The 118305-nt window shown below is 42.0% G+C and overlaps 1 protein-coding gene across 4 annotated transcripts; it reads left to right on the top strand.

The window, feature by feature from the left end:
- The first annotated feature begins 36948 nt into the window (after positions 1–36948).
- SNX31 (sorting nexin 31) lies at positions 36949–104803 on the top strand. 4 transcript variants are annotated; one of them, XM_049854173.1, is made up of 14 exons: positions 36949–37160; positions 37292–37366; positions 48407–48521; positions 56280–56344; positions 64610–64720; positions 68781–68871; positions 70328–70415; positions 73310–73379; positions 81794–81886; positions 87763–87966; positions 91128–91241; positions 95117–95194; positions 100554–100610; positions 104372–104803. In XM_049854173.1, the coding sequence occupies exons 1-14, from the start codon at positions 37095–37097 to the stop codon at positions 104471–104473; spliced, it is 1329 nt and encodes a 442-aa protein (XP_049710130.1). In that variant the 5' UTR covers positions 36949–37094; the 3' UTR covers positions 104474–104803. The 4 variants fall into 4 exon arrangements, with proteins under 4 accessions (XP_049710130.1, XP_049710131.1, XP_049710133.1 ...); XM_049854174.1 differs by having other exon boundaries at positions 100557–100610; XM_049854176.1 differs by lacking the exon at positions 87763–87966.
- The last annotated feature ends 13502 nt before the right edge of the window (positions 104804–118305 follow it).

Below are 118305 nucleotides of genomic sequence, written 5' to 3' on the forward strand. Positions count from 1 at the left end.
TTACCTTCCAGCGGTTGGACTTAGAACTGGGCAAGGACCCAGAACGTCTGCATTAAGCAAGTATCCCCGACGATTCAAATGCACTTTTGAGAGAATGTTCTAATTTTAGTCATAGCCTCTATTCCATTCCCTACTGTTGCCAGAGTTAGCTTTCTAAATTGTACACCTTGTCATCTCATTACTATGTTAGAAACAGCTCTGTTGCCTTTATGATAAATTCACACTCTTGAACCTGATATATTAGGTTCTTCAGTGGCTGAACCTTGGCTTGTGACAGTGACAGCCTTTGCTTCTTAAATCCTTAGGCTCCTGTGCCTGGATTGCTTTTCACTTCGGCTTCCTCTTTTTCCAACTCAAGATTTGACTGAAATACCTTCAAACCCTGCTCTCTGTCCTGTGGCTTGTCAGTAGTCCCCGACGTACTGAAGTGCTAGAGTTGTGATGAACTGCATTTAATGACTGTTTTTTTTTTTTTTTTTGGTACATCTTAGTAATATGTACTACACAACTTTGCAGTGCGTAATTTGCTGATGTCATCTGTAAGTTTATAATATTTCCAACCCCCCAAAACAAGTATCGGATTTATATAGATACTGATATCAAAAGGCAATAATAAAACTTTAAAAAAAAATGAGATGCTCTACTTACGTTAAAACCATCAGAACCAACTTAACGATGGAGTTGTCAGAACAGAACACCATCGTAAGTTGGGGTTTTTTGTATTTTACACGACCATCCAAAAACCTAGTGCCGTCAAGTTGATTCTGACTCATCGACCCTATAGGACAGGGTAGAACTGCCCATTAGAGTTTCCAAGGAGCGCCTGGTGGATTTGAACTGCCAGCACTTTGGTTAGCATCCGTAGTACTTAACCACTACACCACCAGGGTTTCCTACATGACCATAGACCTACCCTTTAAGGAGCTGATGGTTAAGTGAGACAGTTTCTCAGAGTTTCAATGAAAAATGGTTGTTTCTTGAATGTCTAGGAAGACAAATAAGTAACACCTTAGAATTTTAGTACAAAATTGTTCAAATTGGAGGTTTTAAAGGAGCAGTCTTTGGTTTGAAGCACTAGAAGCTGTATCTGTAAAGTTCCCCCATTGTAAAACTATTATTTCAAAATAATGTTGCAGATAGGATTTGTAGACATTAGCTTTACATGTTGGGTAGTTGTAATTCTGTATTGTGTGGCATGAAGGTAAATCATATCCACCAGATGTGTAATGGCTAATTGGAAACTGCTTTTCCAACCTACAATCTTTTCTCCATTTCAACACGTATACCAAGAGTTGCATAGGTAGTGCGTGTTGTTTACACCTTTGAGTCCACACCTTTCTCTCCACTCAAAATAATGGCCCACAAGTGAGTGACACGAATTTCTTTTTTTTTAATTTTTATTGTGTATTAAGTGAAAGTTTACGAATCAAGTCTTTTCATACAAAAGTTTATATACACTGTGCTGTATACTCCTAGTTGTTCTTCCCCTAATGAGACAGCACACTCCTCTCCACCCTGTATTGGCGAGTCCATTCAGCCAGCTCCTGTCCTCCTCTGGCTTATCTCTCCTCCAGACAGGAGCAGCCTGCATAGTCTCAGATCAAGAAGCTTACTCCTCACCAGTATCGTTTTCTATCTTATGGTCTAGTCCATTTGAAGAGTTGGCTTTGGGAATGGTTCCTGTCTTGGGCTAACAGGAGGTCTGGGGACCATGACCTCTGGGGTTCTTCTAGTCTCAGTCAGACCACTAACTCTGGTCTTCTTGCAAGAATTTGAGGTCTTCATCCCACTGCTCTCCTGCTCCTTCAGGGATTCTCTGTTGTGTTCCCTGTCAGGGCAGTCATCAGTTATAGCTGGGCACCATCTAGTTCCTCTGGTCTCAGGCTGATGTAGTCTCTGGTTTTTGTGGCCCTTTCTGTCTCTTGGGCTTATAATTACCTTGTGTCTTTGGTGTTCTTCATTCTCTTTTGCTCCAGGTGGGTTGAGACCAATTGATGCATCTTAGATGGCTGCTTGCTAGCTTTCAAGACCCCAGATGCCACTCTCCAAAGTGGGATACAGAATGCTTTCTTAATAGATTTTATTATGGCAACTGACCTAGATGTCCCCTGAAATCATGGTCCCCAAACGCCTGCCCCTGCTATACTGGCCTTCGAAGCATTTGGTTTATTCAGGGAACTTCTTTGCTTTTGGTTTAGTCCAGTTTGCTGACCCCTCCTGTATTGTGTGTTGTCTTCCCCTTCACCTAAAATAGTTCTTGTCTACTATCTAGTTGGTGAATACCCCTCTCCTTTCTTCCCTCCCTACTCTCGTAACCATCAAAGAATATTTTCTTCTCTGTTTAAGCTATTTCTTGAGTTCTTATAATAGTCTCATGCAATATTTGTCCTTTTGCAACTGACTAATGTCACTCAGCATAATGTCTTCCAGATTCCTTCCTCCATGTTACAAAATGTTTCACAGATTCATCACTATTCTTTATCAATGCGTAGTATTCCATTGTGTGAATATACCATAATTTATTTATCCATTCATCCGTTGGTGGCACGTTGGCAGCTTCCATCTTTTTGCTATCGTAAACAGTGCTGTAGTGAACATGGGTGTGCATATATCTGTTCGTGTAAAGGCTCTTATTTCTCTAGTATGTATTCCAAGGAGTGGGATTGCTGGATCGTATGGTAGTTCTATTTCTAGCTTTTTAAGGAAGTGCCAAATCAATTTCCAAAATGATTGTACCATTTTACATTCTCACCAGCACTGTATAAGTGTTCAGTCTCTCCACAACCTCTCCAACAGTTATTATTTTGTGTTTTTTTGATTAATGCCAGCCTTGTTGGAGTAAGATGGAGTCTCATTGTAGTTTTGATCTGCATTTCTCTAATGGCTAATGATCCTGAGCATTTCCTCATGTATCTGTTAGCTACCTGAATGTCATCTTTACTGAAGCACCTGTTCATGGGTTTCTTACTTTTTTGATGTAAAATATGGTCCCAGCGTTTGTATTTGGAGCGAATATATAACTTTAGTGGCTCAGTGGTTAAGCACTGGGCTGTTAACCGAAAAATCAGCAGTTGAAACCCACCAGCTACTCCACGGAAGAAAAGACCCGGCAATCTCCTGTAAAGATTACAGCCCAGAAAACCTGTGGGGCAGTTCTGGAGTTGGAATCAACTCCATGGCACACAACAACATACAACTTTGGAGAGAACCTGAATAACTTTTTTAATGAGTGCATTTTTTCCCTGTAATCTAATTCTCATGAAAGCTGAAAGCAAAGCAAAATCAGAAGATTGGTTCAAGTTGGAAGCAAAATGGGTAGTTACAAGTACACAAGCTAGTACAGTCAAGCCATTATAGTCTGCTGCACAGCTTTCTGCTAAGAGATGCCTGTGTACAACGCTAAAGCCACGATGATCAGTTCTTTATCTCTATTATTCTAGGTTTCATGATGACTTTCCCTCTTACAACAGACAATCAAATTGGTTAGATTTAAGGATTCTTAGTCACTGGTTTTCTGAGACATTCCAGTCACTTTGATAGATCTAGGGTGTTGCTGTGTCTTTTCAACCACTTATTTTAAGTGCCACATGGCAGAATCAGAGGGTAACCTTATTTCAGATTTTAGGTGGTATATTGTTTATCCTCTGCCAATCACAATCACAGTAGCAGACAGGGAAAACATTGTCTTACCTACAAAGATAACATGCAGTTTACTTACTTTATTGCTAACAATATCCCCAGAAAACTTGGAAACAACATGGGATAATTAATTTAGCATTCTCTATTGTTTGTGTGAAATTTTAACGTTTCTATAGAAGAAAAACTTGTCACATAGGAAGTCCAGAATATTTGTATTTTTCAGAAAGATCTGACAAAATAATTATTGGTAAGGCATACGAAGAGATGAGTTTGTGGTTGGTAGTGGGTTTTTTGTTTCTGTGCCTCCCCCCAGTAAAAAAAAAGTGGTACTTGGGATATTTTTTATTATTCTTGTTTTCAAATTGCCAAGTGGACATGCCAGCCTACTATTCAAAAGTACTTTATGAGACCTTGAGTGTTAAGATTTCCTGATCAAAAACAACCTAAGATACTTTGACCATTTTCTTAACAGCATAAGAAGATATAATGTAAAATGAACTTGATGCTAAAACACTTGTCCTTTCCATTTTAATAAACCAAAAACCAAACCCACTGCCATCGAGTCGATTCCAACTGATAGCAACCCTATAGGACAGAGTAGAACTGCCCCATGGAGTTTCCAAGGAGCTCCTGGTGGATTTGAACTGCCGACCTCTTAGTTAGCAGGTGTAGCACTTAACCACTATGCCACCAGGGTTTCCTACTTTTTAATAGATCTAATTTTTTTTAATCATTTGCAGACATAGGTGACTATTATTTATAATACCAATTGTGATGTACTGATAACTTGGTGGCATCACAGTTATGGACTACAATGAAAATTGTGAAATAAGGTCCTAACCAAGAACAAGAGATGTTTTACTATTTGTTCAAATCTACTTTTATGTCTTTCAGGAGTATTTTATAGTTTAATTCATACACATTTTTGAACTGGAGGTATGGCCAAATCAAAACAGCCATGACCCTCTCCAACCCTCTAAATCAGAATATCCCCTGCAATGAAGCAGCTATATCAAAATGTCCTGCTTTAGTGTGGAGCATGTTTTTTGTTTTTTTTTTATTGGATTTAATTTTTTACTTGGAACAATCACAAAATTATAGAAAAGGAAGTATAGTACAATTTTTTTTTCTAAAATATTTGAGAATAAATTGCCAACCTGATGCCTCACACCCTGAATACTTTAGTGTTTATTCCCTATAAAGAGGGCATTCTCCTACATAACCGTAATGTTACTAGGTGCCATCGATTTTTTTCCAACTCAGTGACCCCATGTACAACAGAACGAAATGCTGCCAGGTCCTGTGCCATCCTCACAATTGTTGCTATGTTTGAGCCCATCATTGCAGTCTCTGTGTCAATCCATCATATTGAGGGTCTTCTCTTTTTCACTGACCCTCTACTTTACCAAGCATAGTATCCTTCTCAGGGACTAGTCCCCCCGATAACATGTCCAAAGCAACCAAAGCAAGTGCTCGCCATCCTTGTTTCTAAGGAGCATTCTGGCTCTACTTCCCAAGACAGATTTGTTCATCTTTCTGCAGTCCATGTTATGTTTGGTATGCTTCACCAACACCACAATTCAGAGGCATCAATTCTTTGGTCTTATTCATTGCCCAGCTTTCACATGCATATGAGGTGATTGAAAATATATGGCTTGGGTAAGGCACACCTTAATCCTCAAAGTGACTTCTTTGCTTTTTAACGCTTTAAAGAGCCTTGGAAACCCTGGTAGCGTAGTGGTTAAGAGCTAGGCTGCTAACGAAAAAGTCAGCAGTTTGAATCCACTGGGTGCTCTTTGGCAACTCTGTGGGGCAGTTCTATTCTATCCTATAGGGTCGCTATGAGTCGGAATCTACTTGATGGCAATGGTTTTTTTTTGTTGCTGTTGTTTTAAAGAGGTCTTTTGTAGCAGATTTACCAATGCAAAACGTCATTTAATTTCTTGACTGCTGCTTCTATGGGTGTTGATTGTGGATCCAAGTAAAGTGAAATCCTTGACAACTTCAGTCTGTTCTCTATTTATCATGATGTTGTTTATTGGTTCAGTTGTGAGAATTTTTGTTTTCTTTATGTTGAGGTATAATCCCTACTGAAGGCTATAGTTTTTGATTTTTATCAGTAAGTGGTTCAAGTCGTCATCACTTTCAGCAAGCAAGATTGTTGTGTCATCTCTGTTCTTCATATAGTCCAGCTTTCAGATTATTTGTTTGGGTACAGATTGAATAAGTATGGCAAAAGGATGCAACCCTGACACACAAACCTTCCCTGATTTTAAACCACACAGTATCCCCCTGTTCTGTTCAACTGACTGCCTCTTGGTCTGAGTACAGGTTCTACATGAGGACAGTTAAGTGTTCTGGAGTTCCTGTTCTTCTCAATGTTACCCATAATATGATCCACACAGTTGAATGCCCTCATGTAGTTAATAAAACATGGGTAAACATCTTTCTGGTACTGTCTGCTCTTAGCCAAGATCCGCCTGACATAACCAATGATGTCTAACCGTAACCATAAACCAAACTAAACCCATGTCTGTGGAGTTGATTCTAACTCATAGTGACCCTATAGGGCAGAGTAGAACTGCCCCATAGGGTTTCCAAGGAGTGGCTGGTGGATTCAAACTGCAGACCTTTTGATTAGCAGTTGAGCTCTTAACCGCTGTGCCACCAGGGCTTTATAACCATCATATACTACCATCTAAATTACCGATGTTACTACTGTGTCATCCTCAGACTCCGCTTCAGTTTCTCAAATTGTTTCAGTAATGTCCTCTGTAGCCAAAGGATCCAGCCTAATTGTGAGCTGCATTTGGTTGTCATGCTGTTTTAGCTCCTTCAATTTGGAGCCATTTTTCAGTCTATCGTTGATTTTCATGACTTTGACACTTTTGAACATTATAGACCAGTTATTCTGCAGAATTTCCCTCAGCTTGGGCTTGTCGGATGCTTCTTTGGAAACCCTGGTGGCATAGTGGTTAAGTGCTACGGCTGCTAACCAAAGGGTCGGCAGTTCGAATCCGCCACGCGCTCCTTGGAAACTCTATGGGGCGGCTCTACTCTGTCCTATAGGGTCGCTATGAGTCAGAATCAACTCGACGGCACTAAGTTTGGTTCTTGGTTGGATGCTTTCTTATTATTAGATTCAGATTGTATAGTTTTGGTGGGACTGTCAGAGAATTGATGGTGCATATTTTCCTTGTTACGTCCTGTCAGGGGCCCCAGGATTTCAATTTATCCCGTTATTAATGGTGTTCATTTTGATCACTTGATTACATTGTTGTCTGCCACTGCAAAGTTGCTCTTCTTCCGTTTGTAATTAATACTTTGTAGGGAGGTATTTTGAACCTATGTAAAAATCTTGTTCCTTATCAAACATTCAACCTGTTCGCTTGTTCATATCTGTATGAACTTGTTGTTTTCTGTTTTATTCAATGCACTGTAATCTGTTGCTATCATTATTCATTTTAATGCTCAAATTGTCCCTGATGTGACTAGTGGCAGCCCCTTCAAGCTGGCTTCTGTGTCTTTTTGACATGTCCCTATCACTTTATTGCACTACTTCCTAGCACATCGCTGTTTGAGCACTTCCTTGCTTTATGGCATAAGATATTCCAGGTTTATCTTACTTGTTTCCTGCTCCAGTCCTGGAATCAGCCTTGGTTTCTTCTTTAGTAATCAGTGATACTAAGAAGCCAAGATCTGGGTGTTAGATGTGGTTTTGTAAATTACTAGGGGGTCACTGCTCCTAGGCTTTCTCAGCGAACAGAACTAGAGAATATGGGAAATATACCCCAGACCTATTGAATCAGAATCTGCATTTTTAACAAAACCGCCAGGTGATTTATAACAAACATTAAAGCACTGCTTATCTAGAGAGTAGATGACCTCAATGTATGAGCTGGCTCTTGGAACATCAGCCATGACAGCTGCATTTTAGGTAGCAGGGAGTAAGGGGGCGCAAAAGGACTCATTGACCTTCCTGTTGCGTCAGCTCCCTTTAATCCCAGAAGACTTTCACAACAGTGCTGCTAGCATCTCATTACTTAGAACGTAGTCACACGGGAGGCAAGGGAGGCAGGGAAATCTAGCCTTTTAGTTGGGCCCATTGCCACTTGGAATAAAATTAGGGCTCTATTTCTAAGGACAAAGGGCATGGTAGATATTGGGCAGGTGAGAAGAGTCCCTGCCCTCTGATCTTACTTGGTCGCAGCCTCTGTGTCCTCTCAGCATACTGAGAAGTTGTTGGTTCCAGCAGCCACCACTGGGCACAGCCACCAGTCACCCATGTCTATAGCAAAGAGGTCACCACGATCAACCCAGAGTTGAGGCATTAAGTAAATCCCCTACCCAAGCACCCTGTTTTCATATGGACTCTGTTACCATCATGCCTACCTACCCCACCTTCTGTCCAGCCCCACACTGGAGCTAGGTCCAGAATTCAAGGAGCATTATAATAGTTACAGTTTAGCACAGTAGCTCAGCATGCAGACTCTGGTGACAGGCTGCCCAGGTTCAAATCCCAGCACCATTGCCTACTAGCTGTAGGGCTCTCAGCAAGTTGTTTTTTCACCAGAGCTCAGTGTCCATGTGTTAAAATAGGGATAAATATATAGGGCTACCTGATAGGTTGTTGTGAAGATTTAGGGGAAATATCCCATGCAAAGCTCTCAGAGCACCTGACCCATAGTAAGCTCTTCATAAGTCGGTATTACTGAGCACAAATGCCATGAGCAAAGACAACCTCCCTGGAGGTGGCTGCCAGCTCTGAAAGTGGGGCTTGGACCCAGAGACGTGTTTCACAAGAAGTATGGAAACCACCAACTTGGAAGTGCCATAGATTGACTTAATACTTTAAGCCCCGTGTTTCCACCAGCTTAGAGAAGAGACCTTTTCCTTGACAATGACTGAAGCCAGCCTTTATGACAGAAACTCAGAACTTTCTTGTTTTGCTGTGATTTTATGCAACAGTATCTTTTCCTGAGTTTAGTTTCCTATCTTGACTGCTTGAACTACTTGCAACACATTTTTTAAAATAACACTTCTAAAAAAAATGTTAGATATAGCACCTGACTTTGCACAAATCCTCTCCACAATAAAGCCTCCAGCCACCACTGTCCTTTTGCAAGGACTTACCAAACCCTGGCAAGTCCACATCTGCCACTGGATACACGAAAAGTGACACTATCATTTTCTTAGACAAACATCTTGGGCAATTTGGCTTCCTTTACTTTGCCATTAATACAGCTGGTTTTGCTGAGTACCTTAGGGGATCTTGAAAGACCAGTTCTTGTTATTTTAACCTCCTCACTGGTTTATCACTTCTGTTTATAATTTCAACATGTTTGCCGGTGGCTTCAAGGTAACACTGAAATGTTTAAGCTAAACAAAGAGCATTTTTCTTATTAAGATCGATGTCTCCACAACAGGTTGGGAAAAGATTTAAAGAACCCCAAAAGGGTGTGTGAGTATGTGTGTCTTTGTGTATGTTTATGCCAAACCAGGACTGAATGTTCCTGTGTGCTATTTAGCTCCCACTACCACTTTCCAGGTGGGCAGAAACTGTTGGAACTAATCCCTCTGCTCTTTAAACTCTCACTCTGGGGCCAAGATACCACCTGGTTGGCCACCTCAGGGGCCAGGGATTGGCGGAGCAGAGTAACAGTGCCCCGTACAGGTGTGTGCTTATGATGGCGAACACGTGGATGCCTCATCCAGAGGCCTCTTGAAGCAGCAGAATGGTGTCTGTCATTATCTGCCCCAGTGGTGTGTGCAAGCTGGTGATTAATGGCAAGTATAAATATGGTACTTGTTACCATGGATACCAGAGACTGGACATTCCATGTTCTCTGTGCAGTGGGCTATGGTAACTACACCCATGGTCTGTTCAGGCAGTCCTCCCATTCTTCTTTCCCTGGCAAAAGTACCCCCTCTCCTTCAGGGAATTTCTGTTCATGGCATGTGGATCTAGTGGATTTGACAAACCACTATGCTCAATCCTGTCCACAGGGGTGAAAGTGTGACACAGACAGACCAGTCTTGGCCCCACATCCCCTTGAACATTGTTGAGCAAGATGAAAACCTGGGGGTCATCTTTCGCACCATCCTTGCCCTTACCTGCCATATCCAAGCTGACAAGGCCAGCCAATTTTAAGCTTTTAGATTTCTTTTTCCTCCATCCAATTTTTCCCATCTCCCCTATCACCATAACTGCAGTTATTTTCATCTCTCTCCTGAACTACTACTGTGTAGCCTTCTAACTGGTGTTCCTATATCCATTCTGGGCCAGCTCCATCCAGTCTACTGCAGCTGGGGTCATTGTTTCATAGGACAAATCTGATTGTGTCACCCCACTCGTCTCCTCTTTCTATTCTGGCTTCTGATGGCTCATGATAAAAGCAGAATTCCTTGGTGTGATCCACAGTTACGCCATGGACTGCCCCTTCCCCATTGCTTCTAACTCATCTTGCCCTATTCTCTGTTGGATCTTTCCATTTTGGCTACTTGGACTTCTTGCAGTCCCAGTCCCTGGTATCAGCAAGCTTCCTTGTACATGTTTCTCCTTCCATCTGAAATGCCTTTCTTGCAACTCTTCACATAGATAATACATCCTTTTGATCTTAGCCCAAACATTTTCTTAGGGAAGCTTTCCCTGGCTTTCAAGGTCGAACACCCCAGTGGATACTCTCATAGCATCGTCTGTCTCCTCCACAAAGCACTTGCCCCAGTGCAGTTTTACACTTGTTGTTCAATTAATTTATGGTGTCTTCCCTACTAATTATGAGCTCCATGCTGCTACGTATGGTGTCATTTTTGCTCATAATATTTGTCAAATGACAATGGATGAATTGGTTCAAGTAGTGGGCACCTGACACTAACTGGACCAACTGAAGGCTTTCTCCAGAATTTCCCAGATCAGAGATGGAAGAGAGTTACTCTTTTTCCCCTGGGATCATGAATTACAAGGAAGTAGGCTGTGGCTTGTAGACGGCTGTCTCCCCTGCCTCGTGGCGTCCACCCATCTGCAAAACGAAACCTGGCAGAGGTGACGGACAGGAGAGCAGGTCCCACAAGAATGGAGTCCCCCATTCCATCCCCATGCCTCTGAGCACAGGAACTCTTCCTTCAGTTCTCTGCGCCTCCCAGAGCCATTTCCAGCTGTGAGAGCCAATACATTCCCTTTTTCCTTAAGCTTGTTTGAGTTGGGGTTTTGTCACTTGCAACAAAAAGTGCCCTGCCTAAGGCATCATCATAACAATTTAGTGGGGTCTGCAATTTAACTTGGTGGTCTGTGGTCAAGAGATCCAGGGCTGGAGAGTCACTGAGTTAGAACTTCAAAAGAAATCAAGCTAAAGGCAAGTTTAAAATTGTATTTGATATGGCTCATTTAGCTTACTACAATTGGACTGCACCCATTGCTGTCTGCCAGAGGAAAGGTGCCCCTAACTGCTGGCAAGCATTTGGGGCATGGTTAAAGTATATCATCTGAGTGCTGAGCACATCTCTGCAGCAAACAAACAGCAACACATTTAACAAGTCATCAATCCATGCAGTGAACTTATAATGCTATGGGAAACACAGAGTGAATAAGATTCAGTCCTCTTGAAAGGTTTCCAATACAGTGTGTTGGAGGGCATTGCACAGACATAAAGAATGAGAGGGAAGTGAGTGGAACTACTTTCAGGTAGCTAACTTCTGAAAGGGTGCATGAGGGGCAGGCCAGCCTGCCACAGAGAGCACAGGCTTTGAAACCAGAAAGATCTGGGTGTGAATCTGGACTGCTGCTCACTGCCACTCAGCCTTAGTTTCTTCTCCTGTAAAATGGGTATTGTGGGGTTTACCATTAAATTTACCCAAAGAATTTGGTCATTGCCCTTGGTTCATGAGAGATAACTTCTAAAACCTTCGAGTTTCCCTGGTAATTGAAGTAGCTTTATTATCTGTTAGGGTTCCAAACCACACCAACCTTACAGGTTTTGAAATGAGGTACCTCTTGGGTGGGGGCTAGCCAGGCCAGAAAGACCTACGGAGTGATATCAGCCAACCTCAGGGAGGTGGGCTGATTCAATCAATCATGCCTACATAATGAGGCCCCATAAAGTCTCTGGGTGTGGAACCTCCATGGGTGTCCTGGTTGGTGAAAGACTTAAATGCATGTGGGAAGGTAGTACATACCTTCGTGGGACATAGAAGCTCTGTGTTGGGAACTCCCACATCTCACCTTATGCGTCTCTTCATTTGTATCCTTTTTGCTGTAATAAAACTGTAATAGTAAATATAGCACTTTCTGTGAGTTCTGTGAGTTATTCCAAAGAATTATCAAACCCGAGAGAGTAGTAGGGGCCAGCAGGTCAGAAGTGAGGGGGGCCCTGGGGACCCCGAGCTTACAGACGACATCCTGAGGGAGTAGTGGGAACCTAATTTGTAGCCAGTAGGTCAGAAGTAAGGGTGTCGTGGGGACCTTCAAGCTTGCAGCTTGTGTCTCAAGTCTTGGGCAGGCTTGGCAGTTTGAAGAACTGTGCCCTTCAACTTGTGAGGCCTGACCTACTCGGGGTGGTTAGGGTCAGAGGAAGAAGGACTGCGTGTTCAGTTAAGTTGCAACTGATCCTTATATTTGGTGTCAGAGAAGTGGGATTTAATTTCTGACCAAAACCCCCCAAAAACAACTAATAGTGACCCTGTAGGGCAAAGCAGAACTGTCCCATAGGGTTTCCACAGCTGTAGATCTTTACGCAAGCAAACTGCCACATCCTTCTCCCACAGAGCAGCTGGTGGGTTTGAACCGCCAACCTTTCGGTTAGCACCTGAGCACTTTAATGACTGTGCCACCAGGGCTCCTTAGTTTCCCACACAGGTATAATAATAGCCTTACAGATTGTCAGAAGTATTAACAGAGATAAAACATGTAAAGTACCAAGCACAGAGGCACTCAGCAAATAGGAGTTAATATTATTATGTACCCAGGTGGTAAGAAGCCCTGGTGGCACAGTAGTTAAAGCACTCAGCTGCTAACCAAAAGGTTGGTGGCTTGAACCCCCTAGCCACTCTGTGGGAAAAAGATGTGGCAGTCTGCTTCCATAAAGATTACAGCCTTGGAAACCCTATGGGGCAGTTCTACTCTGTCCTATAGGGTTGCTATGAGTTGGAATCAACTCGACAGTTTGAGTTTACCCAGGTGGTACTTTTAGGGCTACCTGGAAAGACCCCCTGCCCCAAATTATCCCTACTCATCATTTGATCAGCCATAGCACTTGAAATCCTAGGATTAGGAATTCGGTTTTGAGGTTTATGGTTTAATTGCTAGATGGCCCCTGTTAAAATGCAAATGTATTACTTGAAAGTACTAACACAGTGACTCATTAGAAGCCGTGAACACTTCAAGGATGAGTTAAATTGATCAGCAAAGAACAGAATAGGACACAGAGGGTAAGGCAAGTAATAATTCCTTTGTACTTGTCAGTGGTTAAAGTGCTGGACTGCCAACCAAAAGGTCAGCGGTTCAAATCCATCAGCAGCTCCTCGGGAAAAAAGTGTGGCCGTCTGCTTCTGTAGAGATTTACAGCCTCAGAAACACTATGGGGTCACTATGAGTCGAAATCAACTCGAAGGCAGTGGCTGTCTACTTGTCAGGTGTCACTGCGGCATGTGCTTTGCACCCATTATTTCAACTAAGGATCAAACAATCCTGTTGTTGTTACCATTTCAGATAAGGAAACTAAGTCACCAAGAGATTAGGTCAGTTGTCCAAGGCCACATAGCTGGTTAGAGGGAACCCGGAATTGGAGACCAGGTCTATCTGAGCAATTAGGATGCACATGAAGCCACGGTCCATTTAATGAGGGAGGGAGACAGCAAGGCTGAGGAGGACCGTGCTAAGAGTCACCTGCTACCAGAAGGTAAGAATGCTGCAGTGACACGACCACATTGTACAGCGTCACCAAGGAAAACGGCCAATGAAGGGAACAAGTGGTACAGCAGCTTCCTTTTATGGTGGGCAACATGAAAGAGAAAATGAGGCCACATCTCACCTGCGTAACCCCCATCAGTTCTGCAAATGTCACTCTTTAAGGTATATTCTCTCCTCTGTACTTTCCCAGGCCTGAGATGAGCTCTGTATCTAATATTGAGACAGGTGAACTGGCAATGAAAGGATGTAGAGAGGGAAGAACCGAGGTATTTGGTTAAAAGATGTAAAAACAATGTAAGGACTGAGACTTCTTATTGCAATAGCCCACAGGGGGGCATTCTATTCCAATTCACGATCTGTGGGATTTTCCATTTCATCGCTAGGCACTGAAGGTCACAAATAACTCCTACCCACAGGCAAATGGCAACTCTGTTATTTATCTCTGTGGGGTCCATTCTGGGTTTGATTAATTCTCTTCTGACTAGAAGGCAAGGGTTAATTTTATTTAAAAATCAGTCACTCAGCCTGATATTTGAAGAGAACCATGAGCGGGAGGTTCCCAAACACTGGACAGGTGCGTCAGTATCACTGGGAGCTTTTGACCCATGCCCAATTCTCAGGGCCCACCCCCAGGAGAACCTAATTCAATGGGTCTGGGGAAGGAGGTAAGAGAGACTCTCTTGCAACATTTTAAAAACTATTAACAGCATTACTGAAACATAATTCACGTACCATACATACCCATTTAAAGTATGCAATTCAGGGGCTTTTAGTATATTCACAGAGCTGTGCAACCATCAGTATAATCAATTTTAGAACATTTTCACCCCATACCCTCTAGCTATTACCTCTTAGTCCCCTCACCCCACCCCCAGGTATAAAATTAGTATAATCAATTTTAGAACATTTTCACCCCATACCCTCTAGCTATTACCTCTTAGTCCCCTCGCCCCACCCCCAGGTATAGTGAACCATTAATTTACTTTCTCTATAGATTTGCCCGTTCTGGACATTTTGTATAAATTGAATTATATGTTGTCTTTTGTGTCTGGGTTCTTTCATTTAGCGTAATGTTTTTAAGGCTCATCCATGTTGTAGTATGTATCAATACTTCATGGCTTCATGCGGTCAAATAATATTTCACTATTTACCAAATCATCAGTCGATGGACATTTGGGTGGCTTCCACCTTTTGGCTATTATGAACAATGCTGCTATGAACATTCACCTACAAGTTTTCGTGTGAACAAGACTTATTTTTAAAGTGCTCTGCTAGGTCATTGGGTCTCACTGGGGTCATTTGCCCCCCCTCCCGGGAGACATTTGGCAAAGTGGGGAGACAATTCTTGTCATAACTGGAGGAGGAGTGCTACTGGCGTTGAGTGAGTAGAGGCCAGGCATGCTGCTAAACATCCTACAGCACTGAAAAATGGGAATAGTAGTAGTAATCAACTAATAGTGATTGCTATCAATAACTAATATCATGAGAATTAAATGGCTAAAGTGCTTAGAATGATGCCTAGCAGGTAGTAAGCACTTGGTAAGAGAGAGTTTTTGTTACTTACATAGTGCTGGTCTGTATTTTTTAATATGAATAATCAATTTAAAAGAATATAAAATAATCGATGCTGAAACCATTCTGAATGTAATATAATCTCCCTTTGATGTATCAGTGTGAGTTTTTGGGGTGTCTTTGAAGGCAGTCTTTAAGCCCAGAATGACTTTTTGTTACTGCTTAATTTAAAAATATATATTCAATTTAATATTCAATATATAATATATTGAGTGCCTGGGTGATACAAACGGTTAACATGCTCATGCTTTCAGCTGCTAACTGAAAGGTTGGAGGTTTGAGTCCACCCAGAGGCACCTTGGAAGAAAGGTCTGGTGATCTACTTCTGAAAAACCAGCCACTGAAAACCCTACAGAGCAGAGTTCTACTCTGATACACATGAGGTCGCCATGAGTCAGAGTTGATCTGATGGTAACTTTTTTTGTTTTAATTGTATCAGATGGTAATAAGTGATGAAGCAGGGTAAGGGGATAAAGAGTGAAGGGGTGGGAGGAGGGCATGGAGGCTTTGCATAGGCTGGTCAGGAAAGACATCTTTGAGAAGGCCACATTGTAGCAGAGACCTGAAGGAAGTAAGGGGATGAGCCAGGTGGCCATCTGAGGAGAGCACCCCAGGCAGCAGGAACACCATGTGCAAAGATCCCAGAACAGGATTGTGCTTGGCTGATTTGCAGATGAGCCAGGAATCCAGAGTAAGCAAGGGGAAGAGTGGTAGGAGACGAAGTTAGAAAAGTAGGGAGAGTAGACAGGGGTTATGACCCTGAGTGAAAGAGGAAGCTGCTAGAAGGTTGGAGCAGGTATGACATGGTCTGACTTACAGGAGAAGATGAGGGTAGAAGCAGGGGGACTAGTTTGGATAATCCAATAATGTCAGTTAGAACCAGAGTGGGAGTAGTAGAGAAGATGAGAAGGGATAGGATTCTGCATAAACCTTAAAGGAGAGCCAACTGGCTTTGTGGATGGATCAGATAGGGGATGTGAGATAAAGAGAAGGGTAAAGGCTGCCTCCAAAGTAAGAGTTCGGCTGCTAACCAAAAGGTCGGCAGTTCGAATCCACCAGGTGCTCCTTGGAAACCCTACTCTACTCTGTCCTATAGAGTCGCTATGAGTCAGAATCAACTCGACAACAACAGTTTTTGTTTTTTTAGTTTTTGAACAGCTTAGTTCAAGTCCTGAAATACTTAAGCTGTGTTTATACATTTAATATGTTCAATTATTTGTTGTTGTTAGGTGCCATTGAGTCAGTTTGGACTCATAACAACCCTAGGTACAACAGAACAAAAAGCTGACCAGTCCTGCACCATCCTCACAATTGTTGCTGTGTTTGAGCCCATTGTTGCAGCTACAGGTCATTCCCAACTTAAGATGTATTCTAGTTAAAATTAACTGCATTTAAAACCATCCTTTTTTTTTTTTTTTTGGTACATCTTATCATTAGTAATATGTACTGCATACAGTGTTGCAGCATGTAACTTGCTGATGTTATCATTCTCATATATAATGTTTCCAACCTCCAAAGACAAATAAAGATCAGATTATAAAGATACTGATAATAGAAGACAATAATAATAAAAACTAAAAAAAAAAAAAAATGGTATTTGACTTATGTCAGAACCAGCTTAATGACGGAGTAGTTGTCAGAACGGGACCCCGTCATAAGTCAGAGACTATCTGTACTGTGTCAATCCATCTCATTGATGGTCTTCCTCTTTTTCGCTGACTCTCTACTTTACCAAGCATGGTTCTTCTCCAGGGACTAGTACCTCCTGATAACATGTCCAAAGTCTTGCCATTCTCACTTCGAAGGAGCATTCTGGCTGTGCTTCTTCCAAGACAGATTTGTTCAGTCTTTTGGCAGTCCGTGGTGTATTCAGTATTCTTCACCAATACCACAATTCAAATATTCAGTTGTAAGCATTTCAAATGCTAGGCTAATAAAACCTTCTTGAATACTTAAACAACCATAGAAAATCTCATCAGTTAAGTGAGTAGCTACAGTGATTTGCCAGTTCTCTTAAACACCACAGAATTGTTTACAAACTTGGATAAATTCTGTTATAGTCTTCTGCTTAAAATCTGAAGTTCACTGTTGATTATTCAATTTTATATTTTTAAACTAATCACAGGCTAATGTAATGAATAACTCTACAATGCCAAATTCTCTTAAATATCGTAAATGTAGATACTAATTTATAAATATTACATAGAATATTTCTAAATTTAACAAAGAAATACTAATACAATGGATTTAACTTCATCATCTCTAAAATTAAGCCTAGCGCTTTCCAGGGTAAAGTCTTGTACCTAGTAAGGAAACAATTCTATTATCCCAGGTAAACTGGGTCAGAGGCAGCAGTCACCATCTCATTCACGGGGCTGATGTTGCCTGTCAGGTAGTTTCAACCAACACACAAGTTCTGAAGATGCAGAGATCCAGGGAGAGGTTTGTTTTGTTTTTTAGTGATAAGGAGGAACAAGTTCAGCCTTTTTACAGTTAAAGGGTTTGCACTCAGCTGCTAACCAAAAAGTTCGACGATTTAAACCCACCCAGTGGTTCCGTGGGAGAAAGACCTGGCAATCTGCTCCTATAAAGATTACAGCCTAGACAACCCTATGGGGCAGTTCTACTCTGTCACATGGGGTTGCTATGAGTCAGAATCAATTGGACGGTACCTAACAACAATATGGCTATGCCTTGCTCTCCCAACAGCGTGTGGTAGAGTGAGAGTCTAACAGCTCACATCCTCTAGACTCAAATTACTTATTGCCTAATTTTGTAATTTCCTTTGACTTCATCCCCAGATTTAAAGAGATGAAATTTAGTAACTTCCACCTAGGTTTGGATTCAACTATGAGTGTGGTTCCCCAAGTGGGCTGCACTGCAGAATCAACTGTGGAGCTTTGTAAATACTGAGGCCTGGGTCCCATCCAGCGACCCTGACTCAACTGGCCTGGGCGAAGGCTACGACATGAGGACCTTTAAAAGGCCCCCGGGTGATTCCTGCGTGCAGCCAGGCTTGGATCTGTGGCTGTCAGGTATGATTCTTGTCAAGTGTGAGTACTGGCCATAGCTTCTCAAGTCCTTCTAATGCTATGGTGGTTCAGGAAGCTCTTTAGAGTCTTGGAGAACCCCAGGGCCAGGGTAGGGATATTTATCATCATCATTTATTCCACCTGCGTTTGTTGAGTGCTTACTCTGTGCCAGTCACTCTTCTAGGCACTGGGGTGCAGCACTTACCAAACAAATCTCTGTGCTGCCAGAGCTTACATTCTGAAGGGGAGAGGCCAGCAGTCAAATAAAGATGTGCATAGATTACCAGCAATGTGGAGAGCAGCTGCTCAGCACCGTGGTTAAGGGTATGAACTTGAACCAGCCAAGGGAGTCTAAGTCCCAGCTCTGTGTGACCTTGGGGAAGTAACTTAGCATCTCTCACCTCAATTTCCTCATCTTAAAAAAGGGGATGAAAGTAGCAAGTTCAGTATCAACTCCTAGGTTGTTGGAAGAATTTGAAGCATTCATACATGTAAAATACTTTGAGCAATATCAGATAAATAGAAAATATTCAATGAGAATTAACTATGATTTTAATATCATACTGATAGTATTATAAAGAAAAATCCAACTGGGTTAGGGGTTACAGGAAGTGAGAGTGAGAGAATAAGAGGGGTGGTTGTTTTAGCTGGGGTAGTCAGAAAAGGCCTCTTAAGAAGTGACATTTGTGCAGAGACCTGAGTGAAGAGAGGAACTGATCCCTCAAATATACGGGGAAATACTACTCCTGAATGAGAGAACGGCAAAAAACAAGGTCTCGAGGCAGAAGTCCACTAGGTAGGTCCAGGAGGAAGAAGAAGGCAAGAAAGCATGGGGTGGAGTGAACAATAGCCAGGGTAAGGGGAATAGTAACTCACTCTGTCACTCAGCCATCTGTTCTCAGATTGTCATCTTTTATTGACACTTAGAGACCTCCCACTGGACTATGAGTCTAAGTTGTTGCATCACTAGGTCCCTGCCAGGCCATGGAATGTTCTCTGTACATGTTTATTGAATAAATGAAAATTAATTAACTATGTATATCTCTCCATCAGCAAATTAGAATATCAATATTCTAGGCTCAATTGTTTGCTCCCTGTTCCATGCAAAACCCAACTGAGAAAAGTGATATTTATAGAGATCCCCTGAGGCAGTGTTTTTTTGTAATAAATATGGTCTGTAGCTCCTGAGAAAGAAATGTCCAGATGGGCCACCAATTGATCAAAGCAAAGGAAGTCCTTCCCTTGATGCTTGTAAGTGAGTGGGTACAATTCCCTAGAGTGTCATTATTGTATACAACTGCTTATGTGCGGGTTTTTTTGTTTTTGGTTTATATGCAGTCAAGAGTTACCAAAATGAGTGCTTTACTGATGTTTCCTAGGGGCTGATTTGATATTCAGCTGAGGAGCCTAGTTGCCAGTCCCCAGCCCTGGGTGTGCACAGCATGATTGGAATTCCTGCCAGTTTTAGGCAGGCAGCTTAGTTACTGCTACATCATCAATGTCATTTAGAGTGGGTCATGGTTTTCTCCTGCAGTTTTTCTTGCATTTTGATGCTAACTTTCTGTTTATCTTTAGCAGTCTGGTTTGTCGTGGGTTTGTTTTGTAAGCCCTGTAGGCTGTGGTAGGTTATGTTTCATCAACACTTTTCTTTTACAGTCTGAGGTCCCTGGGTGACTCAGTTTGTACTGGACTACTAACTTAAAGGTTGGTGGTTCAAACCTACCCAGCAGCGCCACCAAAGGAAGGCCTGGTGATCTGCTTCCATAAAGATTACAGCCAAGAAAGCCCTATGGATAGCTCTACTCTGTAAAACCTGAGGTTGCTAGGAGTTGGAATCGACTCCATGACAGCAGGTTGTTTTGGGGTTTTTTTTTTTTCCATTACTTAGGCTTTAAGTCCTGTTTGTGTGTTGGTTTTTGTTTGTTTGTTGTTTTAATTTTGTTGCTGTGGTTGAGAATACACACAGCAGAAAAATACACCAATTCAAGTGTCTTCATGTGTATTTCAGGAAAATGATCACATTTTTCGAGTTGTGCAAAGGAGTTTTTTCCACCTCCTTTTCTTAGTTGCAAACCCTGGTGCCGTAGTGGTTAAGAGCTACTGCTGCTAACCAAAAAGTCGGCAGTTCAAATTCACCAGGCACTCCTTGGAAACCCTACGGGGAAGTTCTACTTTGTCCTATAGTGTGAATTGGAGTCAATCTGACAGCAATGTTTGTTTGTTTTCTGAGTTGTTCCTCATTAACATAAACTCACTGCCCCCTAAGGTTCCTATCTAATCTTTCAAGTTGCTGTTGTCAATTTGATTCCACATAGATACATCTTAAAAGAGCATAATGCTCAAGGCAGACAAAGGGCAGTTGCTCACTAGCGGCAATTAGCCAGGCATTCCATTTCCTCCTCATATTCCAGACTCTCCTTCTTCCCCTGTTGCTCCAGGTGAGTAGAAACCAGCTGTTGTAATGTGGATCGTGCCTTGCAAACTTATAAGACCCCAGGCACTATGCAACGAACTAGGAGGTAGAACAGAAGCACTAAACTCATTATTAGGCCAGTTAACTGGGATGTCTCATGAAACCATGACCCTAAACCTCCAAACCAAGGAACCAAATTCCAGGAGGTGTTTGGTTGTACATGAGCAGCCTCATAAGTGGCTACTGTTTTTTGTTTGTTTTTGGTCATCATTGCAAATATAGCTATCACACAACATCTGCCAGTTCAGCTTTTTACAGGTGTACAACTTATTGACAGCGAGTACATTAATTGACTATGCAACCCTACCCTTAATTGATGCGATTTTTCCATCACTGTAAACCGAAAGTCAGTACTCCATAAACAATAGCTCCCTTTTCCCCCTCCCAGCTGCCCCTGGTAACCAGTAATAAACTTCGGTCTCTAAACATTTGCCTGTTGTCTTTTTATATAAGTGTGCTCATATAATATTTGTCCTTTCAAGATTGACCTACTTCACTCAGCATAGTGTCTTCAAGCTCCATCCATATTGAAGCATGTATCAAGACTCATCTCTCCTATTGGCTGAGTAGTACGCCATTGTACGTATGTACCACATTTTATTATCCATTCATCTGTTGATGGGCATTTAGGTTGTTTCTATCTTTTGGCTATTGTGAGTAGTGCAGCAGTGAACACTGGTGTACAAGTCTCTGTTTGAGTCTCTCCTTTCAAGTCTTTTGGGAGTGAGATTGGTGGGTCATATGGTAGTCCTATTTTTAGATTTTTGGAGAACTGCCACACTGTTTTCCACAATGGCTCTACCACTTTACATTCCCACCAGCAATGGATAAGGGTTCCAATTCCCCCACATCTTCACCAACATTTGTCATTTTGTTTTTCTTATCATAGCCATCCTAGTGGGAGTGAAATGGTATCTCATTGTGGTTTTGACTTGCATCTCTCTGATGACTATTGAGGTTGAACATCTTTTCATGTGTTCGATGGCCATTCGAATGTACTTTTGGTGAAATGTCTGTTCAAGTCCTTTGCCTATTTTATGGTTGGGATATTTGTCTTTTTTTGTTAAGTTGTTGAAGTTTTATATATGGTTTGGTTATTAGATTCTTGTCAGATACATGGTTTCTGAAGATATTTCCATAGTGTTTTCAATGGCTGATTTCTTGGAAGTAGATTGCCAAGCCTTTCTTCCAAGGTGCCTCTGGATGGACTTGAACCTCTAATCTTCCCGTTAGCAGCTGAGCATGTTAACTATTTGCACCACCCAGTGACTCCTCTGCTGTAGTTACACTGCTGGCCTTGTTTCTCTTTCTCCAAGGGCCTAAGATTTTCCCCACTTGAGGCTTTCCCATACCTGCAGTTTTTCTGCCTACGTGCCCCTCTTTCTCACCTTGTACATGACTTCTTCATCTGGCTAATCCCGAACCCCATTTCAGGTCTCCATTTAAATGTTTCTGGCCCAGGCAAGCCTTCCCTGACCCTGACTCAGGGCTGCTCCCCCTTCCATGCTCTGTGCCCTTTACCCCGAGCTGGTTATTTGTAGGATGAATCACTCTTGGGATCTAAGTTGTGTTCTTTCTTGCTGAATGTCTGGCTTCTCATGAGACTGTATGAGCTCAAGGACAACATCTGGCACATCCACCGTGGTACCCCCACCGCCCAGGCACCATGCCAGACACAGTCAGTAGTCATTAAATATTCATTCTTTCCGACTTGGCTCAATACCGTCTTCCTTGCCTGGCCAGCTCACTGCCTGAACCACCAGTTCAACTTTGGTCCTACAACTCCCTGACTCGAGATGCAGAAAAGCTGCTTGTCTTCGAGTTCATGTTTATTTAACAGAAATCAAAGTCCGATAGCTGAGTAGTAAGACAGGCTCAACAGGCAGGCGTATCAGGCACATTATTATTTACAGTGCGTCCTGGCACGGCTGGAAGTGCCCTTCCTTTATCCCCCAGTCATCGAGCCACGGCTCTCTTTTCTGCCAAAGAAACAAAATCTTCTTTATGGAAACCCTTAAACAATAGGATTTCAAGTGGCAGGGAGAGCCCGGCTCTGACTGCTTCAAAGCTGCAGGGCATCGCTGTAATTCACATCGTCTCCTCGCAACTGAGGAAGAGGAAGAGGAGCCAAAGAGAATAAAAACCAGGAACAAAACAACTTTTCTGAAAAGGCATTCCACGAAAGCTCTGCACGCTCAGAAAAGGGGTGGTTGGGTCATTTCCAGTTGTACTGTTGAGAAAAGAGCTCTTTCTCTCTTTTAACTCTCAAATACGAGAGTACTCAGTGACAATCATATGTTCCTGACTTCCATTGATTTATTTTCAAAAGTAAAAAAAAAAATTTTTTTTTTAAATAAAATCAACTGCATTACAATACTCTATTATTGGAACAGAAATTTCTAGTGCTGAAGAAATTCATTCCTAGAAATGTTTTCCATTCAATGAACAGCTGAAAGGGATGCTGTAGAGGGGACTGAAACATCAGGTGGGACATCTAGATGAGAAATGATCGCAGTTGTTAAGAGCATGGGTACTGCAAATACATGGGACAAGTGCCATCTCTTCCCAACCCTGCCTGAAGCAGAAGTTGTTAAGTGGTCATGGCAGTTTAGCACAATGTTGTGAATGTTGGCTCTAGGATCATACTCTCTAGGCTTGAATCTTGTCTCTGCTATTTAACAGCTGCTCATCGTGGGAAGGTCACTCCACCACCCTGTCCCTCAGTTAGCTCATCAGTAGAGAAGGAACAGAAGAGCACTTATCTCATGTTGTGGAGTTGGTTGACTGATTAAATGATTCGATATGTATAAAGCACTTGGAAGAGTATTTGGTACCAAATAAATGCTCAGAAAATATTAGCTCTTAAGCCAAAAACTAGACACAACCCAGTGTCCATCAGCAGGCGAATAGATAAACAAATTGTAGTATATACATAAAATGGAATACTACCCAACAGTAAAAATGAAAAAAAAAAAAAAAAAACAACTATTGACACGCACAACAACAAGGACAAATCTCAAAGTAACTGCCGAGCAAAAGAAGCTAGAACAAAAATAGTATGTGCAATATGATTTCATTTGTGTAGAAATCTAAAAATTGCAAACTACAATGACAGAAACCAGCTAAGTCATTGCTTGCAGATGGGGAGGCAGGCAGACAGAGTCGGGAGGGATTATGAAAGGGCATGAGAAAAATTTTGGGGCTGATAGATATGTTCACTACCTTGATCGTGGTGACAGTTTTATGGATGTACAGTATATCAAAACTTAAACCGTATTTTATTTTTTTTAAATTTATTGTGGCAAAATATATGTATAACATATATATAACAAAACATTTACCATCTTAACCTTTTTTAAGTGTACAATCCAGTGACATTAATTACATTCACCAAGTTGTGCTGCCATCACCACCATCCATTTCCAAATATTTTCATCACCCTGAACAATAACTCAGTATCCATTAAGCAATAGCTCCCATTCCCCCCTCCCCTGGTAACCACTGGTAATCTTTTGCCTTTCTAGACATTTCATCTAAGTGAGATCATACAACATTTGTCCTTTTGTATCTGACTTATCTCACAAAGTATAATGTTTTCAAGGTTCATCCATGTCATAGCATGAATGAGAACTTCATTTGTCTTTATGGCCGAAGAATATTCCATTGTAGATATATACCACAGATTGTTTACCCATTTATCTGTTGATGGACTTGTAGGTTGTTTCCACATTTTGGCTATTGTAATACTGCAGTGAACATTGGTGTCCAAGTGTATGTTCAAACTATACACTTTAAATATTTGCAGTTTATTATATGCCAATTGTACCTCAATAAAGCTATTTAAGAAAAATAAATATTAGCTATTACTATCGCCCACTGACCCCATCTTTCTCAACACAGTGCCCCAGGCAGTCACTACCTGGATCAGAGTTGGCATTCAATTTGAGTCTTATTAGTTATCCCTGGCTTAGATGAACTTTTGGATTCCCTCCCAGTGGTGAGCATTTACAACTCTATTAAAACTTACTAGACATTTGACCTTAGATATGTCACTTGGCCTCTCTGAGCCTCAGTGTTTTTCATCAGTAAAATGGAAATTATAACATCTACTTGCCTTTCTGGGTTGTTGTGAAGGCCAAACGTGTAAATGTTCAACACAGTGCTCCAAAACACTGTGCTGCATCAAACACACACGGGATGGTAGATACTGTGTGAGCTTGACTATTTCATGTATTCTCCGGGACTTGTCTGCCAGCAGAGTCTGATACCAAGTACCTCCTAAAGCACCCCTTTTACAAACAGAATTGGAGCTGCCAGGTAGCGCAAAAGGTTAATGCATTTGGCTGCTAACCAAAAGTTTGGGGGTTCAAGAGCCACCTCAGAAGAAAGGCCTGGAGATCTGACATATGTGGCGTTGCCCTGAGCCGGAATCAACTCCATGGCAACTGATTTTTTTTTTTTTGCGGGGGGGTCAGATTTATGATTTTGTGCGAATGCTTTTGTTAGATCATTTTTGTCCCTAATCATTGGGGTCTGGAGGGAGGAAGTCAGAGCAACAGTGTCGGAGTCTGACAGACCCATGCAAGGCTACTTGGGGAGGCCCAGACCACTGTTAGCAGCTATTGCCGTGTATACGAACCTTCCTGGGCAGTCAATGCGCTCAGAGAACCTTCTTCCTCCGGACCAGAGGCCCCTGCCCTTTGCTGATTTGCAACCTCGTGCTGGGTGGTGTCGTTGGGCCTGACTTGAACTTTGGGTAAAAACAATTGTTTAGCATCACTCTAAAGAGTCTACAGAGAGATATGAAACAACATGTTTGCAAGGAAAAGCACAAATTAATAGTTAATGGCTCAAATGAGGTAAATCTAAAATAAGTAAAAGAAATATAAGCAATCATTAAGAACATAGGTTTGGAAAGGCCTGAGTTCAATTCTTGGCCTTGTCACTTCTAACAGTGGGACCTGGGGCAAGCTAACCCCTTTGTGTCTTAGTTTTTTTTTTTTTTCTTATAAAAAAATTTGTATATATCTTGCTATGTACTCCTAGTTGCCCTCCCTGTAATGAGACAGCACACTCCCCATCTCCACCCTGTATTCCCCGTGTCCATTGACCCAGCTCCTGTCCCCCTCTGCCTTCTCATCTCCCCTTCAGACAGGAGCTGCCCACATAGTATCATGTGTCTTCTTGAGCCAAGAAGCTCACTCCTCACCAGTATCATTTTCTATCCTATAGTCCAGTCCAATCCCTGTCTGAAGAGTTGGCTTTAGGAATGGCTGCAGTCTTAGGCCAACAGAAGGTCTGGGGACCCTGACCTCTGGCGTCCCTCCAGTCTCAGTCAGACCATTAAGTCTAGTCTTTTTACAAGAATTTGAGGTCTGCATCCCACTGTTCTCCTGCTCCATCAGGGATTCTCTGTTGTGTTTCCTGTCAGGGCCGTCATTAGTTGTAGCCAGGCACCATCCAGTTCTTCTGGTCTCAGGCTGATGTAGTCTCTGATTTATGTGGTCCTTTCTGACTCTTGGGCTCATAATTACCTTGTGTCTTCAGTGTTCTCCATTCTCACTTGCTCCAGGTGGGTTGAGACCAATTGATGCATCTTAGATGGCTGCCCACTAGGGTCCAATACCCTAGACACCACTCACCAAAGCACGATGCAGAACATTCTCTTAAGACATTTTGTTATGCCAGTTGACCTAGATGTCCCCTGAAACCATGGTCCTCAGAGCCCTGCCCCTGCTACTGTGGCCATCAAAGCATTTGGTTGTATTCAGGAAACTTCTTTGGTTTTGGTTTATCCAGTTGTGCTGACCTCTCCTGTGTTGGTGTGTTGTCTTTCCCTTCACCTAAAATAGTTCTTGTCTACTATCTAATTAGTAAATACCCCTCTCCCTTCCTCCCACCCCACTCTCATAACCATCAAAGAATATTTTTTTCTATGTTTAAACTATTTCTTGAGTTCTTTGATAGTGATCTTATACAGTATTTGTCCTTTTGCAACTGACTAATTTCACTCAGCATAATACCTTCTAGATTCCTCCATGTTATGCGATGTTTCACTGATTCATCACTGTTCTTTATCATTGTGTGAATATACCATAATTTATTTATCCATTCATCCATTGATGGGCAGCCTCGATTGCTTCCATCTTTTTGCTACTGTAAACAGCAGTGTGCCTCAGTTTTTTAATCCATGAAATCAACATCACCATCATCATTATAGCTAATTCATGGAGTAGGTACGAGGATTGATTGAGGTAATGTGTGTTGATTGAAGCAATGCGTATAAAGATGGTACCTGGCAGATAGTAAATGCTGAGAAAATGGTACAACTAATAATTATCATTCTTATTATTGATGTGTAATCTAAGCAACATCATTCCCACTGGTATAATTCACTTCAGTCAAAGAGTGAATTATATTTTCTTTTTTCTTTCCATTGTTGCTCACTTGTTTTTCTGTTGCTAGTCACTCTTTCATCATACTGCGAAATGATCTCGTAGAGCCATCAATAAACCAAAGAGCTTGCTTTGCTTTACCTATTAAAGCAGAACACAGGGAGATTGAGAAGTGGTAAAAAAAAGCAAGCTCCAAAACCATATGTATTGACAGGCCTGATTTGGGGGATGGGAAGGAGTTTACAAACTCAGAGTAAGAAAAGACTGGAAAGATACAAACTAAAATTGTACCCCACATGCTCCAAAAGGTCCAAACCCAAACACTAACAGTAGTTAGTGTTGGGGTTGGGAGGGCTTTTGCTTTCTTCTCTTGTTTTATCTGTGTTTTTAAAATTTTCTACAATGAATGAATATTACTTATGCAATGCAAAAACTTTGTTTTTAAACAAAGAGAAAACCAAAGCATTTCTGGTATCTGTAGAATTGCTACCTTTGTTCAGAAAAGTATGAAACCTTCTTGTTATCTATGACCAATAAAGATAGCCATCAGATGTAAACAAGTGGGAAATAATTCAAATGCCTCAAGCCCACGATTTGTCCAGGTCAGGGAGCTGTCTCTGAGAGCTGTACCATGGGATAGTTTCGGGAAGGTCCTGCTGTACCCCTTGACACCCACATGACAAGGATGATGATGTCCCCCAAACTCCCTTATGTTCCTTAATTCTTGCTCCTTTTCTGTAATCCATGCATGAATCTTAAACTGAAGTATTCCCTGCCTGTACTATCTCAGCTTGAAACTAATGGTATTGTAACTTGAGTTCCCCCAGCCTCTCAGCCAGTGGGCACAGAACAGGACCCACCAAGACGGACCTAACAGCAGTGACTGGCTCATGTCCCTCCCTGCTTAAGCAGGAACTTGACCCACTGCAAAGAACCTCTAAGAAAGTACGGCGATCCCCAGAAGCATCTGTCTGGCCATGGAACCAGCACTCTTGTGGTCTTCAATTAACTTAAAATTGTAACCCTTTGAGATTTTAAGAGAATTCCAGGATTTGGTGAGCAAGTATGTACATTTCTCTAATATCCTTGGTGCTTTTGTCAGTGTCATCCCTGTGGGACAAAGAACTTGGCTTGGCCCTCAGACTCTGGTTTCTGAAAATAACCTGAGCAATCAAGATACCTTTGTTTGCCAAAATAGCCAGGCAAGTATGGGCTACACAGGTCCCATACTTGGAGAACTTACTTCAGGAAGGAAGGGGGGGCCTAATATAATCATGCATATTCATTGATTGGATCAATCATAACTATGCATTAAAGCCCAAGTCATGCATATTCATTGAGGTTCCACTGGCTGGGGGACCTGGGACCTTGGAGTGTTCTGTTTGGAGGCCTCCTGGATTGGTGAGAACATCTATGCACAGAAGAGGGTGTGTCCCTGGGGACAATGGAGGCCCCATGGTGCCAGGAAATCTCCCAGACCTTACCTGATGCATCTCTACACTTATATCCTTTCTGGTTATAATAAATGAGTAACTGTAAGTACAGGTAATAGTTTCAAGTTCCGTGAGTCATTCTAGTGAATTATCTAACCCACCAGGGGCAGTGAGAGCCTACAGAGGCTGGTGTTTACCTATTTGGCAGGGGCTGGAAGGACAGAGTCCTAAGCTGTGGATACTCAACTCTGGGTGGTTAGGGTGGGAGAGAGAAAGTGCCATGTGGGTGGCTGCTGTCAGAATGATGAAGTGGGAAAGTGGGGACATGAGTTATCTTTGCATTTTGGGAATTAGCTTTATGTCAGCTATTATTCACCCAGTCCCTATTCCCCTTTCATCTTGAACCTAGACAGAGCCCCTCCATTAGCTATCCCACATTTTCTGATTCCTTCAACATTTTCCCAGCTCCAGCTAGATGCCAGGCACTGCCACCGGCTCCCAGCTGTAGTAAGAAATGACCCTGCCCTCGAGTCACTCAGCGTCTCATTGAGGAGAATTCATGTGTAAAAGACAAATAACCACACCCCCTCCCAGTACATGCTGAAGGGGTAGTGGGAGGCCGTGCCATGAAGCATAAAGAAGGAAGCTACACAGAGTGCCTAAAAAGGTTGGGGGCAGTCCAGAGGAGGCCATTAGGGAGAGAACTGTCTGTGCTTCTCTTTCCTCAAATGTAAAATGGAGATAATAATACCTACCTCAGGGTACTTGTGAGGATTAAATGAGTTAGTACAATCTAGGTAAGAAGGCTTGGTGATGCTTGGCTGAGCACTTGGTGATGGTTAAGCACTTGGCTGCTAACCAAAAGGTTGGCAGTTTGAATTTACCCAGTGGCAACTCAGGAAAAAGACCTGATGATCTGCTCCCATAAGATTACAGTCTAGAAAACCCTATGAGGCAGTTCCACTCTGTCACATGGGGTCACCATGAGTCGGAATCAACTTGACAACACCTAACAACACAATCTATGTAAAGTAGATAATGCTTGACACTGAAAACGGTTAGTGGTACTTACTATTTTTATCATCAATATGATTATGAAGCAGCAATGGCTAGTCAGTCTTCTATAAGCGGAACGAAATTTTCCTCAATAACATTCCCATCACCTTTGAGAGGCAGCAAACTTCTTTCCATTGTAGCTTTTGGGTAATGCCTTGTGGGGGGAGGCAGGAGTCATCAGAACTCTGCTGTTCAAGATCCGTGTTAGTGTTACAATCATGATTGACATCTTATACGGCCTATAATCATTTAATAGCATACTTCCTCTTCATATTCCATTTCTTGAAGAAAACTCATTTGTTCTTTCTCCTCCTCATTAAAACAGTTGCCAAAGTGAGCACTTTGCTGCCTGCCCCCTCTGCCAATCAGGTGCCCACAGCATCATGACAGGTGTTTCTTGTGGTCACCCTGGGCCTGCCAGGGTACCTAGAATTGATCAGGCTTAGAAAGGATGTATGACCCAGGCTTACAGGAAGCTGGTGCTTTATTAAGTTCCAGGGGGCACTTCTTGGTGAAAGGATATTCATGTCTGGGCTCTCCAGGGTACCAACCCCTTTCAATTAAAACCCTATGTTTACAACTCTAGTGATTAGAATCCCCGTATATATGTATAAATCTCTTTCCCCCTGCATAGAACTTGAAGGAGAGGGAGGAGGAGGAGACTTGGCTTCCCCACCCAGAAACCAGAATTATTAATCAGAGGGCTGTTTGGTGAGCATCAAGTCAAAGCAGAGAGAGCTGGATGGTCTTGAGTGGTATTTCATCTAGGCTGTACAAAAGCCTGATGGGCTTTTCCTGCCCCACAACTCTAGTGATTAGAATCCCCACGTCTATGTATAAATCTCTTTCTCCCTGCACAGAGCTTGGAGAAGGGGCAGGAGGAGGAGACTTGGTTTGTTGGCAACCCTTTCCTAGGCTCTCTGCCAGCCAGCCATCCTTGTCGTTACACATCTTTTCTAAGATGCTCACAGCACAGTACAATTGGCTAGGCTACTGATGTAACTTCATTTAATTCCTGAAGAAGGCTTCTGGTCACCTCGACCACACCTGGCAGGTTTTTACCAAGGTTCTATAGAGTTAGCCCACTTCTCTCCTACCCTCTGTGCCTTTCCCAGGGGATCCATGATTTCCTGAGACACCGACCTCCACCTGCATTCTGATGTCACCCAGTTACCATCTCATCCCTTCACTCCAGCCTTGGATACCCAAGCCCTCTAGCTGAATCACCTTCTAGCACATCAAACTCAGTGTGTGCAAACTCACTTTGGACTCCCCTACCCAGCGTTGACTCCTTCTCCAGATGCCAGCCCCATTGTCCATCTAGTCTCTCAACAAAACCCCGAGGCAACCTTGGGTCTCCCTTATGTCTCTTTTCTTCATGTTCTACCCTGATTAATCTGAGTCCTGTGTAAATTTTCATCCTAAATATTTTTTATTCCATCCCTATTGACATTGCCAGGAATCCCTGGGTGGCACACACAGTTAAGCACTTGGCTACTAACCAAAAGATTGGCATTTGAAACCCAACCAGAGGTGCCTTGCAAGAAAGGCCTGGCAATCTGCTTCCAAAAGGTCACAGCTGTTGAAAACTCTGTGGAGCAGTTCTCCTCTGCACATGTGGGGTCTCCATAGTAGGAGTCTACTCAACAGCAACTGTTTTTTTTTTTTTTGGATTATTGACATTACCCTAGTCTAGCATTCTGTCTTCTCTTGCATCATTACCACATTTTCCGGGACACTAGCTCCCCAGAGTGTGAATAAGTACGACCTAAAACAGGCTTCCAGATTTAGGTTCTCAGCCCGCAATGCACTATAGTACTTTGTGACTCTACAAGAGGAAGTTATCATAAGCAACGTCACCCAGACCTCTTAGACCAGGGCACCCAGCTCTCGAGGAGCACCTTACAGGACTTCTGTCCCAGTCTCTGCATCAGAAAGCACTTCCTTGCTGCGACTGCCTCTGGTCGCACTCCCGTCCCCATTCATTCTCCACACACTCACCTGAGTGATCCATCCACAACTCACCCTGACCATGTCCTCTCCCTGTTTACAATCCTTCAGGGATTACGCCATGCTTCTTAGCCCAGCAGCACGGCCTTCAAAATCTTGGGCTGCCCCCTCTCCAGCCTCATCCTCCACCTTCCCAGGCCTCACCTGTATTTCCTAGTAACACCAAACTCCTTGTTGTTGTTGTTGTTATCATCCTAGGCCTTTGCTGTTTGCTTTCCTGGAATGCTTTTACCAGTTCACTTCTGTTCTTGTTAGCTGCCTGCAAGTTGGCTCCCAACTCATGAGGACCCTATGCACAATGGAACAAAACTACCTGGTCCTACACCATTCCCATGATCTGTTGGAAATCAGACCCTTACAATCCATAGGGTTTTCATTGGGTAACTTTTGGAAGTAGATTGCCAAGCCTTTCCTCCTAGTCTGTCTTAGTCTGAAAGCTCTGCTAAAATCTTTTCAGTATCATAGCAACACACAGGCCTCCACTGACACACAGGTGGTGGCGATGCATGAGACGCATTGGCCAGGAATTGCACCTGGGTCTCCCACATAGAAGGCAAGAATTCTATCACTACATCACCAATGACTCAGTTGACTTCTGTCCATCCTGAAAGATTCTCGTCAAACATCACCTTCTCCAGGATGCCTTTCTTGGCTCCCTCCGTGGGGCTGCGTTAGATGTCCCTACTCTGTGCTGTCATTGCACGCTGGATGTCACTGTGTCCTCGAGCTCACTACGGTGTTGGTATTTAGCTGTTTATGTGTCTGCTTCCCTGACTAGACTGCGAGGTCATTGAAGTTAGTCCCATTCATCTTAGAATTCTGGCACCTAATGAGGTGTCTGCACATAGGCGCTTGAACAGAGCTGAGCATCTCAAGAGCTCCTTGGCAGTCATCTCTGAGGGAGTCACATCTGCAGTGGCTCCATTTAAAGTTTCACTTCCATGCTGTTGTTGTTAGGTGCTGTCGAGTCAGTTCCTACTCACAGCGACCCTACGTACAACAGAACAAAACACTGCCCAGTCCTGCGCCATCCTCACAATCGTTATGCTTGAGCCCATTGTTGCAGCCACTGTATCAATAAAAAAAAAAAAAAAGAGTAACCTTTTCCTGACCCTGTATTTTCTAGAGTTTCTCCCATTAGTAGGTACTGATGGAAAAGTTATTTTTTTTCTTGAGAAGTGATGAAAAGCAAGTAATCTGAAGCCAGGCTTCCTGGGTTTGAATCCCGACAGACCTGTTATAAGTTGAGTAACTGTGGGCAAGTTATTACACTCCCTCTAACTCAGTTTCTTCTCCTGTATAACAGAGTAATAACTGCACTGAGCTCATATGGGAATTCTGAGAATTAAATGAGCTTGTGTATGTAACATGTAGAGTAGTGCCTGGCTCTTAGCAAGTGCTTTGTAAGAGTTATCCTGTTATTGTTATCTTCAGAATATTGCCCCTCAGACCCTGGTTCTCCTTTCCTTTCAGCTGCTCTCTTCACAGACATAGACAGCCTGGGGGCTCAGCCCTCTGCACTCTGGCATGAGGCTGATTGTAGTCATAAGGGTCAGTGTTTTAGTTTCCTGTGGCTGCTGGAACAAGGAGCCACAACCTGGGCGGCTTAAACTAATAGAAATTTATTCTCTCAGAGTTCTGGAGGCTAGCAGTCTGAAATCAAGGTATCAGCAGGGTCATACTCCCTCTGAAGGTTCCAAGGGAGAATCCTTCCTGGCCTCTTCTAGCTTCTGGTGGCCCCAGGCATTCCTTGGCTTGTGGAAGCATAACTCCAATCTCTGCTTCCATCTTCACATGACCTTCTTTTCTTTTCTGTGTCTTTGTGTGTCCTTTTCTCTTATGAGGACACCCGGCTTGGATTGAGGGCCCACCATAATCCAGTGTGATCTCGTCTTAATCCTTAACTTAATTATATCTGCCAAGACCCTGTTTCCAAATAGGGTCACATTCTGAGGTTTCTGGGTAGATACGAATTTGGGGGGACACTACTCAAGCCACTAGTGTCAATCACTAGGTTTAGTTGTTCCAGACCAGAAAATCACCCAGGAGCTTTCAGGACTACCCTTTACTGGTGCAATTTTGCAGCTCTCCTATATATCCTGTATATTCTCTCAAATTCCATAGAACCCTGAAGCACTCAACACAGCCCATACAGGCAAAGAAAGGCACACAGCCAAGCTCTTTAGCTTTACTATTCTGACTCGCCTGTCTGAAACTCAAGGACATAAATGGGGGCTAAAACCCCAAACCAGTTGCTGTTGAGTTGACTCCAGCTCATAGTGACCCCATGTGTATCACAGTAGAACTATGCCCCATAGGGTTTTTAGTGGATGATTTTCAGAAGTAGATCACCAGGGCTTTCTTCCAAGGTGCCTCTGAGTAGACTCGCACTTCCAGTCTTTCAGTTAGCAGCCAAGCTCGTTCATGGTTTGTATCACCCAGGGAGTCCATAAACAGGTTGGAAAGATTTAATTCCATACCTGTCATCTTACGGCTCCTACCACTTGGCGGGCTTACTGAAAAAGGTGCCCACCAATCAGGAAACTCTTCCATGTTTGCTCAAGCCCCTTTGTTCATATGCTCTATGGCTTTGATGATTGGAGTAAGGTGCCCAGAGCCTGGGCTGTAAGAAAAGAGGGAACATATGTCACCCATAATACACGTTGGATGTTCATGAGAGAACAACCCATTTGCAACTACACAGCTGGCTCCCCAGTTGACCCAACTCCACTGCCCATCCCAGGGGCCCAAGGGTGTGATGGGTTCAGGAGAAGTAGAAAGTTTCACTGTGAGACAGAGCCATACCTCTCTATTCACTTCCCCAAAAGTATGTGGGCAGCAGATGTCAAAGGACCAAAAAGATTACACAAAGCGAATGAGAGGCTATATGCACATACTATTTAAAAGGCCACTGGTATTTAAAAAGCAGTGAATCGAGTACTTGGCCTGTGGTTCTATTGATCATACTATAGAAATTGCCTCTTATCTGTTAACTGGACTATGTGAGGTTAGGGACTGTGACCATCCTGTCCACCAATGCCACTGCAGTGTCTAGCTGAAAGGTCAGTGCTTTGAACCTACCAGAGGCTCCGCAGGAGAAAGATGTGGCAGTCTGCTTCTGTAAAGATCGCAGCCTTGAAAACCCTATGGGGCAGTTCTACTCTGCCCTACAGGATGGCTATGAGTCAGAATTGATACAACAGCAATGGGTTTGGTTTGGTGGGAGTAGGGAGTCCCTGGATGGTACAAACAGTTAAGCGCTCAGCTACTATCCAAAAGGTTGTCATTCAGATTCACCTAGAGGCATCTCAGAAGAAAGGCTTAGCAATCTGCTTCCAAAGTCACAGCTATTGAGAACCGTATGGCGTACAGTTCTACTCCGACACACATGGGGTTGCTATAGTTGGAATTGACTCAGTGACAACTGGTTTTTGTTTTTGCTTTCAGTGGGAACAGAGGTCTAGGACTTGTGCAGAGCCTGGTTCTGCTCAAGTCTGGCTTCAGGAATGGCATTACTGAAAGGAAGGAAATGGCCCTGTTTGGACATTTCCATGGAGCTGAGCCAGGGCCCAGGCCATCCACAGATGGAAGAAAGTTCCCAGCAGGCTGGGGCCACTTCTGGACCTGACCAGGATGCTCTGGTTTGTTGCCCTGAAGATTGGACCAAAGCCCAGCACCTACCCGATCAGCCTCTGTCCCAGAGGGGACCCAGGGACGGCCCTGGCCTTGATGTAGAATGCTCCTCCAGAACAGAGATAGCCTGCAGACAGGGCAAAATCCTAAGACCCCTCTACCCTGGACTGAAAGCCCCTCTGAGGTGACAACAGTTTTTAACATCATTTCACAGAGGAGGAAACTGCAGCTTAAAGAGTCCACTAACTTGCCTGAGGCCTCTCAACAAGAAGCAGCAGAGCTGGGATCTGAATTCCTGTGGCTTTCTCTTAACCACTACATTATACCGCCTCTCTGTCTTAATAGCCATGAGTCTCAATTCCCTTTTCTGTAAAGCTGAAACTGCCAACGCCTCCTAGCTCACAGGCTACTGTGAAAATTCAATGGCATAATGTACTTTAGGGCCTGGTGTTCAGGAAGCCTGCAGGAAATAATGGGTGACCAGTAAGTGTTGGTTCTCCTCCCCTAGCCTCAGATTCCCGGTTCAGGCTCTGACCCCAGTAAAGGACTCTCGGTGTTTGAATTAAATCCTAGAATAAACTACTTAGACCTATGAAAACATGCTCTGTCACCTTGTGAAATCTACTCCACTCTTCTGGACCTGTTTTGTCATTTGTAGGATGTTGCTCTTAATGTTCACCTGGAAGAGTTATGGGAGGATTAAAGGAGAGAAGGAATATGGAGTCAACCCAGCGCCTGCTTTGTAACAAGCCCACACCTGAGACTACTGCGTCCCTTGGCCACAGTGACCCCAGCAAGATAGGAGGCATTCTGTTCTAAGGTAACTAAAAAAGAGAATCAGGAGGTTATTTCCTACAGGAACTGTTAAGTGAGAGGCTGTTGGAAGAGTTCAGCATGGTTAGTCCAGAGAAAAAAGTATTTATGTGAGTCCAGCTATCTGGGTGCTGGTACAGATTTGAAACTAGGGCTTCTCAGGGATTAAGAGAGGCCCGAGTCACTTCCATTTTTTTTTTTTTTTTTTTGGTAGTTTCTGGTATATTAAGAGAAAAATGTAAAAACTAAAATAACAAAAAACTTAAGTGAGGTTACAAATATTGTGGCATACCTTAATTGTTTCATTTAACAAATGTTAACACACAAAAACTGAGCCTAATGTAATTGTACTAGTCATAGGGTGATTAGTGGATACTTTTTTAAATCTTAATTCCTGGTGCATCGCAGGCAGTGTGGGTGGGTAATGGAACACAGATTTTTTCAACTGCCTCAGGTTCCTACTTGGAGAAAACAGCAACAGATTGAAGTTGAGGTTGGGGATGAATGTTCTGTCGCCTGAGCTGGCCCGTGCGCTCTCTCTCTCTCTCACACACACACATACACACTACCCCACCCATCCCACCCGGGAACCTTTGGAAGGTGGGCCGGACATCCTACATTCGGCAAGCCACAGAGGTCAGAATCAGGCCTTAAAGTGGATATTAACAACAGCCTGTTTCCCTTCAGCTGCACCTCCAGGGCGTCGAGTAGCCTGACTCTGAGGTGTTGGGGTGTTGGGGTTACTCCTTTGGCACGTGGACAGAACATGTGTGCGACTGGAGCAATGATTTTTGGCTTCTGTGGGTTCAAGGAGCTTTCAGACACGCCCGGGAGCCCTGCCTTGACCGCTGGCTGGCTGCACCCGCGGCCGCAGACGCGCCGGGTCCCCCACGGTCCCGCTCCCCCCCACCCCCGCCCGAGCAGCGCAGCGGGAGCCGGGCGGGGACAAGGAGGAGGCGCGGCCTGGCCCCCGGCCCCACCTGCCCACGCCCTGGGCGAGGGGAGCGGTCGCAGGGCCCCGCCCCAGGCTGTGTGCCGGGCCTGCTGCGCCCACTGTCCCGGGCTCAGAGCCGCTGACACGGCGCTCCCGCAGATCCAGATACTCCGCGCTGCACGCGGGCCGCCTGCCGAGCCATGAAGACGCACTTCTGTATCCCGGTGTCCCAGCAGCTGCCCGACGCGCTGGGGGGCCGCTACGTGGTGCGCCCGGGCTGGTGCCGGGGCCGGGGCCGGTTGGGCGGGAAGGGGACTAGGGACAGTGGGGGACTGGGAGCTCAGTCGGCTAATCCGGAACCCGGGACCGGGGTGTTTGTGTGTTTGTGTGTTTGCAGCTGTACTCTGTGTACCTGGACGGATTCCTCTTCTGCCGGGTGCGCTACAGCCAGCTGCATCGTTGGAATGAACAGGTGAGCGCGTTGGAGGCGGGTCTCAAGCTCCAAATCGGTGAAACAGGTCGTGGTAAGGGTTAATGTGAATTGCTTGGCATTCAACTCAGTAAATACATGTTAACACTTCTAAAGGTTCCTGGGTGGTGCACACGTTTTGTGCTAGATTATAACCCAAAGATTGGTGGTTCAAACCCACCCAACAGTGCTACGGAGGAAGGCCTGGCAGTCTGCTTCCGTGAAGATCGTAGCCAAAAACAGCCCATTGGAGCAGTTCTACCCAGTAACACATGGGGTAGGCATGTGTGGGCATCGACTTGATAGCAATGGGTTTGAGTATTGTTTTGTGTTTTTGTTTTGTTTTGTTTTGGCCACTTTTAATCATCTACATCAGTGGGATGAGGGCACAGGGAGCAGTTGATTCTCCCAACCCTTGCCCAGCCCTCGGGTCCCCACAAGCCCCGCCTGGCAGGACGCTGGAGCGATGGTGGGCTCCATTTCAGTACTGGTCTTTCCCAAGGGCAATGTCCCAGTTCAAAATGAGCAAACCCGCTGTAGACCAGGGGGCCTCTTTCCCATGGTGTAGAGTCTCAGGAATCGTGTATATGGATATTTAATCTCCTTTCTCTCCAGGATTTCTTAGATTTACTCCCTTTTAAAAGGTGTATCTGTGTTTTTGTTTTCAAACAATTATATTCATAGGTTTCAAGTACTGGCAGGCTCGAAGCCCAGGAAATGGCTGACTTATCAAGACAGGAGGCCATTTCCCACTCTAGCTTCTCACTCTGATGTCCCCACGGTATTTTCTCTGGAGGCAGACTGACTTATTAAAAAAATAGCCTGCTCTAATGGGTTTTGTTGTTCTGATAAGGAAATGTTGTAAGTCTTCAAAATGGGTTAGAGGAGTAAATAGAAGTTTGGAAATAAATTCATTTTCACCCCCTTCCCTTCATCAAAAGTTTCTTTTTTTCTTCTTCCCTTTCTCCCCTGCCCCTTCATATTTACATTCTGTATCCTGATTATAAAGACAGCATTTATCCAAGGTTAAAACACACACACACACACACACACTTTAACAAAGACAGAAAAAAACTTGCCCAGAGGCAACAGCTGTTAACATTTTCGGGAGAGTCCTTTCAGTCTCTGGGTTTCCAGTGAGTAGATGCACCATCTTTTGTTGATGAACAGCTCAGTTTTTCTATCCCGACTTATGACTCGGCTCCGTTCCGACCATTCCGTCATAAGTCATTCTGATGTAAGTTGAATACCTCTTTTTTTTTAGTTTTCATTATTAATGTCTTTTATTATCAGTATCTCTTCGTCTTTGGGGGTTGGGAACATTACACATAAACTTAGAGATATACTTTAATATATACATAAAAAAAAAATACAAAATAGGCGAATCATAAAATTTACTCCCAGATAAAAAAGAGTTGGACAACATTACTATTTCGTCAGTTATGGTAATAACACCACTTGTAGAACGTTCTAGATCATCTGGATTATCTCTGGGAATGGGGATGGTGTTTCTAGTTAGAAAATTAGTGAGAGTTGCTTCTATGGTCCTTTTCTTTTTTTTCTTCATCTATTTTGCGTAACATCTCAATGGTTCCCGAATTCACAAAGTGATCGTCGTTTGGGTCCATATTTTCAAGTACCTGAAGTTTTTTTTTTTTTTTTGAAGCCACTGATTTAGTTCAGAAAAAGCTCTGGCTAGTCCTTTCACTGTAAAAAATTTTGACAACTTCTCTGCTTCTTCTCCCTCCTTATTTCCTTCTTCTTCAGCATTTCTCTCCACTTCAAAATCCATTAAGTTCTGATCTGTCAGTTTCCCCTTCTTTGTAATCTATGAGCTATTCCACATCCAGGATATCAAGCTCTGAATTCGGCGTTGTTACCATGTGGATGATTCTTCCACTGATCTCTTCTTTCATATTATCCTGATCAAATGCTTAGAGTGTGTTCACATAACTCAGCAATTTTTTCCCATATCCCCTGCACCCATTTTCCCATAACTTCCTCCCAGGAAGATATATTAATGATGTACAAAAAAAAAAAAAAAAAAAGGACGGTGATAAGTGCAGTTCATAACTCGAATACATTGTGAGTTAGGGACTCCCTGTATTGAAAACATCCCTGCGGTGAATCTTCCTGCTCACACATCATGTTGTTGTTGTTGTTGTGTGCTGTTGAGTCAGTTTTGACTCATAGTGACCCCATGTGATAGAGTGGAACTGCCCCATAGGACTTCCTTGGCTGTAATCTTTGCGGAAGCAGATTGGCAGGTCTTTCTCCCACGGAGCCGCTGGGTGGGTTTGAACTGTCAACCTTGGTTAGCAGCCGAGTGCTTAACCATTTGTTCCACTAGGGCTCTTTCACACGTCATAACTAAAAACCTGCTCAGTGCTGTCGAGTCGATTACGACTCATAGTGACCCTATAGGACAGAGTAGAACTGCCCCATAGAGTTTCCAAGGAGCACCTGGCGGATTTGACACTTCATGGTGCATCTGAAAAGTCCATTTTCAAGGTACAATTAAATACCTTTGGAGCCAAAACAAGAAAAAAAATTATGTGGTTGCTAGTATGGTTGTCATTTACTAGCACCTGGCACAGTACTTGCAACCTAGTGGGTCGTCAGGAATGATTGTAAAGTGACTAAGTGAGAAGGACATAGATTCAGACTTCTGAAAGATGAGAAGCTAAGTGTGATGGAAAAATGTCTGGGGAGCTGTGAGGACTTTGGAGGCAGGTAGGATGGAGATGCCGAGGGAGAGAAAGCATAGGTGTTTTAGGCATTTGGAGGAGGAAGGAAGTGAAAGTATCATCTCCTGCCTTTTTCAATCTTCCTAGAATGTGAAGTGTGAATGGGGAGGTAACCTTCACAAGGTGAAGAGCAGATAGCAGCAGAGAGGAGCAGGGATAGCACGGAACTGACTGACCACTTCCTGGATGGTCCCCTCTTCTCTAACCTGCAATTTCTCATCAGAAAAAATAAGCAAGTAGGTGGTTATCAACATCCACCTCACTGCATGCTTGTGAAGGTTAAGGCCAGTTTCTCAGTCAGACACAGGAAGTGCTCAGTAAACATTTGCTGACTCAGAGTCATAAAGAGTTTCTGAATCGGACCCTCGTTAACCAAGAGTCTCAGGAAAATGCTTATTTTCAGGAAAACTCTGAAATATCAAATCCTAGCAAAGCCAGATACAGAGACATAAAGTGGGTCAATTTTTATTCTTGACCTTCTTCTGTTTTGGAAGCTGTTATAGATTGAATTGTGTCCCCCAAAAACGTGTGTCAAAAGACACTAGGGAAAGATAAGTCCAAATGACTAATGGAACACAATCCACAGCCTCCACCAGACTGAGTCTAGCACATCTAGATGATGCCTGGCTACAACCACCAACTGCTCTGACAGGAATCACAATAGAGGGTGCTGGACAGAGCTGGAGAAAAATATAGAACAAAACTCAAACTCACAAAAAAAGCAGACTTACTGGTCTGACAGAAACTGGAGAAACCCCGAGAGTATGACCCCCTGGACACCTGTTTAACTCTGTACTGAAATCATTCTTTCATCCAAAGGGACAGGCCCATAAAACAAACAATAATAAGCATAGCTCGACCATGTATATGAGATTAAACAGACACATCAGCCCAGGAGCAAGGACGAGAAGGCAGGAAGGAACAGGAAAGCTGGATGAATGGAAGCGGGGAACCCAAGGTCAAGAAGGGGAGAGTATTGACACATCGTGGGGTTGGCAACCAATGTCACAAAATATGTATTAATTGTTTAATGAGAAACTATTTTGCTCTGTAAACCTTCACCTAAAGCACAATAGTAAAAAGAAAAATGTATGTGAGCTTGGCTAGACCATGATTCCCAGTATTGTGTAGTTGTCCATCATTTTGTAATCTGACGTGATCTTCCTATGTGTTGTAAATCCTAACCTCTGTGTTAATAAGGCAGGATTAGACAGTTATGGTAAAGAGGCAGGACACAATCTACAGGATTTGATTGTATCTTGAGTCAATTTCTTTTGAGATATTAAAGAAAGAATTCAGCAAAGAGAAGGGGGACTTAATGCCTCCAGGAAAGAAACACCAGGGATCGAACTCATCCTTTGTACCCAGGGTTCCTGCACGGAGAAGCTCCTAGACCAGGGGAAAATTGATGACAAGGACCTTTCCCCAGAATCCACAGAGAGAGAAAGCTTTCCTCTGGAGCTGGTGCCCTGAATTGGGACTTCTAGCCTCCTAAACTGTGAGAGAATGAATTTCTCTTTGTTAAAGCCATCCTTTGAGATATTTCTGTTACAGCAGCACTAGATAACTAAGATGGAATTCATGAACAAGGAGCCATTTGTTATTCACTGTGGTGGACTTTAAATATTGAATTACCACAGTTCAGTGCCCTCTGTGAGGTATGCAATAGATGTTAATCAATACTCCATATTTGTCCCCAGTTTTAGAAAATCCTAAGGTGGAGATTTCTTTGTCCAGGTTCCAACTTCCATGTACTTTATGCTTGTCACTTTTTCCTCTTTCCGTAGGAACAGCTTCATTTTAAAGAAACTTTATCTAGATCTTAAGATCAGGGACTCTCTGTTGTATTCCCTGAAGGGGTATCATTGGTGGTAGCCAGGCACCATCTAGTTCTTCTAGTCTCAGGCCGATGGAGTCTCTGGTTTATGTGGCCCTTTCTGTCTTCTGGGTTAATATTTTCCTTGTGTCTTTGGTGTCCTTCATTCTCCTTTGCTCCAGGTGGGTTGGGACAAATTGACATATCTTAGATGGCCTCTCACTAGCTTTTAAGACCCCAGATAAAACACACACCCATTGCTGTTGAGTCAATTCCAACTCATAGCGACCCTAGATGCTACTCACCAATGTGGGATGTAGAACATTTTCTTAATAAGCTTTGTTATTTGGCTGTCATCTTTAAGGAAGCCGATTGTCAGGTCTTCCTCCCATGAAGCCATCGAGTGGGTTCGAACTACCGGCCTTTTCAGTCGGCAACTTAGCGCATAACCATTGCCACCAAGGCTTCTTCAAAATAATAGAATACACATTATAAAATTAGAAATTGCTTAAAGTTTATAGAGTGCTTCTATGCACAGAGCTTTTTTCCTCTTTTGTTCATATATTATTTACGTATAATAAAATCCTCCAATTGTAGGTGTTTGATGAATTTTGGTAAATTACCAACACCATAATTAAGATAGAGAAGAATTCCCTCTAGAATTTCCTTCATCCCCATTGTCCTGCATCCCTTCTCCCCACTCCTGGCCCTGGGCAACCACAGATCTGCTTCCTGTTACAAGAGTTCCAGGCACAGTATTTTATTTCAACTCTTCAGCAATCTCCTGTGAGGTCAGTAGTATAATGAGATCATCCCCATTTTATAGATAAATATTCTGAATAGGGTAGCCAGACTTAGCAAATTAAAGTACAGGATCCCCAGTTAAATCGATTTGAGATGAACAGCAAATGCTTTTTTAGTATAAGTATGTCCATGCTATATTTGGGACATATTTAACTGGGTGTCCTCTATTTTATCTGGTGGCCTGGATTGAAAGGTTGGGTGACCTCTTCCAGCCACTTCTCAGCTTGTTTTTGTTCTCCCTACTCCACCAAGGATGTGAAACTGCTCAGAATTCTGAATCTGTTTTAATGCAAAGTGCTTTAAAAAGAGAAGCAATATAAAGGCACCATCTGTGTATGTGTTGTGTATTTTGGCGAGTATAAGTTTATGGTGTCGGCAAAGACTATACCATATACCATGGATTGCCAAAAGAATGAACAAATCTGTTTTGGGCGAAGTACAGCCAGAATGTTCCTCAGGAGGTTGGAGAGATTTCATCTTAGATACGTTGGTCATGTTATCAGGAGGGACCAATCCCTGCAGAAGGACATCATGCTTGGTAAGGCAGAGGATCAGTGAAAAAGAGAAAGCCCCTCAACAAGATGGGTTGACACAGTGGCTGCAACAATGGGTTTAAGCATCACAACAATTATGAGGGTGGCACAGGACCGGGTAGTGTTTCGTTCTGTTGTACATAGGGTCAGTATGAGTTGGAACTGACTCGACAGCACCTAATAACAACAACATAAGTTTATTTCAGTTTATTTTCTGGGAAGTTCTGCATCCCAATAGAATAGGAATTTTATTTTCTGGAATTAGCTGATTTATTCATATGCTTGGCAGACCCTGGGTGGTGTAAACAGTTAATGTGCTCAGCTGCTAACTGAAAGGTTGGAGGTTTGAGTTCACCCAGAAGTTCCTTGGAAGAAAGACCTGGCCATCTACTTCCAAGAAATCAGTCATTAAAAACCATGCAGTGCAGAGTCCTACCCTAACACACATGTGTTCACCATGAGTTGGAATTGACTCAACAGCAGCTGGTTTATTCATATACTTAAGAAATGTTTACTAAGTTCCTAATTAAATAAAGGCTGTGACTTTAGCACATGTGATTTTTTGGGCTTTAAAACTTGGATTTATATTTTGTGTATTGGATAACACACAAGGAGGTAGAGCTCCTGGCCCAGGTGAGGTGGCCCCTGGTCCATCTCAGTGATGGTATGTAGAGAGCTAATGCTATGGACCTGGGGAGAGATGGTTGTGTCTCCATTAGGCCAGTTGTGTCTCACACTCTCTGAAGCTGTCACCTGAAGCCCTGTCCCCAAGTGAGGGTCACTCCATGTATGGCAGCTCACCCCTCTGCTGCTGAATGCTGCCTATCTCTCTGCCATATGAACTGACCAACCCAACTTCTTTCTGTACCTTTAGATAAATAAAACTAATTGGGTGTACCCCTCCTCACCGGCACCGCCACCAACTGAATTTAAAGAAATCTGTGAAGGAAACATTTCATTGATTCATTTTGGCCAAGTGTTAAAGGTGAGGGCATCCTTTGTAGTGACATTGTTGTTGTTGTCATTAGGTGCCATCAAGTCAGTTCCGACTCATAGCAACCCTGTGTACGACAGAACAAAACACTGCCCAGTCCTGTGCCATCCTCACAATCATTGCTATGCTTGAGCCTAATGTTACATCCACTGTTCAGTCCATCTTGTTGAGGGTCTTCCTCTTTTTTGCTCACCCTCTACTTTACCAGGCATGATGTCCTTCTCCGAGGACTGGTCCCTCCTGCTAACATGTCCCAAATATGTAAGACGAAGTCTCTTCATCCTCGCTTCTAGGGAGCATTCTGGGTGTACTTCTTCCAAGACAGGATTGTTCATTTTTCTAACAGTCCGTAGTATATTCAATATTCTTTGCCAATAACATAAATCAATGGCATCAATTCTTCTTCGGTCTTCCTTATTGATTGTCCAGCTTTTGCATGCATGTGAGGCGATTGAAATTACCATGGCTTGGGTCAGGCACACCTTAGTCCTCAAAGTGACATCTTTGCTTTTCAACACTTTAAAGAGGTCTTTTGCAGGAGATTTGCCCGATGCAATAACTTGTTTGATTTCTTGCCTGCTGCTTCCATGGGTGTTGATTGTGGATCCAGGTAAAATGAAATCCCTGACAACTTCAGTCTTTTCTCTGCTTACTGTTTATTTCTCTAATGTGTCTTATTGGTCCAGTTGTGAGGATTTTTGTTTTCTTTATGTTGAGATGTAATTCCTGCTGAAGGCTGTAGTCTTTGACCTTCTTCAGTAAGTGCTTCAAGTCCTCTTCACTTTCAGCAAGCGGTAGTGACATTGGGCTCTATAAATAGGAGACTTGTCTTTTTGCACACTCTGCCAGCATCAGTCATGGCAACGCAGCAAGTCAGGGAAGTTGCAAAGGATCTTTCAGTGGGAGGCAGTGGCTGTGGAAGCCTGTATGCACTGACTTGGCCCTCCTAGCTGACGGTTCTGCCCAGCCTGGCTCTTTCCTCCCTCTGACCTCATCGCCTCTTTCCACACTCTAACTTCTTCTGTTCTCTATCAGGCTGGCCTTCTCATTGCCTCTGCCTAGCTTGTGTCCACTACCTGGGAATACCCCTGGCTTCTGACCCACTTGTCAGGGACCAGCCCTTTCACAAGGCCCACATCAAGCCCCACCTTTTTTGGGGAGCTCTCCCTTGATGGCACAAGATGCTTTTCTCTGATTCCTGTGTTTTTCTAGATTTGTGTTTAGACCTTGTCATATTCCTCTTTTTGCGTGTACATTTTTGTTTCCTCTGATTATTTAGGAGCAAAACCAATATTTAATGAAGGAATGGGTGAAGGCTCTGGGTATAGAATACCCAGTGCAGAATTCTGCCACAGTGGAAGAAGAAGATGATGATGATGGTAAGGAATAGACTGACTCCAAGTTCTGCCGGTCATTAGCTGTAGGACCCTGGTGTAAGTCACTGCATGTCCATGAGCCTCAGGTTACTCCTCTGCACAGGCAAAGGATGACAATGTTAATGATGATGGCGGTGGTGATCCACCTCACAGAGTTGCTCTGAGGAGCAAATGGGATCATACTGCTTTGAGCTGTGACCCTTTCTTTAGCTAGCGAATGTGGATTTTTGCTTACAAGGGAACTTGGGGAGGTGGAATGAATGATCAGCATTAGAAGAGGAGACTGTAGAAAGGAGAAAGCTTGTGTCTTAATTCCACTTGTCCCAGGTCATGAGGAGATTGTGCTGGAATTTAAAATACACGTATTACGTGAATATGGTCTTCCAAAATAAACAAATAAATGGCTCTCTTCAAACAGTTTTTTGAAAGAGAGATTGGGCTAAACCCTGTTGTTGTCTTGTGCTGTCAAGTCCATTCCAGTTTATGGAAAAACACTGTTGTTATTGTTATTGTTAGGTGCCATGGAGTCCTTTCAACTCATAGCGACCCCACATGACAGGGTAGAACTACCCCATAGGGTTTTCTTGACTATAATCTTTATGAAAGCAGATCGCCAGGCCCTTTTCCCACAGGGCCAATGGGTGGGTTTGAACCTTCAACCTTTTGGTTACCAGCCAAGTGCTTAACCATTTATGCCATCAGGGCTCCTTGGCTAAACCCTAAACTAAAAAATCCAAACCCAGTGCTGTCAAGTCAATTCCGACTCATAGTGACCCTATAGGACAGAGTAGAACTGCCCCATAGAGTTTCCAAGGAGCGCCTGGTGGATTCAAACTACCCACGTTTTGGTTAGCAGCCATAGCACTTAACCACTACGCCACCAGGGTTTCCATGGCTAAACCCTAAAAAAAAAAAAAAAAAAAATGGCTAAACCCTAGAACCAGAAAATTCTCTGTGTGGTAATAGTTCGGATAGCTAAACCATATGCTGTTGAGACCCATAGAATAGATTCTATTTTGGAAGGTTTGGGGAACTTGTGGAGTTGCTGACTGACTTTTGGCAAGCTTAACTACTCTGTTTACTCTATGTTATCTATCCCCCTTAGACCAGTTTCTAAAAAGGGGGCGGGGAAACATTCCTTGAGAAGTCAGCTCAGGTTGTAAAACCTGCTGGGAGGGTTTCTGCTCCGGGATGGGTATTAGAGCTTTAATCCTTGTTGACCTTTTCCCCAGCTCTGGCCTCAGGGTAGGCACTTCCCCACAGATGCTCTCCTGCAGCTGCATAACCCAGGCAGCCCTGCTGGCTCAAGATTGCTGTGATTAGAACCAATTTGAGAGCATCTGCGACATTTATGAACACATGCCAAGGAAGACAATTGCCTTTTAAAGATCACTTAATCAGTTAATCAAGAAATAATTGCATGCAAAGAAGACAAATTCCTGATTCCATTTAATGACATTAGCAGAGATGGGTGCATAAATCCCAGGTTGTTTGAGTAGCCCTGCCTGGGATGCTGCTCCAACCGGGATGTCTTTTGACAGCCTCAAGCATGGCAGGAAAATTTCCTTGAGTTTAAGGGAAATAGAATTGTTGCTATAAAATATCCTACTAGATTTAGATGAGAGGTTGCAAACTTAAATGGCTACAAAGGTCAGGCAAATAATTTAAATGGCTTTAATGTTTTTTTAATGTTCTTTAAGCCACTGATTATAGGAAGAGTTTCAGCCCTTCTGCTCCTGAGGTACCATGTTAAACCCGACTGGGTTTCTGAGTAGTTTTCTTTCTCCTGTTATAAGAGAATGAAGCTGTACCTCATCTTCCAGCCACCACTGTAAGTGTAGGACTAAAATGAAGGAAGATGAATGTTTGGTTATCTTAATTTAAATACAGTTTTTTGGTACATCCATTATTCAGCTTACATAAAAACAGTTATTGCCATGATCTTGGGTGACATGTGGGCAGGTGGTAGAGAAGAGGCTGACTGGGTTTTCTGTTGAGATCATGTATAAACTTTATAGGAATTCCATAAAAATTAGCACTGTCCAAGAGAAATATAATGCAAGTCATATATGTAATTTTAAGTTTTATATATTAAAAAGAAATAGGTGAGATGAATTTTAATAATTGTTTTCTTTTTTATGTGTTTTAAGTGAAAGTTTATTAGTAATATATTTTTATTTAAACCAGTTTATCCAAAATATTATCATTTCAGCATGTAACCAATATAAAAACTATTAATGAAACAATTTTTGAACTAAGACTTTGAAACCTGGTGTGTATTTTAAACTTATAGCACATGCCAATTCGAAGGAGCTCGATAATGCTCAAGAGCCATGGGTGGCTAGTGGCCACCACAACTACAAACGTTGCCTGCTAAGTTCAGATTTGATGGAGTTGGATGCAGACTGGTTGAGGAATTACGTTCTTGGCTGTCATCGTTGATATTGCAGATGCTATTGTGGAATGAATTTAGAAAATAGTGTGTGACTTGGGCAGTCTTGCCAAACAAATGAAAAATAAAAATATGGACCAAATCTACCAAACTTAGACTGGAGCGATCATAAGTGTCTAATAGGATCTCTAGAAACATATTGCAATGAATTCCTTCTTGAGAAAATCAAATTATCTTCTTTCCCTCCATTTGGCTACGAGGAAGGATTATTTTTAAATAAAATGCTAGAGCTGGACTTACCCTAAGAGGAGGCTTTGGTATCTCAGCCAGCCTTGAACTGGAGACCCACTCACCTAGCTGTGTGTTTTCTGGATCTTTCAGCTGAGGCGAGTTTTTGGAAATAGCCTGCCACCCTTTCCACCAAAATACTATCTTGCAATGACCACGTCAATGGCTGATGAGAGGAGGGACCAGTTGGAACAATATTTGCAAAATTGTATGTATTTGGTGTTTTGTTTTATTTTTTTATAGTTTATTGAAGCATGTTACACATGTTAAAATTCACCTGTTTAAACTGTACAATTCAGCGGTTTTAGTACACTTACAGATTTGTGTAACCATCACCATAATCTAATTTTAGAGCATATTCATCACTTGAAGAAGAAACCTCATACCCATATTTTATCTACTCCCCTAGTCCCCTCCCCCACCAGTAGTAGTACGACCATTCTCTATTTTCTTTTTCTGTAGATTGGGACATTTCATATAAATGGAATCATACAATATGTGGTCCTCGTATTTGCTTTTAAAAATCATGTTCAGATTCATTCCCTGGTGCTGTATGGTGGCTTTGATTATTGGAGTCAAAGAAACGTTATCTGCGCCTTAGCCACGAGACCAGGTGAACGTTTTGCTCAAGGAATCAATAGATGAATCCTGATCAAAAGGGGGAAAATATGGAACAGAATTTTAAATTCTTACAGAATCCAGACTTACTGGACTTATCAAGACTGGAAGACCCCTGAATCTATGACTCTGAGGAAATCTTCAAAGCACGAACTAAAATTATCCCCTGGAGTCATCTTTAAATGAAACATCTATTTAGCTAATTTAGTAAAAATGTTTGTCACAAGCATTTTGCTCTTTTAAAGAATTATCTATATGAAATCAAATTGTCAACAGTAACTCTAAAGCATAGATGGGAAGTTTTCGGGGTAGTGAGTCTAAGTCAATAGTGGTAAAAGAGTATGGGTAGAGATAACGAGAATGGTGATACAACATGAAGAATGTAACCAATGTTATAGAACTGTGCGTGTAGGAATTGGTGAATGGGTATATGTTCTGCTGTGTATATTTTCATCAAAATTAACTTTGGAAGTAAAAAAAAAAAAGAAGTGTTATCTGGGTTAAGACTGAACTAAGAGATGAGATGAGCTCTTTACATGAAATCTCTTAGGAGGTATCAGGGATGTTTGCTGGTAGTGCCAGAGATGGCACCTCCATCTCAGTCCTTTCCAGGAAGACATGACAGGGCACCAGGACACTCGGAGGTCTGCCCTGCTCCCTATGGGGCTTACGGTACAGCAGCCTTCGCCTGTTGCCTGGATCCTGAAAATGCTGTGGACAGCAAAACCGGGTTGGCAAGATTAAGTTCTCACAGAAAAGAGGGGGTCGGGGGTAAATAGCAAAATTGGTATTATGCAGTTTTTTTTTTAATTGGATAACAGTATACATATAATACTTTAAAATATGTAAACCGTATAGAGGAGTTGCAATGAATGACAATTTTCCCTCCAACCCCAGACCCCCATGCCTCCAGAAGTAAACACTATCACCAGTGTCCTGTATTCCTCAGAAACGATCTGTGTGTGTACTAGAGTGTGTCCCCCTTTTTATTTAACACAAACTGAAGCCTACTTTGCACATTTTTCTGTGCCTTGATTTTTTAAAAAACTTTATTTTGAAATAATTTCTGACTTATGAAAAAGTTACAAAAATAATACAAAGAATTTTTGTATACCTTCACCTAGATTATGCAAATGTTAACGTTTTGCATTTGATTTAATCTCTCTTTCCTATGCGTGCATACATATGTGTAGATAGATAGGTATACACGTATGTATGTATATAGGAACCTTACTGGCACTCAACTGCTAACCAAAAGGTCAGCAGTTCGAACCCACCAGCAGCTCCCAGGGAGAAAAGACCTGGCAGTTTACTCCAGTAAAGATTACAGCCTAGGAAACCCTATGGGACAGTTCCACTCTGTCCTGTCAGGTTGCTGTGAGTCAGAATTGACTCAACTGCACATAACAACAAGATATACATATATATGTGGGTATGTATGTTATCTAAAGGAACACTGGTGGCACAATGGTTAAGCGTAACCACTAACCAAAAGGTTGGAAGTTTGAATTTACCCAGTGGCTCTGCAGGAGAAAGACCTAGTAATCTGCTCTTATAGAGATTACAGCCTAGGAAACCGTGTGGGGCAGTTCTACTCTGTTTCGCTGGGGTCACTATGAGTCCAATATTTGTTGTGGTTGTTAGTTGCCATCTGGAACACTATTAAGCATTTTTAAAAAAACAATATAGAAAAACAACAAATATATGTATATAAAAAACCCAGTGCCGTCGAGCCGATTCCAACTCATAGCAACCCTATAGGACAGAGTAGAACTGCCCCATAGAGCTTCCAAGGAGCGCCTGGCAGATTTGAACTGCTGACCCTTTGGTTAGCAGCCATAGCACTTAACCACTGTGCCACCAGGGTTTCCATATATATATATTTCTTTTAATGCTTCCTAGTGTTGCAGACATAAGACACTTTATCCCTAAATACTTTTTTGTGTATTTACTAAGATCAAGGACATTTTCTTAGGTAACCACAGTATAGTTATCAAAATCAGCAAATTAACATTGGTACAGGAATGTTATCTAATCTGCAGGCCTTATTCAAACTTCACCAGCTAGTCCACCAATGTCCTTCATAGTAAAAGAAAAAAAGTCCTTTTTTTTGTATGTTGATTTTTTTCTCTTAAAATATATTTCTTAGGGATCGTTCTAGATCAGCAATTATAGATTTACCTTATTATTTTTCATAGCTGTACATATATATTTACTATACATGTACATATATGTAGTTTATTTTGTTGAGAATATGCACAAGCAAAACATACACCAATTCAACAGTTTCCACATGTACAATTCAGCGACATAGATTACATTCTTCGAGTTGTACAACCATTCTCACCCTCCTTTTCTGAGTTGTTCCTTTCCGTTAACATAAACTCACTGTCCCCTAAGGTTCCTATTTAATCTTTCAAGTTTACATATATATATATATTTTTTTAACATAATAAATAAAAATTCTAGAAGGCATCTATTTCCCATTCATTTCATGTATTGGAAAATATGCTTCTTTTTAACCAGTCGCATGAGCCCTTTCTAGCTCAAAATATAACATGTTTTGAATTTTCATTCTCTCTTGGTTTGTCTTCTCAGGTTTTAAGGAAATACTTCTTTGACACCTGGCCTTTTCATAAATTATCACAATGCTTAAGATATCATTTTTCCGGGCCCGGTCTTTATCCGTATCATCAGGATGTCTTGTGTATCCTCCTGGAATTAAGACTTTAAAAATCTGCATTGGGGCATTAGGCCACCCCTACCTCTCCACCATCATGTCCCTCCCCCTGCATTTCATCTGTTGTTCTGGGCTCAAATCCGTATGTCAGGAAGCTCATATCTATCTGAGTTCATCCTGGAATTTGTTTGAGGCAGAGACTTAAAACCCGGCTAGTTGTGTCCGGTGGAGCGGGTGGGGAACCTGGTAGAAGCTAAATGCCAGGAAGGGACCACAGGGCCCCTGAAAGAAAAAAATGACCAAATCTAGTGAGGGAGGAAGTCGGCCTGGTGAGCCTGATGACCCGGCATAGGGCCTGAGGATCAGAGAGTTCTGTGTATGGGCACAGAATGGGTCACATCTACTCATCACTCCCAAAATAACGTACTGAAGGGCTGAAACTATGGGAATGCTACCTGCTGCTTCTGAGCCCAGTGGGCAGGCACCAAGTCAGAGAGAGGGAACTCTGCCCCAAGCCAGGTCCTGAAGCTCTTCTTCTGACTTCTACAGAGACAGGCAAGGAAACAGTCGGTGAGCCAGAGGGTAAGGGGAGACAAGTGATGGGCCAGGCTGTGGGGTCAGTCTTCTACTCCCTTTGGGACCTCAGAAGTAACCATGGGACTAGTCAGAGAAGGAAGAGGCCCCACAACTGAAGGAATGAAAATACTAATTACTGTGCTCACTGTGGAATTCCTGGGTGGTGCAAACGGTTAACACACTCAGGTGCTAACTGAAAGATTATCGGTTCGGGTCCACCCAGACACACTTAGGGAGAATGGCCTGGTGATCTACTTCTGAAAAACCAGCCATTGAAAACCCTGTGGACCATGGATCTACTCTGACACACATGGGGTTGCCATGACTCTGAATCAACTTGACAACAACTGGCTTTCGGTGCTATTTGCAAATACAGCAACAATACTGATAGTTGACTAGTCTCTGCATTTAACTTAGGTTAACTCATTTAATCTTACCAAAACCCTATGAGGTAGATTATCATTACCGTTTCACAGATAAGGAAACTGAGATGCAGAATGCTTGAGCAATTTGTCCAGGGTCATACAACGGGTAAGTGGCAGAGTTGGGACTGAAATCCAAGCAGTCTGGTCTCAGAGGCCAAGCTCTTAAACACTGTGCCATACAGCATATAGAGAGTACCATAACACCTGAGGATTCGTATCTGGAGGAGCAACTGCCTAGGAGCAGAGATTCCCCCAAGTGGGGACTTAACGATAATCACATTGCACCTATGTCACATGTGCTAAGTGAGGGCAATTCCTAGGTATTAGATGGTGAATAAAGTATCCATTCCTGGGAGTAAAATTTTAATATATACTGCAGAATGTCGTTTAAAGAATGTCATTTAAAAGATATATTACTCTACCCCCTCCAAAAGAAATTCCTGAGTTAGGATAACTCTCTGATTTAGAGAAAAACATCTTCTTGCTCTCTTATTTTATTTTATTTTTTTTGGTGGGCTTGTGGGTGGGTCCTATAACAGAAGGGCTCGAGCACCACAACTACAAAGATTTTTACTAGGGAGAGTTTGATAGAGTGCATTGTTTGAGGTGGGATATTATGGCATGGAGGGTTAGGCATCCTCTCATAATCTTTTTTGGATACTAAACTGGGTTCCAGGAGTCTCACAAGAAAGAACTCAAACTTCATAATTGGGTTTTTGACATTGGCTGATAGACTGGGAGGTGGGAGTGGGTAGAACGATGCTTTCTAGGAAAGAAAGGGCTATGGTAAAAACTATATAGAGTGTCTAATCAATCACTCTGTCTTTCTCTTTCGGTGCTCAAGCCTCTCTATTAAGGGATCTGCTCTATGGCCACCAAAAAAATAAAAGAGCAAGATGTTTTACTCCAAATCAGAAAGAGGCAAAAATTGTATAGGCAAAGGCTAGGAATGACCATGCCCTGGGCAGCCCCTTAAAACAAATTTGAGGACAGGACTGAAAAAATAACCTGTCCTAGGACTCACAGGTTAATGGGGCCCAGGGGACGTCTGGCTCACACATGTATTGAAAGGGTGGAGTGTAACCAGATGTCCCTTTGCACTGCCCATTGACCTGTCCATGTAGTTGTGTGTGTGTTCGGAGTGTTGGGTAGCACAATAATTTTTGTCTGTTTTGTTTATGGAAGTGGACAAAACTGAACCATACATATATAAAAAGGCTGCCACATTTTTTGCTGAATGCATGTAAAGCCACATTACCTCAAGGCTGCGGCTGACAAGGACAGCGTGAAGATTTCTGCATACTGTAGTGGATGAGGAAACCCTGGCGGCGTAGTGGTTAAGAGCTACGTCTGTTAACCCAAAGGCCAGCAATTCGAATCCACCAGGCGCTCCTTGGAAACTCTGTAGGGCAGTTCTACTCTGTCCTGTAGGGTCGCTATGAGTCAGAATCTACTTGACAGCAACAGGTTTTTGGTGTTTGGCAGTGGTTGAGAGCGAAGGCATTAGCATCAGATGCACCTTTCCTTCAGCATATGTTTACTGTGCCCCTGCCATGAACTGGGATATAGTGGGGTAACTCACATACGGCCCTTACTGTCCCATAACTCTCAGCCTAACATGGCTTTAATTTCTGGCTTGTTCAGCTGTGCACATCAGCTTAGCTGATTGCTCTTTAATAAGGTAAAACTAAGGAAGCAGTGGTAACTGGAAACACAGACTCTGGAATCAGACTTAGAGTCAAATCTCAGCCCTGCTCCTTACTGGCTGTGTGACCTTGGGCAACACCTTTACCTTCTCTGAACCACACTTTTTTTTTTTAATAATTTATTGTATTTTTTTTGTTGTTATTGAAAATATACACAGCAGAAGATACACCAATTCAACAATTTCTACATGTACAATTCAGTGACATTGATTACATTCTTAAAGCTGCATAACCATTCTCACCCTGCTTTTCCAAGTTTTTCCTCCCTCATTAACATAAATTCTCTGTCCCCTAAGCTTCCTACCCAACCTTTCAAGTTGCTATTGTCAGTTTTTTAGCCTCTATTTCTTTATCTGTAAGACGGAGATAATATTTACCTCAGAGTTTTTGGAAACCTGGTAGTATAGTGGTTAAGAGCTACGGCTGCTCTACGGCAGTTCAAATCCACCAGGTGCTCCTTGGAAACCGTATGGGGCAGTTCTACTCTGTCCTATAGGGTCACTACGAGTCAGAATTGACTCAACGGCAACAGGCTTGTTTTTCAGTTATAAAGATTAAATGAGCTAAAATATTCAAAGTACTTACCACATTACCTGATTCTTAACAGTTGTATAGTAAATACTAGTTAGATAAATACCTTTTTCAACAGGTTTTCCCGTCCCCAAGAACCCATACTAATGATTCTAAGCTTATTTTGCATGTATACCACATGCCCAAAACCAAACCAAACCTGTTGCCTTTGAGTCGATTCTGACTCATAGTGACACTATAGGACAGAATAGAACTGCCCCATAGAGTTTCCAAGGAGTGCCTACCGACCTCTTGGTTAGCAGCCATAGCACTTAACCACTACGTCACCAGGGTTTCCAAAATTGGGCAAGGGCTTGTTTATTTTTCCCTGAAATTCTCCCTCAGGAGTTATGGAGACTCTATTTTATAATTTTGGACAACATAGCACTATTTGGGAAAGAAGCAACCTGAAATTACATCAGTCAGTGCTGGCTTTGAATGTTGGTGAAGGTTATGTGATAAAATCAATAAAACAACAACCAAAAAAAAAAAAGGAAGGAAATTCAACACAGATTTAGTAAGTATATAAAAAAGAAACCAAAAAATCAAACCTATAGCAGATTCCGACTCATGGTGGCGACCCTATAGGACAGAGCAGAATTGCCCACAGGGTTTCCAAGGAGTGGCTGGTGGATTTGAACAGTCAACCTTTTTGCTTAGCAGCCGTAGCTCACCATAGCTCTTAACCATAAGTTTACCTAAAGTTCAGGGTCCAGGAGAGGACTTGTGGGAAGGGAGATTAGTAAGGAGGACGCCAGCGAACTGCATCCATGTATTTGAAGTTCTCAGGTGGAATGACTGCTCTGTCTGCTGTGGCCACAGTATCTGGATATTGGTGTCTGGAGCTTCAAAACTAACGGGGAAATACACTTTTTTTTTTCTGTAGACTATCTTGCTAAATAAAATATCTTGAATGTCTCTGTCTTTTAACTGCTTCTTTTGTAGCCTCTTAAGAGCTTCTGGTATTAAAAGAGGCCCTCTCAATCAGTGTTTCTTGGTTGATTTAAATTTTTCAAATTACCAATTGTCTTGCTAAACTGGTAGTCCAGATCTAGGTTTTAAGATATTTTTGCTGCTTCATATTAATTCCATTATCATCCTGGAAGGGAAGCAAAATGGATATTGAGCAGTAGTGTGCATGAATAAAGTGAGATTCCTGTGAACTGTGAACACAATCACCCTCAATTGGTGTGATGGGGTCACGTGTTGTCAAGGCTGCTTGGAGGAGGCAAGCTTTGTGGATTTTAGTGTCTATGAGAGCTACCAGCTCCACTGCCTTCAAGGAGGCAACAGAACCCAGGTGAGAACCCTGGGGGACAGAGCTATTTGATAGGGAAGGCCCAGGCCAGCCCCCTACTAACCCAGCTTGCTGTCCTGTCCATGTCTTTCAGTACCCATGGACCCAAACGTGTTGAGAAGCGATGTCTTCATTGATTTTGTAAAACAGTTACAGCTGGTAAGCTTACTCTTCTTCAATGAGGCCGTTATTTCTCTGCAGAACATGTCTCTTATTTAACAACGTGTGTGCATGCCTGTGTGTGTGTTTCTGGCCATCATCCCCACAGAGCCTGGACTGTCGGGTAAATATATTCATTTGGAGTAGATCAGAGGATAAATAGTTCCTGTTTTGTTCTCGAACAGACTTGAAAGAACAGCACCTAACAATGACAACATTTTGTCCTTTTGGAGATTTAGATTCTAGATGGAAAATAGAGCTGTATCACTTGAACTTTGGCTCATTTTAATTAAGCAGATAACTTTTTCTGTAGCCTAAGCATTGTGCATTTCAAAACTGGCCATGAAGAAGAAAGCCTTAGAACTACAGCTTTTATCTCTAAGGGATCCCATAACATTTCTGTGACCGTAGTTCTGTAGCTGAGATTTCAAAGTGTGCCAAGGTAAAGACGTCAGAACGGTGGGCCACACCAGTTATTACTTGTATACTCTCTGCTCTTAACTTTACTGTAATGGGTCAAGGAGAAAATTCAGCCTGAATAACAGGAGACACAGAACTCCATTTCCTTTACCAGTCTAAAGAGGCTGAAACTTCACTAGGTGTGTTTGTTTGGCACATCCCTCATTCTAATTGTACACACGGGACCGTTTTTTTATGCCTGGTGCATGTACTTGACTGAGTGGAAAGCTCTGAAAGGATTGCAGTTGTACAATAATATGGTATTATTAAACTTGATCCCTATCTAGGGGAGGAATGAAAGCTTGATCAGATTTGCAAAAACTAGAGCCATGTTGTTCCATAAGCGACATTTCCTTCATGCAGTGGTTCACATACGCTGACAGACTGCCCTGAGACCTGAGACCTGGCCCCCACTGTATATCGGTTCATATTTTTACATATACTTGATGGTTTAAAAACTACATACGTTCTTTTTCTTTGTAAAGTTCCTTGTGTGGTGGTGATGTTGATGGTAGTTGAATTCAAACAGCACAAAAGGGTACACAATGAAATCAATTTTCCTCGCATCACAGACACCCCAATCCTCCTCCTCAGGGACAACCATTGTTTACAGTTAAATGTGTGCTCTTTCTACACTTTTTCTGTGCATATACAAACATATATGAGTGCAGATATCCTTTTCTCTTTATTTTTAAAAAAAAATAGGCTTTATATTTTAGAATAATTTTAGATCTACAGGAAAATTGTGAACATACTACAGAGAATTACCATATGCCTCCTGCACTCCCCCCCCCAAAAAAACAAAGCCAAACCCATTGCCATCGTCAATTCTAGCTCATAGTGACCCTATAGGACAGAGTAGAACTGCCCCATAGAGTTTCCAAGAAGTGCCTGGTGGATTTGAACTGCCGACCGTTTGGTTAGCAGCCATAGCACTTAACCTCTATGCCACCAGTGTTTCCCTATTATTAATATGGTACATTTGCCATAATTAATGAACCAATATGGGTTCCTGGGTGGCTCAAATGGTTTGCTCTCGGCTGCCAACAGAAAGGTTGGCAGTTTGAACCTACCCAGCGGTGCTGTAGATGAGAGGCCTGTTCATCTGCTTCGGTAAAGATTACAGCCAAGAAAACCCTGTGAAGCTCGGTTCTACTCTGTAGCACATGGGGTATCCATGAGTCAGAGTCAATGGTAACTGGGTTTTTTGTTTGTTCGTTTTATTGATACATTATTATTAATTAAAGCCCATACTGAATTCAGATTTCCTTAGTGTTATCTAATGTCTTTTTCTGTTTCAGGATCCCATCTAAGATACCTCATTACATTTAGCTGTCATGTCTCCTTCGGTTCCTTTTGGTTGTGACAGTTTTTCAGACTTCCCTTGTTTTTGATGACCTTGGCAGTTTTGAGGAATATTGATCAGGTATTTTGTAGGCTCCCCCTCTATTAGAATTTGTTTAATGTTTTTCTCATGATTAAGCCAGAGTTACGGATTTGAGGGAGGAAAACCACAGAGGTAAAGTGCCATTTCCATCACATCATATCAAGGTGCATAGTATCAGCATGACTTATCACTGCTAACATTGACCTTGATCACCTGGCTGAGGGAGTGTTGTCAGGTTTCTGCACTGTAAAGTTACTCTTTTTTCTCTCCTTTCCATACTGTACTCTTTCGAAGGAAGTCACTATTTGCAGCCCAAAGTTAAGGAGTGGGGATTTATGTTCCTCTCCTTATGTTCCTCTCCTCTCCTCCTGCATAAATTGTTCCAGCTTTGTGCATTGGGAACTCTCACTTGGTTCTTGTGTCCCTTGGGTTCTTGTGAACCCATCATTGTGTTCTGTTTTTGGAACATTTTTTCCTTTTTTGAACTTTCTGCTCTAGGCTCATCTCGTACATTTCCTGCCCTAGAATCAGCCATTTCTCCAAAGAGGCTTGCTTCATTTTACTGGAGAATGGGATCAGGAGCCAGGGTCTGGGCTCCTGATCATATCCTTCTTATTTTACAGATAAGCAAGCACATATTCTACGCACTTGCTGAACCTTGTTTTTTAAAACTTAAAACTTGCAGATTATTCTATATCAAGACACAGACCTGAATTTGTCTTTAGTTGTATAACCTTTTTTGCACCTTGTAGTTTTTGTTTTTATTAAAAAATGTTTTGGAGCTTTGCTTGGTGTGTGGTTTTTTTTTTTTTTTTTCTTTTGATAATTTGAAGGATTTTTATCTGATTTTAGTTTTCTTAGTACTTTACCTTTATAACCTTATATGACTGTCTTATGTCACCGGCTTCATTTTACCTATCTGTCTGTCTGTCTGTCTGTCGTCTATCTATCTAAGCAAGCAAGCTTCCTAGGTGATTGTGCTGTGTGGGGTTTGGGAACTCCTAAAATTACAGTATTACCTATCTCTTTGTGCCTTAATTTTAAACATCTAGAACAGAGTGTCTCATTGGCCCTGTTTGGGTCAGATGTCATCCCCTCCTCCAGCTTAGCTGTGTCCAGGGGTGTGGGGGTAGCAAATCATAGGACTGCTATTTCTTGGGGCTATGGATGGAGACGCAGTGCTTCACCTTTCCTGCTTCACCCCAACTCTCCATTACAATCTCCCATTTTAATCAGTGATGCAGCCATTTTCCCAGTCTCCTGCTATAGAAATCTCAGCATCATTTATTTATTCAGTAGGTATTTGTTGAATGTTTGCTGACTATTAGCGAACATGTTTGGTGCTCAGGACACAATGGCAGGTGAGATGACTTGGGGACAAGACCACAGAGCCTCTGACCTCTGGTGACCTGAGTGGTGGCCCGTGTGGCTGGCATGCTGAGAGCATGAAGACGGGGTAAAGTACCAAGATAAGGCTGGAAAGGGTGGGAAGGGCAGATCGTACAGGGCTTGGAGGCCAAGAAAAGAATTTTGTTCCTTGCTCCAAGAACAATGTAAAAACATTGAGGGGGTCATAAGCAAGAGACGGACTTTTTTTTTTTTTTTTTTATTAACTTTTATTGAGCTTCAAGTGAACGTTTACAAATCAAGTCAGACTGTCACATATAAGTTTATATATATCTTACTCCGTACACCCACTTGCTCTCCCCCTAATGAGTCAGCCCTTCCAGTCTCTCCTTTCGTGACATTTTTGCCAGCTTCCCACTCTCTCTATCCTCCCATCCCCCCTCCAGACAGGAGATGCCAACACAGTCTCAAGTGTCCGCCTGATATAATTACCTCACTCTTCATCAGCATCTCTCTCCTACCCACTGTCCAGTCCCTTTCATGTCTGATGAGTTGAGACGGACATTTTTAAGTTTGCATCTTTAAAATATTTCTTTGGCTGCTATGTGGAGCATATTTTGTAGGTGAGAAGAATGGAAGCAAGGAGACCAGTAAGGAGGCTATTGTAGGAGTCTAGGGGAGAGGAGATGTTAGTTGGGTCTAAGGTGCTGGAGGTGGAGATGGAGAGAAGTGGGTGGTTAAAGACATAATTTAAGATATAAAATATAGCGAACTCAGTATTAGATTAAATTTGAGTGGTGACATCTTTGAATCTCTTTTGACTTTATTTCTTACCTGTAGCCACTAAATCAAATCAAAGTTAATTTGCTTCTTCCTCATCCCTATGGCTAACAATAACAAAACAATTAGGCTACCATTTGAATGTTGGTAATCAGTGCTGTTCTAAATTCCAAGCTTGTTACTTCCTTGACTCCTCACCACAATCCTAAGAGGTAGGCACTATTACTGTCCTCATTTTAGAGCTGAAGGAATGAGGAGAAGTAACCTCTCGAGGTTTATACAAGGTCATATGCAGTGAGTGGCCCAAGTAGGCTTGGAATCCAGACAGTTGGCTTGTGTTCTTAATCACAATGGTCTAGACCAGTCCTGCAGCATCTCAAGGGTGGATGGCTGCAACCAACTTCTCTCTCAGGTCTCTCGCATCCTCCAATCTCTCTTCCAGTCCATTTTATACCACAGTGCCACACAAATCTCCCTTTAACTTTGTTTCCATCTTTCTGACCCAGACCCACCATGGCTCCCTTTTGCCTTTTTAATACAACCTTCAATCTCTATTTCAGGACCGTCTATAATCTGACTCTCTATCAATCCATCTGCCTCCTAACTTTTCTTTTGGGGAAGAATTTAATAAAGAAACATATGCATATGTATCATTTTTTCCTCTGTACTTTTTTAGGGATTACTTTACTTTTTAAAATAATTTATTTTATTTATTTGTTATTGTTATTGTTGAAAATACACATAGGAGAACATACACCAATTCAACAATTTCTACATGCACATTTCAGTGACGTTGATTACGTTCTTCAAGCTGTGCAAACATTCTCACCTCCTTTCCAAATTGTTCCTCCCCCGTTAACATAACCTCACCACCCCTGAAGTTTCCTATCTAACCTTTCGAGTTGCTGTTGTCAGTTTGATATCATATAGATGGTTCTTTAGGAGATCACAATGCTCAAGGCAGACATTCTTTACTAATTAAGCTAAACTATTGTTGGTTTAAGGAAGACTTCAGGGGATATTTTTGTACTCTCTAATTTTTCAGTTGTTTTATTGTGGTAAAATATATATATATATATAAAACAAAATATTTGCCAACTCAGCATTTTTACATGTACAATTAAGGCACATTAATTACATTCATCATGTTGTACAACTATCACCCTTATCCTACATTTATATAATTTTGACTATTTTATATAATTTAGACAGTTACTGGTCTGCAATAGTTTGAGTTGGAAGTTACAGTGAGATAACGAATGCTAGGCTTTCCTTTAGAACCTTATCAAAATGCAATGCCATTCTTTCCATTCATTTTGTAAGGTTTTTTCTTCCCCCCCTGAGGTAAGAGGTGTTTGTGAGTTCACGCCAGAAAAGTTAAAGAACCTATGACCTAACAAAGATGTGTCTAGAAAGGGGCTATTGAGAACAGTTGCTCTTGGGAAGCCCAACCCCTGACTACCTGTATCTCAGGAGCTGTGGTGGCACAATGGTTAAGCCCTTGGCTGCTGACCAAAAGGTCTGCTGTTTGAACCCATTATCTGTTCTGTGGGAGAAAGATGCGGCAGCCTGCTTCCGTAAAGATTATAGCCGAGGAAACTGTATGGGGCAGGCCTACACTGTCCTGTAGGGTCACTATGAGTCGGAATCAGCTTGATGGTACACAACATATTTGGCTGTATCTCAGCCAAATGTGGGGCCTGGAGGGCACTGCTGTGTTTCCAATCCAAGAGTTATCATTGCTGCAGAAGAACGAGGGAAATCGTTCAAAACTCCCCTGGAAGGCTCAAAGGTAGAAGTGAAGGCACGAAGAGAGTGTGGCCTGAGGTGATGTGTGGGAAGCTCAGAGCCTGCACTGTGGAGAAGGGAGACAAGTGGCTCAGGCATTTTGTTGAAGGCTTTTGAGTGATTCTCAACAGATTCTGGAACAAGGATTGCTCCAGCACTGGATATTTGAAGGGAAAACCTGGTAGGCGGTTCAGCATTTGCTGATTCAGAGGCCAGTAGTAACAGTGAGAAGCTATAAAACTGTTCGAAAAGTTACAAACACAGTGATCAAGGAAGTAGCAAATTCACATCACACAGACAGAAGCTTATTGTATGTGGAGGGAGGCACTGTAACATGGTGGCTTAGAGTTAGGGTGGCCATAATATTTATCATCTAAACCGGGACACTTTTGAGAGTGAAAGGAAGGCTGTAATTACTACGCTGAGATGCAGACTGATTCTAGGATCATCCTGGGCCAGCTGGGAGATAAGTTCACCCTATTTAGAGCCCAGACCCTAGACCCTAGAGTCATGCAGAGCTGACCTTAAGCCCTGCCTCTGCCACCAACTAGCAGTGTGTCCTTGGCAAATTATTTAACCTCTGTGAACCTTTACATCATCTGAAAAATGGGGTTGTTATGAGAATTAAACAAGCTATTATACGTGAAGCAGAACAAAGCACAATTATCAGTGTCGTGTTCTAACGTTATGTTTGTATGTTATAAATACACGAATCTTATATTTATTCCTAATGGTATGCTATATATACATGTTGTTCATATAGGTAGATATACTACATAAGGGTATGTTTCTTGGACTGACCCTTTGAATTTGGAAAGAAGTAGATTTCTCTTCTGAAATACTTAGGTTCAGAATCATAGAAACTTAGTAATTTTAAGTATGTGAGGATAGATGTTAAAATTTAAAGTGAAAGCTTGCCCTTTATTGATAAAATTAGGAAAAATAAATATGTCACTAATGTGATCAGGCTTTTGAGGTAGACCCCGCCTTGAGCAACCGAGTTGTCAGATTCTTCTGGCTTCCTACAAAGGCTTATGACAATCAATCTGTGGTGTCTGTGAATGTCAGAGGTGAGGTCAGGAGGGGAGGTGTTGCCTGTTGAGGGGAAAGGATCTCACCTGGTCAGCTTACCTGAGCACCAACTCCATGATCCTCAAACTTTTTTCTCATTGGTTATTTGAATCTCCCTTCCTTCAACCTGATACCAAGGAGGGAGTAGCCTGGCTGGATGCAAATATTCTAGTCACTACAAGAGATCCCTGCCTCCTACTCTCACTATAATTTACTGGTATTCTGGTTTATATATAACAGTATCATTTTCAGAACACAGAAAATGATATGAGTGTCTGACTCATCTCAGTTCCCCGAGGGATGATACTTGACTAGTACCATTCTAAATGCCTAGGACAGAAGTTAATTCGTTACACTCACTGGGTGCCTTGGAGCATTAGGGTTTAATTCTCTCATGGAACCTGGCATGAGAAAGACTGTGAATCAGCCTCTGAGAGATGAAGCAAACTCTGAATTGATAGGATCATAGTTGAAAGGTGCTGAGAGAAGCCCACCCTAATGCTGCCACCCTGTGAGGGTCTGTCTGGGCAGCCATTTGCCTTTCTAGGCCTTGCCTCCTCTTGGAATCCCACTCTCTGTGGTAACTGTAAGGACCCCTGGTAGCACAGTGTTTAAGCATTCCGTTGCTAACCGATAGGTTGGCAGTTCAAGCCCACCAGCTGCTCCATGAAACAAAGATGTGGCAGCCTGTTTTCGTAAAGATTACAGCCTTGGAAACCCTAGGGGGCAGTTCTACTCTGTTCTGTAGGGTTGTTATGAGTCTGAATCAACTCGATGGCAACAGGTTTATAGTAACTGTAGCATTAACCTCAGCCCCATGCTTTCCTGAAGTCTCATGGCTTTATAGTGTCTCAAGGGTATCCATGACACTCTAGAACAGTCCCTCCTAAGAACTTCACAGGTCCTCAAGTTTGTAACCACCTCTAACATACATCCTTTCTCTCACAGAGCGCTTACTCCTAAGAAGAGCTGTGGTGGCCCTCAGTTGGCTCTCACTTGCTAGGTATCGGCTTGCATCCCCACTGGGCTCGTCATTTGTGCAACTTGGATTTTTGCTATAGCAAGATCATAAATTACTGCATTTCATAGACTTTTGAGGGTACTTGGAAATGTTCAAAACTAGGAAAGTTAATTAATTCTATGACTACCAAGGGTCATGAAAACAATTTTATCAAATGCTTTTTTTCCTAAAATGGATTTCCTGTTTATTTGGAAATTATTTAAGCTTTGTGTCGTTGCTTTGCCTTGGTCTCTCTCTACACCTCTCCTTACTCACATTCCATCCTCTGAGAGAACCCCCCTCCCAAATCTCTGTACCTGCCTCTCCTGTGCTTTTGGGTACTCTAGTGCCTGAAGAGCACCAGGGAAAGGAAACTACTGACTGCTCACTCCAGGAAGTATGGAAGCTTATTCTGCTTTCCTTTTGCTTACAGAGCACGTTTAACATCACTACCAAGAACACCTCTCTGGATATATTTCTGCCTGATGGAAAGAGCATTAAAATCAAAATTCTGACATCAGATACTGCTGAAAGAGTCCTGGAGGTAAAATTCAAATGCTAGCTCCAGGACGGAATTTAGGAATAATCTGTTCAAAAGCAGAGGCTCTGGGACATGATTACCTTCCAGATGCTTCCTGCCTATCAGTTAATCTTTGGAGGACTTGCCTAGAGATGCCGGGATTTTCTGGTAGACCAACCAAGGAATCTGGGATAAATTCTGTCTCGGTTATCTAGTACTGCTATAACAGAAATACCACGAGTAGATGACTTTAACAAAGAGAATTTTATTTCCTCACAGTAAAGTAGGCTGAAAGTCCAAATTCAGGGCATCAGCTCCAGGGAAAGGCTTTCTCTCTCCCTCTGCCTTCTCATCAATCTTACCCTAGACTAAGAGCTTCTCTGCATAAGGACCCCGGGTGCAAAGGACACACCCTGCTCCCAGCACTGCTTTCTTGGTGGTATGAAGTCCCCCATCTCTGCTTGCTTCCCTTTCCTTTTTATGTTCTGAGAGATAAAAGGTGGTACAGGACGCACTCCAGAGAAACTCCCTTTACATTGGATCAGGGATGTGACCTAGATAAGGGTGTTAAAATCCCACCCTAATCCTCTTTAACATAAAATTACAATCACAAAATGGAGGACAACCACACCATACTGGGAATCATGGCCTAACCAAGTTGACACATATTTTGGGGGCCACAATTCAATCTATGACACGGTCAATCCTCTAGGACCTCTTCAGTTTTATTTTCCCTACGGGCATCAATTTTTTGGAGGTTTCTTAGGTCTTTCCAAAGGCTATTGTTCTTCCCTGGAACTCAGCCAGGGATGTGCCCTGAAAATATGCAGAATATTTTCTTACGGGATGCGCAGGGTTGGGAGCAGGAAGAAGGGTGGAGCCCAGCTGAGTCTGAAACAGGCCATACTGAGGTGGGCCAGTGACAGGTTCTGGGAGAGGATGACGAGCTTTTCTTGAAAACCTAAAGAGTTGTCCCCCTTCTCCCACGGGAAAAGCCCCGGAAACCAGCATTCCAGTCAGTCTAGTTCTGTCCCCAGGGTCCAGAGGACCAGACCTCAATTTTAGTCAGTTCTCTGAGAACTCCAAGGATGAGACCCTTCTTCACTTTAGGTGGTTACCAGCCTCTCCGGGCTTGCCTCAGGCTGCAGAGAGGACATTGTCTTTTCACACCCACATACCACTCCCAAAGGCCAGCTCCCAGGCGTTTTTCCTTTGGAGGGTTCTAGTTCTAATCCTCTAGAGAAACATACGAGTGGGAATAAAAAGTTATAAACAAGAGGAAGTCGGCAAGTTTCTAGGACCTTGTGCTGGGATCATGATATCTGGCCTTTGCTTCCCCCTCTCTGCCCTACCCCATCCTACATTATACTTCTTAAAACCCCAAAAAACCAAACCCACTGCCACCGAGTCGATTCCAGCTCATAGCAACCCTACAGGATGGAGTAGAACTGCCCCATAGAGTTTCCAAGGAGCACCTGGTGGATTCGAACCGTCAACCTCTTGGTTAGCAGCCATAGTACTTAACCACTACGCCACCAGGGTTTCCAAAAACAAACCCATTGCCATGGAGTCAATTCCAACTTATAGCTATCCTATAGGACAGAATAGAGCTGCCCCTTAGGGTTTCCAAGGAGCAGCTGGTGGATTCGAACTGCCAACTTTTTGTTTAGCAGCTGCGCTCTTAACCACTGCACCACTAGGGCTCCTCCTTAATGGACTCTTTAAGGGCCAGTAACAAGCTAAAATCTCTTCGTTGTTTTTGGTTTTAGGGCTCGCTTAGTTTTATTGGTGGAGTTTGTGTTTTGAAGCATCGTTAACATTTGCTGAGAGAAAATATCTCTGGGTTTCCTTTTGCCAATGCTTACTCCCCTCAAAAGACGGTGTTTGCGTTTAGATCTTTATAAATTATAAAAGGTTTCTCCATTCTCTTTTTTCCCCACTAACCTTCTCTATTGGCCTTGGCATGTAAGCTTGCTGTTCTCACTAAATGAGTCGGAGGAGAGAGAAATTTAATTTGAATGGACATGCATTATATTTACTTTAGGGAAAAGATGTCTTTACTACTCTGTGAAGGAGCCCTGGTGGTACAATGCTGAAGAGCTCAGCTGCTAACTGGAAGGTCTGTAGTTTCAATCCATCAGCTGCTCCACGGGAGAAAAGACCTGGCAATCTACTCCCATAAAGATTACAGTCTAGGAGACCCTATGGAGGCAGTTTCTACTCTGTCATACATGGTTGCTATGAGTTGGAATCGACTCGATGGCACACAATAGCAACAACTATGCTGTAACATACCAGCACACACTCACCGTTGACAGCACCTCCAACCAGCAGAAGAGCCTGCTTTGGATTTTTTGCAAGGGTGTGAGGAGAAGAGTAAGGTAGAAAGAAGGAAGGTGGGAATGAACATTGAGTAAAAGTTGTGAAAATATTTCTAGGCCAGTCTTTATTTTCAAAGCTATACTGAGAACACCCACTCATATCATCCACCTAATAAGACTATCTCACGAGGAAATTTATAGATCCCTGACGAGAAAAGTACCCTTTTTGTACCTAATGTTTGTATAATTGCCACCTGGACAACTTGGATTCATGGTTGAAGCATCAGCTCATGTACAGAGCTGTAAAAGTGAATTCACGCCACTTATATGAAATGTCTGGAATAGGCAAATGCATAGAGACATATGTACCTTAGTGGTTACCAGAGGCTGGGAGGAGAGAGAAGGGTGGGAGATTGTTTCTGAAGGGCTACTGAGTTTCTGTCTGGAGTGAGGAGAAACTTTTGGACATATCTAGTGGTTTGATGGTTGCAGAACATGCTGCATGTAATCAATGCCACTAAATTGTGCACTTAAAAATGGTTAAAATGGCAAATTTTTTGCTGTACGTATTTTACCACAATAAGAAAGAAGCAAATCCTCCCATGTTGCAGAGGTGATTTAGGGAATCAAGACCCAGAGTGCAAAGAAATCGTCTAAGAGCCCTAAAGAGGGGCTGGGGCTGATGGGGGCGGAGATCGTTTGTGGCAACACAGGAAGTTTTTGTTAAAGGAAGGTGTAAACCAGGGGATTACAGCCTGATGGCCTTTTGGTAAAAATGAAGCCATTAGTGTGAAAATGAAGGCTCTTGGATGTAAAGATTAGAGGAAAATGTGAAGTGAGGGCAGCCCATGCCTGGGATTTGAGTTTTTCCCAGGGAAAACGCCATAGTAAATTAGACTTGAGGTGTTTGGTGGTTCAGTGGTAGTACTCTCATCTTCCGTGCCGGATACGCAGGTTCCATTCCTGGCCAGTCCACCTCATGCACAGCCACCACCTGTCTGTCAGTTGCTATGATGCTGGAGAGGTTTCAGTGGAGCTTCCAGACTAAGACCAGGAAGAAAGGCCTGGCAATCAACTTCTGAAAATCAGCTGATGAAAACCCCATGGATCACAGCATTCCGATGTATAACCCATCATGAGAATGGTGCAGGACAGGGCAGCATTTTGTTCCATCGTGCATAGGGTCACCACGAGTCAGGAGCCGACTCCGTGGCAGCTAACAGCGACAATAACAAATTAGATTTGACCATCACAGGAAACATCGAAGTGAGATGAACCTGGGGTGTCAAACCCAAGCAGTAACCTGCACACTTTTATATGCCAGCCAAGTGGAGGGGAAGGAGCACCTGACATTCCTTTCCTGAAATCTGGTAAATTGGTGTGGAGGCCCCACAGTCAGGTATCACAGGACAGATGTTCCTGGAGAATGACTGCTGCCCTCCAGTAGACAATAAAGATCAAAATGACCAGAGGCTTGGGGCCAAGTCCACAACAAGATGGGACAGCTAGCCTCGACCAAGATTGGTTCCTGTCCGTTATGATGGACTGATTCTTATTTTCTTTGCTCTAATTTTTTTGTATTTCTAAATTGTCTAAAATGAGTTGGTATCATTTTCAGATTCAGAAAAGATATCTCTTGCATTTCCATTAGGCCATTAAAATACTGTGTATTGATGTTTAAAGGCAATGTCAAATTTTGTATTTACAATTAGTAAGAATGCACTCCTAACTTTCCTTCACCTTTTTCTTGTCTCTGGTTAAAGGTGGCATCACAAAAAATCGTACTGTGTCAGGAGCTCTTGTGCTACTTCGGCCTCTTTCTCATTCGGTTTCACAAGGAGGGCAAGCTCTCTGGTAAGAAGGAGAGGAGAAAAGCATAGGAGCCAGGAGACAGGCGGGGAGGTGCGAGCAGGGGCTCTGCCCAGGAGATGCGGGAGACAGCTGAGGGGGCTGGTTACCTAGCACCCCCAGAGAGCTCCCCAGTGCGTGGTCCCTACTTCTGTCTCATACCCTGGGTCAAAGGATTGAGGAGAGGTGAGGATGCATCTGTACTGGGCAACCTGGGGGCAAGAATGGGGAGTTGACAACTATGGAGATGTGGCATGGTCGGGAGCAAGATGTCAGGTCTTTGCAGTAACTGCACTTCCTCTCGTGCCTCCCCAAGCCCAATCCTGATTGATGCCTGCCTCACCTTTACCATTCCGTCCTAACCGTTTGTCCACCGCCCACCTCACAACTGCCTTGTGAATGGAGTGCTAGGCACCAGATATCAGGACATCCCATCTGAACATAATTTGTTTTTGTTATAAAAGATGTGGATGATATAAATAAGTTCTTAGATTCTTTTTTTTTTTATAAAGGTATAATGAGATGAAGGAATCTTGGTGGTGCAAGGTTAAGGGCTTGGCCATTTACTGGTGTTGGCTGTTCAAACCCATCCAAGGGCTCCATGGGAGAAAGACCTGGAGATCTACTCCTGTAAAGATTATAGCCTAGAAAACCCTATGAAGCAGTTCTACTATGTCACATGGGGTCGATCCAAAAAAACCAAAACCAAACCCACTGCCGTCGAGTTGACTCCAACTCGTAGTGACCCTATAGCAACCCTACAGGACAGAGTAGAACTGCCCCATAGAGTTTCCAAGGAGCGCCTGGCGGATTTGAACTGCCGACCTCTAGATTAGCAGCTGTAGCACTTAATCACTACACCATCAGGGTTTCCCATGGGGTCACTATGAGTTGAAAATTGACTCAGTGGCACCCAGCAACAAGAACATAATGAGATGGTAAAAGATGACAGTATGATTCAGATTGCTCGTACTTTGCTCCACAGTGCCTTTCTAGATATCCTAAGGTTTTTAGTTGTGAAATGGTATCAGTCATCTTACAGCAGTTTGTGTATGTCCTCCAGAAGTTGTGAGAGGTGGTTTTGAGTCAGAAGTCAAAGGGTTTGGGTCTCAGTTCTATAGCTAGGAGCTGTGGTGTGCCAGCCAAGGTGCTGGGCCTCTTGGATCTCAGTTTCTTCATCTATAAAGCATCCCCTACTCAAACCACAGGCATTTTAAGGGAATCAAATGATGTTTATTTTTTGAATGAACTTCAGAAAGTTAAATTATATACAAATCCAAGAGAATCTTGTTACTATATTTATTCTTTTACAACAGTCATGTTTTATTTTCCTCTTTTCAAGCTTCTGTATTAAACTATTACTGTTTCATACATACACAGTTATATACATACAAATAACTATTCGGTATGTAAACCATTAGTGCTATTTCAATCAGTAAGGGTCCCTTTTCCTCTTTTCTAGTCGTGAAAAAAATGGCGGACTTTGAACTCCCTTACGTTATTCTTCAAAGTTCTCAAGTGGAAAACTGTAAGGTTGGACTCAGAAAGTGGTGAGTAAGCATTTCTTGTGACAGGAAGCATTTGAGTGTTTCTCACAATTGCTGTTTAACTCACTCAGCTGCTCAATCAAAAAGAGTCAGGATCACCTAAATGGCAACTGGTTTACCTTTGCTGATCACTTAAGGAAGTATGTGCTGGGGCTTTTTTCTTCTTCTGTTCCCTCTAGCAAGCCAAAGTATTCAAAGTGCTCTTTCAGGGTCAGTGAGATGAAAGAAAAAAACATGGCTGAACGTAGAGTGTGCAGGAGGGAAGAGGAGGTAAGAGACAGAAATGGAAAGGAAAGCAGGAGTGGGAACAGGCCTCAACTCCTAGGACTATGAGATTCTGAAAGGAAGAGGATCACTCTGACTAGAGGGTGGAAAGTGAGCTTGAGGAAACCCTGACTAAGGCAGAAAGCCTGGTGAGGAGGTTACCGGAGCAGTTCAGGCAAGAGATGGGGGGGTAGCCTGAGTACAGGGCAGATGAATATGCTGGATATTCCTTGGGGTAGAGGAAGAGAATATAGGATGTGGTGACCAAGAATGGGAACTAAGTATGAACAGAGATGCAGATGATTCTTCTAAAGCTTTATTTTATGATTATTACTATTGTTTTGTATCTATTCTCTCAGAGTCCACCAGACTAGGCCTTGTGTTGTTGTTAGGTGCCATTGAATTGGTTCTCACTCAGCAACCCTGCGTACAGCAGAATAAAACACTGTCTGATCCTTTGGCATCCTCATAATCATTGTTACACTTGAGCCCATTGTTGCAGCCACTGTGTCAATCCATCTCTTTGAGGGTCTTCCTCTTTTTCGCTGACCCTCTACTTTACCAAACATAATGTCCTTCTCCAGGGACTGGTCCCTCCTGATACCATGTCCAAAGTATGTGATACGTGTTCTCGCCATCCATGCCTCTAATAAGCATTCTGGCTGTACTTCTTCCAAGACAGATTTATTTGTTCTTCTGGCAATACATGATATGTTCAATATTCTTTGCCAACACCGTGATTCAAAGGCATCAGTTCTTCTTCGGTCTTCCTTATTCATTGTCTAGCTTTCACGTGCGTATGAGGCTATTGAAAACACCATGGCTTGGGTCAGGTGCACCTTAGTCCTTAAAGTGACATCTTTGCTTTTTAATACTTTAGAGAGGTCTTTTGCAGCAAATTTGCCCAATGCAATACTTCATTTGATTTCTTGACTGCAGCTTCCATGGATGTTGATTGTGGATCCAAGTAAAATGAAATCCTTGACAACTTCAATCTTTCCTCCATTTATCATGCTGTTGCTTATTGGTCCAGTTGTGAGGATTTTTGTTTTCTTCATGTTGAGGTGCAATCCATACTGAAGACTGTAGTCTTTGATCTTCATCAGTAAGTGCTTCAGGTCCTCTTCACTTTCAGCAAACAAGGTTGTGTCATTTGCATAATGCAGGTTGTTAATGAGTCTTCCTCCAATCCTGATACCTCCAATCCTTCTCCATATAGTGCAGTTTCTCAGATTATTTGCTCAGCATACAGGTTGATTAAGTATGGTGAAAGGATACAGCCCTAATGCACATCTTTCTTTAAACCACACAGTATCCTCTTGTTCTTTTCAAATGACTGCCTCTTGGTCTAAGTATAGGTTCCTCATGAGCACAATCAAGTGTTCTGGAATTCCCATTCTTTGCAATGTTATGCATAATTTTTTTATGATTCACACAGTCGAATGTCTTTGCATACCCAAATAAAACACAGGTAAACATCAGTCTGATATTCTCTGCTTTCCACCATAATCCATCTGACATCAGCAATGATATCCCTGGTTCCACGTCTTCTTCTGAATTCGGCTTAAATTCCTGGCAGTTTCCTCTCCATGTACTGCAACCCCTTTTGAATGATCTTCAGCAAAATTTTACTTGTGTGTGATATTAGCGATGTTGTTCAATAACTTCTGTATTCGGTTGGATCACCTTTCTTTGAAATGGGTACAAATATGAATCTCTTATATTCCAAATTTTCTGGCATAGACAAGTGAGCACTTCCAGCACTGCATCCATTTGTTGAAACATCTCAATCGGTGTTCCGTCAATTCCTGGAGCCGTGTTTTTCACCAGTGCTTTCAGTGCAGTTTGGACTCTTCCTTCAGTACCGTGGGTTCCTGATCATATGCTACCTCCGGAAATGGTTGAACATCAACCAATTCTTTTTGGTATAGTGACTCTGTGTGTTCCTTCCATCTTCTTTTGATGCTTCCTGCATCTTTTAATATTATCCCTGAAGAGTTTCAATATTGCAACTGAAGTCTTGGTTTTTTTCTTCAGTTTTTTCAGCTTGAAAATGCCAAGCATGTTCTTCCCCTTTGGTTTTCTACCTCCAGGTCTTTGCACATGTCATTATAATACTTAACGTTGCCTTCTTAAGCCACCCTTTGCAATCTTCTGTTTAGCTCTTTTACTTCATCATTTCTTCCATTCACTTTAGCTACTCACATTCAAGAGCAACTTTTAGAGTCTCTTCTGACATCGACTTTGGTCTTTTCTTTCCTGTCTTTTTAACAACCTTTGCTTTCTTCATGCATGATGTCCTTGATATCATTCCACAAGTTGTCTGGTCTTCAGCCATTAGCGTTTAATGTGTCAACTCTATTTTTGAGATGGCCTCTAAATTCAGGTGGAATATAGCCAAGGCCTTATAAAAAAAAAAAATTATAAAGAAAATAGGAAACAAAAGAGGTGGAGGAACAAACTGAAGGCTAGGAAAGTGTAAGAACATGGCTTTGTCAGGACAAGGGGCCTTAGTTCCTAGGGCCGAGAGTTGCCACTTTAGAGAGCAATTACTCCCAGGTGTGCCTGGCTGGAAATGGCGATGCCCATGAGCCATGCCTTATGAATTAATTGAACACTCTTGAATTATGCAGGTATATGGATCCATCCCTTGACTCCATGTTGATGGACTGCAAAGCGGCTGTAGATTTGATCTATTTGCAGGTAAGGGCAATCAAGAACTGTCAGAATGCCATATATTATAGGCCATTATGGCTTGGAGTCATTAAAAAATTTTTTTTTTAGTAGTTGAGAATTCTACCTCCATTTTAACAATCTCTGACTTTGCAGCTGGCACTTGATCATTTAGCCCTGGGAAGGCTATCTTGATAATCTAAAGTCACACCCAAGAAAAACCCATTGCCGTCGAGTTGATTCAACTCATAGTGACCCTATAGGACAGAGTAGAACTGCCCCATAGGGTTTCCAAGGCTGTAATCTTTACAGAAACAGACTGCCACATCTTTCTCCCATGGAGCAGCTGGTGGGTTCGAACTGCCAACCTCTTGGTTAGCAGCTGAATGCTTAACCACTGTACCACCACAGCTCCTTTAAAGTCACACATGGTCCCTAAATCTCATTTTAGCGTAGCATTCTTTTTCTCTGAACCAACAAGTAGCATACCTGCCCCGGACCGGAGCTGGCCTCATGGCTGCACAACATGCAGGCGCACAGGGCCCTGGGCTCAGAAGGACCCTGTACTTGGTTTCACTCTCTAGTGTCCCCTTCTTGAAATTCTTAATGATTTTTGAATAAGGAACCCACATTTTCATTTTGTCCTGGGCCCCATGAATTAAGTAATTGGTTCTGCCTTCTACCCTTACTCCCCAAATCCCCCCAAAATAAATTTTCCTTTTCCTGACCCAGGTGGTGCAGGTCCTGTTAAGCAGTGAAATGGTGCAGATACTGCCTCTGTATTTGCCACCAGGTCATCCCTACCCCAGTCCCCTACTCTCTTCCCAGCTCCCCACCACTGTCCACTCTCACCAAGATAGCATCTTTAGAGACCTGATCCTCCCCAAGGCCTTTCCTGGCAATTCTGGGAGGGAGGTTTGGAAACTTTTTTTTAAGGGTTCCAAAATAACATCCCACAGTCTGTTCTGGAGGAGGGAGGGGCAGATCATATCCTTCCTCCATTTAAACCTTCCCAGGGCTGCTTTCCATCTCACTCAGGTTAAACACAAATCCTGACATGCCTGCTTTATCTTCTTAGCAATTCCATCCCATAAAGGTTAAAATCAAGAAAACCCTGGGGCAGTTCTACTCTGTCACATGGGGTCTCTATGAGTCAAAATTGACTGGATGGCACCCAACAAGAACATATAAACGACAATAGTAAACAAAGAAGAATGCATGTGTGTGTGTATATATATATATACATATGTATATTTATATTCTTATTTATTTGTTTATTGTGTCTCTCCCTACTAGATTGATTTCTCCACTGCTATGTGCCCAGAAACTAGAACTGTTCCTGGCACAGAGTCACTATTAAGCTCCTGTGGAGAGTCAGCATTATACTAATTGTGCCGTCAAGTCAATTCCAACCCATAGCAACCCTATAGGACAGAGTAGAACTGCCCCATAAGGTTTCCAAGGCTGTAATCTTTACAGGAGTGGATGCCCAGGTCTTTTGTCCCAAGGGTCCGCTGGTGGGTTCAAATCCCCAACCTTTAGGCAAGCACCCGAGCGCTTAAACATTGTGCTACCAGGGCTCTTCCTGTATTACTAGAGAGGGTCAAAGAGGGACTTAATGCTTATTTGCTGTAGTTGTTGTTAGGTGCTGCAGAGTCAGCTCCCAACTCATGGCAACTCCATGGTCAATCAAACAAAATATTGCCCGATCTTACGTCGTTCCCATGATTGTTTGCAGATTGGACTGCTGTGATCCATAGGGTTTTCGTTGGCTGATTTTCGGAAGTAGATCACCGAGTCTTTCTTCCTTGTTTGTCTTAGTCTGGAAGCTCCGCTGAAGCCTATCCAGCCTCATTGCAACATACAAGCCTCCACTGACAGATGGGTGGTGGCTGCACATGAGGTACACTGGCTGGGAATCGAACCAGGGTCTCCCGCATGGGAGGCAAGAATTCTACCACTGAACCACCACTTCCACCATAATACTTATTTACAGGTGGCTTTTATTTAAAAAAAAAAAAAAAAAAAATTTTTTATTTAGTGTGATTCTCAGTGGCAACACTCCATAGCTTTTCATAAACTGAAGAAGTAGAATTGAAGATGAGGGGAGAAATGTTGGGCCAGTCATTGCTTACTTTTAATGTGCTTTTCAAGAGGACAAGAAAATATTAATAAAACCTACTGTAGGACTTCGGGTGTAGCAAAAAGGTCAATGGAATGATTTCGAATGCTCCAGCTTGCTGGAGGGCGTGGAAGAAGAAGAACCGTCTCAGCATATACTTCCTTGGGTGACCAGACCAAGACTAGCTAGTAAATCATCTCCATAAGGCTCTTCCAAATTCCAAGAAGACAAATCAAAATATCACCTATGAAACGTTTAATGTTCACTACGATATTTTTATAACTAGTGTGTAGTATATTGTACACTTACATAGAGTCCGTTTCATGTTATATACTTTGATCCATGTGTTAATCATGTTTACTGTACTTACACACCTGTATTCTATGAGTTAGAGCATAACTTACCATTTTAAGTGTTTGCTGAGGCTCAGCGTCATTGTCTCCTTGCTATTATGATATATCATTGGTTGTGTCTGCTTTATTTGATGTCACATCTTTGGTTGAGAGTGTGCTACCTAATTATGATATGGTTCCTGTGGGAAATAGTTTTCTTTACAGCATAGTTTCTAAGAACATATTGTGGTGAAAGGTCAGAACTGGCAGGATCATAATGTGAGTTATGTGTCTTCATTAAGAAGTTGTAAACCAGAGAGAAATGGAAGGTATTGTCTCTGCTTACAGCTGGGGAAAAAAAGTGGCTTTGTGGAAAGCACACTGAACTGCAGTTTCAAAAATGAATCTTGTCCTTGCTTTGCTTTTGATATTGTCTCCATGTGCTCTTGGGCCAGCCCCATCGTCCTTCTGAACTACAGCACCTCGCTGTTAAACCATGAGGTCGAACTAATAGTTTCCAAGTTTCTTTCTGCTTTTAATACCAGTAACAAAAAAACCAGTTGCCATTGAGTCAATTCCAACACATGGCAGCCACATGTATGTGAGAGTAGAACTGTGCTCTGTAGGGTTTTCAATGGCTGATTTTTCAGAAGTAGATTGCCAGGCCTTTCTTCTGAGGCACCTCTGGGTAGACTTGAACCTCCAACCCTCAGGGACTCCCTCTGCTCCAATAGACTGTTATTAGCCATTAGTTCTTTGCTTGGCTTATAGTAAGCTTTCAAAAAATTGTAGTTGATGTCATAATAACCTTTATCATTATCATCATCATCATTATAATTCCTTGAACCTGAGTGAAGTCTGAGAAGTTGAAAGGTGTGCTCAAGGTCAGTGGGAGAGTCAGGACCATATGCATACCCAAAGCCCTGAGGATGGCAGTGTGCTGCCTCCTCCATGAAGCCTTCCTAGGCTAACCTTCACAAAGAAAGTTCCCCCCTCCCTCTCTGCTCCCATGGTATTTTGCTCAAAGTTGTAAATACTGTTTACATATGTGTCTCCCTAACCAGGCTCTGAATGGCCAAGGATAAACTGTGTCTCATTCTCCTTGTGTCGGCCGGTGTGCCTAGGATAGGTGCATGAATGAGAAACAATCATCCTTTCTGAGAGTTAATGAGAAAAGCTTTTATGAGTTTTGTTCTGATGAATAATGGTGCCACCTTAGTTATATTAAAGAGTCCCTTTTGATTTTTTTTTAAAGCAGAAGTGTCTGCTGAGGCCCAAGTTGCCATTTGAACCAGTAGACTTGCTTTGTTTATTCCCACACCATGTTTCCTTTCTGTTTTAGTCTGAGGAGCAAAACCAGTGAGAATTATATATAAATATATAGAGATATTTACTTCAAGAAAATGACTCACACAATTGTAGGAGCTGGCAAGTCCCAAATCCTTAGGTCAGGCGGTAGGCTGGAGACCTCTGCTGGCTTACGGGGTTGCAGGGGCTGGTGGATCCAAAATCTGTAGGTCAGGTGACAGGCTGGAAACGTCTGCAGGCTTACGTCCCAGGAACTAGATGTCAGGTGATGAGAAGAGTGCAGGATCAAGAGAGGGCAAGCTTTGCCAGAACATCCATTTATTCCTGGAGGCAGGCCACACCCCCAAAGAAACTCTCCTTTCCACTGATTGATTGACTGATCACATCAGATCACATCTTGGAAGGTGATAATTACATGTCTGCTGAATCACTGAGAATCTGCCTAGCAAAGATGACGCATATTATTAACCATCATACTTTGCTTTAAAAACAAAACAAATTTGAGTGACATTAATAGAATGGGAGATTGTATGAACAAGTATAAATTTCTGGGTTTTCTCAAGAATATCAAAAGCTCGGTCACTTCTGGGCCTGCATATCAGGAGGCCCACCACTGGCACATACAGTAACTTTATGCAGATTAGAAAAAGGGGCCCCATTCTCCAAGCAGGCCTAGCCCTAAGTCAAGGCTCCTGGTTGGGTGAGGGGAGCACAGGCTTGCCTTTAGCCTCCTAACACACCCCTGGCCCAGACCCTTGTGCAGGGCACAGCCTCCACATCCGTCCCCTATGATCCTGTCTGTTGTGCCTCAATCAGCTGGAGCCAAGGGGCCGATGTCTTATTTAGAGAGGTACGTGCTCTCCATTTATCATGGCTATGCCATCAACAGAAGGCACTACAACGTGCGTGATTGAAGCACATGAAAACCATGGCTCATGGGATTCCACCTAATTTTTAAAATTAGGCTTTGCATAAGTCCCCATCAGCCAGTATTCAGGGAACCGTATAATTGAGTAGAGACATTTGTCTAAACTTGACTCTCTCATTTTATGGGCCAGCTCTGAAGGAGGTACTGTAGATAATGTAAGGTATTTGAGTGATGAATTGTGAACCTATAATCAGGGTCAAATTTCTTCAAAGGTAGTGAAACATGAACAGTTGTGTTACCTCTGCTTCAGGACATTTCAACTCTGGATTTGAGAGCCCCGGGTCCCCTAATGATGAGTAATGTGTCTTGGGTTGGTACCTCCTGCCCTCATTCCTGTCTACGCTCTTTATTTAGCCATACTTTCTCTTTGACATGGTTGCCCTGCGTTAACAGTCCTTACAGGGCTCTAGCATTAAGTAGAATTCAGGAAAGAAAAAGGTTATTTAGTTTTTCATGCCCAAGCTGACTCCATACTGGTATGGTGTCTAGGTTCAGTTTTGAGAACAGTTAGAAACAAGGAGAAAGATTTGGGGCTGCGTAGCTGCCCTGGTGGTGCAGGGGTTAAGCACTCAGCTGCTATATGAAAGGTCGGCGGTTCAAACCCACCAGCAGCTCCACAGGAGAAAGATGTGGCCGTCTGCTTCACTAAAGATTTACAGCCTTGGAAACCCTATGGGGCAGTTCTACTTTGTCCTGCAGAGTCGCTGTGAGTTGGAATCAACTCGATGGCAGTGCATTTGGTTTTCTTTGGCCTTAGCTGCCTATACAAGGTCCCTGGGTGGTGCACTGGTTAAGTGCTTGACTACTAGCCAAAAGTTTGACTGTTCAAACCCACCCAGAGGTGCCTCACAAGACAGGCCTGGAGATCTGCTTGGGAAAGGTCACAGCCTTGAAAGCCCTACGGAGCAGTTCTACTCCGCACACATGCTGCCGCCATGAGTCAGAATCAACTCCACAGCGACCAGCAACAATAGCGCTTATATGGTAAGAGTTCAGAGGCTCGGGCAAGGGTAAGAGGATATGGCGTGGTGGTCACACCTGGGTTTTAATCCAATCCTACTGCTTACGTACTGGGTGACCTTGAGAGTCGTAACCTCTCTGAACCTCAGTTTACCCAGCTATAAAATGGAAATAACTATTCCTACCATACCAGATATTTGGAAAAAAATCAACGAGAAAACCCATCTAAAACAGGTCTTCAGGAAGTACTAGTTATTTTTCTTCTCCTCGCTAACCTTCCTGCCTCTTGCCCTCCAACCTAAACAGCATGTCAAAAATTTATTCAGCTTTTCATTCTCCTCTTGGTGATAAGGCATAACCTGCCCATATCATCGAGGGAGGTAACACAGACTTACGTTCAGAGTCAGATATAAATAAGTGCCTGATAATTGGCAGAGATATATTGAGTGTTTACAGTATGTAAGGCATTAGACAAGATACACTGAGATGAGGAACACGGGGTCTTCCCTCGAGGGGCCGAGAGCCTCAGTGAGGAACAATGGAAAATTCCTTCAAAGCATGATAAATCAATGTAGCCTAGGCTAAGCGTATACCTAATGAGTTGTGCAACCGATAGCAGAACCTCCCCTGGGGCCAAGCTGGATGGAATGGCAGGGAAGAAAGTGCAGAGCACCAGGAGGGAAGGGAAAGAGCACGGAAAAGGGAGCCTGGAGCAGAGAAGGCAGGCTGCAGACAGCAGGCTTTATTACTTCCATTTTTCATTTCAATCCTGAAGACTTCCACAGGGAGCAGTTAGCTGTCTTCCAAGTGATTCCCGCTGTGGAGCCCAGCATTGTCCTACTTAAACCTGCAGTGAATTAAGAAACAGAACTGAGAAACCCATTACGGACCTGGAGTCTGGGGACTCTTGTGGATGAGCAGACAGGGCCCAAGAATATATTAATTTTTTTAATCATAAAATTTCTTTTCATTTTATAAAAGATTTACAAATATGAAAGAATTCAAGAAAGAAAGTAAATGTCACCCAACATCTTAACTCAATTATCATTATAATCTATTAACTTTTTTGGTGTGTTTATTTCATGATATATATTTCCTTGATACACACTTTGTATGCATACAAAGCTTTCATTATTTTTTATTTTTTTGTCTTATACATACTTATTTTGTAAAAATTATAAAAAATTGGCATCTACCATTAGACCCTTTTTTTGTAACTTGAGAATTTTTTCATTTATCAGTACATAACAGACTTTTCCCACGTTGTTAAATAGTCTATTTAATTTTTAACGGTATCATAACCTATTATTTGATTGTTGTTATTGTCATTAGTTGCTGTCATCTTGATTCCAGTGTATGGCAACCCCATGTGCGCAGAGTAGAACTACTCCAAAGGGTTTTCAAGGCTATGACCTTTCAGAAGCAGATTGCTAGGCTTGTCTTCCAAGGCACTTCTGGGTGGGTTTGAGCCACCAGTCTTTCAGCTAACAGTTGAATGCTTAAAGTCTGTGCCACCCAGGAACTCCTTTATTTGGTTGTATCCAAACTTAAACAATTACCTGTTGCTGGGCATTTCATGATAGCACCTACCTCATAGGTGGCTGTGAGGACTGATTTTTGTTTTATAGCAGTTAGAACGTGTCTGCCACACAGTAAGCACTGTACCTGTGTTTGCCACTATTAGTAAGTGGCAACATTTTCAATGTTAGGAACAATTGTAGTGATAGCCCTATCAATACATTTTCCCCACATCTGTGTTTATCATTCCTGTAGGTATCTTTAGATTTGTATTGCCCAATTATTTCAGGAAGTTGTACCAATTAAATCTCATCAGTCCTATACAGAACTTCCTGTTTCCCCAAACCCTTGCTAAGTCTGAGTATCATATATTTTTTTAATCTTTGACAAGTTTAAAGGTAAAAAAATTCTTTGTTCACTAGTGAGGCTGAATATATATTTACCACTTGGAATTCCTTTTTGTGAATTGCCTGTTATCCTTTGTCCATTTTTCTACGGGGATGTTCATAGATTTTGTATTGCTTTGTATAAATATTACTAATTCTTTGACACGTATCCTACAATCATTTCCCTGGTTTACTATTTGCCTCTTAGTTTTGTTCTTGGTAGCTTTTATGTGTTATATGTGTTATGGATTATATTTTTATGCAATTATGTAGGGTTATTCCTTTTATGACATTTTGTCTGTTTCTTAAAAAGTCCCTGGGTGGTAGCCCAAACAGTTGAGTGCTCTACTACTAACTAAAAGGTTATTGGTTGAAACCCACACAGAGGCACCTCGGAAAACAAGCCTGGCCATCTGCTTCCAATGGTCACAGCCTTGAAAACCCTGTGGAGTAGTCCTACTCTGACACACGGGGTTGCCATGAGTCAGAACTGACTCAACGGCAACCAGCAGCAATAGCAACGATCTTAAAAAGACATCCCCTACCTCAAGAGAGGGGTATTTGCCTTTATTTTTCTTCTAGTTTTTTTTATTTTAATGAATTTTACATTTAAATCTTTAATCTGTCTGGAATTTATTTGGTTGAGTAGTGGAGGAAAGAGTTACAGTAACTTTATTTTCTTTACCCAGTATTGCCAGTTGTCCCAAAACTGCTGAAAAATCTCTTCCTGTCCCCACTAATTTAAAAAGTAACTTTTATAACATGCTAAATCTTTGTATATATCCACCTGAATCTGTTCTTGTAGCCCTTCGTACACAAGTATGTTTTTGTCAGGTTCATTCTTTTCTGCTGAGATTGCAAATTTTACACTTTTTTTTTGTTGTTTTCAGGCAATACAGGACATTGAAAAAGAATGGGCCAAACCCACACAGGCGCAGAGGGAGAAATTAACAGCTCTTCAGAAGGAAGACAATCAGACAAAGGTGAATCAAATACTGTACCAAGAGAAATCCCTTGGAAGGGAGTTAAAGAAATATATTGGAATGGAGATGTTTCTGTTGTTTTAATTTCTAAGCCCGTCAAGTACTAAAAGCGGGGCTCTTTTTAAAAATGAGAATATCATTATTGACTTTTCTGATTATAAAATTAATAAATGCTCAATGCTTTAAAAGATTCTAAAAATACAGTCAGTATAAGTTTTTTGCCAAGCTAATCAATATAGATCCTTAACATTATTTTTAATGACTACTGAGTATTTCAATTTACAGCTATGTTATTGTTTAGTTCACAATTTTCCTATTACTGGACTTTCAGAGTGTTGCCATTTTTGCCACTATAAATCACTTAGACAGTGAGCGCCATGAGACCCAGGACTATGTCTGATCTGTACATGCTCTGGGTATTCCCGGCACCTGGTACAATTTCTGGCTGATTGTTCCTGAATACTGCAGGCAACATCCTCGGTCGTTGACTACTTGTTCTATTATTCCTTAGCATACATTTCTAAATGTCCATTTTTAAAGCTTCCATTAAGGTTGCACCAACTCACGCACCTCCTTCACCCTCCCCACCAGCACTGTATATGAGTGTCTGACAAACAAGACATATTTTAACAGGAGAAATGGCGTCTGCTTCATTGTGTTCTCTTTTTTTATTCTTTCGACTTTGCAGTGTTCACAACCAAAGAGTTGATTTTGGATAAAATGCATTCAAAACTTATAGCTAGGTGCAGGGGAGGATTATCCAACAGGCAAGGTAAGCACAGTGCTTACCTTGGTTACCAGATCATCTGCAGTAAAGAAGTTCACATTTCTTCACCCCATCAAAGACTCTGCTTCTAGGTATGGCTGGCATCTGTCTCTCTCCCTACCCCACAGCGCCTTCCTATAGAATCAAAGCCTCTTTTCAAATTTACAGTCCCTGACAGGGGTGAACGACCCTGTAAGCAAGTTAAGCACGTGCTTACTTGTGCTTATTTACTAATTTGTAGTGAAATTGTTCACTCTAGATGATCTGGTAAGCAGGGTATGCACCGTGCTTACCTTGTGTCTTGGTTATCTAGTGCTGCTACAACAGAAATTCCAAAAGCGGATGGCTTTAACAAAGAGCAATTTATTCTCTCACAGTCTAGCAGGCTAGAAGTCCAGATTCATTGCATCAACTCCAGGGGAAGCCTTTCTCTCTCTGTCAGCTCTGGAGGAAGGTCCTTGTCATCAGTGTTCCCTGGTCAAGGAGCTCCTCCATGCAGGAAACCCCAGGTCCAAAGGACTTGCTCTGCTCTGTGCACTGCTTTCTTGGTGGTATGAGGTCCCCCTGTCTCTCTGCTCACTTCTCCCTTTTATATCTCAAAAAGAGATTGGCTTACGACACTATCTAATCTTGTAGATTTCATCAATATAACTGCCGCTAATCCGTCTCATCAACATCATAGTGATAGGATTTACAACACTTAGGGAAATCATATCAGATGACAAAATACAATACTGGGAATCATGACCTAGCCAAGTTAACAGATATTTTTGGGTGACATAATTCAATCCATGACTCCTTGCTAATTGGGTATTCTGCCCCTGCTTAGGTGGATATACAAAGTAATTATTCTAAGGTTCAGACATTTTGAAAATTTGGTTGATGGGCTGTAATAAATAAATAAATAAATAAAAAGAAAGAAAGAAAAGAATAAGCATCTACTGTTACATTGCAGTATTTTTTTTAAAAGTATTCCACCTTAGCTTTGTCCCAAAATATACATATCTACTCTGTGTATATATAAAAAAAGTTGTACGTTTTGACAACTACAGATTGTATTTTGATGGGTAGAATATTGTGCTACTTTGTACACAATTACAAATTGTATACAGCAACCAATTCTAAGTACATTTCTGCCCCATAAACTTCTTAATTTAATAAGAATGTTGTTTTTACCATGTCACTGTAACTTACCAAAATTTATATTATTGCCACAAAAGCAAGCTTTATTTTCTGTGATGAATTTTTTACCTGTATTTACCATAGTATTCATAATAGTCTTTTAAAAACTTTTACTTTGAGCACATGAATTAGATGAAAAAAATTGAACTGTTATTGAAATTGACTGATTTTCTCTTGAAACATTTAACTGCTATAAAACCAACAGTGTTTGTTTGGGAAGTTCTTCTTCTGCAAATGGAGATAACACATTAACAACTATTGCTTTACTTTTCGTACATGTACAAGAAAACTTGGAATTAAAAATGAGTGAAATTAAAGAAACAGTCCGCTATCAGTGGCTTACAGGCCAAATCTCGCCTGTTGCCTGTTTTTGTAAAGTTTTATTGGCACACAGCCACACTTGTTTGTTTATATATTATCTAAAGCTGCTTTAGTGGTATAGCGGCAAATTTGAGCCATTGCAATAGAGACCTTACGGCCTGCAAAGCCAAAAATATGTACTATCTGGCTCTTAACAGACAAGTCTGCCAATCCCTGATCTAAATGCAAATATATAAACATACCTTCAGCAGTTATCCGTGTTAAATTGTCTTTTTCAGGTACAGTCTTCTTAAAAGAACTAATTTTTCAAGTAGATGATTCTTCCAGATTTGTGTCTTCTGGTGTGCATGTACACCCATTCTTCACTTATGGACATGGTTAGGTCCCAAAGACCAGGTCATTATATGAAAATTGGCATTATGCAAAAATGGAAGATGGCCACATCAGATCACAAAATGGAGGATGACTACATTATTACATAACTGCCAAATTATATCATTACATAATTGCCATACCACTGAGAATAATGGCCCAGCCAAGTTGACACATAACCTTAACCATCACAGCCAGTGTTACTCTTGCCTCACACCTCAGTGTTTGTTACTGCCAGATGTACATTGTTAATGAGCATAATAGTTGGATAGTAGAGTTTTTACTATTGTCGAAAACTCAATATGTTGGATAACGAGATAGTTGATAAGTGAGGGGTAGGTATAGTCAGTAATGTCACAACACCCTCTTGTCAAATGGCAAATGCCAACAAACATTTTGAGCAAGTTCATCATCAATTTTCTTGAGAAATGGAATTTAATTTTTCATTAAACACTTTCATTTCCTTTAGCTCATTGTAGCCAAAAGAGCGTATCACAAAATTTTTTAGTGTTGCAAAGCAATAAAATATTTTTTATAGATGTACATCATGTAATAAATATGAAACTATTGTAGCAAGAGCATTAGACTACTCTCTATATGCTCTATAGCAAGATTACTCAGCCATCTGCCCCACCCCCATACATATATCAGGTTGTTGCTGGGTGCCGTTGAGTTGATTTTGACTCATAGTGACCCCGTATGACAAAGTAGAACTGCCCCATAGGATTTTCTAGGCTGTAACCTTTTTTTTTTAATTTTTATTGTGCTGTAAGCGTAAGTTTACAAATCAAGTCGGACTCTCATACAAAAATTCATAAACACCTTGCTGTATACTCCTAACTGCTCTCCTCCTAATGAGACAGCACACTCCTTCCCTCCACTCTCTCTATTCATGTCTATTCGGCCAGTTCTGACCCCCCTCTATCCGATCATCTCCCCTTCAGACAGGAGATGCCAGAATAGTCCGATGTGTCTACTTGATCCAAGAAGCTCATTCTTCACCAGTATCATTGTCTATCCCATAGTCCAGTCCAATTCCTGTCTGAAGAGTTTGCTTTGGGTATGGTTCCTGTCTTGGGCCAACAGAAGGTCTGGGGACCATGACCTTCAGGGTCATTCTAGTCTCAGTCAGACCATTAAGTCTGGTCTTTTTACAAGAATTTGGAGTCTGCATCCCACTGCTCCCCTGCTCCCTCAGGGGTTCTCTGTTGTGTTCCCTGTGAGGACAGTCATTGGTTGTAGCCGAGCACCATCTAGTTCTGGTCTCGGGCTAATGTAGTCTCTGCTTTACAGGCTGTAATCTTTATGGGAGCAGATGGCCAGGTCTTTCTCCCATGGAGCTGTTGGGTGGGTTCGAAACCACCAACCTCCTTTCAAATAATAGACCACTTTACAAACAATGTGATAACCACCAACCTTCCGGTTAGCAGCCAAGCATTTAACCCTTGCGCCACCAGGGCTCCTTTTATCAGGTACTCATGACCTATAATTTCTGATGTTTCCCAATGACCCAGCTGGAGGTTTGGCAGCTTGATGTGTTCCCCAAACTGAAGCACAGGCCCCCAGCACAAGGAGCTGGTACAAAATGTGCCAGGTAGGGACAAGAGCCTCAAATATTTCCCCCAGCATGAGACCTTTGCTGTGTATTCTCAATGCATTTTGTTTTATCAGTGAATACTTACTTCATGTAGCCCTTGAAAGGGAGATGTAAGGATTGGAAAGGATAGGAAAAGAGCCAGCTTGTCACTTAGTAGGCTTTTAGATTTAACCATGCTTGACATGAATCAGAACCACCTCTATGGTACCCAACAACAATAACAACCAAGTGAGAAATCTGGGGAAAGAAAAAATGAGATCTCTGTCTCTGCGCATGCATCTCACACCCACTAGGCAGGACCATCGTGGAAGCTGGAGGAATGAAGTGGAGGTCGCCAAACCAATGTCAGCTCATTTAAATGTAATAGTTAATAATAAATACTTTGTTAAAACACAGAAAATTCCTGGATGGGATACTGGGACAACAGGTGCAAACTACAACTGTTGTCTGTTCTTAGGTCACTTCAAAAGCAGAGGGAAGAAGCTAATCTTTAGCAATAGCATGAAAAGTGTCCCCTTGGCACTCTTGAGCTGCCTGGAACTCTCCTTAGAAAGCAGACCTGCTCATACCCTCATTTCGTTGCTATTTCCGAAGTCTTTTTCTCTGGCAGTACCACCATCTAAAGCAGCCTGTATAAATTAGCTGCTTTCCTCCTACATACTTTCCTCAGCTTAGTTTTTTTTTAAGGCAGCATTTTATTTAAAAAAAAATTTTTTTGGACATTTTATTGTGGTTTAGGTAAAAGTTTACAGAGCAAATTAGTTTAACAATTTATACACACAGCTTGTTTTGTGACATTGGTTGCAATTCCCTCAATCTGTCAGCACTCTCCTCCCTTCCTCCCTGGGTTTCCTGTTTCCGTTTGCCCAGTTTTCCTGCCCCTTCCTGCCTTCTGAACTTTGGGCAAATGCTGCCATTTTAGTCTCCTATGGTTGATCGTTCTGAGGTGCACATTCCTCATGGGTGCTATTGTTCCCTTTATAGGCCTGTCTATTGTGTGGCTGAAAGGTGATCTCTGGGAGTGGGTTCAGTTCCAGGTTTGAAGGGTGTCTAAGGGCCATAGTCTCGGAGGTTCCACCCAGTCTCTAGCAGACCAGTAAGTCTGGTCTTTTTTATGAATTTGAATTTTGTTCTACATTTTTCTCCCACTCTGTCCAGGAACTTCTACTGTGCTCCTGGTCAGAGCAGTCAGTAGTGGTAGCTGGGCACCATCTAGTTCATCTGGTCTCAGGCTAGTGGAGCCTGTGGCTCATGTGGTCCAAATGGTAGCACCTCTTGTTTACTTTGCTGTGTTATAATCTGCTGAGATAGAACCACGTCTATTCATTCACTTTATTCACTCCACTCTTTTCTTCATTCTTCATTCACTCATCAAATATTTTTATTCCCACTCTCTACCAAAGCAGTGTCACAAGTGCAGAGACACAGTGGTGAATGAGAGAGAAATGTCCCTGCCCTGGCCATGAACTTTCTCAGGATTATTGTCAGAGAGCACAGAGGCATTGTCTTCATTCAGATCCTCAGGTGCTTTCACTAAGCCTGAATTCCATGTGTTCTTGTAGAATGGTAGTAGTTTCTGACATACGCTTCTCGTCTGATGCAAGCGCTCTTTTGTTCCCCTCCCATTTTCGGGTGCAGTTTTTGGAGCTGTCTCGAGAGGTACAGCACTATGGATGCTTGCAGCTGGATCCCTGTACCTGTGACTACCCAGAACCAGGCTGTCTGGCTGTTGTTTCTGTCGGCAATAATGAGATCAGCTGCCGCATAACCCTACCTGATGATCAGACCCAGGACGTCATTTTCCAGATGAATAGGGTTAAGTGCTGGCAGGTCACTTTCCTTGTGAGTATCTTGGCACCTTGCCTTACTGAGGAAGCCTCCACCCATGATTTAAAAATTCTCGCCTTAGATGAGGTACCTAGGATAAACATATGCATAGGGACAAAGGTTCATTAGTGGTTACAAAGGGCTGGGGGTGGGGAGGGGATGGGAGTTCTCGTTTAATGGGTGCTGAGTTTCTGTTTGGGGTGATGTAAAACTTTTAGAAATGGATAGTGGTGTTGGTAGCACAACATGGTAATTAATATTACTGAATTTTTTTTTTTTAATTCTATACTTACTGGTTTAAATGACCAAAAAAAAAAAAAGTGCTTACCTTCTAATCTAACAAGTCTACCTCTGAAAGTTTATGCTAAGGAAATCATTAGGGGTATTTATAAAGATTTATGAACATGAATGTTTATCTTAGCATGGTCTGCAATACAAAAAAATTAAAAATCTAAATATCTTTTTTTAAAAAATTCCTTCCTTCTCAAAACTTCCTCTCCTTCCTTCCCTATTTTTATGGGTTGCTTCTCTTTCTGACCATTCCTGAAATGTTGCTATTTCCTGGATTTCCATATCTACCATCTTTCCTCTGCATATTCGCTGAAATCAATCACCCAGATCTCTTTCAAAGGTCCAGTATTTCCTATTGCCTTCTGGACATCTTCACCAGGTCTCTCAGAGGTATCTCAAACTCAACCTTTCCCCAGACCAGACACCATTTTCCTCTCATCTCCACACTAGAGTTCTTCCTCCTGCATTCCTTATCTTAGTCAACGATAGTCTCCATCACCACCCCCAGCTGACTGAACCAGAAACCTTGAAATTACCTCTAACTTTTCTCTTTCGGGTCTTATACTTTTAATTGCTAATAGAGACCTAAACCCATCGATGTCCAGTAGATTCCAACTCATAGCAACTTTAGGACAAAATAGAATAGGGTTTCCAAGACTGTAAATCCTTACAGAAGCAGACTGCCACATCTTTCGCCTGTGGAGTGGCTGGTGGGTTCAAACCACTGATCTGTAGGTTAGCAGCTGAGCGCTTAACCACTGTATCACCAGGGCCTTCTTCTATTTGTTCTACTACTTTGCTATTCCTTAAAGATGTCCTTTCTCTCCATCTTCACAGTTTGGTGGTCTCAAAATTCTCTGCCTGGGTGAATCTAACAGCCTTCTCCCTGCCTCTTTCCTCCTTGGGGGTCAGAGGACATACTTTGTATAATTTCAGTTCTTTTAAATATACAGAATATGGCCAGGAATACGGTCAGTCTTGATCAGTTATCCATGTGCACTTAAATGTGTATTCTTCTGCTATTGGGTGGAATATTCTATAAATGTCAATTAGGTCAAGTGGCTGATGGTATTGTTCAAGTCTTCTCTGTCTTTATATTTTTTCTATTTGTTCTGTCAGTTACTGAGAGAAATATGAAAACCCCCAAATATAATTGTGGATCTGCCTATTTCTTCTTCCAATTTTTTTTCAATTTTTGCTTCATATATTTTGAAATGCTGTTATTAGGAGCATACACAGTTCAGATTGTTGTATCTTCTTGGTGAATTGACTCCGTTATTACATAATGTTTCTGTTTATTCCTAGTTAATATTTATTGTCCTGAAATCTACATTTCCTAAAATTAACATAGCCACTCAAGCTTTGTTTTGATTAGTATTTGTATGTTGTATCTTTTTCTTTCATTTTAGCTTTAACCTGTCCGTATTTTTATATTTTTAATGAGGACCTTGAGAACGACATATAGGTGGGTCCTTTTTTTTTTTTTAAATAAAATTTGACATTTTTACTTCTTAGTTGGAGTATTTAATATTTATATTTAATTAAATATATGTATGGTGGAGTTTCAATCTACCATCTTGCTATTTGTTTTTAATTTGTCCCATCTGTTCTTTGTTCCTTTCTTTCCCCTTTTCCTGCCTTCTGTTGATTAACTGGAAACCCTGGTGGTGTAGTGGCAGCTACGGCTGCTAACCAAAAGGTTGGCAGTTTGAATATACCAGGTGCTCCTTGGAAACTCTGTGAGGCAGTTCTATCCTGTCCTATAGGATCACTATGAGTCGGCAATGGGTTTGGTTTTTATTGACTAACTGGATATTTTTTATGATTCCGTTCATTTGCACTATTGGTTTGTTAGCTATACCTCTTTTATTTATTTTTTAATGGTTACGTTAGAGTTTTCAATATACCTCTTTAGTTTACTATAGTCTTTCAAATATTAGACCACAAACAGTATAAGAACTTTTCAACCATATACTTCCATTTCCCCTTCTGTCCTTTATGATATTTTGCCATACTTTATACATATTGTAAATCTCATATTATGTTACAATTATTTTTATTTAAATAGTTAATTATTTTTAATTAACTGTTTTATTTTGAGATAATTATAGATCCAGAGTCTTATATTTGTTTTATATGTAATGTCCAGGGTTTTTAGTTGTACTTAGTGGGAGGAATAGGGAAACATCTGCTCCATCTTCTTAGACGAAGAATTGTGTTTTAATACTCTTATCTCTTTAGGCCCCTTCTCCTACCACATCCCGTGCCTTGGAGCCTGTGCAGTAGTCACACTCGATCCCCTGTAGTGTTTCCAATAGGCCAGGCTCCTTCATGCCTCAGTGCATTTGCGTTTGCATTCTCTTCTGTCAGGAATCATCTGTCACTCTCCACCTCCCACCCTACCAAAAAAAGCCAAAGCCATCAGAACAAACTTAGAGAGCCATGCTTTACCCTCCCAGTCTAGGTGCCCATTCTGTTTGCTTCCATAGACCTGTGTTTGCTTTCCTTATAAGATTTATCATATCAAATTGTGGTGATTTATTTCATGGCTCCTCAATATTCTGTTAGCTCCTTGGGAACCAGGACAGTGTCATTTGTTATGCTGTTTTGCCCAGGGTATAACATTGTTGTATACTGTTGGGTCAACTTCAACTCATAGTGACCCTATGTGACAGAGTAGAACTGCACCGATAGGGTTTCCTAGGCTGTAATCGTTATGGGAGCAGATTGCCAGGTCTTTTCTCCTGTGGAAAAGCTGGTGGGTCCAAACTGCCAACCTTAGGTTAGCAGCTGAGTGGTTAACCATTGCTTCACCAGGGCCCCATCAGGACATAATAGGCACTGAAATTTCTATTGAATGTCTAATAGAATCTTTTCCTCTGTAGGGGACTCTGCTGGATATGGATGGGCCCCAGCGAACTCTCAACCAGAACTTAGAACTCAGATTTCAGTACAGTGAGGACAGTCACTGGCAGTGGTTTGTTATTTACACCAAGCAGGTGAGTTCTCAGGGCAAAGAATGTAAAACTTCTGTGCTGAAATGCTCTCTTTCTTGCTGGAGTGGACAAAGCACATTGCCTCCACCCAACCAGAACAGAACACTAAAGTATGCTATACACAATCTTTTTGGCCTATAACCCATTGCCATTAAGTTGGTTCTGACTCATAGCGACCCTATAGGACAGAGTAGAACTGCCCCACAGAGTTTCCAATGAGCACCTGGTGGATTCAAACTGCCGACTTTTTGGTTAGTAGCCATAGCTCTTAACCACTATGCCACCAGGGTTTCCTTTTTGCCTATAACACCCTTTATTTTGTTTGTTTTTTATTTTACTAGTCACCATGACCTTCATATCAGTTAGAAGCAAATTTATGTAGTTACCAATAAGAGATGACCCAACTAAATATGATTTAGACCAGGCGTTGGCAAACTTTTTCTTAAAGGGCCAAATGGTAAATATTTTAGGTTTCGCAGGCCACGTTGTCTCTGTGGCAACTACTCAACTCTGATTGTAGCACAGAAGCAGCTACGGACAGTACGTAAACAAATGGATATGACTGTGTTCCAAAAAAACTTTAGTTACAAAAACAGGTGGTGGGCTGGATTTGGTTCACAGGTTGTATTTTGCTGGCCTCTGGTTTAGGCTTAAAGATTTCTATTATCTCACTTAATAAGAACACTGGAGGTAGATGATTGGCATCTCTGTCATTGTCTTGAACTTTCCAAGCAAATGAAAGCTATCCCTTTTGTCTGGAAAACAAAAGCTTTCTCCCAGAAGCCTCTTAGAAGACTTTTCATTATGTCTCATTGGCCAAAACTGGGTCACATGACCACTCTCAGTTGTAAGGGAGTCTGGGAATCAAGGATCTAGCAGAAAGGAACAGGGCTCATGATCAGCACAATCCTCTGACTGGGGCTTGGCACTTTGTCATCTCAAATAAAATCAGGGTTCTGTTAGCAAGAAGGAGCCCTGGTGGCTCAGTGGTTAAGAGCTATGGTGAGCTACAGCTGCTAACCAAGGAGGTTGGCAGTTCGAACCCACCAGCCACTCCTCAGGAACCCTATGGGGCAGTTCTACTCTGTCCCATTGGGTTGCTATGAGTCAGAATTGACTCGACAGCAAGGCTATTGGGTAGCTGTCAGTGTCTGCCACAGACTTGTAATTAAAGTTGGAATAAGAATCCTTTTTTTAAAAAAAAGCTAGTTTGCTAAATATCAAATCCCATTGAAAAATTATTCTTATTGAACTAATTTAAACGATTTCAAATTGGGACCAAACCTACAAATATTCTAAAGCAGAATCAAAATATCAAAGTAATCTTTGCATCAACATTATATTCAGCTCAAGTCCCCACACTAAATTCCAAGGAGTATTCTGGTTTCAGGGACACAAAGCCCTTTTCAACTCTCCACTTCTAGTACATTTGTCATCATGAGATAATAGATATCAAGGTTCTCTGAAAAACACAAAATACTAAGACCAAATCCTAGGTTAAAGAAATAGGTCCTCAGGTTCACCTTAAAATATGAAACATCCTTAGGGAAGTGGTAGGATGGTTTGAGTAGCCAAGATCTGTGGTTACGTGGAGAGATGTAAAAGGAGCCCTGGTGGTGCAGTGGGTAGAGCCCTTGGCTACTAACCAAAAAGGTTGGCAGTTTGAATCCACCAGCTGCTCCTCAGAAGAAAAACGTGGAAGTCTGTTTCCATATAGATTTACAGCCTTGGAAACCCTGCGGGGCAGTTCTACTCTATCCTATAGGGTTGCTATGAGTCAGAATCAACTCAGTGGCAGGGGGTTTGGTTTTTTTTTTTTCCTTCGGAGAGATGTAGGGATTTTGGCAATGAAACCACCTCCCCAGAACGCTAAGTGCAGTAATTAAATTTTATTGTGATTTTTAAATCTAGTCAGTAGCAAATGAGTTTAAGCCAGTATGGAGAGGTGCAATAAATGTTCTTTTAAAGGATTCCTCTCTGGAGTGGGGGCTTATTGATAAGCACCCAAGGGCTCCTTCTGCAAAAGGCAGAAATGTGGCTTGTGTGCCCCGCAAATATAAATGAGGGCTTGGGCCCAAATCTTTTTTAGGCTCTTTAAACAAAAGCTCAGTCCCTTTATATTTAATAATTTTTAACTGGTTTATACAGAGTCCTAGGCTGCATATTTGTGTACACTGTATAAAAATATGGAATCGGTTCACATCTCGTGGAGAACCATTAAACGTCCTTCCTGCCTACATCAGCTCAGAGTTTTTTTTGGCGGGGGGGGAGGTGATATTTAAAGGTTTTTGGGTTTTTTGGTGAAAATACACCAAAAAACCATACACCCATGCAACAATTTTTACACGTACAGCTCAATGACAATGGTTACATACTTCACATTGTGCCACCGTTCTCCCTGTCTCTGCCCACACGGTTTCACCACCATCAGCTTAGGCTCTCCGCCTCTTAAAGTTCTCATCTGTGTTTTAACATTACTCTTGTCCATTTACTCTCACATAGATAATTCTTTAAAAGAGCACAATGCTCAAGGTAAACAGTCTTTATTAAATGAGCTAAATTGTTATTTAGTTTAAAGATGACTTCATGGCATAGTTTCGGTTCAAGGCTTAAAAGTTGTTTCTAGGCAATAGATTCAGGGGTTCTCCCGGTCTCTCAGTTTAGGATTTGATGTTTAACTATTTTATACACTGGTTTTATGCACAGATAAACAGGACTAATTCTTAGCAACACGAGGAGGATATCAAATTTTACCACTGCAAATAAAGCCTACATCTGTTACTCTCTTCCTTATTGGTGGCAGCCCCCTTCTCTCTCTTTCCTCCTTGCCCTTCCCTTAAATGCAACTAATTCCCATCATGCTCTACAGCCCTGCACGACGTTGAGATGTTTCTCCTAAGCTTCCTGATCTCCCTGTGATTCTGCTTTTTGTGCCCCACCCCTTTGGCTACCACCCCTGCTGGGTTTTCTCTCTCTCTTTTCCTTCCCTTCCTCTCCATCTCCCCCCAGCACAGAGACTGCATCCCTGAACACACAGCCTTTAGTCCTATAGTCTCAAGCTTTGAACTTCGGTTATCTCAAACCTCAGTGGGACAGGAAGAGAAAACAGCCACCTAAGAACTGAGAGCAAGACAAGGGAGGAAAAGGATTAATGGGAGCGGAGAAATTGGAAAATCACAGGGAACCTTAAATTTGGTACAGAAGGGTGAAGATCCTGGAACAAGGAAGCCCCAGCTTTTGTTCTGTGTAACTCTGTGTGTTGTAAAAATAATAATAATAATAATTAAACCACAGGTGATACTGGGGACAACTACCAGTCTTGAAAGTGAGTGACTGAAAATACTGGAAAAATAAAGTGAAGAAAAAAAAATTTTTTTTTTTTAGTTCAATAAAAGCAATAAGGTACTAATACGTTCTTTCAAACAGACAGGTTACTATTTATGCCTAATTACAGGTCTCTCAATAATTATGTATACAATTAAATATAAGATTGACTGTAATCAGTTTAGTTGATTACGACAATAAGCAGTTCTTGTTATTTGTTGCTTAGATAACGTGATCTTCTGCTTATAAAATAATAGAGGAAATGGATGGGAGGGGTGAGCCTGAAGAGGGAAGAAGATTAGTACTGAGATCCTGGTCATTTCTCATCTGTCTTTTAAATTTTTTCTGTAAATCTACCCATGTAATTGAGAAAATGTATGGTTACTTACTAATTATATCTTATGCAAATTTATGGAAATTAGAGAAGAAAGCTAAATTCCTTAAAGTGGACTGTTCGAGGGCAGAGCTCAGAATCTGCTTTGTAGTGGGAGGAGGGAAGGAAGAGAATGACCATCTCTTCAGTTGGGAGAGCTGTTTATTTCTGGATTTCTTAGGCTTTTTTGCTGAGTAGCTGCTTGAAAAAGATGATCTCAGAAAAGATGGTAAAGCTAGCTGCAGAGAATCCAGAAATGGTAAGTGCTCCTATCTGTGTATATTTTCACTTGAAGTTCCCACTATCAGCTGACACTTGGAGACCAAATTACATTGATGAATTCCCTGGGCCAGCAAATCTGAACCTCGAGGGAGGAATCCAAAGGGCACCAACGTAAGCTGCTTTTCCCCCTGGGGACTGGTGAGGAGCTCCATGTGTCAGAAGGGCATGGCGGAAGGAAGCCTATCTTTAAAATTTAAGCCATTTTTCCAACAAGAGGTCATCTTTGGAATGCTTAAGAACCTATAACCCTCTACTCTGTATTCTTTTATTTCTGCCTTCCTCCAAATAGAGGCTTTCTGATTTACCATAAAACCTACATTATAAAGCCAGAATCAAGGGGGTCTTTAATGTAGCAGGGATGGTTTTAAATAAACTCTGAGTTTTGCCTCTAGAAAGAACCCATAGCCCCTTGATACTTCCACGGTGCCAAATTAACGTGCCATTGGCAGTTGGGGAAAGCCATCAAGTAAAAAAAACTTCAAGGTTGTAATTTTTTCTTAATGTAAAATTAAACTTTGCTTTTCTAGCCTACATCTATTCAGTAAAGTTCTAGTAGCTCATTGAAATGAGCGATGGTCGTCTATAAAACAGTTACTGAGATTCTTCTTCTGATTGCCTTATCATCATGGTATAAGCATGTTCCAAATAAGATAGTATGGTTTGATTTTTTAAAATGGTTATGAATGCTAATCCCTGCTTGACATTTGTAAGCATAATTCTTTTGCAAAATATTACATATATTCTTAAAAACATCTTTAAAAGTACAACATGAAACATTTGGAAACTCTTCCTAAAATTTTAATTTAAATTTAGTTAGATAACATCTTTAGTTTCACATTGATCTGTATGTACTTGGCTCTGCAGCTTTTTTCTAAGAAAATAGTTATATTTTATACTTGTTTGTCTTCTAGAATGGAAAAAAAAAATTTTTTTTCAGGGAAAATGAAATTCACCGCCTCTTGCTGTTTGAACAATTCAAAACATACTACCAAAACCAAAAACTAAACCTGTTGCCATAGAGTGGATTCCAACTCATAGCGACTCAATAGGACAGAGCAGAACTGTCCCATAGGGTTTCCAAGGAGTGGCTAGTGGATTCGAACTGTTGACCTTTTGATTAGCAGCCATGCTGTTAACCACTGTGCCACTCTCAAAAACCAAATCCACTGCCATCAAGTTGATTGTGACTCACAGCAACCCTATAGGACAGGGTAGAACTGCCCCATAGAGTTTCCAAGAAGCACCTGGTGGATTTGAACTGCTGACCTCTTGGTTAGCAGCCATAGCACTTAACCACTACACCACCAGGGTTTCCACTGTGCCACTAGGGCTCCTTAGAATGTACTAGAGAGAAGCAAATCAAAGCAATAAAAGAATCAAGGAGGCTCTTTTTAAAAGAGTAATAAAAATCCAACTTCTTATGCAGGATGGCTCCCCTTAGGCTCTGATCATTATGTATTTATGAGAATGAAGTAGAAAGAGAAAAGAAAAGTAATTAACTGAAGGAGCCCCATTAAAAGGCAGAAGTATTCTCCCATGGGGATGAATAAAACGTAAGCTACTTGATGCAGGAAATACTTACACAATGAATAGTAAAGAGTTTTCTCAACAGAATGGAGAGTGTGGGGATCTATTTAAAGTTTTCAAGAAAAACAACCACACTAAATACATTCCTTAGATTTGCACATGAATTGAAATCTATAATTTATCTCTGTGGCTGATAGCAAAATCAACATATTAGTCAATGCTTGTATTACTTTATCCAAATACCATTTTATTTCTACAAATTTTATTTTATTTCCTTACTTATTTTGGTTCTTGGAAAGAAAAGTTAAGACCCTTACTCTTGAAAATTGGACTCTCGGGGTTTTTTGATCTTGTACGGACAGTCCACATTTCAATCTGAGATTTCATCTACAAATCCCTGGATAGAATGGGTGCCTGGAAGAGAACAGACTGGCCATTAGCTGTTTGAACTCATACTGGCTTTGGGTCCACCACACAAAGTACAGTTGACTAGAACATGGCATTCTGTGGAGCTTAAAGGAACAATATAAATGTGTGGCAGTGTCACTCAATGGTTTTTAGGTAAATGCACAAAGCCTGAACTGACACTTTTCACTTACAGAAGGTGTATATGGGCTATATGACACAGAAGTCTCTGTTTTACAAGGCAGGCTCTGATTCCAAGATTTTTACAAATATGAAGAATCTGGGGAGGAGTGGGGAGAAATTGAGGAAATGGTAACCAAACGAGTCTCATAAATAAAGTAGATGGCCCCTAGAAGCAGATTAAATAGTACTGGTTTTATCCTAATAAGAAGGCAGAAGGGAAAGAAGAAATTTAGTGTTAATTTAACCAGCTTAGCTAGCTTAAGGCAATGCTTTCCAAGGTAAGACTTGACCCATTTATGAAGGGATCATTAAAATTTGAAGTCAAACCAATGTGCTAAAGAAAAATATGAACACACAACACAACAAAAATCATGTTAAATTCTGAAAGGCAATATTAGCCACAAAACAGAAGGAAAACAAAAATAAAGTGTAGCATTCTTAAAGTTATACTCCAACACAAAAGCCTGAATACTCACATACAAAAACCTAAATCAATTTTATTAATATTTGCTATTTTTAATTTAGAGAATAATTATAAGGATTATTTTATTTGAAAATAAATATATTGGTTAGGATTAGGTTTGGCTGCATACATATAACAGAAAACAAAGTAAGACAGGAGAAGTATTTTACAAATTATAATGTAATATTGTAAAAAAAAAAAATAGTAAAACACCTAAGACATTGGAGCATTAATTTCTCGTTAGCTGAGACTTAATAACTAATCTGTTAAACAAGTTATTGAGATAGTTTTACACATATGAACATTTTCACTAAAAATACTAACCTAAAGGAAGTCCTGTGCTTTGGCCTGAAAGCAACAGATTTTACAACAAAATTAAGTTAACAAAAGTCAAGAATCAATTGCTCTTTTCTAGTACCGTTTTATTATTTATCCCACTTATTTTGAAATGTCCACTCTATTTCCTCATGAATAATAAGGAATAATAATTAATTAATTTACCCCTTCCTTCTATCATTTATTATACAAGGAGCCTTGGTTGAACCCTTGACTACAAACCAAAAGATTGGTGATTCAAACTCACCAGCTACTCTTCCGGAGAAAGATGTGGCAGTCTGCTTCCATAGAGATTTACAGCCTTGGAAACCCTATGGGGCAGTTCTACTCCGTCCTATAGGGTCGCTATGAGTCGGAGTCGACTCGATGAAAAGTCAAGCGTACAAGGACAAATATTGTATGATTCTCTTCTAAGAAGACAAGAACAGATAAATTTAGAGAGACTAAGAATCATTGATGGTTACCAAGGAGGTGGGGAAGGGGGCAGTACGCTTTAGACCATAGAGACATGTGATCTGTGGTGATGGGAAAAGTGACACTGAATGTGGATGTAGTGAGCACAGCACAATCAAAGTAAAAACGAGTGTTTGAGCACATATGGATGGATATAAAACCAAAAAACCAAACCCCTTGCCGTCAAGTCGATTCCAACTTATAGCGACCCTATAGAACAGGGTAGAACTGCCCCATAGAGTTTCCAAGGAGCACCTGGTAGATTCGGACTGCTGACCTTTTGGTTAGTAGCTGTAGCACTTAACCCCTGTGCCACCAGGGCTTCCACGGATGGGTATAGACACAATTAAAGAGAATGCTGACAAATTGTGATAAATGTAACTAATGTCAATGAACAATTTGTGTGGAAATTGTCAAATGGGAATCTCACTTGCTGAGTACAATTTCACCAAAAACTCAATTAAAAAAAAAGATTTGATTTGGCGGCAACGGGTAGTGGGGTGTATTTATTTATGCAAAGGCTAGGAACTGAGGACCCAGTGTCCTCAGTTATTTGTTAGAAGAGTTATTCGTTAGAAGAGAAAGGCAGTTATAAAGAGAATTTATAGAGTGATGAGCTCTATGCCATGTTTGAGAAATGCTTATTATATATTAAACATAGTTGATTAATAGTATAGCTCTTCTCTCTTTTAGTAAGAAAAATCTAAGAACTCTTTCCGCCAAGCCCTGGCTAGGTCACCTTTACTAGGTGTGTCCGACACTCTCTGTCTGCCTGTCCAGATCCATCTTGACTCTATTCCACCCCGTTCTGTACCACAGGAGACAGCCTTTTGTGTACCACAGCTTTGCTCTCTGGCTCTGATTGGGTTCACGCAATGGGAAACCCAGTAGGAGTTTGAAGGGTGGGAGGAAGATGAGACTGGGGTATTTATTTCTCCAACTCTGTCCCTGCTGGGTCTCTATGGTTGGCAGCTCCTTCTACTGAGGGCCATAGCTCCTGGCAGTCAGCTTCTCTGTATAGCTACAGCTACTCTATCGGGGTCCAGTAGTAGCTCCTCCCCTTACCTCATCAGGCTTAGGTGGACAAAAAAACAAACAGTTGTCTGTCAAGTTGACTCTGACTCATGGAGACCCAACATGTGTCAGAGTAGAAACTGTGCTCTATAGTATTTTCGATGGCCGATTTTTCATAAGTAGATTGCCAGACCTTTCTTCCAAGGCATCTCTAAGTGGACTCGAACCACCAACCTTTGGGTTAGCAGCACAGTATATTAACCATTTGCACTACCCAGGGACTCCTGTCAGGCCTAAAGGTGGTAAGAATTTCCCCTATGTTCCCTTACTCCCTTGCTGCTAGCCCCTGGGAGCTCCAGCATCCTTTCTCTGGTTCCCCTTACTGGTGCCTACACCTCCATTAAATACTTAAATAATTCTTTTTTTTAAAAAAATCCCCTCAATTACCCCTTATGAGTGTAGCATCTGTTTCCTGCTGGGACCCTGGCTGTTCTACTAGGTTTACCTTATATAAAAAAAAAATTATATACATGAGGTATATTCAAGTGTATTGAACTTCAGTTTGATTCTTCATTTGATTAACAGTGCCCTTTGATTAATCAAAGCCCCATTTGGCTTTGATTCAGCACATGTATTGAAGCTCTGTGGATTATTTCAGGATTTGTAAGTACATTTAATTTCGTGTGAAGTCCTTTTCAAAGCTGTGTTGAATCACAAAATCCATAGGCAACAACCAATATTAAACATTAAGCTTCACTTAACTTTTGGAGACTGGATTTCCAGAACGTTTAGATACTTGCAATTAAGGAGGAGTGCACGGATGACATTCAGGTGCCCCGCTGACTGGCAGTCTTCAAGACCATTAAGAGGATTATTGTGGAAGGGGAAACGTGCTAGTTAAATAGGTTATTTGTGTGCTTGCTTCTCCTGGCTGACATTTTACTAATCTATTTAGCAGATTGAAGTTCCGGAAGAAGGCAAAAGTAAAAGAAACCACATTCAACAAAGCCAGGTCTGTGAGTAAAATTATGTAATTGAAGAGTTGTAATTTTGATGAAGGAGTCCTGGTGGTGCAGTAGTTAAAAAGTTCACCTGCTAACCAAAAGGTCAGCAGTTCGAACCCACCAGCCACTTCTTGGGAGAAAGATGTGGCAGTCTGCTCCCGTAACGATTTACAGCCTTGGAAACCCTATAGGGCAGTTGTATTTTGATGACTCTGTCTCTTTTCCCCTCTAAGCAACCAAAGGCATTCTACCTCCAAGAAAATGCCAGAATTCTGTTTCTCAGAAGCTCTTCCATGTGGGTTGGGCCAATTGGAGGGCCATCACAGAAGTATATTATTCTCATTGTTGTACCCAGTAGGGTTAGGAGAAATGCTTTCCTGAATTTTTGTGTAGAAAATTTCCAAGAAGAGCTTGAATCCTTTAGTGACTTTCTTCCACACTCCATGTGTTTTTTTGAAAATCCTCTTTCTAGTTTGTATATTTTAGTTTTATGGATTTTCTGTAGTATACTCTGTACAAAACAACTTTTAAGTTTATAAAATACTTTTTTTGAGCCTTTAGGTTTGCTGTGCAGATAACTATAAAAGTAAAAATCATAGCAGAGAACATCAGTTTCCAGTTGCCAAAAAAAAAACAGTTGCCATTGACCCCATGTGAAAACATTACTGGGCGCTTAATTATGTGCGAGGCACTCTTCTAAGCTCTTTTATATTGAACTCATTTATCTTCCTTTAACTCATTAACTCATTCAATTAGCTCACTTATCCCTGGGTGGTGCAAACAGTTATCTGGCTGGGCTACCAACTGAAAGGTCTGAAGTTTGAGTCTACTCAGACGTGCCTCGGAAGAAAGGCCTAGTAAGCTCCTTGCAAAGAATTAGCCATTGAAAACCCTACGGAGCAGGTTTACTGTCACGCACATGGGGTCACCATGAGTTGCAGCTGACCCAACAGCAACTGGTTATCCTTACCACAACCCAGTAAATCAGTTGAGGAAACTGGGGCACAGAGAGATTAAGTGACTTGCCCAAGGTTGCCCAGTAACCACTGGCAGAAGGGCGTAGGCAGCCTGACTCCACAACAGTCCCCTTAACCACCTTTTCTAATTTGTCCTTGCTAAGTTCAAATCCTCGTGTAGATGAACAAAATACAGGTGACCTTCTAAGTAGCATTTGAGTAAATTTTATCACTGACCCTTGTTCCTTAGTGAACAAGCTCAGAAAAAAGCAGTAAATGCAAGCTTTCTCTGTTTCATAATTACAGCTGGCTGGCTCGATTTTCTGGCTGGCTAGATTTTCTGGCTGGCTAGATCAGAGACAAGACAGAAACTCCACCGCTTATGGGCTGTGTGTGTTCAGGCAGATCAGAAACCTAGATGTATGGAAGGGACTCCTGAGGTGCTTATTAAAATGCAGATTCCTGGATTTTAATGAAAAGACTGATTCAGTAGATCTGGGGTTGAGGCCTTGAAAATCAGCATTTCTAAGGAGCGCCTCAGTGAGAAACACTGCACCAAGCTTCAGTTTCTTCACCTGTACAACATAGGTGGTAATCACGCCATCGTTTAAATGTATACACACTTTAGCAGCTTACTGACAATACAGAGCTATGGTTCTCAACTTTGGCTGCACTTTAGAGTCAGCTGGGAAGCTCTAAAAAGTCATGGTGACAGGGTCCCATCCTTAGAGATTCTGGTTTAATTGGTCTGGGGTAACTGGACAATGGAATTTTTTAAAACTCCCCATATGGTTCTATGTGCAGCCAGGATTGAAACCATTATCCTAGAACAGCGGTTCTCAAAGAGTAGCTCCTGGACGAGCAGCATCAACCTCCTCTGGGAACTTCTTTGTTGTTGTTGTTAGGTACCATGCAGTCAGTTCCAACTCATAACTATCCTATGTACAACAGAACAAAACACTGCCCAGTCCTGTGCCATCCTTGCAATCGTTGCTGCGTATGAGCCATTGTCAATTCATCTTGTCAAGGGTCTTCCTCTTTTTCCCTGACCCTCTACTTTACCAAGCATGATATCCTTCTCCAGAGACTGTCCCTCCTGACAACATGTCCAAAGTACATAAGACGAAGTCTCTCCATCATCCCTTTTAAGGAGCATCCTGGCTGTACTTTTCCAAGACATATTTGTTCATTCTTCTGGCAGTCCATGGTATATTCAATATTCTTCGCCAACACCATAATTCAAAGGCATCAATTCTTGGGAGCTTATTAGAAATGTAAATTCTCAGGCCCTACTCCAAACCAATGGGAACAGAAACTCTGGGGGTAGGGCCCAGCAATCTGTGTTTAACAAGCCCTCCAGGTGAGTCCGAGCCTGCTCAAGTTTGACAACCACTGTCCTTGAGCAACAGACAACACAACACACAACATAACTGAGGTCAATGTGGATGCTAATTGAGCTACCCTCCTAAAACAGGCAAGCCTACCTCATGATTTGAACAGGGCTGGCATTTCAGAAGGGGACCTGGTGTTCAACTATATTGAATTCCAATTTATTTATTTAGCAAAACTTACCCCGAGCCAGCCATTGTTATGGGTGCTTTTTATGTATAGGTGCAGTGGTTAAGAGCTACGGCGAGCTATGGCTGCTAACCAAAATGTCCGGAGTTCGTATCCACCAGCCGCTCCTCGGAAACTCTGTGAGGCAGTTCTACTATGCCCTATAGGGTCACTATGAGTCAGAATTAACTCGACAGCAACGGGTTTGGTTTTTTTGGAGCGGGGGTTGTGTATAACTCATTTACTCCTCATAACAACACCCAAAACATAACAACACAGAGACTATTATTATCCTTGGTTTATAGCTGAGAAAGGAGCTCAGGTGGTGCGGTAGTTAAGCACTTGGCTTCTTACTGAAGGAACTGAAATACGGAAAGGTTAACTAACTTGCCCAAGGCCACATAGCTTGCCAAGCAGGAACTGAACCCAGGTAGTCTGCCTCCAGAGGCCGTTCCTTTAACCACTCTGCCATGGGCCTCTATTAAGAAAAATCCCTTGTAGAAGATTTTTTGTCAGCTGTTGAGTTGCCCGCATTTTTTCTCCCCACCAGGGCTGAGGCCTAGTCTCTGGGCCCTGTCTGAAGGCCAACTATTTACTTACTGAAAGTTTATGGCAACCATAACCTCTTCAGATGTTTTAGAATAAGAACAATGCTTTTAAAAGTATGTTTTTGTGTGGGGCTCCACTAAAAATTTTGGGTGAAATTAAAAATTGAATGTCACACAGCTTTGAGAGAGTGGAAAGGGACAAGACAGCAGAGTTCAAGTATTACCCGGATGGCATCCCAGGGCTTGGAAAGGTACTCCGAACATATCTACCCTCTCATACCAGCAGGCGGCGCTCTTCTCAGCCCTAACAGATGTACGGTAGCCACTGAGTCAGTTCCAACTCATACTGACCCCCGTGTGTCAGAGTAGAACTGTGTTCCATAGGGTTTTCAATGGCAGATTTTTTGGAAGTAGATCACCAGGCCTTTCTTCTGAGGTGCCTACAGGCGGACTTGATTTCCAATCTGTTGGTTAGCACACGTGCATGTCAACCTATTGCACCACCCAGGGACTCCAACAGATGCACACCTACCCAAAAATAAAGCTTCTGCCAGATAAAACCTCTTAAAATAACCATTACTTAAAAAATATAATCTTTCTTTTACCCTTTTAATATTGTTTTAACTTCCCTAGATTTTCTTTATTATTGTCGTTATGAAAATTGTTTCCTCTCAGGTCCATTCTGACCTCTCTGTGTTTACTTTGCAGTGGAAAAACTATTCTAATTTTCTACCAAGAAAAAGCAAGATTTCCATTAAGGTAGCTGAAAATGACTGTGTTTTTGGGACCATAAAGGAAGAAGATCTTTGAAGAGAAAGTCTCACTTGTTAAAACGTCCTCTAAGGCTTTCTCAAGACTGTTAAGGGCTTGGGGTTGAAGGTGGGCTTCCTTACTTACTACCAGTTGAAGAAATTTGACTCCCTCCCATGTTTTGGCCACTAAGATTTTTTGGCACAAAGTTTTATTTATCAAGTCTCCGGCAACATAAAGTTCTACGTAGGAACCAGAGTTATACAGTTTATTTTTAATGACTTATAAATGGCAAGTCCATATCAAGTAATATCAAGCTCATTCCATTTTTTTCCTGAAATAAATGTTTACTGATTTCATTCTGATATTACATGAATGAAAGGCTCTTTATGAAACACTATAAATGCAGTGAGTCTAGAATGTTCACATCTTAGATGTACTTGAGCATGGAGATAAGGAAACTTATTGACTGTTTAAGAGTTTTAAATACTGCAACTGTTCAGAATTGTGCTGTGAAGGCATTTGGGGTATTATAGTAAAATAGGACACATTAAACCAAAAATAAATCAAACAGGTTGCCATCGAGTCAATTCCGACTTGTAGCAACACCACAGGACAGAGTAGAGCTGCCCCACAGGGTTTCTAAGGAGCGCCTGGTAGATTCGAACCACTGACCTTTTGGTTAGCAGCCATAGCACTTAACCACTGCACCACCAGGGTTTCCAAGGTACATTAGGTAGGACATATCTCCCATAGAGTCTTGTGAGCCTGTTTATTTGGGGTTAAGTTCTAAAGATATGACTCATCAGCAGAGAAAAATAGGCCTCTTTCTAAGAAATGGAATCACGGAAAAAGAAATCTGGACTTTACAGATCCACCCAGGAATCACAGCAAGGAGATGAAATACTAATTTGTTTCTGTAAATAATTCTGAGCCTACCAATATGGATGTACTCAAAGGTGCAGGCTCTCCAGTGCTGTGTGTCTACACAGTTGCAGCCGCACTCTGTCCCTAGAATAATGAACTCGGTTCAGTAAGCGCCATGGTCTTCTTGATTGTTTTGAGTTTTTGAGTTTTGTTTTGGAAAGCAGCATTTGACATCAGACGCCTGACAAGTCTCTTGGCTTTAAAAATATGCACTTTCTCGCTAGAATTTTCCTTCATTCAAATTTATGAGTTTCAGTAATCTGATGGTAATTAATGTAATTATGTTTAGAATTAAGACCACAATAAGAGAAAAGGATGGTAGAATCTATTCAATTGTATATAGTGTGATATTCTAATGTTCTTTTCTAACTGGGTCATGTAACTAATTGTATAATAAATATGAAATACATTCTAGTGAGTATAGAATTTACTAGTGAAAATTCTGTGAATAATCTTTCTGAAATGTACAATCTATTAAAAACCCTTTAGTACTTTGTAAATCAGTCTACCCAGAGCTTTCAGTGCCGTAAAGTTTGGTATTTATATTTGAGGCCGTAGTAGGATATTTTTGCAGAGGGGAACCACAAACATACCAAATCATCCATGGTGAGTGTATTCATGGGTTAACATACATTTTCAGATTGAAATGGAAGTTTATCTACTGTTTTGCCAATTTAAGAATAGTCAAGATCTTTATTATTTTGTTTTTTAATATTAAACACCTGCACAGTGTAAGGGACTATTGTAGACACTAGAAATTCAAAGAGAATTTGTATTTCAAGTGAGAAGACCCATCTATTAGGTTGAATAGTATGAAATTGAAGTTCTTAAAGGTCAAAAATGGTTAAATGTTGTCAATTTCACATTTCAGCTTCATAAAATAGTAATCCCAAACAACATGTGTTGATTTTCAACTCATAGCAACTCCGTGTGAGAGTAGAACTGCTCCGTAGGATTTCAGGAAACCCTGGTGACGGCATAGTGGTTAAGTGCTATGGCTGCTAACCAAAAGGTCAGCAGTTTGACTCTACTAGGTGCTCCTTGGAAACTCTATGGGGCAGTTCTACTCTGTCCCATAAGGTCGCTATGAGTCAGAATCGACTCAATGGCAACGGGTTTGGTTTGGTTTGTTTTTTTTAATAGGGTTTCCCAGGTTGTAATCTTTATGGAAGATACCCTTCCGGTGCAACGGTTAAGTGCACACCTGCTGACCAAAAGGTCAGTGTTTCAAACCCACCAGCAGAATCCACCAGCCACTGCATGGGAGAAAGATGTGGCAGTCTGCTTCTGTAAAGATTTATAGCCTTGGAAACACTATGGGGGTGTTCTACTCTGTCCTATTGGGTTGCTATGAGTCAGAATCGACTCCAAGGTAATCTTTATGGGAGCAGATCATCAGGTCTTTTCTCCCAAAAAGCAGCTAGTGGATTTAAACCACTGACCTTTAGGTTAGCAGCCAAGCACTTTAACCATTGCACCACCCGGGCTCCTTAGACAACATGTAGTAAGTGTCAAATGTGTAGTGTAGACCTGTGTGTCAACGGAAGTTGAGGGGGCAATCACAGGAAGAGGGGCTTTGAAGAAAGAGTAGAGCCAGGTACGGCAGAGGTGGGGGACACACTGCAAAGAATGGAAGGAGAGGCACAGATGGGAGAATGAAGATGGGGTTTGGGAAACTCCAAGAAAACCTCTCTGTGCTGGCAAAGTTTTAGGGTAAAGAAATAATAGGAGATGCAGCTAAAGAGGTAAGAGAGGTTTATCACCAATATCCAAATATGAGAAGAAAAAGAGGTGGGGTAAAAGTACATCCCAGGTTTGGAAATGGATCGTAAAAACGCACAACTTGAAAAACATAATCAGTGTTACTGAATTGCACATGTAGAAATTGTTGATACGGCATACGTTTTGTTACGTATATTTTCACTACAATCTTTTTTTTTTTTTTTTGAGTGCATTCCATAGTATACACTGTGAAGAATAAAGGAGCTGGAGTAGTAGAAAACAAAATTCAGAGTTTCCTTAGTAAAATGACAAATTCCTTGAAGTTAGAAGAAGGGGCTGTTAAGTTAGCCCTTTGGGGATTACTGGGCCTATCCTTTTCTAGAAAAAGTTTGGGGGGGTTGAATCATTTCTGGATCAAAACACTTAATCGTTGAGAAAAGAAGTGTGAACTCCAGCTGTCACAGTGATCTTCTCTGCCGCAAGCCCTGGGGCAAGATGGCAGGTGAGACGTTGTCATTCCTGGGGGTGATGTCTTCCTTCTGCCAGTGGTGCTGCTCCACCAAGACCCTCCTGACGGTACAGCCGTCCCAGCAGTGGAGAAGACATCAGCTAACATAACACCTTCATAAAGGTAGGCCAACGTTGATACCCTTAAAGTAACTTGTGAGGTGTGGCATAGCTTTGGAAATTACCTCCATATGCTTTAGCCTACAGACTCCTCATGTACTTGCAAAAGTGGCTCCTATCAGCCACATTTTCTCCTGATACGCCTACATTCACCAACATCACTTCTCTCCACTTGCAGATACCCATATGTGTCTCTACTGCTGTTCATACTTCTAAAATAGCTAGCATGAGCAATCTGCCCATAGGCAGACACGCTCGAGTTTAAACACTTAACAAAAATTGTTATTGTTTTTGTTAGTTGCTGTCGAGTCAGCTCCTGCTTGTAGGGACCGCATGTACAACAGAAAGAAATGTTGCCCAGTCCTGTGCCATTTTCAGGATCGTTGATATGCTCAAGTCCATTGTCATAGCCAATGTGTACTTTTAGTGCTTTCCAACCTAGAAGGGTTATCTCCCAACACTGTATCAGATAATATTCTGTTGTTTCCCACAGGGTTTTCATTAATTACCAGAAATAGATTGCCAGGCCTTTCTTCCTAGCCTGTCTTAGTCTGGAAGCTCAGCTGAAACCTGTCCACCATGGGTGACCCTGCTGGTATTTGAAATACAAGTGGCATAGCTTCCAGCATCATAGCAACATGCAAGCCACCACAATATGGCAAACTGACAGACTGGGGGTGATTAATAAAAATAAGAAGAGAAATGGGCAGAGCTGGTTAGGCCCCCGCTGCCTGAGCTCCTCTGCGTCTTATTCAGGGAAGCACATGCTGACTTTGAAGAGCTGACCAGCTGGAGCTCAGTCTAGGTCAGCCTATGGAGAGCTTACCACTTGCTCACATCCCCATGTGGACAACTGAGATGCAAATTTTATGTTAAACGTTTCAGTTAAAAATTATCTCAAGAAAAATATTTTTTCAATTACCTTAAGTTCACCCTCAAAGTAAATTTGAGAAAAGCTAAATGATCTTAATTTATGGAACACCAAACAGGTTCCTAGCCTTCATGGGAAAACAGTACCCCAAGTGGTACTAAAATACAAAAGTCAACCAAAAAAGAGACCTTGGCGATGGGGGCAACCCTACTTCCCCAGACAATATTTAGGTCTCCCTCCTCCTGCGGCGTATGTATGGGTCCACCACGCAGGCCGAGGGAGCGGCCGGGTGGACTCAGGATTGTGGTAGCTGGAGTGTAAAGTACTTCTCTCCTTCACAAGGCTGGTCTCATTCCTGTCAGCAGTGATCTAAGGGGAAAAAAAGCCAGGAAGAAGAGGTTGCTACATTTTGCTGGCTCTTGTCACACAAAACAAGCAGTGCTGCGTTAACTTAGAAAAAGTATTTCCAGTTGCTGTGAAGTCAGCTCCAACTCGTGGCAACCCCATGTGTGTCCGAGTAGAACTGTGCTCCACAGAGTTTTCAAATGGCTGATTTTTTGGAAGTAGATGGCCCGTCCTTTTTCCTGAGGTGCTCTGGGTGGACTCGAACCTCCAACCTTTCAGTTAGCAGGCAAGTGTGTTAACTGTTTGCAGCACGCTAACCAATAATCCTTACAAAATGGCTTTGAAATCTTATCATTGTACTTCTCCTCACTTTATGAGGTATAATTGTTCTTTGCTTCTAAGTTGCTTTCTAGTATTTGTTGTATTCTTAAGAAGTAAATCATTTGTATAACGGTTTTCCAGATGAGACAGTTTAGAGCTATAGAAAGTACGTGATGTTATAATGGGCTTGGGTTTGAGGTCTAGCCCATGGACTTTTCTGTAGGGCAAAGTCTTTAGCACACCATATGGGCTTTACTTATGTAATGTCTTGGAAGAAATTAAACATTTAGTTGATTTAGAAGCGCTGACCCTAGTGATTTTGCACTACTCCTTCACTGCATGTGGTTTCTTTCCCGGAACTGTGGGAACACGGAGTTGGCTGTACTTCCTAATGCGTTTTCCATCTGCCCACATGACCGCGTACTGTAATTGGTCCTGCGGTACCGCAGTCTTCTTTGGGTGGAGTGCTCAGAGCAGCAGGCCGGAGCTGGTTAAGTGGGAGTTTGCTTCGCTGTGCATGAGTATGCTCTCATTCTTGCTGGAAACTGATCCTGGCAGAATTTCTGGGGAGCTGTCTTTATAATGGGGTCTGGTGCACAGAGGAAGAGATAACGTAAATGTAGTGTACCCGGGTCCCAATCAAGGGCAGCCCATAATTTGATTTGCAGCAGAAGAGAAACAATGAGTGTAACAAGTGAAATGGTGTTATTAAAAACCTTATATATGTTGCAAAAGTCAATCACCTGGAGACAAGTTCTATTCAAAGATCAGTTAGCTGTGGAGCTGCTTCCCAGATCCTGCTGGTGGGGCATCCCACTTGCCAGAGGCACACGCCCAACAAGCCCACCTACTCCTGCACAACAGGAAAGCAATTCCACTCCTCTCTACTTGTGTAGAAGACCCTGGCGGTGTAGTAGTTAAGTGCTGCGGCTCCTAACCAAACACCAGGTGCTCCTTGGAAACTCTATGGGACAGTTCTATTCTGTCCTATAGGGTCACTGTGAGTCAGAATCGACTCAATGGGAAAGGGCTTCCACTTGTATAACGAAGCCTTGGTGGCTCAACAGTTAAGTGCTCAGCTGCTAACTTTAAGGAAGAAAATAGGAAGTTGGTTAATAGGGTTTATTTCCTGTATTGACTGACTTGTAAGGAAGCCATTAAACCCAAGATTCTTATCAGTAACTGGGTTTACATCAATTATATACTATAAGTATTAGTTACTTTTTTGCCATTAACTATGGTTTCTTTGAAAACCCTGGTGGTATAGTGGTTAAGTGCTACAGCTGCTAATCAAAAGGCCGGCAGTTTGAATCCACCAGGCGCTCTTTGGAAACTCTATGGGGCAGTTCTACTCTGTCCTGTAGGGTCGCTGTGAGTCGGAATGGACTTGAGGGAGATGGGTTTGGGTTTTTTTTTTTTTTTTTTTTACAGCTTCTTTGAATGTGTCATACCCCTTTTTTCCTATATTGCCTCCTCTTTTCCTTTTTCTCAAAATTAAAACTGAGTTGCCGTGTACTCTGGGAGTTCACAATGAATGTAGGCTGAGAAGGAGACCTTAGGCAGTGGTTTTACTGTAGAAAAATTATAAATCCTTACCGATGATTGCAAATCCCCTTACCTGGAACTTTTTTTGAAAATCCCGCTGCATGATTAAAAAGCAAACACAACCACAACTAACTTTATTTATTTTTTAATGTACCTTTTGAGCTGGAAGATAGGCAGAGTTGTTGTTTTGTTTTGTTACAACAATCATTTGTAAGTCACTATTAAGAGCTGTTTCTCACTCATCTCTCGATGGACATCGGGTTATTTCCACCTTTTAGCTACTGTGAATAGTACTGCAATGAACACTGGTGTACAAGGATCTGTTTGAGTCCCCGCTCTCAAGTCTTTTGGGTACCCACTCAGGAGTGGAATTGCTGGGTCATATGGTTAACACTGTGTTTAACTTTTTGAGGAACTGCCAAACTGCTTTCCACAGCAGCTGCACCGTTTTACATTCCCCAGGTTTGTGACTTGTCATCTGATTTTCAAACACCCTTTTTCAAACCTTCACACCCTGGGCTACTCCCACAATTGTCAAAGCTGAATTCCTATAATAAATCCCTTATCCCATAACACTCACTGTAGTTCAGCTTCCTGACTGAGCCCATCATTTCGTCAAAAAAAAAAAAAAACCAATGCCGTTGAGTCGATTCCAGCGGTGTTGTTAAAAACACCTGATTCATGCTAACCTGGTGGGAGCCAAGGCAGACCTGTGGAAGCCAACACTTTTCAGGAACATGTCTCCCCCTAGTGGTCACTCTTGGTACTAGAGGAAACTAAACCTACTTTTGGAACATAAATTGTTGGGAGTCTCCAAGTTGACTTGACTCACAGTGACCCCATCTGACAGAGTAGAACTGTCCCATAGGGTTTTCTTAGCTGTAAAATTTGCAGAAGCAGATCTCCAGTTCCTTCTCCCGCAGAGCTGCTGGGTGGGTTTGAACCACCAAACTTTCAGTTAGCAGCCAAGCACTTAACCGTTTGCACCACCGTTAGGGTTGTGGTTTCAAAATACCACCAACTGCGTGGCTTATAAAAACAGAAATTTGTTGTCTTATAGCTCTGGAGACTAGATGTCCAAATCAACATGGTGCCTGGCCCATGCTGTCTCTGAAGGCTTTAGGGGAAGATCCCTTGTAGCTCTCCCAGCTTCTGGTAGACCCTGGCATTCCTTGGCTTGCAGCTGCAGTATAATTCCACCCTCATGTGACAGTTTTCCCTCTACATGTCTCTTCTTCTATTTTATAAGGACACCACTCAGTATGACCTCGTGTTAATGGATAACATTTTCAAAGACCCTATTTCCAAACAAGGTCATGTTCACAGGTACAGAAGTTAGGACTTCAACATATATTTTGGGGGGAACATAAGTTAATCCAGAACAAGCTTAAAAACAAAAAGAAATTTTCCTTACTTTCTAGGTACGGTATGGTTTTTAAAGACCTTCCCATTCCTACCACCTCTTTTTTCTACAGAAATAACTGGTTATACCAGGGTGGTTGCTAGATCACAGCTCTGTGGGCAATGAAAAAAAAATCCATTGCTGTCGAGTCAATTCCAACTCAGTGGGCAATAAGGCAACCCCTAAATTATGGGCTTGAACACTCATACAAACTCCCCCCCAGCACTCCCTACCCTTCCCTCCCACCCCTTTATTCTCTCCACAGCAGTTACCATTATCTGACAAACTATGTTTTATTCATTCATCTCTCTCTCTCACTGGAATGTAAACTCCAGGAGGGCAGGATTTTTTTGGGGGGGAGGGTGGGTTTTTTTTGTCTGTTTTGTTTTCCCGATGTCTAGAATGATATTTGGCATATAACAGAGACTCAAAAAACGTATATGAAGTTTTTTGAATGAATGGGTGAATATTTGCTGTTGCTAACATTAGGGACATTTAGATTTTTCCTTCTTCCTTTCCTAAAATTCTAGTCTATATTATACTCAACAATAAATGTTTACCTTAAAAAAATTAATAACTTCTTTTTCTGATAAAGAACTTCGCTTAAAAAGTTTTTATACTAGAACTGCAAAGTTATAATGCATAACTTTGTCACTGAGAAGCCTTTAATCAATTGCCAAAACAAAGCAAATTCAACAGCGTTCCAAGCTGCTCTGAAGGGAATGGCAAAAAAGAAGGCTCCAGGAATTGACAAAATACCAATTGAGACGTTTCAGCAAACGAATGCAGCACTAGAAGTGCTCACTCACCTGTGTCGAGAAATTTGGAAGACAGCCTCCTGGCCAACTGACTGGAAGTGATCCATTTTTGTGCACATTCCAAAGAAAGGTGATCCAACACAATGCAGAAATTATTGAATAATATCATTAATATCACACACAAGTAAAATTTTGCTGAAGATCATTCAAAAGCATTTGCAGCAGTATATCCACAGGGAACTGCCAGAAATTCAAGCCAGATTCAGAAGAGAATGTGGAACCAGGGATATCATTGCTGATGTCAGATGGATCTTGGCTGAAAGCAGAGAATACCAGAAGGATGTTTATGTTTTATTAACTATGCAAACGCATTCGACTGTGTGACTCATAACAAAGTATGGTAACACTGTGAAAAACGGGAATTCCAGAACACTTAGTTGTGCTCATGTGGAGGCTGCGCCTAGACCAAGAGGCAGTCATTCGGACAGAACAAGGGGATACTGTGTGGTTAAAAATCAGGAAAGGTGTGCATCAGGGTTGTATCCTTTCAGCATATTTATTCAATCTGTATGCTGAGCAAATAACCCAAGAAGCTGGACTATATGAAGAAGAATGCCGCATCAGGATTAGAGGAAGACTTACTAACAACCCGCGATTTGCACATGATACAACTTTGCTTGCTGAAAGTGAAGCTGACTTGAAGCACTCACTGATGAAGATAAAAGACCACAGCCTTCAGTATGGATTACACCTCAACATAAAGAAAACAAAAATCCTCACAACTTGACCGATAAGTAACATCATGATAAACGGAGAAAATACTGAAGTTGTCACGGATTTAATTTTACTTGAATCCACAATGGCCATGGAAGCAGCAGTCAAGAAATCAAGAGACGTATTTCATTGGATGAAACTGCCGCAAAAGACCTCTTTAAAGCGTTCAAAAGCAAAGATGTGACTTTGAGGACTAAGGTGTGCCTGACCCAAGCCATGGTATTTTCAATTGCCTCATATGCATGTGAAAGCTGGACAATGAATAAGGGAGACGGAAGAAGAATTGATGCCTCTGAATTATGGTGTTGGCAAAGAATATTGGATATACAATGGACTGTTGCAAGAAGGAACAAGTTTGTCTTAGAAGAAGTGCAGCCAGGATGCTCCTTAGAAGAGAGTACGGTGAGACTTTGCCTCACATACTTTGGACATGTTATTAGGAGGGACTGGTCCCTGGAGAAGGACATCACACTTGGTAGAGAGTAAGCAAAAAAGAGGAAGACCCTTGATGAGACAGACTGACATAGCAGCTGCAACAACAGGCTCAAACATAACAACAATTGTGAGGATGGTGCAGGACCGGGCAGTGCTTTGTTCTATTGTACATAGGGTCGCTATGAGTTAGAACCAACTTAATGGCACCTAACAACAACAACAGGGCCATATTCTCTCTGAAGTCTCTAGGGGAAGATCTTTCTTGTCTCTTTCAACTTCTTGTAGCCCCAAACATTCCTTGGCTTGCAGCTGCAATATAACTCCATCCACATAGCCATCTTCCCTTTGTGTGTCTCTCTGTGTCTCTTCTCATTCTTCATAATGACACCACTCAGATTGGATTAGGACCCACCCTAATCCAGTATCACCTCATGTTAACTGATAAATTCTTCAAAGACCTTATTTCCAAACAAGGTCATGTTCACGGGTACCAACGGTTAAAATAAAAAAAAAACCAAACCCACTGGTGTCGAATTGATTTTGACTCATAGTAACCCTATAGGACAGCTAGAACTGCCCCATAGGGTTTCTAAGGAGTGCCTAGTGGATTTGAACTACCAACCTTTTTGGTTAGCAGCTGCAGCTCTTAACCACTATGCCACCAGGGTTTCCTACCAAGGGTTAGAACTTCACTATATCTTTTGTTGGGACACAGTTTAATCCATAAAAACCCATATGTTCAAAGAAGAAAATCATCTATTAGCAATATAGTGAGATGATTTATAAGTAGAAGTGAAACCCTGCCTTTAAATACTGAGTTCCCCTAAAACTGTCCTGGACACTCTTCTCACAAAGAGGCCCTGGTGGTGCAACAGTTAAGCACTCGGCTGCTAACCTAATGATTGGCAGTTGGAACTCACCCAGTGGCTCCGTGAGAGAAAGACCTGGTAATCTGCTCCCATAAAGACTACAGCCTAGAAAATCCAACAGGGCAATTCTACTCTGTCACATGGGGTCACTATGAATTAAAAATCAACTCAACAGCACCTAACAACAACTCTTCTCAAAACAGTTTCCCTAGGAAAATTCATCCACTCCGTGGCTTCATCTCCCAAACTGTTTATGTGTAGGCCACCTGCCCTCTGAGTGCTTGACCCAATGTACCCCAAACTGAACTTTGCAACCTCCTGCCTAAATCTGCTGTTCCAGTCACTTCTGCTCCAGCAAACCACCACCATCCAGCAATGTGATCAAGTCAGAAACCCAAGCCAAACCTGGACTGTCTCTTACTCCCTACATCCAATCTATACATCTCAAATATGTTCACTAATCACTCTAGCTCAAGGCTTCCTCAATCATAGAACTATTGACGTTTTGGGCAGGATCATTCTTTGTGGTAGCGGGCTGTCCTGCACATTGTAGGATGTTTAGCAGATCTCTGGCCTCTATACATTGCCAGTAGCACTGTCCTCAAAAATGTTCAGGCCCTACTCTCTAGGACATGTGAATATGTTAATTTACACGGTAAAAGGGAGTTTGCAGATATAATTAAATTGAGGTTGTTGAGATGTGGAGATTATCCTGGCTTATATCGGTGAGCCCAATGCAATCATAAGGGTCCTTATGAGAGGAAGGCAGGGGGGTCAAAGTTAGAGAAAGAACATGTAAGGATGGAAGCAGAGGTCAAGAAGAAAGAAGATGCAACACTGCTTGCTTTGAAGATGGAGGAAGGGTCCATGAGCCAAGGAATGCGGGTGGCCTTTAGATGAAGGAAAAGGCAAGGAAACAGACTGTCCCCTAGAGCCTCCAGAAGGAACACAGTGCTGTCCACACCTTGATTTTAGTTTGGTGAAACTGACTTCTGAATTCCAGAACTGTAAGAGGATACATTTGTGTTGTTTTCAGCCATCGAGTTTGTGGAAATTTGTTACAGGAGCACATTAGGAAACTAATACAGCCCTCCCTCATACAGGCCGCTTCCAAGGCCCTGGGAAGGACTCTGGCAATGTGTTCGTATGATCATGTTTTTGTAACATTTACAAAACTAAAATATTTTAAATACAGTTGGTTAAGACTACTGTCTCTTTCTACGTGGACTTCCCAAGGTGCTCTTCCCCTCCTGTGGGGTCATGTTGGAACAGCTGTAGGCATTTTGGGCTCTGGCTAACCAGAAATGCAGTTGGAGATACTTTGGTTTGTGGTTAGTGGGATATTTTGATGCGGTTCATGGTCACGTCCATGTAGCATTAAGTTTATTGCTGGAGTGTAGGAATGGCTTCCATGAACACTCCCATTGCCCATTGGCTCAAATCCCCAGGTGTGGTGACATGAAGGAGTCACAGGACACGTGCACCATGCCCCTCATTCTCTAATCTCTTCAGAGAAAAAAGCTACCTCCACAGTAGCTAATTTTTTTCAGATCAAGCTGAAGCAGTAATTCATGAAGAAGAAGAGATAAATTTGAATAAAAAACCAAACTTATTGCCATCAAGTCAATTCTGACTCATGTCAACGGTATAGGACAGAGTAGAACTGCCCCGTAGGGTTTTCAAGGCTGTCATCTTTATGAAAGCAGACTGCCACATCTTTCTCCCCGAGGAGCAGCTGGTGGGTTCAAACCAACGACTTTTTGGTTAACAGCTGAGCACTTAACCACTGTGCCTCCTTATAAATTTGAATAGAAGTAATGAATAGGTTCTTAGATTGTTTGATTAACTAATAAAGAGTAGTGAATTCAATTAGCACATTGGGAAAAGGTTTAAATTTCTTGCTGATTTAGACATGATTTACAGGCATCAATGAAGATAATATAAACTCAGCACAGTATCACAGGAGTCTTGGTGGCACAGTGGTTAAGTGCTTGGCTGCTAACCAAAAGGTCAGCAGTTCAAATCCACCAGCTGCTCTTTGGAAACCCTATGGGAGAGTTCTACTCTGTCCCGTAAGGTCTCTATGAGTCAGAATCAACTCGATGGCAATGGGTTTGATTTGAACACTACCACAAGGAACATATCAATGACAAATTGGTTAATAAGCATCATTAATTCAAAGAGAGTTATATATTTAGGATTGGTCACTGCACAAGAAAATGTGAAATGCCCTGAAATCTTATAATGCGTACGTGAAAAAAATTTGATAAAGATTTTTTCAAATTTGACAATAATCCTAAACATGTACATGGCATTGCCAAGAATAAGTTGTTACACTGACAGAAGCTTTTTAAAACTGAGTAGATAGTCCTTGAGTGGATGGGCACACACCTGACAGGTTGGCTTGGTTGGTGGGTAGAGTTCAGAGGTGGGATGGATCCTGTGTGGGGAAAATCTCATTGGCTGTGGAATCTGAGCTGTAAACTAAAAAAAAAAAAAAATCATTTTGTTTGAAGGAAAGTTTCCAGTAACTGCCCCACCACCCATCACCCAACACACTTTGAGTTAGTTTTGGTTATACACGTGTTGCATTTAGTCAAAGAATCCCATAACAGTTCAATGTAAATATTTAAGCTGTTTTTGATAAAATAAAACTTGATAATATTTTTAAGGAGCCCCGGCGGCCAATGGTTAAGAGCTCCGCTGCTAACCAAAAGGTCAGCAGTTCGAATCCACCAGCCCCACCTTGGAAACCCTATGGGGCAGTTCTACTCTGTCCCATAAGGTCACTGGGAGTCAGAATCCACTCGACAGCAATGGGTTTGGGTTTTTTTGTTTTTTTTTTTGCTGGCGCAAATGGTTAAGTGCTCCACTGCTTAACCGAGCTGTTGGAACTCAAACCCGCTTAGTTGCTCCATGAGAGAAAAACCTAGCCATCCGCTTCCGTAAAAAATTACAGTTTAGAAAACCCTACGGGGCAGTTCTATTCTGTCACATGGGGTCACTATGAGTCAAAATACACTGGAAAGCACCCAACAACAACCCAAACCAAACCCGTTGCCGTGGAGTTCGATTCCCACTCATAGCGGAAACCACAGGGTTTCCAAGGAGCAGCTGGTGGATTCCAACTGCTGACCTTTTGGTTAGCAGTCCAGCTCTTAACCGTTGCACTACCAGGGCTCCTTGATGCCCACTTCCAAAAAGGAAAACACCAAACCCATTGGTGTTGAGTCGATTCCGACTCATAGCGAGACTATAGGACTGAGTAGAACTGCCCCATAGAGTTTCCAAGGAGC

Source organism: Elephas maximus, chromosome 15, assembly GCF_024166365.1.
Source record: "Elephas maximus indicus isolate mEleMax1 chromosome 15, mEleMax1 primary haplotype, whole genome shotgun sequence".
NCBI lineage: Eukaryota > Metazoa > Chordata > Mammalia > Proboscidea > Elephantidae > Elephas > Elephas maximus.

Coding starts and splice junctions, on each gene's coding strand:
- SNX31 (XM_049854173.1), top strand. CDS start 37,095: ATGAAGACGCACTTCTGTATCCCGGTGTCCCAGCAGCTGCCCGACGCG. Junction 56,345..64,609: donor TTGTAAAACAGTTACAGCTG/GTAAGCTTACTC, acceptor TTTTGCTTACAG/AGCACGTTTAACATCACTAC. Junction 64,721..68,780: donor CTGCTGAAAGAGTCCTGGAG/GTAAAATTCAAA, acceptor CTCTGGTTAAAG/GTGGCATCACAAAAAATCGT.